Source organism: Vespula vulgaris, chromosome 18 (assembly GCF_905475345.1).
Source record: "Vespula vulgaris chromosome 18, iyVesVulg1.1, whole genome shotgun sequence".
Classification (NCBI taxonomy): domain Eukaryota; kingdom Metazoa; phylum Arthropoda; class Insecta; order Hymenoptera; family Vespidae; genus Vespula; species Vespula vulgaris.
The window spans coordinates 317,334-438,799 of NC_066603.1; the positions used below are offsets into that span (position 1 = coordinate 317,334).

The 121,466-nt window shown below is 43.5% G+C and overlaps 7 protein-coding genes across 20 annotated transcripts in view; 3 read left to right on the forward strand and 4 right to left on the reverse strand.

Annotated features, from left to right (window-relative positions):
- The window catches only part of LOC127070312 (homeobox protein unplugged-like), an 8,226-nt gene extending 5,990 nt beyond the window's left edge, over positions 1-2,236 (reverse strand). The window contains exons 1-2 of the mRNA XM_051008106.1: positions 640-2,236; positions 237-569 (exon numbers count right to left, since the gene is read on the reverse strand). Of these exons, the coding sequence (XP_050864063.1) occupies positions 237-569; positions 640-934 (628 nt within the window). The 5' untranslated portion in view covers positions 935-2,236. The remainder of the gene's footprint in view (positions 1-236; positions 570-639) is intronic.
- Positions 2,237-10,114: 7,878 nt separating this feature from the next.
- Positions 10,115-98,820, forward strand: LOC127070497 (histidine decarboxylase). 5 transcript variants are annotated; one of them, XM_051008577.1, is made up of 19 exons: positions 10,115-10,668; positions 37,596-37,727; positions 66,336-66,722; positions 86,954-91,011; positions 93,050-93,190; positions 94,131-94,417; positions 94,484-94,741; positions 94,825-94,968; positions 95,419-95,485; positions 95,569-95,731; positions 96,115-96,185; positions 96,267-96,286; positions 96,364-96,462; positions 96,548-96,768; positions 96,832-96,941; positions 97,472-97,642; positions 97,760-97,782; positions 97,907-98,033; positions 98,109-98,820. In XM_051008577.1, the coding sequence occupies exons 5-19, from the start codon at positions 93,163-93,165 to the stop codon at positions 98,471-98,473; spliced, it is 2,154 nt and encodes a 717-aa protein (XP_050864534.1). In that variant the 5' UTR covers positions 10,115-10,668; positions 37,596-37,727; positions 66,336-66,722; positions 86,954-91,011; positions 93,050-93,162; the 3' UTR covers positions 98,474-98,820. The 5 variants fall into 5 exon arrangements, with proteins under 5 accessions (XP_050864534.1, XP_050864530.1, XP_050864531.1 ...); XM_051008573.1 differs by having other exon boundaries at positions 10,119-10,668; positions 97,706-97,782; XM_051008574.1 differs by having other exon boundaries at positions 10,119-10,668; positions 89,931-91,011; positions 97,706-97,782.
- LOC127070502 (dynactin subunit 6) lies at positions 10,865-12,189 on the reverse strand. The gene is made up of 5 exons (XM_051008589.1): positions 12,058-12,189; positions 11,679-11,849; positions 11,494-11,621; positions 11,285-11,427; positions 10,865-11,200 (listed from the first exon to the last, which is right to left on the reverse strand). The coding sequence occupies exons 1-5, from the start codon at positions 12,135-12,137 to the stop codon at positions 11,099-11,101; spliced, it is 624 nt and encodes a 207-aa protein (XP_050864546.1). The 5' UTR covers positions 12,138-12,189; the 3' UTR covers positions 10,865-11,098.
- On the reverse strand, positions 12,279-73,535 carry LOC127070500 (probable nuclear hormone receptor HR3). 8 transcript variants are annotated; one of them, XM_051008580.1, is made up of 9 exons: positions 70,847-73,535; positions 26,833-27,060; positions 23,247-23,412; positions 22,888-23,114; positions 21,736-22,317; positions 20,206-20,478; positions 19,883-20,107; positions 19,434-19,772; positions 12,279-18,494 (listed from the first exon to the last, which is right to left on the reverse strand). In XM_051008580.1, exons 1-8 carry the CDS (start codon positions 70,989-70,991, stop codon positions 19,513-19,515), a joined length of 2,106 nt encoding a protein of 701 aa, XP_050864537.1. In that variant the 5' UTR covers positions 70,992-73,535; the 3' UTR covers positions 12,279-18,494; positions 19,434-19,512. The 8 variants fall into 8 exon arrangements, with proteins under 8 accessions (XP_050864537.1, XP_050864540.1, XP_050864535.1 ...); XM_051008583.1 differs by lacking the exon at positions 70,847-73,535 and adding an exon at positions 50,765-51,123; XM_051008578.1 differs by lacking the exon at positions 70,847-73,535 and adding an exon at positions 27,229-27,641.
- A 387-nt stretch (positions 98,821-99,207) lies between the features above and the next one.
- Positions 99,208-107,691, reverse strand: LOC127070503 (protein quiver). 2 transcript variants are annotated; one of them, XM_051008590.1, is made up of 6 exons: positions 107,407-107,688; positions 106,611-106,891; positions 105,747-105,892; positions 104,034-104,081; positions 103,069-103,215; positions 99,208-102,657 (listed from the first exon to the last, which is right to left on the reverse strand). In XM_051008590.1, exons 3-6 carry the CDS (start codon positions 105,772-105,774, stop codon positions 102,398-102,400), a joined length of 483 nt encoding a protein of 160 aa, XP_050864547.1. In that variant the 5' UTR covers positions 105,775-105,892; positions 106,611-106,891; positions 107,407-107,688; the 3' UTR covers positions 99,208-102,397. The 2 variants fall into 2 exon arrangements, with proteins under 2 accessions (XP_050864547.1, XP_050864548.1); XM_051008591.1 differs by lacking the exon at positions 104,034-104,081 and having other exon boundaries at positions 107,407-107,691.
- Positions 107,692-108,850: 1,159 nt separating this feature from the next.
- Positions 108,851-112,001, forward strand: LOC127070501 (glutamic acid-rich protein-like). 2 transcript variants are annotated; one of them, XM_051008588.1, is made up of 4 exons: positions 108,851-109,116; positions 109,459-110,780; positions 110,857-110,995; positions 111,072-112,001. In XM_051008588.1, exons 2-4 carry the CDS (start codon positions 109,516-109,518, stop codon positions 111,285-111,287), a joined length of 1,620 nt encoding a protein of 539 aa, XP_050864545.1. In that variant the 5' UTR covers positions 108,851-109,116; positions 109,459-109,515; the 3' UTR covers positions 111,288-112,001. The 2 variants fall into 2 exon arrangements, with proteins under 2 accessions (XP_050864545.1, XP_050864544.1); XM_051008587.1 differs by having other exon boundaries at positions 108,852-109,112.
- On the forward strand, positions 111,745-114,457 carry LOC127070444 (coiled-coil domain-containing protein 13-like). Its single transcript, XM_051008421.1, has 11 exons — positions 111,745-111,843; positions 111,996-112,061; positions 112,180-112,480; positions 112,528-112,727; positions 112,788-112,950; positions 113,013-113,260; positions 113,320-113,498; positions 113,568-113,793; positions 113,863-114,041; positions 114,135-114,269; positions 114,334-114,457. The coding sequence occupies exons 1-11, from the start codon at positions 111,745-111,747 to the stop codon at positions 114,377-114,379; spliced, it is 1,842 nt and encodes a 613-aa protein (XP_050864378.1). The 3' UTR covers positions 114,380-114,457.
- The last annotated feature ends 7,009 nt before the right edge of the window (positions 114,458-121,466 follow it).

Sequence of the window (121,466 nt, forward strand, 5' to 3'; positions counted from 1 at the left end):
GTAGCGCGCATAAATTATTTTATGGAGAAGGCTCTGTAGCTTGCGTGCGAGTATACGTACGCAGCAGACACGCGTGTAATGGCTACGGTACACGTTGGATCCTGGTCGAATTTCAAGCGACTTTCCACGAAATCGCAGAGGAACGGCAATTTCCATTTTTAATACTTTCTTCGAATCGTTTCTTTCCTCGAATCGCCAAAGTTAAAAGATTTCGTTAAAGTCTCGAAAAAACTCACCTAGTCTCGATTTGGAGAGATCGTGAACGGGAGAGGGCGGTGAGTCGATGCTACCTTCGTCGTCGCTGTCCGTGAAACTGGTAGATCCGCGCTGACTTATAGACCGGTGGAAGGTGTTAGGATAAGCTGCACCCTGGAGATGATTCGAACCGGCTCCCAGATGATGAGCTAATCTATTCTGGTGCAGATCCTGATGAGAAGGATAACTGACCGAGGAATGTGGCGGTAGCATTGGGACGCCGGAAGCACCACCGCCGCCGCCGCCGCCGCCGCCACCGCCATACATTCGCATAGGTAGCCAAGCCCCGTACAAACTCAACGGTACACCGAAACCTAAAACCAACGATTCCTTCGCTTTGCAATCCTTATTTAATGTTTTAAAAGTTTGAGACTCGAGACCAACCTGATGGCAAAGCAGTAGCAGCCGCAGCCGTCGCAAGATAATGCCGTTGATAAAGATATTCTCTTTCCCTTTCGTTCCCTTCTTCGTTTCCATTGGTCTTGTCGTTCTTCGACATGCCGATGTCACCGGTACAATTCCCTCTGGCACCCGTGCAACTTCCTATGAGACTCTCGATGGTAAACGGTTTTGGCGTTGGACGTCGAGCGATCTTCGATTCGGCGATCGACGTTTCCAACTCGTCGCTCGCTGACCCAACGTCCAATTCCGTTTCTTCGACATTCGAATCCACGTCCATGTTCGATCAAAGATCTTTTAATCTTCTTCACCGAAAATGCATCGTCCGACTTATCGAACGAACGTCATTTCGATTAGCGTCCAAAGGATTCTCGATTTCTCTTCAAGAATCACGAGTATCGATGGTTGTATAAATCCATGGATTCGTCGAACGTACTTTGCACAATCCGTACCTTTCTTGCTCCTATTTCTCACGGATTTCAACACAGAACTTTGAAGCTCTCGTCCTCATTCTGACACGTGTTAATTCATCGGATCTCTCGATCACATGGATGGATATTTACACAGAGAGATAGAGAGAGAGAGAGAGGGAGAGACAGACGGAGAGAGAAAGAGAGCGAAAGAGAGAGAGAGAGAGAGAGAGAGCCGACGACGACGACGACACAGTCCACGCGAGAATAGGAAGAGAGAAGCAACGAGAGGAGAAGTAACGAGCATCGACCTTATCGGGCACGAGTCGATGGGTGACTGGCGAAGCTCGTCGGGCGCATTTTAATTCCTGTCTCCCCGACGTCGCGCTCCTCGTGTTTGTCCCAGTCGTGTCCCGGCTTCTCAACGTCCCTGCTTCTCGGGCAAACTCGCGACTGGCGGTGGTCGTGGCGTTTCGAGGCCTTCCTCGCACAACCATTGGCCAACGCTACAGCCAACGACGTCGTAGGGACGCCGCCTATTCGTGCCTATCCGCCATCTTGCTGCTCTCTCGCACTTTTCTCGAGGTTCCTCGTCTCCGTCCGAACCTTCTCCGTGAACTCGATCCTCCAAGGGTCGTCTTCTTCGCGATCCAACGATATCAGACGGTTCATACTTCCTTTTCACGATTTACCCTTTATTTTCTCCTCTTTCCACCGATTTTCACCCTCTCATTTTCCTTCGTTAAGAATTCTTCGGTGATAGAGCTAATGGGAAACACGTTGGCCTTTCGCGAGTGAGAGCTATAAAAATACGCGGAGAACGTGTTTGGTGGGCTACGGCGAGCGCGTTGACGCAGCGTCGTTGCTCGTTAACGATGATCCTCTCATACGTTGGAAACATCGCCCATCCCCGTAACTCTATTCGCATTTGCGTTGGCGTTACCTCCGTCAGTCTTCTTTCTCCTATTCCTTAATTATACTATCTCGGATACTTCTTTTTCGATTACAAGATGGTTATAATACATGATTAATACGATTCGAAAAATGGGAGACTATAATCCAGTCGCCAGCTTGTTAGCTCGTTTTCAAGCCAAACTAATCGCTACATCGAGCTAATGGCGACGTTATTTCGATGCTCGTTAACGCGACGTGACTCTAATTGGGCTTAACCGAATCTAAAGTTAAACGAAGGCGTCGCATTAGAAGGGAGAGAGAGACATCAGGCTGAGAATTTTCGAGCCGAAAAGTCGCCGCGACGTCTCCTACCCCGGCCGAAAAATGAAACGCGCGAGTAAATAGAAAGGCGCGCCGCTAAAAATATCTAAGCGAATAATAATTTTTCGAGGTGGATCCTTTCGGTAACATCGGACGTTTTAAGCCGTGGAAAAGCGTCCGACTTCCGCGTACGGCGGATACGGTTTTACGATGCGTTACCAGAGATAAAGAGGAGAGAGGTTTTACGGTGCATGCAAACGTCTTCGACAAAAGAAGCGAACTTGTGCGGCTTAACCGACGAAGAAACGGAAACGAGAATTCGTCGAGAGCACGCGAGCGTTTTCAAAGATGGTCAAACTGCCAGTTAACGCATTGTAAAGTGCAAATTCCTAAATATCCGAGCCGAGATTCGCGGAAAACTCGACCGAAACGGATTCGTTGCGTCCGCTCGCCTAACCGTGACGTCCCTCTCTCTCTCTCTCTCTCTCACGAGAATCGAGAGATTTCTACTCGAGATCTTTGCTATTTTTAGATACTTCCTTTTGGTTTCTTTTCGTTCGTCTACTCGTATGAGAGGACCTATGATTTACGTCGTGGCACAGCGACATCGAATGTTTTATTCCAGCGCTTACTGCATCCATAATATCAAAGTATATCCGTACAATCGAACTCGCAACGATTTATATTTTGGCATCGATCCAATCCTCCTTTCGCCATGATTTTTATCATTTATACTTTGCCGACTTTGGATAATTAATCGACGATAAATTATCGCGAGGGAAAGATGATCCGTTTCAACGAACGGTTCGTTCTTCAATGATGTAAAACGTGTCCTCAAATAGCTTACGAATAATAGCTTACGAATATAAACACGCTCGGTTTACATACAGCTATGTTGTTGTGTAGTACGCTTACGCGGTGACGCTCCGTATATGGTATTCCATTGACCTATAAAAATTCTTGGAATCGACTCGGCTCGCCGGAGTAAACAAAAAAAAACTGACGAAGTTCGACGAACTCGTTCATTCATTCGATTCATAAATTCTTGAAATACGAAGGTTCGAGGAGTCAAGTGATACGTTTCGATGTCTCAAAGAGACCGTGCGTCCTTCCGTAGATTAAAGGCGCGTGTATTTAACGGAATAACAGATGGTATTCCTTTCTTTCCTTTTTTGACGTTAGTCGCGTCCATTTTTAAAGGAAAGAGAAATCGATGATCATTGCTCATAACTGAAATTGTTCGCGATACCGTGGCCGTACGGATGCTCAGACGGCTTTAAATCTTCTTCTCCTCTCTTTCTCTCTTTCGAAGTAAGCTGGTAAACCCGCTTCTTTGTTTTTCGCGGCAGAGGCGTCCTTGCGCGACCCGCAACGCGCGTCGTTACGCACGTGTGAACGGAAACCGTCGACTCTTAAACGCCTCGACTCTCGAGCCGCGATATGCTCGACGTTGTTCGTCGTTTTTCGAGCCGAGCCGAGCATCTTTTAATTGCCTGCCGCTTCGTCGACCGGGAAACGTGATATATTTATATGTACATCTATATGTATATGTAGTACATTCATGGGATCGGTCGGTCTTTCACTTTTTCGAGCATTTCTTCCTTCCTCCGCTATTTTTTCGATCGATCAACGTCGAAATGTCGAGCAACGTGGCTCCTCGAAGATGGAGGAAGAGAATAAAAAAAGAAAGAAAGGAAACAAGAAAGAAAAAAGAAAAACGAAACGAGGAATCGCGAATCGAAGGGAACGGGACAGACGCGTTTGCGTGACGTGGCAAGTGCGTGCCGCGAACGAACGAAATCGATGGTTAGCAAATTGGTGGGCGTTGAGAAAATGAGACGGCACGTTTACCGGCGCGTTTGTAATGGATTAGCCCAAGACTCCCTCCGTTCTGTCGGTAGTTCCGGACAAATTATACACGACGCTTAAGAGGGACGTCGTGGCTTATCTATGCAGCTACACACATATATATACACACTAGATAGAGAGAGAAAGAGAGAGAGAGAGAGAGAGAGAGAGAGTCGTCCACCACCTTCGTGTCAGAAGCGCACGCTTAAGCTCGACTAGAATTATGAATGTGGGAGATACTCCTCCTCCGAGCCTTACTTCCGATAAAAATTTCTTTCGCTCGCGAATACAACTACTCGAGATCGAGAATAATATCGAAAGTATCGATGTCGATTAGAGGGAGGAGGAAAATGATCTACAAAGTCAAACGTACACTCTTTGACATCGAAAGGGTTATGACTGCACGATCCTTATAATCATTTTCCTTTTGGAATCATGCGTGACGTCTTCGTTCGCTTGTGCGCGAGCAAAAAAGTAATCGTTTTTCTACAAGGATCGTTACATAGTTTCTTACAAGTTTGCACGGTTTTACGGATACTCTCTCTCTCTCCTCTCTCTCCTCTCTCTTTCTCTCGACGTACAAGACACACGCATCGCCGCCTTCATTTCACGCGTAATCGAAAACACGTCCCGTTTCAGCCTCGCGCGCTGCTCGACCTCGAGCTTCGTCCCAAGATAGCAGCCCGTTTAGTCGTGTCGCGTACGATTAACTTGATTTAGGCAGGACGCCCGTTTAACGTCTTCAACGCTCCTCGATCCAGCCTCCTATAAATTACCTCCCACTTTTTGTCCGTGGCCTCCGACAAGTGTGTCGGCGATATTTACCTTTCCTGTTTTTGAAAAAAAAAGAAAAGAAAAGAAAAAGAGTAAAAAAGAGAAAAGAAAAAAATATATATGAAACTCGCTCGACGAATAGGTACTTCCGTTCGAATATATATTTTTAAATCGGAGAGAAAATCAAGATGGCCCCGACGTGAAATTAGATCGAGGAAAGAAGGTATGTCTATATGGACACGTGTGCGTTCGATGAGAAGGAAAAATCGTGAATGTCGGCGACACGATGCGGCGCTTCGAGAAGAACGCACGTGTGGACGCGAGTCCTGACGTGCGTGTGACACGCGTGCGTGAGCGTACACCTTGCTCGCTCGGAGAAACAGATACGTAGATAGATAGAAAAGTACGCGGTGAAACCGAGGAGAAGGCGGTCGCGTTGTTTAACGCTGTGGCGCATGGTAATCACGAAGCCGATTGATTAGCCGACAAAGTCGTGCCGACAAATTAGAAGAATGCCATTTACGTTCTCTCTACTTTTCTCTCTCTCTCATCTTTCTCTCCCCCTTTCGTCGAAGGCAAAACATGTACGAGTATCGTACAGAGGGCCGACGACGAGACGAAGATTATCTGGTACGAAGTTCGTTCCTGTTCTCGAGACGAACGACGTCTGTCGGCTTGCTCCGTGCATCCGAATGCGCCACTGTCGTGCTTTGAAGTGTCCCGACCAACCGGGAGAACCGAACGACCCTATATATCTTCTACGTCTCTTTCTCTCCGTCTCTCTTTCGTTCGCTTTCTCCGCAATAGGAATGGAAGAAAAAAGCAATTACACGCACGCTCGATGATATCCCGATTCCGTCTGTCGGTCTCGTTTACGAAAATGAATATAACCGCGACGATTTCGACCAACGAGCGTTTCCGCGTCGACGATGCGAACCGGAGAATCGGAGAGTAACTCGCCTCGTCCTATTTTTTCCTAAAGCGGAAAGAGCGGACTTATTTTTATTAAAATAGTTCGTTACTTTGTCACAGGATTGTCCCGTTGAGACCCCGATCGATTCGGTCCGATATAATTATCGGATTTTCCGCCTTATCCGCTTTACGCTTCTTCCGTATCTCGTCGTTTCGTCGTAATTGATTTAGCAATGTAGATGATCGACGTCGTGCGTCTATTTATTATTTTTCGTTTCTCGAGCACAGCCGCGACGCGAAGGAATGTGTCACGAATCGATTTCCCTTATCTCTCTTTTTCGCTTCTCGTCCCATTCATCGCGAAAATCAGTCACTCCTAAGCGCACCCCAAAATGCGTCTTGGAAACGTTTCGTGGCGCGGTAACGGGCCGTCGACACAAAGGATTCAGCGGAAACGTCGAGTATACGGCGAGATCCTACAAATAATCCCGTCGAAGCGTCGCCACGCTCCGTTGGACACATAAATGCCAGGATCGTTGAAGCATGAATTACTCGCGTCTCGAATCGACGTGGCGTCGGCACTAGGTACGACTTAGACCGTGTCCTACGAGGCGTCGATATTTTTCTCTTGCTTTTTCTCTCGTTAAACGGTCGATCCGTATACTCCCACCGGTATACAACTTATGTTTTATTCCGATTCTTACGTCGAGTATCTTCTTCTTACTTTGATCCTTTTCTTTTATAGATTTCTCTAACGAAGTTCGGACGATCGATAACACCGACGACGCGTGAATTTATGTAGCGGGGGAATGTACGACGACAGCCATGAAAATATAGATCTCGCGGAGAGAACACGTAAGGGGTGAAAAGCAAAGCGAAAAAAGAGCTTCGTGGAGGCCGTGAATCGAGAAGGGCATTAAGATGCAAAAGGCATAAAATACTTAGATTTGAAAGTTAAATACGAGTCAAGTGGCGCCCCAAGCTATAGAGGGTAACCAGGCGAGAAGGTAAGACCGTTCGTTTCTCCCTCTCTTCTTCGGTATATTGTTTAAACTCGAATCTTTCTTGCAAAGTTCGTTCGAAACTTGGAATGCAATATGACGTATTCGCGCGTCACGCGCACGAGTTATCGCGTAGGTTTAACACTCGTGCTTATATTCGAAGCAACATTGGAATAATAATCGGGGAAAGTAAGTAGTAAAGACGAAGAAAAGGAATGGAGTATAGGACTGTCGGGTTTCTGTACTCATAAATGTTAACTAGCGAGTAAAGTAAGGTAATATGGATCGTGCAAAACATCGCTGGGAGTCTTTACAACGCATCCAAGTGTAAAAGATTAATCCGTTCCGAATCAATGGATTCGGATCATTGTTACCTGCCTCGTTTCGTTCATGAATAGGTTTGCTTTGGTAGGAATTAACGTCGAAAGGATGAGCGATCGTTTCGAAAGGTCTCGAATCTAATTTTTTATTTTTCTTTTCTTTTTTTCGTTTTCTTTCTTTTTTTTTTTTTTTTTCTTTATCTTTAATGTTTTAAACACGGAACGAGCCATCGTCTCGTTAAGAGAACGACGAGGTCGCTAGCAATTTCCTTTTGGAAGCGATACGAGCGTACGGGTATAACGTTGGCACGATTTCCGAGGATTCCCCTGTGAGAGTATCGTCGGCGCTATTGTTCCGGTATAGCCTTAATGCGCACGTCGTTGTAAACAGCGCTACAATAGAATAACTTCGTTAGCATAATCGCGTCACAGAGTCGCCGCCGCCACTGCCACCGCCACCGCCACCGTTGGAGCTATGCTGCACCCCTTTTGGATTTTACGGGTGGTTTCCCTTTGGACGGCCTCGTGGGCGGATCCGATCCTTTGATTCTCTCTCTCTCTCTCTCTCTCTTTCTCTCCCTCTCTCGCTTTCTCTCTCTTTCTCTAACCGTCGCTCGAGTAGGTAGGTATTATTCGTTGCGTCGATTGATTCGTTTCCTGTCTTAATGGCGTTATTAGAGCTTATCTGAGATAAGGAACCGTAGATAATTGTAGCAAATGCTACGTTCCCTGGCTCGTGTTAAAGAAAGAATCATTGACATTGGATATGCGGTATTCCTTCGTCGTGTCATAAAGGCACGAAACAATCGCGGACACGCGCCGACGAAGAGAGAAATTTAGTCCGATGTTACGCGGCGTTTCTCTTTCCCTTTTCAAGTCCCTTTTCAATTTCGCTTCCTTTCGCCGCGGCATTTGCGAGTGTCGGGGACTCACAATCAAACGATGAGAGAGAGAGAGGGGGGGGGGATGGGGGCAAGGAGAGAAAAGGGGAGAAAGGGCTCACAATGGAAATGTTAAGCGAGTCGCGGATTCGTAACGCTCGTCACTCTCGTTTGCCACTCGAGCTAGCTAGCTAGCTAGCTAGCTTGAGCTCGTGTCTGCAGACGTCAATTTGCGTTGCGCGACTGGAAGCAGGCGCGCGCGCACGCGGAAGGGGAAAAGCGTTACTCCGAACCGACGAGGACGAGAAGGACGAACGATAGCGGTGGCGATGATGTTGAGGGTGCGATATGGCTGATGCGAGAGACGACAAGCGTGCTGGTCGTGCTCCCCGAACCACCCCGTTTTCTACCCTCCTCCTGGGCCTGTCCGTCGACGCTCGTGTCGACGCTCGTCACGATATGATGGCTTGCAATCAATGCTTAACCGCTCTCGTTCTCTCCCTCCCCCCCCTCTCTCTCTCTCTCTATCTATCTTTCTCTCTTTCTCTCCCCCATTTCGTTCATTCCGCCGACGAAAATGTTCGAGACACCTCGTGGTTCTTTATTTTGGACGTAACGATCGTCGAGACTCTTCATCGTTAATACGCATCCTGCGATTTTTCTTTTTGTCCTTCGCGGATGACGAACTGGTAGGATAATTTGTTGAATTAGATACACAAGAATTTCGTCGACGTTCTTCCAAGATATCCTACGTCATATTTCGAAGAAAGCAAGGACGGATGGGGATTTTGATATGACGAGAGTCACCGAGAAACCGCAAAGTCTCTTCCGTTCTTGATGACGAGTCGAGCGGGAGGAGAAAGGATAGCGAGAGCGTTGATAAAAGCTTACGTAAATTCGTCGTCGAGCCATTAGGGCTTTTCCCCTCGTTACCCTCTCCCTTCTTGGGAATTCGACTCAGCCCACTACCTCGAGAGCGGCGTAATGCCATGAAAAATAATCTCAACCCTCTTCTCCTCTTTCTCTCCTCCCTCTCTTCTCTCATACGACGCCCGCTGCGGACGTCAAAATATGACAGCTCTCTCGGGTCACCACTTTCGGGCGACAAGAGTTACCGCCGCAGGGGGTTGCCACGGACGATCATTAAAATAAAGCGCCACTCGTGAATCCCTCTCTGTCTTTTACTTTTTACGTTTCTTCTGTCCTTCGTTCAACGATTTTTTCATCATACACCTATATATACCTCTGTGTGTGGCGTGTGTGTGTGGTGTGTATATATATATATATATATATATATATATATATATATATACCTATATATATGTATCATGTATGTACACATATATCAAGATTTTCCTGAAAGATTCGGGTTTACGATTCATTTTACGATATCCCCTTTGGTAGGACAGAATTTTTTTTCAGAATTTTCTAGATGGTCAAGTTCGAATAGGAGATGAAACGATCGATTGAGAATCACTGTCGCAGGTTGGTTAAAGCTGACGGAAGCGATAAATGGTTTGCAACCAAAATCCCCCTTTCACTAGGAGATGCTAATTCATATTCATAGGTGTAGCGTTTAGCATTGCGACGCAATGAATTCTCCAAGGGAGTTTTCATTGGAAGACGAGAAATAAAGCGAAAGAACCGATCTCTCGTTGAAATAGTTTGACGTCGGTAATTTTCTTCAGAGATTCTGCTTATAAGATTCATTTCCGATATGATTTTGCGTATATCAAACTTTATGCGATATTAAAATTTGACAATTAAGATGGACTTATCGCACTAGTTGCGGTTATAACAAAATTAAAAGCAATCGTTCGCCGATCAAAGACGTTGTACCTTTTCGTATCGTCACGAGTTCATTTATTTCCTTTTTTTTTTAAGCGTTTATCTATTCCATTCGTGAATATGCTGCCATCTTCTCGTGACAAGATCGAACTACAGAATATTCTGTTTCATCCGTCGAGTAAAAAGTAAGCTAAAGACTAACGGTCGTTTATAATCCATTTGTGAAAACTTCGGCTTCTTTTTATTCCTCCTTTTATACTTTCAAGTGCGTCGGAATATTGGTGATTACTCAATACAAGATACATAATTATTAGATAAGTTTAAGACGAATATGAAATTTATTTTATTACTACGCAGTAATAATTGCGTAATTGAAATGATATCATTTCGTAAGACGTGCGTCGTTATTTGCATTAAATTTCTATGTGTGACGATTGAGGAATGAATTTGATCCATTTAGCCGTGCTATTCGCTGTTATGAATTAAATAATGACGTTCCTGGACATAATTATAATCATATAACTTCAAATAACATCGAAAATAATTTTGGAAATGATTCATCGATACGTTTAAAAATTAGCGAATCCCGCGAAAGAAACAACCAATCAGGAAGCGCGACGGTCTTACTTTTTACGTACTTGTTGCATCATCGTAGCTTCGGTTGGTTTGAATGGAGAAGAGGATAATCAGTTTTGTGTGTGTGTGTTTTTTTTTTTGTTAAAATTAGTGACATTCAAGAGTTACGGACTTAAATAAAATAAATCGAACGAATGTGCCTTCTTACAACCTCGTCACTCCGTGTTTGGCCTTTGTATTCTTCGCATCGAGTTTACGTTGCGTTCCTTAATCTTCACGGACGATACTGGTATGTTAATTTATAATATTCTTTAATAGTATAAGTTTTATTTCCGTATAATATATTCTATATCGTATTATCGAAATGCCTTTTTATTTGAGCCGAACAAAAGTCTTTATAAACGGTCGAATTTTTATGTGTACGAGACTGAAGCGATCGATACGAGATAAATGCATGTCATCGTAAAATATTATTGACAACGCAATAGATTTGGATTGATTTATTTATAAAGTGCAACATTATTATTATTATTATTATTATTATTATTATTATTATCAAGTATACGATAATTAGCATAAATTATTTCGAGCATCATTATTTTTATCATGCTATGAAAACATATAAACATTTTACATACAAGTTATATCGTATTTATATAGAGATAACTCTATACTTTGGGTTGAATATTCGTTTTCTTTCGTTAGAAACGACAACTCCGTTATACCGTCGGTTCTACTTTCATTGATTTCACGTTAGGCTTCCTTAAGTGATGGTAATTTGGCAATACCCTCATTAGATAGTCTAGTTGTCCTACCTGTGGCTAAAGTAGAAGCAGAATAGCATATTAAATTTAGATACAAGCGTAGGGATACTGAAAGCTTTGTAAAAACAATTGAATCTTTACAAATGGTTTGTCATTCATTTCTCTTCGTTGACATCTGCTGCCGTATATCACGGTATTTTCTGGAACAGTTTCTGGTTCTATTAAAGAACAAGCCGTTCCAATTACACATCCATTAGTTAATTCTACGTCTTTAGAAATGTGAGCTATAGAGGATAAGAAAAATTGATATAACGTAGAGTAACAAAAGTAAACCGAATAACAACATGTACCTTTAGTTTCTAAAATATTGTTATCCCCAACTTTATGCGCTTCACAGATACAATCTACTTCGAAAACATTATAGTTACCAACTATTTGTACGGGTATCATTGTGGATTCGGGAGCATCCGGTGGTAATCTGCATAAAAGTACGATAAGAGAACTATTCTAAATACTAACAATTTGTTAGTCTTGCCTGTTTGCTATCGTTGCCATCTCTTCTATAATATTTCCTTCTCCAATAATTATCGGGCCAGCTTCTGCCAAAATGCTTGCTCTAGGATGTACTACGGTTCCTGTCCCGATCGTGATATCTCCTTTTAAAATACTTTCGTCGCATATCACCGCTCCACTAGCTATCTTCAAACTGAACGATAAAGCGAAATAATTAAATTATACGATAACAATAGTTTGATAACGGTGTAAGAACATGGAATAGCACATTCCTAACCTTATACGAAATAAAATTTTTAAGTTAAAAATTGATACAGATAATCGTTGATAATGGGAAAGTAATTAATCAAACGAATATACTTAAAATAAATATCGGTATAAATAATAGTTAAATATCTTACTTGGAACGTCGACCCATGGACGAACTCATGTTGGACGTCATGTTGAGTACGCAGCGCACTCTAGAGCGAAAGCGATACATTAAAACGAATGAATTGTTTCAGCGTAGAATTTACTTTTTTTTTTTTTTAATATTTAAAATTTTTATATGGATACATGTCGTTATATAGAAATAGATGAGTTTTCATAGAGAGTTGCGATGTTTAATAGAACAGACAATGAATTGTTTCAAATGAAGATTTATTAGCAACAATTTTTTGTTTGTTTAATTTATTGCACAGGGTTTGGCGGTTTATTTAGGTTTTTAGTTAGCATACAATTAACAAATTTCTTCATCGGGATGAACGTTTATTGAAGATTCTACAATAGTCTCAGAGGCTGAGAGTATCAAATGTGTTTGCTGCAAATCAGAAAATAACGAACAGTGAGGCATCGAGGGGAATAGCCTGCAGTATCTTTCCTCGTAGCTCATATTTATCGTTCCCCAGGATGCAAGAAAGTTACGTTAGAATTATACTATTTGTTCTCTCGTTCGATTGATCTATCTTAGTGTTTCGTATAAAACAGATCTTATATCATCGCTAGAAAAAGAAACGATGTAAAATATAGTTGTACTTAGAGAAATTCATCATTGAAGGATACGCTAATCGAAATCGAAGAAGAACTAGTCGTTTAGTGTATATTAATCTGTCGTGACGTGCTCTAAAAGAAATTGGTTATCGTTCGATAATGAATGATCAAAGGAGCATGCATTTTTAACGCGATTCTTACCTTTGCGTTATAATTAGGGATGATGAAACGATAATAACGCCAATCAGTCGTTTATTTAAAGGAAGTAGCTGGATAAGCGATTACAATGGACCAACTATGGAAATATAGATCACTTAGGAGAAAAAACGATACTCCTGCTTTTGTGGTGAAACGTTAATTAAGTAAAGTTAGAAAAAGTTTCGTCTAAACAAAAGATCGACGTCCGAAACGAGCTAAACTTTGTTGACGCAGCTTCGTTACAATTCTAGTAGTAAAAAATGACTGTATTTCGTCCTTACACGGAGTGACATCGGCTATTACATGTCGTTTATACTTCGTTCATCGTGCCTCTTAACCAAAAAGTGTTAACGAGGACAACGGCATAACTCATTATCCCCTTTATTTCCGCCTATACATCGTATCGCTCTAGATTTCTACCTATCTCCGTGAATTCGAGCTTTTCGATTTCCATGAAAAAGTTTGTTAAACGTTCGCTATTCTATCCTTTTTCTATCCGCAAAAGTTAACGCTCCTCTTCTTCTTGGGATCCCATTTTATTACATCATCCTAACGATTTCTGCGAAGGCCACACGACGATCCCCTTTCTTGCGTGTCCAACAAATATCATTCGATATTCTCTACAAACCCTATTAAAATATAACTGCGATCGCGCTGCTTAAAGTCTCAGCCATTTCTTCATTCTCTAACACTTTATAACGAGATAATGTATTTTCAAAACGTAAACCATGAGTATCTCCCAATTCCAAAATTCCCGATAATCCTACGAAAGGACATAGCGTGCGCGACCGGCAAGCCAGGTTTCCTCGCTTGTCGCGCTACAGATATTCCCTTTCGTTTCGCATGATTCGTATAAATATCCTTATACCACATCCACTCAACGCCATTCGCACACGCATAATTCGTCTATGCGTCTAATCGAAAAAAGAAACAAAGGGTTACGATACGAATTTCTCTCGGAGATCTATCATTTTAAAGGTATATATATATATATATATGTATATGTATATAACAATAGTTATAATTCGAGGACCCCGGTAATTTCTTTTCTTTCAAGGTACTAATAAAAATTTGTCTTTAGACGTAAAACCGTACATATCTCTCTCTCTCTCTCTCTCTCTCTCTATCTCTCTCCCTCCCCCATCTCTCTCTCGTTCTTTCTTTCTTCGACGTTAATTTCGAGGGATAATCCTAGGATGGAGTGCCGGTCACGTTGCAGTCTCTCCGAATCGTTTTGAGAATGAGCTTCCGTTTCTATGTGTCCTTTCCTGTGACTATAATCGTGTGTGTATTTGATCACTGCGTCTTTTCGCGTAGAACCGCCTAAGAAGATCTAAGCTGATCGTATCGTCGTTATAATAATATGCTGTCGTCGTTTCTTCCGTTACTAACGATAATGATCCTCGCGGATCCTGGTGAGATTTCTTTCTCCCTTCGTCTAGCTTTTTTTCTTTATTCGCTAGGGTTTTTATTTGTTTCGTATATTAGATAGATATATCCGCAACGAAGTCGAACGAGTAGAAATTTTGTCGAAAGACCGGCTCTCACACAGTGCATCATATATCCGCAGTCTTAAAGTTTACGCGCAAAATAGACTCATTACTTTTTTTTCTTTTTATTACTTTTTTGTGTTGTATTAACTTCGAGGCGATCGCGAGCTCAAAGTCGATCGTCGCTTTTTGAGGGGCCGAAGATCATGCAACGATAATAATAGGATGTACGAGATGATTTTGTCGAGATTAAAAGGATTCTATCGCGTACATCTTGCTACGTATATTTTTTTGGAATATACGTAGAACGGCAGGATGTCCTGAGGATAATATATTCTTTTCTCTTTTATGTTACGTTATTCGATTTGTAAATTTACTGAGTTCAGCACTTCGATATTCCATGATTAATATCCATCCATCGAGTTTCATTCACAGTCGATCCGTGTACCTGGGGTGCCTGATATTTACACGAAATATATCTAATGGATGTGGTATAGGAATATTAAGTTATTTTAGTGAGAACATTCGATACAAGCGGCGCTATTACTTGCAACATCTGAAGCCAAGCGATTGTAACACTTATCATCGTCGATATATCGTGTCGTGAAGCTCCGAAGCTGAAGAGATTACCCACCTTTTTCTTTATCTTTTCTTTTTTTTCTCTCTCTCTCTCTCTCTTTAAAAGACATTTACATTCATTAACAGGGATATACTTGGTGGACGTTGATCGTATATCGAGTGCTATACATCGTGTGTCTTGAGTTTTTCCTGTGTTTCTTCTCAGAACATCCTGCAATGCGTTTGGACACGTGTGAAAAAAAAGAAGAAAAAAAAAGACCAGAAAAAAGAAAAAAAAAATTTTAATCGAGTCGCGAATGAAACGCGTTGCTATTTCATACGACACGAACATAGAAAAAGACGCGAGTGGAACTTTTTTAAAGACAACGCAGGAGTATCTAAGGATTCTGCTGCAGATAATCTAAAGATTTAGGACTCGATACGTTGAAAACCGATATCGAAAACCGTTTCGTTAGATTCTCTTTAACGAACGAAAAAAAAGAACGTAGAGAAGTAACGAGATATTGTTAATGAAAAATTAAAATGGGTTTGAACGATCTCAAAATTATATTATTCTACAGATCTTACTCCATTAAAAAGCGTTTCAAAACAAATCGTATAGTGAACGGGACAGTCTTCAGATCAGCGACGCACGTATCTCACATCGAAAACTGTGATGCTCTCTCTCTCTTTTTCTCTCTCTCTCTCTCTCTCTCTCTCGCTCTCTCTCTCCCTCTCTCTCTCTCTCTCTCTCTCTCTCTCTCGTTTCGTTTAAAAATCGATATAGGTAGTGCGCGCGCTTTCGTAGGTGTTTATGACATTGTGTGTGTCTGTGTGCCATGTGTGTATGTATAACGTACAAAAGGGTTAAAAGCAGAATCATTGAAACGGCGCACATCTTACGTCACCCTCAAATAGATACGATCTCCTTTCGTTTAGACATTATATATATAACTTTATATTATCCGTCAACTTTTATTTATTATATATATATATTTTTATATATTATATATTATAAAATTTAACTCCAAATTGCGATAATAACGTCTAATTGCAACGTGCGTGCGCGTGTACGTGTTGCGCCTTATTCTCTGTTTATTTATTTATTTATTTATTCATTTATTTATTTATTTTTTTTTTCGTGTACGTGTCTCTCGCTTTCCGTTTATCTCTCATACTTTTTAGATTTCTTTCTCTCACGCATTTGTATCTTCCTTTCTCTCTTTCTCTCTCTCTCTCTCTCTCTCTCTCTTATTCATTCACTCTCACACATTCTCGTTCTCTCTGTGGGAGGGTAAGTAAACGTGTATGTGTACGGTAGTGGTAGTGGTAGTGGTGATGGTGGTGGCGATGGGTGAAGGTGGACGTGGAAGTGGTAGTGTGCATGTGTGTCTTGTGTCTAGGTAGGTCGTGAACGATCATGGATAAGATGTATATTTGCACTCGCGCGTACGTGATTCTGTGTATGTACGTGTTCGTTCGTTTTCTCTTTTTTTTTCCCCCTTTATCTACAATTAAATAAATTCTACGCACTTACTCGTTAATCGGCAGAATAATTATGCATCTCTTAATTTCGTTCTATAAGTTATATTTAACCGTCCGGAAACGTGTCAGTCGGCGCACCGTCACGGGTTCGCCATCGCTCTCCTCGCGTCGTTGTACGATCGTCGAGATTCGAAAATTATCTCTATGTAATTCTTTTGGTTTCCTCCTTTATTTTCTTTTCTTTTCTTTTTTTTTTTTTACTTTTCTTTTTTCTTTTCATGCGTAACGAGAATGTCGATAGGTACGAATCGTAATTGATAGAGCTTGAAACGCATCCAAATTTTGCTTATTTCACTATGATCTACGATCACGCTACGATCGGCTACGTTATCGTCAAAAATTGGATACGTCCATTCTCCTGTGGGAGCGAGGGAGAGAAATGGACGCGATTGTAATTAGAAAGCAAGAGAGCGATCGATATTGTTGTTGTTGTCATTAATGAAGAAGCAACAAATTTGATCGTGTAAGTAGTAACAATCGTGCGTGCGATCGCCTACGTGACAACGATCGGGCAACGACGAGCAAGGAGAGCCGGTAACAGTGCGTAAAAATCGCTTCGAGAGGCTTCACCGCGGTATTGGATTATTTATTTTTAAAGTATTTAAGAAATACGTGTGTTACGTATAAAGAGAGGCGCGTTAGACAGTGCTTTACAGTACCAAAACGTTAATGCGCACATAATGTGTACTCGATTAACTATCTACGCGCTCGCGCAGGCGTGTGTCCTATCTCTGTGTGACCGTCTTTTTTTTAATCCAGTATCTATTTGTTTATATTTCTTCTTCTTTTTCTCTTGTCTCTGTCGAGCGTCATGTCCCGTATGTATGTATGTATGTATGTTTGTATGTTCGTATGTGTATATGTGTATATGTACGTGTACTGTCCCTTTCCGTACGGATCTGTGTTTTTTACGTGTATGTGTTTTCTCTGTGCATGATCTGTACGTGTTTCTGTACGTGTACGTGTACGTGTACGTGTACGTGTTTCGCATTCTGTAACCGTCCAGGCTAGTCCCAGGACAAAATTATCTAAACGTATTTTTAATCCCCGCTCGAGGGCTCGAGGATTGACGAATTTTGACCGTGCCGCCAAAATATATTTTTTTTTATTTTTTATTTTTTTTATTATATATGTATGTATGCATATTTATGTAATTATAATGTATTATTCATAGAGTAGCTCAGAACTAACGAATCACTACTGAAAGGTGTGTAATGGAAGAGGTCGGAGGATCGGTCGAACGTGAGCATCGGCCATGCGTGTATATGTAATATTTTCTTTTTTTTTTCTTTTCTTTTCCGTAGGTTTTTCGGTTTTTTTTCCTTTTTAACTTTTAGTCTCGAGTTTCATTTTCGTGATAACAAAAAGGGGAGATCGTTGCTTCTAATCGATACGCTCGACTCGACCCTCTCGGCTTCGTCGTTACTCTAGTTGTCTTTGTCGTCTCGATCAAATGGATTTCTCTTGTTTCTCTTACGTCTCTCTCTAGTTCGATCTTGCAGTCTTTCTCACTTCGCGTGTGTACGTGTTTATTTTTTTTCTTTTTTTTTTCTTTTCATTTATATCGCCTGCATTTACATATATTTCGGTGTCTACGTCGAGATAGCGACTCGGTCAAAATGTTCACGTTTACGGCAGTCCTCGAGTTAACGATGCTCGTCCTAAGGCTATCCTGGTGGACTCAACCAGATTATTTTATTTTTTTTTTGTTAGTTAATACAATATATACTTTATGTATGTATCGTAACAACCGATATCTCACTTTACGCTCTCGTTCGATATTTTGTTCTGCTTATCATTCTCACTCTCTCACGTTCTCTTACATTTTGTTCCGTTCGCTGTCACACTTTTGCACACTCTCACGCTCGATTTTTCTCTCTCTCTCTCTCTCTATATATATATATAATATATCTTATATTTGTATATATATATATATATATGTGTGTGTGTGTATATACATATATATATACTTCTATATATCTTTTATATATACTTTATGTTGCTTTTTTATGTATACTTTATATATAACAATGTTATGTTTATTTAAGGCCCAATACGTTCTTTACGAAGGAAATTATCTGCAACAGAAAGGAAAGGAAGAATTCGTTAAACGCTTGTGTCTCTCTCTCTCTTTCTTTTTCATTTGTTTTCTTTCTCTTTGCTTTTTTACCTATATATATATATATATGTCTCTCTCTTCTTTCTTCTCTCTCCCCTCTCTATTTTGCTCCCTGTCGTTTAGCACCGCGGTATATCGAACTGCACGGTTGGTGAAACGAAAAAAAACCGGAATCGCTTATGCGTATCGCTGACGCGTTATACAATTTCTAGCCGAAGGACGTCGTAGAATATAAACGTGCCGCGCGAGAGGCAGTGGGGGATGGGATGGAGTCGACGGACGAGTCGAAAAGTAGATGGTACCCGATCCGAATCAGACACCGAGAGTTTCTTCGATAAAAAAGAAAACTTGAACGAAAAAAAAAGAAAAGAGAAAAGAAAAGAGAAAAGAAAAGATAAAAAGAGAAGAAGAAAAGTTTGTTCTTTCCATCTTAATTCTAGACTAAAATTAACGTAAAAGCATTTATAAATTATTATACATGCAACGTGTTCTCTCGAGCGTTGCTCCGTCGCGAATTCGAAAAGACGAAGAAGAAGAGGACGAAGAAAAAGTTGCAGGAGTGGATTCGCGGAACCATCTACCGTTCGTTCCGCTTCCCACCACGGCCGTTTCTTTCTATACACGCTTCCATCTTTTTTCTTTTTTATCACTCGTACAGATCGCGCCAGGTATCGATCGTGATATCGAAAGGGCGGTATCAGATCGTTACTCAACGAAGATCGTCTCGGTAGTCTAGCGTCTTCCTCGAGAGAGAACGTTTCCTATTTCGATCCCGTACCGATTTTTCTTAGCTTTTCTTTACTCGTTACTCGCACGAAGTATAGCTTTCTTAATGTTTCTCTCTCTCTCTCTCTCTCTCTCTCTCTCCGTCTGTCTCGAGTACCCGTTCGGAACTCACCTCGACAGAGCAAGGCCCCGCGCTATTCGCGTTCCGCTTTGTTTGTCAGCGTCGGGACGCCCTGCGTCGCGTCGATCGTTCAGCTGTCGACGCTGAAAAGCTCTTTGTGAAGGGCCGGAAACTCGAGGTGCGGCTGCGACCGTTTGAACTTCGCCAGGGCGTCCATGTGTAAGAGCGAGATCTCCCGCAGTTGCGGAATCTTCGCGAGGATCGCGTCGCACACGGTGACGTCGCCTTTTATCGGTGACACGTGATTCCGGTCCAGCTCCGACCTCAGAGCCCGTATCACCGCCTGCGAAAGCCTCGTGATTTCCGCCAATCCCTTCAGTCCCGGCCGATCTGTTCGAACAAATGCACACATTGTTTCTTTTTCCTCTTGCCAATAATCGTTCTATTATCGGGAATGTTATTTATAAGCGATTATAAGAGTTACGTTGAGATTTACGAACCGGGACTGAGTAATACCGCCGCGCTATAAAGCGCCAACTCCGTTTCGGTTAGCTTCAATTCGGCAACGCTTCTAGCCAGCTCGAACACGCAGGAAACCAGCTTCATTTCCGCCGTGTCCGTCGTGTAGAACGCGTCCTGAGGCAACATCGTGTCGCCGTAGAGGACGCAATTTTGCTGGAGATCGAGGTACCTGCTCATTCGTAGCACAGCCAACTCGAAGGAACCTGCGAAAGGTTTTCGTTACTATCCGATAAATACCAACTAGGAACGTAGAGAGTTCCATGAGAAATAAGTAAGAACGTTTCTGAGAAGAGATACCAACCGGCCTTGAGTAGAACAATTTGGTCGTCCTGCGAGAGCTTCATGAATCCAGGGACCATTTTAGCGAACTCGATGATCTGCTGGATAACAGTGGTTAACTTTTGGGCACATTCGAGCCAAAGTTGCTCGTGCGCCATGTTCTTGTAGTAGAGCAATCTGGAGAGGTCGTGAGGCTTCCGGAATGACTCCTGTATCTGTTCCGTCGACACCAGGCACGTTCTCGCGTGTGCGTCCGCTATCGTCTTTGAGAGGAGCTCGCTGATCTGTGCTGGATCTGCGAAATTCGTGCATGCCGTTTGATGTAATTAACCTCCTTCTTTCCCTTTTTTCGTATATATTTTTATTTTATCTCACTATTCGATACATCGAAGCAGCTTCAGGCATACTACCAAGGAATCGAGTTGGTAATAATTTGGTAAATAGGGAATAGGTGTAGGTTCGTTTTTTCTTTTTTTCTTCGTTCGTACGGAAGGTAGTACAAAGCCGAGACATAGTCGAGACATGTTCTTCTTGCGTGCCGAACGGCGCGTGTCACTTTGAATCTATAACGCGACTTACACGTGCAAAAGCTAGAATCGAGTAATATGGATCCGTAGAGAATATTTTCAACGCGACTCGAACGGTATCTTTTCTAAGATTATTCCAAAATTTCCATCGACATTCGTAGTCGTCTCGATGCGCGACACGTTTGGACTATTAGTCCGTTCGTCTACTTTCCAACTTGCCGCTGCGTGATCCATATTAAACGCTCTTTATCTAACCGACACGGTCGATGCGGGTGGGTCACGCGAGCACGTCGAAATCGCCGTTAGGTATGTGGTTACTGAAAGAGTCCGCGTACGATTCGAAATGATACAAGACAAGGCGAGTGAAATCGCTTGAGCTTTTTTCTTTCTTTTTTCTTTTTTCTTTTCTTTTCTTTTCTTCTTTATTTCTTTATTTACTTATTTTCTTTCTTTTTTTCATTGAAAGAAACAAAAGTATTTGCGGCATGACATAATGCATCATCGGTACTCTGCCTTAGTAGCGAATCGACTTTGAAGTATTTCATGCAACATGAGCAAAATACATGTATGACAAAATTGCGAGACGATCGTGCGAAAGACCATCGAAAGCACGAGAAAGATTCCAGAGAAAAGGGAAGAACATAGAAGATAGCGAAAAAAGGAGATGGAACACGTAATCGCAAAGTATCCATCTTACAAGGAATTCGATATTATCTCTCGGTTTATCGGACAAGACGCATGTGTCTATCTTTCATTTATTTTGAACAAACAAGATCTTTGGCTTTCTCGAAAGGAGAGCGATCAAACGGAGAGGTTCTATCCTTTTTACATACGCGGACTCTTTGTCGCGAAGAAAAAGAGATAGAGGTAGAAATAGAGAAATAGAGAGAGAGAGAGAGAGAGAGAGAGAGAGAGAGAGAGAGAGAGAAAGAAAAAGAGAGAGAGAGAGAGAGAGAGAGAAAGTGAGATAAGAGAGAAAAAGAGCGCGAACATGCCCATGCAAAGGGACACAAACGTAACCTCACATCTCGCATGGGACATACTGGGCAGACTCGGCACTTCGTCGTCCTCGGATGGATTGCTGACCCTTTGTTGCTGACCGCTCAGAAAGGTCGTCGAGTCGACCATCGTGTACGAGCCGTGTCCCAAGCTGGCGAGTTCGACGGTAGTTTCTTGCTTGACAGCAACGATTCCACCCCCGCTCAGCGAACCACCACCACCACCACCGCTACCACCACCGCCGCCGCCACCACCACTACCACCACCACCACCACCACCACCACCACCGTTACCACCACCTCCAGCGCTACCAACCGTTCCACCGGCAGCAGCAGTGCCGCCGGCTCCAGCACCTCCTCCGTTACTACCACTACCAGCACCACCACCACCACCACCACCAGCACCAGCACCACTACCGGCACTACCAGCGTTGCTACCACCGTTACCACCCCCACCCCCACCCCCACCGCCGCTGCTGCCTCCTCCTCCGCCTCCTCCTCCTCCTCCTCCGCCGCCGCCGCCGCTGCCGCCGCCACCTCCGCTGCCTCCACCAGCACTGCCTCCACCGCCTGTGCTGCTTCCGGTTGTCGAGGCAGACAGCGACTTTCCTGGTGCGCCGAAAAGTCAAAGTTCACGGCTTCAGGCCTCCAGCCTTTACGAGCACGCGGCAAGGGTGACCAGGAAGCGCGCTCGATATCGCCTCTCTTTTCTCTTTTTCCTTTTCATCATCGTCATCGTCGCAGCGCTTCCTCTCTCGCATTCCCGAGATCACCCTTGCGAGAACGAATCCTTGACCAAAGGATCCGTGGGATCGAAACGCGGTTATAAGCAGGCACGCGGTACCGGAAGGAGTTCGCTCGTTATACTTATCGTTAGTCACATAGTTTTCGAACTTGCTCGCGTCTTCCTGCCGGCACTGCGGAACGGTGACGCGTCGTTCGACGACGAGTGTGCGTGTTAGTTTCGATCAATTAGCGTTAATGGCGGCGAAATAAAGAGTGGGCAGTTGGAAGGAACGGTAGAAGAGGACCAGGAGAGAAAAAGAGAGAAAGATGAAGATAAAGAGAGAGAGAAAGTGATGTATATATATGTAGAAAGAGATCGAGAGAGAGAGAGAGAGAGAGAGAGAGAGAGAGAGAGAGAGAGAAAGCAACGAGAAGTAAATATAGAAGGCTTACCGGTGGTGACCACACTGGGAAGTACTCCGGTTGCCGTAACCGCGGAGGGTGTGTCTGGTGCGACGGTGTCCGCCACTTGCGTCTGCGTCGGCCTAGGGTCGTAGGCCGTCGTACTGTCGACGTAATCGGCGCTCAGCTCGTAATTCGTCATCGCTTGATGATTGTAATAACCGGAACCACCCGTACCGGGTCCGGGCGAAGCGTACTCGCTCCCACCGTACGGGTACCTATCCATTGCGAAAAGATTAAGTCGATGAGAAGAGCTGAGATCGAGCCGTTTCCTTTTATTCCTTCGTTCGAGATAGACGGCGGAGAGCTCGGTTACGCTTCTATCTTTAGACGAGAAAATAGGTACTGACCCGCCGTTGTAAGGGTGGTGCTGATCCGAACTGCTGGGCGTTTGATGCTCGAACACACTGCTATCGGGAGCCGTTTCAGAGGCCGCTCTCATTTGTGCCCTATGAAACCTGACCTCATCCTCGACCTTCTCCCGCTGCTTCTTTGACATACGCCCGAATTTAACGGCTGAAAGGAAGAACGTTACTACCGGTTAGAAAAGGAGCGCTACGTTTCTCCGCGCATTTTCGAGATTAAAGGACCGGAACAGATAGGCGAATGGGAACGGATCCGCGGAGAGAAGATCGTAAAGAGGTGAATCTCGATCACTCGGACGTTTAACGAACCAACGTATATCTCGAAGAAATGGAGAAATGAGAAATGAGAAGGGACATCTCCATGGGAGAGCCTACGGAACGCGTCTGTTTCATCCACGGACCGAGCGACGACGATAATAAACGATCTCGATCGAAATTCCCTAGAGGAGGAATTGCGTCTCTCCGGAGTGTTTTCAAGGTCTTCGACCTTGTCGTCTCGCTCGACTCTACGGTAGCACGCGCTTACTCCACTTAGGAAATCTGGGGAAACTCGAGCGTAAAATAGGTACGGACGTCGTATCGAGAGGTCGATCGAGATTGCAGCACGTGACTCTCGCCCCACTCTTTCCCGCGAACGGGGAGGAGAGCAGGAGAACGCGGAAGCTCTCGTCTTCGTACCCACCCGCTCGTTAATGACGTCGTACATGCAGGGAGAGACGGATACGTCATAGGAAGATTCGATATCTCGATAGAGTTCGCGCGAAAACTCGTATGGTCGCGGGTTACGCGTCTTAAAAATACGTTCGAACTTTGCGAGGTCGTTCCACTCGAAACCACCCGTGCCCGAGCACTTCCGTCTTTTGCCCGGTGTTAGGATTTTTATCGAAGGAAAAAGGGATAACGCGGAGCGACTTGTCGATCGCGTCGAGACGAATCCTATTTTTATCCTCGCCGGCTCCGTTCCTAGACCGAACCGAAATGAAAGTTTGCAATGTTTTTCGGTCAGCGCTATCTTACTACGCGATATTACTGTCAACGAACGACTAGAAGGATAGAATCTATATTATCGTCGATATGGTTCAGCGCGTACCGATTTACGAGCGTGCCAAGAGCGAGTTACGATCGGAAGGGAAAGAAAAACAACAAAAACACGAGTGGAAGGAAAAAAAGATCGTCTAGTTTGCGAGTCCGGCCACGGTCGAGTGCAAAGGAGAGGTCCGTTCGAATCGTGAGCGCGGACGGTCACGCGTGTACGCGGGCATGTACGCGCGCATGTACGCGCGCATGTACGCACGCATGTACGCACGCATTGGGAGTGAGGGTGTACCGCGAGTGGGGATGGGAGAGGGGAAAACGTTACACGCGACGTCAGTCGCCCAGCTGAACCGCTATCGGGATCGCGTACACGCGCGTTGGATGGACGAGGAAGGCGAGAGAAGAGCGACGAGGACGGAGCGACGAAGGGTGATCGACCGAACGCGAAGACCAACGGAGAAAGAGAGAGAGAGAGAGAGAGAGAGAAGAGAGCAGCGAGGGTGGGAGCAAGACAGAGATGACAACAGGAAGAGTATGCGCCGCCAGCACACGATGCACTTTCTGCTTTGCTCTCACACGTGTGCGTATACATATGTATGTATGTATATGGCGGTGTACACGAGAGAAGACGATGGACTCGGCTCTTATCGTGGAACGCAAATAAGCCTCGTAAGGAGGAGGAGGAGGAGGAGGGGGGAAAGAGGAAAAGGAGGAGGAGCAGTTTATGCGATTACTACCGTATCGAATCCACGAGCGAGTTTATCCGTACGATATGTGCAAGATCGACGTGACGAACGAGACGTAAGTTAATTACGATCCGATCGTTCGTAAATGCTCCTACGTTTAACGGACGATAGGCTAACGTTATTACCATTGTACTCGCGTTCGTACGTACGTACGTATACGAGTATTCATTGGGATAAAAATGCTCCATCGAAAGAGGAAATACGATATACACGTTGCGTGGATTCGAAATAGAATTTTATTGCATCCACTCGCGAGGAAAAGGAAATGGTACTAGGGTGGGCGTAGTTATTACATTGTAGACTCGCTTAGACGATCGTATATCTATTTTTTATGGCGACGTTTCGATATATCGTTCTTGTCTTTCGTCTCGTTGCCACTACACACCAAAGTTTTTCTGGTCTCGATATTAACTCGGCCGACAGGGAATAATGAACTTCTGTTCGAATATGTTGTATGTTTTTTCTTTGAAAAAATACAAACTCGCACACGTCGTATCAATGTACCTACGCTCTCGTACGTCGATGTATTTTTAGAGAAAGCAACCGAGTCGATTCGAAAGACCAAATATGCGTGTAGTCACGATCAAGGAGAACGACGATGCATTTTCACGCGTCGAACGATCTTAAGACGATCAAGGACAGGGTGGCCTACTTAAGAGAAACTCCAGCTAGGTGAACGGCATATCTAATCCAGGAATATCCACAAAGGAAATCCAGCGCGACGTGTCACTTTCATAGTCTGCTAAGCACCGCAATCTTACTTCCTCTTTCGGATATGCGCGCGCGCGCGCGCGCGAGCTCACGCACGACGCACGCACGCACGCACGCACGCATACGAAATATCTTTAGTCGGAGAGCAGCGTATAGTTAACGTGCTTAAGACAGCTCGTAGCACACGCTTCGATAAGGTGCTGCAGCGTGGTAAGAAGGAGGGAAGAGGAAGGTTGTGGTCGGTGAGACGCCTTCGAGAAGGGGGAGGAAGGGGAAGGAGGGGATGTGCGGCCTCTGATAAAGGGTCGTATACCCCGAGAGAGGCACGCGTGTCCGTTACGATCCCCGTGTATCGGATTCGAGAGAGCCGTGGACGTGCTTCTGTTAATGCGATACTACGAGTATTAACTCTTAATTACGTTTCGCGTAAATGCATCGATCTGTCGCGAACGCGTCGCTTTCCGATGAAATCGATCCGATATGCTACCTGTTTACGTAGATTTTCGAGGAAATCCCCGTGGAAAAGATCGGAAGAAATTACGATCGGGAACTTTGCGGATTGGCGATAAACCGATTCTACTTGGATACTTTCCGCTAAAAGCCCATTTCCAATTATATACGGTAGATTTCAATTAATAATAAATCCTAGACCCGCGGACCTTGTTTTTCTAGGAAAATGGAAATGATCGAGGTTATCGAAGGGAGGGAAAAGTCGTACGCGTTTCAAGAAGCAGCCCGTATCCCGAATCGAACCGGAAAGACAAACGAAATGGCTAAAGTTACAAGTGGTAGTCGAACGACGCGAACGAGGAAGATATGGACTAGAAGCTGCAAGGAAAAATCCTTTAAAACTGACGCGAAATTGCTTCTTTCCTCGGAGAGAGTTCTCTCTCTCTTTCTCTCTCTCCCTCTCCCTCTCCCTCTCTCTTTCTCCAGGCGGTGGGCACTTATCGTGATTTATTGCAATGCTTTTAAACGTTTTATCAAGGTCAACGAGAAGTTATTACGACGAAGTTGCAATCGGAGGAGGGTCGACGAGAGTTTTCTAGCGTTTTTCCACGAGTACTGCTGCTACTCACCATCTCTGGACATGCCGAGGCGTAGGCACTTTTGCAAGCGGCAATACTGGCACCGGTTTCTGTTTACACGGTCGACCACGCAGTTTTTGTTCCGCGGACATTGGTAGTTGACGACGGACGATTGGGACCGCCTGAAGAAACCTTTGCAACCCTCGCAGGTGATAACACCGTAATGAACGCCGCTGCTCTTGTCGCCGCACACCTTGCACGGGATTATCTCGATCTGGGCTGAAATCAGAAAGAATAAAAGGGAGATCCTTTTAATCCGTACGATTGCGAGTAAAAAAAAAGCATCGAAGGACAAAGATAGTAATCGTGAAATTTATTCGTGCGATATCGACTCTGTCGACGATCGAAACGATCTCGATCCATCGATCGTCATCGCAAATCTGATACCTCGTATCGAATTAACGTGCAGTTTACGATCGTCCGCGGTATTATTCGCAGGACTCGTAGGTTGAGTCGGGCCAGTTCTCTGCCTGGAATCTTCCCGAGGCTGCGGGCTTGTACTGTCCGCGCCCCAAGTCGATCCACCGAATACCGAAAGACTTCCCTCCATTGACAAAAATGATCGTCCTCTCCTCTATCATTTACGACTCGTCATCTGGCAATGAGCTCCGCCTCGTCATCGTTCTTCCTCGACACCGTCCTGCGTCCTCGCGCCTCCGCGATCATCGGAGGATTATGCGCGCGCGATCTCTTTTTTTCTTCTCCTCGACGTTTCTCTTTCCTCGACGTTCGCGTTAGGCGAGTTCGACTTTGAACTCGTTGCACGATACCACGGGAACATACGTCTAGACGTTGGCCCTTTCGAGGACCTCGGAATTTGAACTCGACGTTGACATTCGATCGATCCTGCGTTTTACACTGTCACGGACCACTTGCCACTATATCTAACGATAGATGCAACAAGAGCGAGCGAGCGAGAGCGAGAGAGAGAGAGAGAGAGAGAGAGAGAGAGCCGAAAAGACGAAGAAGAATGAAAAGTCGAGAAAACGAACGATGGGAGGGAAAAAAATAATGCGTCGGCTGCAGAAACGTTCCTCGCCGATCTCTATTTTCGTTCGGAGCTTCGTCGTGATGCTGCTTGGCTCAATATCGCTATATGAGTGCGTTAAGCCGATGCATGAAGAGAGACGAAAGAGGGGGCAAGCGACGTCACGCACACGCACACGCACCGCACGGACGCTCGACGCACGACGCACGCACATTCACGCGCTTGATACGTAGGTATACGTGGAAAGAGACGCACGGAAGCGACGAAGAGATTCGGTGTGCCCTATGTCTCTCCTATATCGCGTTGCCTCTCTCTCTCTCTCTTTTTCTCTCTCTCTATCTATCTCTATCTTTCTCTCTCGTTCCCTCTCGCGCGAGTCCGACAACTCTAGCGCCACGAGTAGCGTCGAGGCGCTTGCACCATACGGTCGAACATTACATAACCGAGAACGATGAACCCAGAGTACAGTCACCCGGCACGCTCGCATCTTCGACGTGCGTCATGCCTTGCCCCGGCTAGAGTGCAACGCGCCGGCTACTCTACACCCGGAACTCCCGAAATCAAAACGAGAGATTTATCTCTTAGCTTTTCCTTCTCGTTTCTTCTTCGTCTCTATCGTCTAAGTATGACTCGGTCGACTACGAGCCATTGCCAACGTTGGAATCGTTCCTTACGTTGTTTCACCGTGTACTCGAGCAGATGGAGCAGGAGATAGGAGCGACGATCGTTAAACGAGCGTGGACTATCGCGAGAGCACGTGCTTGGATAGTAGTCACTTGTATTTTTTAGAAAGAGCGGCAGGGGAAAGGAGAGACAGAGAGAGACAGACAGACAGAGAAAGAGAGAGAGAGAGAGAGAGAAGGAAACTTTGAGAACAACGAGAACGCTATCTTCGTTCCAGCTCGAAAAAAGATAGAGACGGAGCGATACTTCTTAGCGGCGTAGGACGATCTAAGAAGGTACTTTGGAGTAACGACGACACTGGACGACGACAACCAAGAGATATGTCCGCTCGTAGGAGAAGCTGGAGATCTTGGAGAGATCGCGCACGGTGAAATACCGGTTTACATTGTCATAGTCGAGAACGATGGTAGGAGGTTATGTTCGTTCTTCGCCATGTTCTTCGAGGAAAACGTCCGATTCCTAAATATATATATATATATATAGAAATATATATATATATATCTCTAGGCACTCTTATCTCTTCCCATATAAAAGAGAAGAGAAATAGATAAGATTTACGCAATTTTGGTAGAGGTAGAAACTCGAAAGAAAACGCTTGGCCGGATTAAAACGCGATCTCGAGCGTCCAAGTCAACGAGAAAGAGTCGAAACGCACCAAGTCGACTCGTTTCCGACAGCTCGACCGCCACGAGCGGTCGCGCGTGTCGCGCAAGCGCCGATACAGCGCGCGATCAAGAAAATACACGCGCGCGATCACTACCAACTAATATCACTAACGAGTAGTAACGCACGAGTTTTTCAATCTGGAGCCTTTCCAAAGCCGAACTCGTTCGTTTTCTTTCGTTTCGTTTGCCGGCACTCCTCGCACGTAAACACCAACATGCGCGCACTCGACGCTCTCTTCCGGCTAACTCGCGAGTTTGTCCCTTCGATGTCTTCTTTCGATTGATACGAAGAGAAGAAGAAGAAGAAGAAGAAGAAAGAGACAAGGAGAGGTGTGTGCGACTCGATCGCGTATGGAGAAAGGGCAATGCGAGAGACGAAAGAAAGATAGATAGAAAGGCACGAACGGTGGCGACGGCGACGACGACGACGACGACGACGCACTCGCGATGACTCTCCTTTCTCCGCGAAAAATTTCGAGAGGTTCGCGCGTGTACTCGCACGAAATACGATATATTATGTACGTAATATGTATATTAGTGCTAGCACACTGTCAAGGAAACGTATGAATCGTTCGTTCCTTCTTTCCTCGTGTATTCTACGGCCGGAAAAACTCGCGGAAAGTCCACGACTGCCGCGTGAATATATTTCGGGGTTCGACGAGCTTCGAGCGAGAGTATGCGTGTCGTGTACGTACGCGTGCAAGAGAGTGAGAGAGAGAGAGAGAGAGAGAGAGAGAGAGAGAGAGAGAGAGAGAGAGAGAGAGAGAGAGAGAGAGAGAGAGATGGAGGTGTTTTTCGGGGACCGGCGTAGCGGGCTGGCATCTCACAATATGTCAGAACTCCTCGCTGCCCCTCAGGCCGCTGCCCCACCGACGCCAAGGCAGGTCACTGAACTGTGCGCGCCTCCGCCGATGATGGCCGAGTGCTGCCTCACCCTTCGCTCCCCCCGTCCCTCGTCCCTCCGACCCTCCCGCAACCGCCGTTCTCGACGCACCGTCACTCTTACCCCCACCAATCCCTCCTCCATCCCTCTGCCAGCACTCGCACAGCGCACTCGGTAATCGAGCACCCCACTTCTCTCCTTTAGTTACAAACCGAACTTCTCCCGAACGCCGTCGAACTTTGCCGAGAGCGTACCGACTCTTGCCGAAGAAGCACGAAGAATCGTGCCACCGAATACGAACCCGCGAGGCGCGCTTTCCGATCGTCTCGCGGCCTACTACCGCTGCTTCTGCTCCTGCCTCTGCTTCTGCCTCTGCTTCTGCCGTTCCTGCTACGACACGCGTTAACTTTATTAACGCGGCTGGTTAAGGGCAACGCCGGGGGCCGAATGCACGAGAGCGTATCGTGTTTCCTTCGTGGACGAACGTACCGTTTTAAGGGGACACTGCGAGTTTACGGATGTCTTCTTGGCTCTCAGCCGCATTTCCATTTCTTTTTTTCTTTTTTCTTTCCAAAGCTGCTTGGATACGCGTGGAGAGAAAAAGAGATCAGCCTCGTTAGAATCTTTTTCGCATCGAGAGAACGGCGGGTAGAATGTATAAGAGTTTCGCGATCGAGATACGTCGCATCGTTCCACGGGGTGGAGATAATGAGATTCGTAAGAATTGCAGTGATCACGGAGCGTGTACGATCGGACCGTATCTCGACACGTCGTAGACGATAAACGAGAAGTCTTATCAACGCACGTAAAGGGTAGTTTTAACGATTCGATGCTCGCGATTGTTTGTAGGCGCTCTAAAGGAAGGCGTCGCTCTCTTTTCTTTTTATCTCGTGTCATCCTTCGTCCGATAATATCGATTATCAGTGTAGTTATCTGTGCGACCTGATTCTCGAAGACGCGATTAAACGACGATTAAGATTAAAAACGAAGACCTCCCTTTTTTCTCTTGGAGGAAAAGAGGAGAAGAAAAGAAAATCGAAGAGAGGAGAAATCTTTTTTTCTTGGACGGTTTTACGAGCCGTCCCCCTTTCTTTTTGTCTTCTCCGTTCTCTCGCCCACGAAAATACTCGCGGAATTACGCACGCATAGAAGAGCGCGAAACGATCGTTTGTACTTTACGAGTACAAATTCGAGCGCATCGTACGCTTTCCCCGCTGACGTCATTATCTCCTATCGTCTTGGTGCATCGAGATCCCTCCCCCCTTCCTTTCCCCTCCCACTCTATTCTCTCAAGCTCGTCGATCTCTCGCACGCACGTTCTTCGGAATGGTAAACCCCACCCTTTCGATGCAACTTTGTTGCTCTGTCCTTGCATAGATCGCCAAGTTTTCCTCCCTTCCCCATCTCTCCTCTTTCTCTTTCTCTTTTCCCATCGTCGCCTTGCACACATAGCTCTCTCGTATATTTTCCTCTTATTTCAGCGGGCGTACCGTCCTCGGTAGAAGCCACGGAGACGTTTTCTTTCTCTCGGACACGCGTGTATCCTCCCCACCCTTCGTTCCTCGACAAGCATTCTTCTCCTCTCCCTCCCGATTCGTTCGACCCTCCCTCTCTCTTATCTCTCTCTTTCTCTTTCTCTATCTCTATCTATATCTCTATCTTTCTCTTTCGACGAATCTCTCCTCGTCATTGTTTCTTCATTCGTTCCCTCGCTCGCTCGCTCGTTCGTTCGTTCGTTCGTTAGCTCGCTCGTTCGTTCGTTCGTTCGTTCGTTCGTTCGCTCGCTCGCTCGCTGTCGTTTCTCGAGTTCTCTCTCCCCTCCACTTCCCCCGGCCGCCTTCTCCCCTCCGGCCTTCCTCTCCGGTACACGGTAACCGTCGTGTCCCTTTCGCTCCTTCTCTCATTTATTGCATAACCGTGCACGAGGTTGCCAACCTGCGCCGCGTAATACTCTATAAATACGTTTCGCAAATAAATAATCGCACGACGATATGTCCCCCTTGCGATTGCAGCTCGTCGTCGACAACCCAAACGTATGTACGACGCTAAAGATCATCTTTCTCTCTCTCTCTCTCTCTCTCTCTCTCTCTCTCTTTCTTTGGAATTCGTCGGGGAGATAGCGGACCGATAGATGGACAGATAGAGTAAATAAGAGAGGGAGAGAGAGAGAGAGATAGGGAGCGAAGGGAAAGAAAGCATCGACGCTAACGAGCTCGTTGCGTGGAAACGACCGTTGAAAGATAAGGTCGCTCCGAGATTGGAATGCGGTCTTACGTAGTAACGCGTAATTCGTTTAGGTAGTTGGAAAAATTCGATTTCAAAAAATGTCCTGATCTTCCTATAACCCGGTCGTACAACGATATATAGGGAACGTGAGAAAAATGAATTTCTTTTGATTCCGATCGGTTCGTTTCGTATTCGATGAGAATTAACTATACGATTCTGACACACTATATCTGGTTAGAATACATTAAAGTAGGTAAGGATCGATCGAGTCGGACGAGAACCGTCGCTCGATATCATATTAGAATGGATATTCTAAGAATAATTATGAAAGACACGTCGTTCTTTGCTCGTAGAATCAAAAAAAAAAACCAAGAGATTTTAATTGCTCTCGGATTAATTGCATCTTACATTATTTATGTAATTAACGACACTCGTTCGTAGCACCCTTTCTTTTTTTCTCGTATCTTTCCCTATTTTCAGGATCGATGTTTCTCGACCTCACCCCGGTATTCTTGCCGCTTGTCTCAAAGTTCCTTCCTCTTTTCGAAGTTTCTTGTCCGACCGAAATGACAGCGTAATCGCAGAGGTCGTCGGTACGCCGCATCGACGCAGCTAACTTCCCGCAAGAACTTTAACTACCACGAATGCGCGTAATGCCAAAGAACGTCGTGCAAATTTAACTTTGCGGATTTAAATCCTGCGATAGCGAAGACATTGGCCTTGGTTGTCGAGAATTAAGATGTATTTCTGCCAATCGATTTTCTTTGCATTAGATATCGTTAATAGCGGTAACTTTCCATCGGTTTAACCGGCAAATAACGAGTTTAGACGTTCGAAGGAGAAGAAGAAAATCAAAGTGTTCCCTTGCCACTTCTCTTTCCGGTCTCGGCTTCGTCCGACCGTTTACGTAATCTCACTTTTTCTCTTCCTGCGGCGGCAACGAATGTAGGTCAGACCGGTAGAAATTGATCGGTGCGAAGATGGATCATTCTTCGATTTCTTCGATCTTTCGAACGATCGACGAAGGGAAATATCTCGGTCCGTGTATTAAAAAAAAAAAGAAAAAAAAATAAAATAAAGGAAAAGAAAGAAAAAGAAAAAGAAAAAGAAAAAGACAAGGATCGAGACTCGTCGTAGGTAGGTTAAAGAGTCAGCGAGCTTCGCGAGTATGCGGATTGAAATTACAGAAAGACGACGTCGACGCACCCCTAACGATCGAAGCGCGCCGCGCGTATTTATAGCCGGGAGTTGCGTAATGGGGAAGAAATATGGGGCGAGTGAATAATAGATTCCGACGGAACCCTTTTCGCGGAGAAGGCGAAAGGATCTCTTTTTCTTTTTCTTCTTCCTTTTTCTTTTTATTTTCTTTTTTCTTTTTCTTTTTTTTTTTTTTTGTTGCGAGTACCCGGTAAAGATCTCGAATTCTAGCGGAGAGTAAATCGAAAAAGATCGACGAAAAGGATGGAGATAGGATCGTCGTCCTCCTTCCACGCCTTTGCGCGTCCGATGCGGACGAGAGAGTTCTCGTCCGGTCTCGTTGGATGAAAGAGTGGATGAAAAAGAGGATGAAAGAGGATGAAAGAGGATGAAAGAGGAGAAGAGGCGTCGAGGAGTTAGAGTTGATAGGGTGGGGAAGCTTTTATCCCGGAGGACGAAAAGCGAATCGCTAGTGGAGCTTACGTAACGCGGAGTCGTAGAGACGTCGCGGGCAAAGATGCAAACGGCCTTAAAGGCACGTCGTCGTGGAGTGCGCAACTGCGAAGGAGTTTCGCTCGAGCGTGGCAGACAAGAATGACCGTTACAGTTTCCTTAAGCGAAACCCTCACAATGTGCTAATACTTGCGACATCGCGAGTGGAGGGTAAGCCTGCCTACGCTACGCCTCCTCCTCCTCCTCCTCCCACCTTCTTCGTCTTCTTCGTTCTTCTCATCAGCGCAGCTCTCAGCCGATCGAACGAACGATCGATGCCAAGATCGTTAGGCATTCGAAAGGATTTTTCAAATTGGGCCGCGTGCGACGCGAATAGCACGAAAAGGTCCCGCCAAGAGGAGGGAGCCACCTTTTTCGAGAAACGCGCGCGCGCGAGAGAGAGAGAGAGAGAGAGAGAGTTCGAATCTTGCTACCTTCGTGCCGAGACCCTCCGAAGGGAGAGGGTCGAGGAGAAGGGTCTCCGACGTGACAAAAAAAGAATTTTCTTCTCGTCGACAGGGCGAAGGAAAAGTCGCGAGAACGAAAGCACCACCTACCCCGTTGGAGAGTGGTCTCGCGTGCGAAAAGTCAACGTTTTTCCGGCGGTCAATACGAGGAGGGATCGTGCGAGAAAGAGAGAGAAGTAGCGGCAAGCTGGTGCCGGAAGGTTAGTAACTTGGTCGGACGGTGAACGACCGAGGGAGTTTGGTGCGCCTGCGCCAGGACGCCGCTGACGCCGCTGACCCAGATGCGCGCAACGTGATTGCCGTTCGGCAGTCCTCGCCGATTCTCGTCGACCCTCGGGGACTCTCGTGGTCGCCTCGCGGTTGACCCACATCGCTCGCCACTCGCGCCACTCGCTTCGTGCGCGTCGCTTCGTACGCGAGCGCGCGCGATCGTTCTCTCCTCTCCACGCCTTTATCTTTTTCCACTTTTTCTTCTCCTCCCCCTCACCCTCCTCCTCCTCCACTTCTTCTTCTTCTTCTTCTTCTGCTTCTTCTTCTCCTTCTTCTCCTCCTTTTTCCTCCTCCTCGTACCCTTATTCCCTACTGCTGCTGCTGCTGCTGCTGCTGCTTCCTTCTCCTCTTTTCTTTGATCTTTCAACGAGGTTTACAAAGACCTCGCGCTAACGCTGCAACGCTATCTTCTTAAAATCGTTTAACCCTTTATAATGCCATGTAACTTTGTATTTTGCAAGCCTTACTTCATTTTCTCGCTAGGACGTTAATCATCGGTTAACGTCCCAGCGTATCTATAAGATGTAAATTATAGTCGGACGAGTCGTACAGAATTAAGATGTATCATTTTGGAATAATTGAAAACTTTTCGAATAGCCACGTTCGAGCGTTCGGGCGATCGGTCGAAAGAAAACCAGTTTGAAAGTTGCGATAGGTAGGTACGTACCATTGGACGTTCCGAGACTCGCGTATACCGGCTAGCAGCATGACGCACGAGCATTGTTTATGTTTAACCGAGCCATACGCGGCTCTAGTCGCAGGACGACAGGTGCAGCTGCGAACACGTAATGGCAATTTCGTTCTCTTCTTACGTGCTTTTATTGGAAAAGAACCTTCATTGAATTATCGGTCAACGCCGTCCGGATAGTTGTCCGCATCGACGTGTTAACGGCATAGTGGATAGGTACCGGTCACGGATGACCGGTGTGTGTCGTAGTAAACGTTTAACGGTCGTGTTAAAATTACTCATTAAAATCGCAGTAACGTCAAGCGTGTTATCGTCGTCGTCGTCGTCGTCGTCGTCGATACTCGATCGTAACGGGATAACAAAGATAAAACTCGGTTGCGTCGTTTCGAAAAGATCGCAGCAATTATAATTTTCCTGTTACGAAGTCGCATAATAATCGCATTAGTCTGCCGGTAAGGGAAATCGATTCGCACGTTGGAGCGTGTCCGACGTCGAGTTTATCTCGATCGATGCGATAAAAACGACATTTCGATCGAGTGTGAAATTTCCGCGAACGAATCGAATCGAGAATTGGAAAGCGTTCTACCGGCGGTTGTTCGAGCCGACGACGAGTTCGACAGGGTTTCACAAAAAGACGAGAAAAAATAGTGAGAGATTTCCGAGAGGATACTCGAGTTCATCTTCTCGAGCGTTTCGTAAGAAGCGAAGAGTATAATTTCCGATCTATTATCGCTCGTTAGTAGTAGGTTTATATACTTTGGAGAGCTCTCGAATCATCGAAAAGCGTCGTGTTGTTGCGTTGACGAAACTCTGTCTCTCTATCTCTCGACACGCGTACTTGATCGACTATCCTTGAGGAACAAAGCTACGGACGGACGCACGCACGCAGGCAAACCGAGTGGCGGCAAATCGCGCGTGGTGAAATTTAGAAAGCATGCCCGCATCGATGCGACCACGTGCATCTCGTTCGTACGTTCCTCGTCCTCGCGCAAGCATACGTTTATATCATTCGATAACGCGTACGTAAACGCGTACGTGGGAGTGTACGTGGGTCATCGACGATCTTATAAAATCATACCTTTTTTTTGCCTCGAGCAACAAGTAAGGTATGGAGTCGGTATGAAAATCGGTAGAGTTAATTATTCTTATGTTAATAATCCTGTTAGTGGCATTTAAATCGCCGACCGTCTTCTTAATCCTTAATCTGATTCTCCTATCGCACGAAGCGAACTTTAATCCCGAAGAGATTCGATCAATGAAACGAATTCGAGTCGCGAGACCGAATGGAAGAGGCTTTAAATATAAAATTAGAGTAAAGCTAATGCGATTGAGCGTATAAATATCGAGTGGCCGTAGCAATAAACGTCGTTACATTCTCTCTTTCTTCTCTCTCTCTCTCTCTCTCTCGCTCCCTCGAGCCGGAATCGCGATGCCGCAAAACCAGTAGATATCTTTCTTTAACCTTTTTCTTTCTCTCTATCGTTTGACTTAGATCGTAAAGCTGAATAATAATCTCCGATTGAAGGTAGACGCCGTGGCGAATGTTTTATCAATAATTTATACGTTTCTCGGATCGCATCGTAGAAGGGTCGATAAAATTCTAAGAGCAAGGAAAAGCCTCGATGAAAAATTCTACGTCGATTATGTCGAGAGCTATCGATTTCCCTCTCCCATGGGTTAACGTTAGAAAATTGATATCAACGTCGCCGCTGGACGCGAGCCGAACGATCGATCGTGACCGATTATTATTACCGGAAACCGATAAGTTTGCGAAAATACGACGGGTGCTCGTCCACCGTGATGCGTCCTATCCACTTCCTGGTATATATATTCGAAAGGTCTCTAACGAAACGTCGCGTCGTTTCGTCGAAGAACGATCGATCGATCGAGAAAAGCGCGTCTCCCTCGTCCGCGACATCCTATCGATGTCGAAATTCTGCTCGGTCATTCTTTGATACGAAGATATAAATGCACATCTGTAGGGCTGCCACGGTGCGCTAGAGCTTACGAGTGCTTATTTAGAACGTTCGATGAACTGTGCCCGGTGTATCGCGCTTGTGTATCTATGTAGATGAGCGGGTCGTACGAGGAGTAAGAGTTTCAGTCATTTCGAAAAGTGTTTTAACGGAAAGGAACTCGATTGGAAACACCTGCCGATCTGTGTTCGTTAATCCTTTGCTCTTTCTTTTTCCAGAATTATCGTCGTCGATGGGTAACGATCTACTCACCATCGGTCTAGATATTATTCTCGAAGGAAAAAACGAACGGAGCCTCGCGAAAAGGTGTCTGGAACGTGGCAATCGTTGCGTCACAAGGACGATGATTCGTAAGTTCTTTATCGGTGTCTTTCCTTTTTTAGTCTAGCGAGCGCACGAAGAATAATGGATCTTCCATTTCCGAGCAATATTTTGCGCAATACCTACGGAGCGCTTCCGACTGCTCCGTTCGCTATTATACGCTCTCTTATCTTTGCGGGATGGGGAAAACGATGGTCAAACCCGTCATCGACGGCTCAAATATTTCGCAAGAAACTGCTATCGTTGAATCATACGAAATTGACGAAGAATCTCGGTCTCACGAAAGATCCTACGAATCGTATACGTCGTATGTATCGTACCACGAATATACGCGCGCGCGCACGCACGCACCACACATCTCTTTCTCTTTCTATCTCTCCGTTCGCGTCGCGGTCCCTTGGCCGATTTCTTATTCAGTGCACGTTCTCGTACGCAATAACGTAAACTCCCGTGCCCCTTTGAAATCATCGTTCGAGCGGCACGCCGCACAGCATACGTTTATACTTACGATGGCTATGAAAAGCTGATCCCATAAACGGCTCTCGAAATCTCTCTTTGAATCATCGCGAAAAATATATTTTTCAAAGTTTCTCTATCCTTTAGGGTTACGTCAACGAGATGCGATACCATTTTTTTTTTCTATTACATATCGTCATCCTAATTATCGCCTTACCCTCTATGTATAATATATTTGGAATTTTCTCATGGCGCCTCGAGAAGCGTCACGAACACCAAGAAAAATGCTTCGGATTCCTCCTCGTTGGCTTCGACGCCGTTCTCCTCCTCCTCCTCCTCCTCTACGTCTTCTCCTTCCCTTTCTACATATTTAATTACGTGGCTCTCGTTTTATACCCTCGCGTACTAGTTTTTCCTTGGCTATAGTACGAACGTCGTAGGTCGCACGATAAACTTTCAGATGGAAGCATAACGCGATCATCGATTATGATAGAAAAAAAAAGAAAAAAAAAAGAGAGAAAGAAAAAAAAAGAAAAAGAAGATTATAGAAACTCATAGGATATCGTAATGATTCTAATCGTCTTTGTAGCCGATATAGTTAATATCGCGTTGGTTGAGTCTCGCAAAAGTCGTGCGATCGTGCGAGTAGGATCGCACGTGAAGTATAGCGTCGTTAGAGATTACGCGACGGGCGATATAACATCGAGCTCGTCGCTCGCTCCTTCGCTCACTCGCCTACGACTTTTCTCACGTATCTGACGCTCACATACCTAGTCCACCTACGCTTCGCACGCGACTACTATCCTCTCTTTCTCTCTCTCTTTTATATTTTATTCCATCGGGGAAAAAGTGTACGCGAGAGAGAAAAGGAGGTCCCCCTTCGACGAGTACAGCCGTTCGAACAAACTTTTCTTATTATCTTACCGACGACGGTGGCCGCGTGTGTCGTAACGTTTCACGTAACGACACATCGGCAATTTAGCATCGTGCCTGTAATTTGTTACGGTCAAGAACCGCACGCTAATCCGTACGCGCATACACTTCGCGAGTGCTGCCGCTTCGCCAATCCGTGTAACGAGCCTCGCTCGCTTCTTTTCTCTCTCTCTCTCTCTCTCTGCCTTTTTTCTTTCTCCTTTTTTCTATTATCTCCTTCTTTTTTTCCTTTTTGTTCACGGTCGATTCCATCGACGGAGTCGCGAACATAACTAACGAAGCGTATGACACGCCACATCCACGAGAAGTTTGTGCTAGCTGGTTTGTTAGCTATGCGATACGTTCGAACTTTCAGATAAACTTCCTTTTTTGCCCGTTTCAAAGTCTTGACTCTTTTCGTATAGAAAAACTTCACTTCCGGGAAGGAACGTGAAAGTAGAGTAGTTTTTCGTAGGATTTGTTTTCACGAGAAAATGTATCATTTCGTTTTAAACAATGAAATCTTTTTTTTATCTTAATCCTAATTCATTTTTCGAAAGATTCAGGAAGCTCCTTGTTATAACGAGGAAACGGCAAAGCCCCTTTTTCGATCGATAAATCCATCCCGGCTTCTTCAAATCGGAATTACGTCACTACGACTGCTCCACATTCTCATCTTTCTCTCTCTCTCTCTCTCTCTCTCTCTCTCTCTCTCTCTCTCTCTCTCTCTCGTATTAATAACAATATTGAGTAACGCGTAACGCGCCGTGCTCGGTGAGATAACGCTCGGCAGGCATTGACTCTCCTCTCGGAGAACCGATAGAAGGAAGTCTCGGTGCGACGTTCTAGTAAAAGTTTGACTCGCGGGTGAAAGCAAAGCCGTGCTGTGCCGCGCGGCTTTTATTGATTCTCTCGAAATAGACCGATTCCAGCTCGCATCGTAGAATTAGCGAGGACGAGTCGGACGAACGCGTTTCGCATCTCGTTCTCGCTAAACGAGCCTTTCCGCGAACGATCCTATCCGTTCTATATATTACATTTTCTTTTTTATCTCTCCTTTTTTCCTCCTCCGAAAACAATTTTCAACGCAATCTTACATGGCATTTATATTATTTCTGTAACGTTCGTTTATAGATTTCAAGCTGTAGCGGTACAAGAAATACTGTTTCTCGTTAGGTCGGTTGTTTACTTGGACATCGTTGCCTCCTATGCACTCCATTCCCCATCCGCTTATTTATCCGTTAATCGAGTACACGCGCTTCTTTCTCCCTTTCCCATCTCTCCACTCGTTCCGCGATTCGCTCATTGGAGTGTAAACACGACGAAGAGGAGGACGGTTTCTACATTGCACCTCGTCCCGTTATTTCGAACACTCTCCGTACTCTAGGATCGTATCGCGTGCACCACTTAACTCGTTACCACATACTCTCTCTCTCTCTCTATCTTTATCTCTCTAAATATAGTACAGAGGGAAACTGTAAATTTCGTGAATATCAATGGAAGCGTACGATTCATCGCCTTGTTGGAATGACGCCGGATCGTGCATTCGTCGACGCGTTATAAATAACCAATAAGATGGAAAGAGAGAGAGAAAGAGGATCTTTCGAGATCCACGCGATAGAACGAAGCTTTTACGCGAACGAGATCTTTATCTCGGGACAACCCTTAGCCTCCTTTCTCTCTCTCTCTCTCTCTCTCTCTCTCTATCCGAAGGAACGTCTGGTGACCGTCGAAAGCATAAAAATCGTTGGAAAGTCTGTGGATCGTAATCGTTCGTAATCTACGACACGCTTAGCAACGAAAGCCGGTGGAGAAGATGAGGACGAAAGTCGGTGGAAAGTCGTGGAAGGAGAGAAAGGGAGAAGAAGAGGAGAAGAGAGGAGCGGAGAGGAGAGAAGAAGAGAAGAGAGGAGAGGAGAGGAGAGGAGAGGAGAAGACGAAGACGGCGATAGTGCGTGTGTCGGCGAGAAGGAGGACGAGAGGAGGAGGATCGAGAGGGAAGAGCGACGGTGGGAGCGCGTGGACGGAAGGGAAGGGAGCGAGAGAGAATAAGAGGGAGGGATAAAGAAGAGGAGGAAGAGAGGAGGGAAGAAGGGGAGTGCGCGCATCGGCGCGCACTGCACAGTGCATGCACCTCCGAGAGGTGTGGGTGAGAGGCTTCGCTTGTGTTGAGCCGCGCGTGTAACTGGGTCGCGGGTTCGACAACTTCAGCCAAGGCTGCCAGCGCAGTGGTTCCCAATCGAAACGTTTCTTTATCTATCTCTTTCTCTCTCTATCTCTCAATTTCTTTTCAACAAGAATATCCTCGATCTTTTCTATTTTCTTTCAACCCTCTCTCGAACGATTCTCTTTCTCGATATGGATTCGAGAAGGACGTGCTTTCGTTATCGTCGATCTCGAATCTTGGATCTCGATTTCGCGTCGAATTCGATCGCTCCGTCGTCGTCCGGGCGGTTGATCGACGCCACGGCTCGGCGCACTGCTTTAATAAGTTGTTACCGGTACATACGTCGCTTTGCATAAATATCTATTGGCGAGGACGAACGCAAGACTCGTGAGAGTTCCGCGTTTGAAAATGGTTGAGAGAACTTTTCGCGCTCTATATTTCTGTGCTTCTGCTATTCGAGACGAGGTATGACTTTTAAATGCAAAAGTACGCCAGGCTTCGGGCTTCATCCCCGAAATGTAAAGTTCGAAGGTAAAGGCGTACTCGAGACGTTTGGAACGAAGTCGCTCGAGTGGATGGATGGATGGTTGGTTGGTTGGTTGGTTGGTCGGTCGGTTGGATGGATGGTTGGTCGGATGGATGGATGGATGGATGGATGGATTCTTGTCCGGGTCCATTAAGGAGAAAATTTGACGATGAAAATGTCGAGTTGATTAATCGTGAAGTAGATAGTAGGTAGGTTGGTACTAGCACGCTTGGCACGATCTTTACGTGCGAGCATATTATTCGCGATCTTTGTATGGGACGGGTAATCAAGGATCGTTTCTTTGGATGATTTTCATTCACCTCGTGACGGTCCTCGTGACGGATTACGCGCTACGACAGAAGCGTACGAGCGTGTTGCTCAAGAGAAACAATCCGTCGCGCGGAGAGGAAAAACTTTTAACGAGTCACGAGAAAGCTTCGGACAAGGTTCTGCTCGTAGACTTTTTATCGTTTCGCCATCGTCGTCGCTACCGTAAACTCGCATCGAGCTTACTCACCGCGACAAACTTCAAGCATCATCTTACGTAGTAGTTCGATAAAAATGTTTCTTTGTTCCTTGATCGTGATCCGAAAAGAACAGAATGAAAAGCGATAATGTCGAGTCGGTTGGTCATTGGTAAAGACGTAAATAAACGTCGCTGGTATCCGTCCATCGCACTCGCTCGAGCGACTATTGCATAAACGGACTCTCCCTCTCTTTCTCCTTTTTTTTCTTCCATTCCATCGTCGTCATCTCTCTTTCGCGAAGCTCGTAAAGAGGCACGCTACGTAAAAGGCGAGAGACGCGAAGTTCGCGTACTCGAGCGCGAAATCGCAACGACGCGGCGAGTCAGACACGGTGCGGTGCGGTGCGGTGCGGTGCGCCAAGCGAGTAAACACATCGTCCCGATCGATTTCTCTCTCTCTCTCTCCCCCCTGCGCTCTACCACTCCGACGAGTTGCCCTCCTTCTTCTCCTCCTCCGACTGTCCGCGTTGCCGTACGACTAGTAACGTTTCCACCCTCTTCGATCCCTCGCACGGAACTTCCAACTTTATAGAAGTTAGCCGAGCGCTTTGTTCCGATTCGGTTCATTGCTTTTGCCACGATAATACCACTTGGAAGAATGGGAACGTAGGAATTAAGTAAATACATCTCTTTAAGAAAGCGATTTACGACTTTGCCGATTTTCTCCAAGGAAAATTGGCGGCTTTTCTCTCCTCTTAAACGGCCACTTGTAACCGGTCTACCGTTTTACCTATCTCCGAATGTATACACGTACTGTGTATAAGTACGATACGTGGAGAGAAAGAGGAGAGATACGTCGTGTCGAAGTTTATTTGACCAGTCAACGCGCTAATGGCACGTTCGCATAGTAGTAGAAGTCGTATTGCGAGATAAGAGTACGGCGAAGATGCGAAATGATCGATCGATCGTTTAGTGGGGCAGTACGGCTCTCAATCCGCGATATAGTATTCGCGATACTAATGATCGTCGGTTGAATAGCGCTCGCGTTCTAAAGCGAAGAGAGGGACTTCCAACCAACCAGCCAGCCAGCCAGCCAGCCAACCAGCCAGCCAGCCAGCCAGCCAGCCAACTCGTCGACGGTCTTACGCAATGTTCCAAGCGACTATGCTCGTCTTCCACTGGCGCCTGTATCCTTCTCTCTCTCTCCTCCCTTGTTCTTCCCCCTCTCACTCTCCCTCCCTCCTTTTTTCTTTAAACTTTCGTCCAAGTAAACGAACTGGAGCGATCGCGAGAAAGGATCGTACATCTTTCCGCGAAAGAAACTTTGCTTATCTTTTTTTCTTCTTTTTATTTGTTTATTTCCTAACTGAGATATTTTAATGTCAGACGCATCGAGAGTTGCTGGACGTCGCGAAGACGGCGTAACGAAGCGGACAACGCATTCGTAATGTCCGACGATCGGCAATGCGATGCACGATCGTAGAAATAACGTTGTAGTCGATGACTACACGCCTGTGTCTAGCTTCGTGCGACTAGTAGGAAAGCGTTTGGAACGCGTTTAGATGCGAAACGACGAATGTTCGTCGACAAACAATCTTGCTTTTTATAAGATAACGGAGAATCTCTGGGACGATTATTGGATATAATTATACGGCGCAAAGATATTTAGACGAAGACACGTGTTTTTCATCTCGCGATCGTTCGGGACAAATAGCGCGACGTTCATTCACATCGATCGTCGTTTAAATATTGCAACGCGCTGCAAAGGTCGGACCAATTTGGTACTTTTATCGGTGGAAAACGAAGGAGAATGAAGGAGAGAGAAGAGAGGAATCGATCGAGCGAAGCCGAAGATCGATCGTGGAAATTTGTCGCTCGACGCCGATCGACCGTTCGTGCCTTTCCCGATTTGACCCGATCCAAGAAGAGCGTGTCACGTTTTCGCGAACGAAACGCTCGACGATATCTGCCTCTCGTAATTGCGTTCGTTCCATTATTCTCTCAAATACTTTGCCGTTTCCTTTTTAAGCTTCGCGTAGGTACGATCCCGAACGCGTCGCTTCGTCGAACGGTTTTACATCGCGGATTTTAAATACTTTCCTCGTTGCGCGATAATCGTAAAAGTCGTCTGACCGAACAATCGAATTTATCCTTTATTTTCCGTTTCATAACGCGAAATCGTTAAAAATAAGTGTACGTTTTTGTTGGTACGTAGAAACACACATTTCTACGTCTAACTACGTGCAAATGGAGAGTTCCGACGCTCGTCGATCGGTTGGAAATATGTAAAGACCGTTTGCGCGTTAAATAACTTTCTCGGGAGTTTTATCGTCGACGCTTTTATAGGAGCTACCGTAGATCACGGATTGCGCGAACAAAAGTCCTGGAAATAGACGGAGGGAAGCGAAGGAAGGAGAGAAACAGCGGGTGCTCAAAAATGCCATACACGCACCTTGTCTCCGGTTGCATAACAGTGCGGTCGAGTCCTCTCCCCTCTCTTTCTCTCGTCGAGGCAATCGACGCGGCTCTCTTCGAGTTCTGTCATGAAATTTTTTTCTCTCGCCGTTCGTGCGTTCGCACGAGCGACCTTACCTCGAGGTTCTTGGTCTTTCTTTCGTAATACAGAAAAGATAGAAAGAAAGAGAGAGAGGGTCGCGATCAAAACGATCGGACGATTCTTAATACGTCGCGGAACAAAGCCGTGGAGTGTCGCAATTTTTCTCAAGCAACGACGACTACGACTACGACTACGACTACGACGACGACGACTCTTTTTTGTTAGCGAATTAAAGTATTTTTCTTGGCCGTGGATTCGCGTATAATTATAAACAGGCAGAGAGCCACCACGTTGAACGCGACGACGAGTTTCACTTTCACGAGCTGCATCGAGTTACGTGTCGTGATTTTAAACGGTGAGTCAATAAAGTGACGAACTTTCATTCGCTCCGTCGTTCCTCGGCATCGATAGTTTCGGTTCTCCTCGTGCCTTCCATCGACTTCTCTTTTTACACCTTTCCGCGTTCAAATTTTATCTACGTATTTATGTACGCAAAGTACACGAGCGTAGCTCGAAACGTTCCTACGATACGTCTCGTTCTCTCCTACCTTGTTTTCGATCGTTTACGAGCTCCTCGCTAATGAACCTAATGACAGTGCGTTCGAGCTCGCGACGAGTGAGTTAGTGGTATATCCAAATGGATACAGCTAAATTGGTAACGACGATGACGAGCCAAGCGAGCTACGATTCTTGTCCTACATCCGATCGAAACGACCGTCCCTATCGGAAATCGTTCCACGATATACACACATACGTACAAATTTATCGACAGATCTCTTTATAAGACGCAACCCAGACGCAACCCAGGCAATAGACAAAGATTTTCACAACGCTCGAATCGATTAGCAGCCTCCTTACATTTTTCCCAGAAGCTTTCGATTCCCGATCGAATTTGCGCTCGCGAATGATCAGCTCGATTTCCGTATCGACGATTCTCGCTCCGAATACACGGACGAATAATGCAAAGGATAAATGAAGAAATCCGATTCGAAGACGAATAGTTTATAATCGTTCGGGAAGGTGGGACGCAAGTGGAATCGTATCGTGCGCGGTCCGACAAAAGCTTTCGCGATATCGAGATATCTCGCTTTAAGGAGCTTCACGCTCACCCCGTCAGCCAGGCGCGTGCACGTATCCTCGTAATTTCTCCCTCAACGAAGGATCTCGGAATCTCTCGACGACGTTACGCGCGCACGAGCACACGTACACAAAGCGAGCGAGTACAAGAGCGAAAGACGGAGAGAGAAAGAGAGACCACACCCGCGAAACGTGTGCTCGCTTAGGCCTCGCTGCTTTTCGTTGCCTTTTAATCGCTATTTTTAGCGACAAACTTGACGCTTATATCTTACGTAGATAGGAAGAAGACTTTTATTTTTCATATTTCTCTCTTCGTGTTTCCATTTCGGTGAAACGGCACTAAAAATAATACGTTCATCGTCGGGAGGAAGCTTTTACCATTAGTGTAATTAAATTCGAGTCGAGTATATTAAGTGCATGTGTAACGTTTAACGTGCCACCGCCGGCAACCAACCAACGAAAAGCCCAACTCGGTCGGATACTTTTCGAAAATTTATCTCGAACGCGCTACGGAAAAATCATTGCCCTACTTTCCCAATTTTTCCACGAGAATACCTAAAAGTATATCGAACGAGGACGGCGGAAAACGTAGATTTTTTTTTTTTTTTTATTGGGAAAGAATTTCATTAAGAATTGGAAGAAAAACTTTATCTATAGGATCGATGATTCTCTGAGGCGAACGATCGACCGCGTTCAAACTCGAAGGCGAGAGATAGCCGAGGAAAACAGAGGAGCGTTTAATTTCCCCGTCACGAATCGCGAGGACGGGGAGGAGGAAAGTTTCGCTTTTACGTGGGTGACGCAAGATCGTGAAAGAGAGAAGAAAATAAAAGAACGAAAGAAAGTTGAATTGATTTATGATTACTCGTAACAAAGTTGAACAAACATATTACATAATATAAAAAAAAAAAAAAAAGGAAAAGAAAAAGAAAAAGAAAAAAGGGAAAGGAAAAAAGGAAAGGTCGGTTCGAAGTAAAAATTAAATAAAAACTAAAAGATAAGAGAGGAGAGGAGTAGTATGCAAAAAAAAAAAGAAAACGAAAAAATAAAAAAGGGAAGAGAAAAGGACATCGGATATTTGTCGGAGAGGCCGGAGAACGATCGTCATTGTTCGTAAAAGCTCCGCCCACGGTCGCTCGCTCGCTCGCTCGCTCGCTCGGCAAGCCGCTCTTCGCACTTTGGGACGATGCGGAAATGATGCACGTGCGAATATATCGACGTTTCTCGACGTCTCGAGCTCGTTCTGCACGGCCTCGTAGTCGTCGTAGTCGTCATCATCGTCGACATCGTCGAGGACGGCGACGGCGACGGCGACGGCGACACGAAATGGGCTTCGGTTGCACGGGCGCGCGCGACTATCGATCTGCGAACCCACGCTTCCGTTCCGTCCTCTCTCTCTCTCTCTCTCTCTCTCTCTCCTCATCCTCATCCTCCTCTTCCTCCTCCTCTACCTCTGCAACCTCCTGCAACTGCAGCTGCAGCAGCAGCAGAAGCAGCAGCAGCAGAGGTAGTAGTAATAGTAGTTGTAGTAGTGTAGTAGTAGTAGTAGTAATAGTAGTAGGAGCAGTAGTAGTAGTAGTAGTCGGCGGTCGAGCCAGTGGCAGCAACGACCCACCCTCCAGAGCCCTCTTTTCTCCTCTTCAGTTCTCACCCCTCTCACTTCTCTTTCCTCTTTATCGCCACCAACGTTCGTTCGTTCGCTCGTTCGTTCGTTCGTTCGTTCTTTCGTTCTTTCGTTCTTTCCTCCGCCTTCACAACTCCCTTTTTTCTTCCACTTTCCGTGCCTAGTCTCGATTTCTTCTTCTCCTTCTCCCTCTCTCTCTCTCTCTCTCTCTCTCTCTCTGTCTCCGTCTCTGTCTGTCTTTTCCCGTCCGTTACTTCTTCCACCCTGCTACGGATTTCCACCCCATCAGAGGTGAACGAGGATAAGAATGTCCGCGATTACGGAAAAACGTCCCGCGCTCTCTTTCTCCCTCTTTCATTCTCTTTTATGATTTCTTTGTTGCTCTCTTTGAAAAAAAAAATATATATATATATATACCTACACGTTTGATGTATTTATAGACGGTGCGTCGAGCGCGTTAGATAATTTGATCGATTTTTAAAACTTTCTCAAACTCGATAATCCCAGGTAGTTTTGAAATAAATCGCAGACGGGTAGGTCGGTAGGTTTTTTGCAGAAGAGAAAGAGGCTTTCAGCGAGACGAGCGTGGCTCGCAGCAGCGAATCGATAGAGGCACACGAAGCGTCGGCCGGACGCCATTCTTTTTAAAAGCGCGCGCTGCGGGAGATACTTTTCGTGAAATTTTGATACGTTTTGTCGTCGACGAAAGTATGAAGTGTGCGTGTGTGCGCGCGCGCGTGCATATGTATATATATATATATGTATACATATATTTTTTTCACAAGTGAAAGCTGGACCACCTGACGAAAAGAAAAAGAGAAAAGTAGCGATCCGTCCAAGATCGTGGAACCGGTTGGAAGGTTTCCCTTACGAAATCGATACGAGTTAGTCGTTTCGTACGTCTCTCGAGCTCTACCATAACCGATAGACGATCGATACTCCCGTTATCGCCTTATGATCGTTCGATTATCTTCGACGTAATGAGTTATGATCGACGTTCGTGCCACGCATACGTCGAAAGCCGAACTGGACTCGAAATCTACGAAACTGACGTATCTATCGAGATTTTGTATCGAGAGAAATAAATCGATCGATCTATCGAAAAAGGTATTGTTTTTCGACAGAGCGTACGATCGAGTTATAAAGTATCTAAAGTACCTAATGTATGCATGTATGTATATATATATGGATATATCGTTTGGTAACATAATCGATGTACCGAAATGCCGTTAAAAACGATATACGTATGCAGGGCGAGACAGATAACATGGACGCTTCGAATAACTTTTACATCGTATACCTCCTGAAATGACACGCTCCGAAATAGAAGCTTTTTCCACCAAACTGTTAAATAAAATCTATTAAACTTTATTGTTTCTGTATATTACGTTTTACAGCGTTTTATTACGCGAATGAAACCGTGTAACTTTGATACAAAACGACTTTTCGTACAACGCATAATTTATAAGTTAAAGTGCAACGTGTAGCATATGTATGGAAAACGTAAAATTAAACAAAATTCCCACTCTCGCGCTGTCGATACGTCGTGTTACCAACGCTTTACACGTTGCCTCTCGGAAGCAGATGCGTTTTATTCCGTTCGCCGATATAAATTACCTTTTATTCGGCCGATCGATGTAATACGTTTCGCATACACCTACGCTTATTATCGGGAATAAATTTCGTACCATCGAACGGGATCGTACATCGGACTGATAATTAGACGTTCATCCGAACATTGACTCGTACTACTTGCACATCGTATCATTACTCTTTCGATCGATCTACTACGAGGCGAACAAAGTATACTCATTTTAATGCAAGTAAGTAATACCAATAACGATTAGCGATAATAGACGTTATATATAATATATACAAGACGGTAACACGGCTTATGCAACAGGATCGCTTTTCGAACACTATAATTTACAGTTAGGTAAGTTCCAACGATCGGAAGGATATTAAATCTGAAAATTGCTTTCTCTATTGGATCGTTCAATTAATTATTTCACAGGCTCGTGCCATATCCATAGTCTTTTTTATTTTGATCCTACGAACGATCATTCACCGTCTTAAAATAAAAACAAATAGCGAGCCGGGATAGGTATTTTTATTTACGTTTACTCAGACACCGGAGCCGCGCAGAAGACCTTACGATACCGGCATCAACGAGCGATCTCCTTTTAACGTTCAAAAACATCACGTCGCCGGATAGCGAAAGATTTGACCGTGTAAAAGCAAGGATCAGCGTCTCCGCTTCGACGAGTCGAAACGTCTAACGAGATAGACGGATTTTCATTCGGAATCTTCTTGTTCCTCTAAAATGGAGATTGGGAGAGAAATAATATGCGAGTGAGATGAATCGATGTTCCTCCCCCCCCCCTCTCTCTCTTATATGTCTTGTTTGAAAGAAAAAATAAATTAGAAAGCGAGAGAATACGCGATGGGCATAAATATGCCGGGTCTCCTTCTCGTCTACTCGATCTTTTAACCATCTAGCTCTCTTTTATACTCGTCGAATTGCTCGAAAGAGAGAGAGAGAGAGAGATTCGTTTTCGCATTTTCACAAAGGCAGGACGCGACATTACGAGAGGCCGACGTTAGCGGCGGTATTCTTCTTACGACGTTTTGCGCAACTCGTACTTCTTACGTAGGTACTTTCGCTTTGCATAATTTACTCCGCGCCACGCGTCTCGATCGCGTATTCGTACTCGTATTCGTATTCGAGACAACTCGCGAAACGCGCGATACTTTTTATTACCGCAAGCGCACACCCTGCGTGAGATTTTCTTTCTTCGATCGACATCCGTAAGGACTCGACTTTCTAGAAAGACACAAGTAACTTTTCTAACGGAACTCTGGAGTTTGGCGCGTTTCGACGCTCCTAGACGCAATCTAACGGTGATTCGGTGGAAGAAAATTTGAACGGCACACGCGATACCGCACGTTCCTACATACATAGTAGATACATACGTACGTACATACATACATAATCTTTCGCCGTTCGACGAACAATCGTGGGAACTCGGGAGTCACGTAATCGTTCTTCTCAAAGAAACTCGTATAGTCAGAGTGGCGCGAAAGGTATATTCTCATTGTATTGTAGGTCGCGTGTCTCGCGTGTAGAATAAAAAAAAAAGAAAAGAAAGAAAGAAAAAAGAAAAAGGGAAAGAAAAAATGGTGATAACTCGGTAAAAGTGTAAATTCGTAAACGGTTTTTAGTTCTCCATCCACTTGACTCTTTTTTCTTTCTTTTTTTTTCTCTTTTTTATTCTCTTTACCTTTGATGCTCCCGGACGAGGTATGCGGAGTCTGCGGCGCGTGCGACGTTAGCGGCAACGGCGAACCCGAGGAGGTCGCGGAGTGTTCCAGCTTGGAACTCACCGCGCTCCACATCTCGAACATGTTGAACGCCGTGGTGACGGTCCTCTCCCGTCTCCCCTTGGCAGCTTCTGCTCCTCCTCCTCCACTTCCTCCTCCTCTCACACCGCGCGATCGCCCGTCGTCGTCGGTGCCCTTGATCGGCCCGGCCTAACATCCGCCGTGATAAACCTTCGACGTCCACTCGACGCCGACGTCTTTTCCACCACCGATCGTCGTCTTCTTCCTCTTCTCCTCCTCCTCTTCCACCACCACCACCACCTCCTCCTCCTCCTCCGCCTCCTCCTCCTCCTCCTCCTCCACCACCACCACCACCACCACCACCACCGCCGCCGCCGCCTCCTCTTCTCCCAACGACTATCGTCACCTCCACTTCTTCTTTCGCTTCCTCCACCCTCTCGGACGCTTTTGGCGCGCGGTATCCAGCACGACACCGCGCCTCGATTCTTCTTCCTTCCTTCCTTCCTTCCTTTCTTCCTTTTCCTTTCTTTCCCTTCTCCTTCTCTTTCCCTTCTCCTTCTCTTCTTCCCTTTCTTTCGATTCTATGGGAAAACTACGGCCCTATCTAATCGCCACGCACTCGAATCACTCCCAACCGGCTCGTCGTACTTCTTCCCGAGGCAACGGTAAAGTTATTATCGAATCCAGTGTACTCGTCAACCATGATCTTCGTTCGAAGACGCGACATGCTTATACTTTTAGTTTTCTCCCCTTTCTCGTCGGATCTGTAAACAGTATCGTCGATTCCATGCCTAAAACGTGTTCGATGCGCGGATACGTTCGTTCTCTCGATCGAAACGAATGAGATTTTCTATGGACTTTTTGTTATCGTGGGAAGGAAACAAACATGTGCAACTCTTGGCAGTGGCATTCCGATCATCGTACGCGACCTACTATTTTTCTTCCATTTAGATTACAGATAGATATATCCAGGTCCGGAGATAGATAGATTACCTAGATACACCTTTCTCGTTGAAATTACGCAACGAATGCGTTCGATACGCAAACAGGAATTTCCTGATTCCTCGATAGGGAAGGTTTAATATTTAACGAAAGTCATCTTTCGGATCAAAAAATTATTTTCTTGCGAAAACTGATGAAAAACTTGAAACAACGTATTATTGTTTCTACCGAGAGATTATATATAAGAACAAGGCGTGTAAAGAACGAAGGGAAGAGAACTCTCGCGGAAGGAGGTCTCGTTCTCTTTGGGCGTTCGCATTCCAGCGCTTCGAGGGTTCCCCTTTAATCCTGCCGCGTTGCAAGTACGACGAAAGAGCTCGTGTCGAGGGGAACCGCACTTTGCTATCGAGCGAAGCTCGGAAGCGAACGAGCGAGCGAGCGAACGAGCGAGCGAACGAACGAACGACCACCAGCGGAGCGAGCTTACCAGCCTGCCTGCCTGCCTGCCTGCCTGCCTGCTTTGCCTTCCTTGCTTACCACCGACGGCACCCACTCACCCCCTTGCCTACATATTCACCGACTCTGCCTACTCTCCATGTGCTTTCATGACGCTCTATAGTTTCTCCTCGCTTTTATAGACCAGAACTGGTGGGATTCGCCGTGGAGCTTCCTTCACCTGGGATGCACCCACACCTACTTCCACACCTCTTCCTCTCTCTCTCTCTCTCTCTCTCTCTTTAGTTACACGAAAGAGTGAACGAGAGGGAGAGAGAGAAGGGAGAGCGAGATATATTTATACTTACACCCCTTCGCATAGCTATGTAAGAGCTTCTGCATTACGCCTACTACCCTTCTCGTTTGTGTGTCGACTCTATCTACCTACCTACCTACCTACCTACGTGTATACACGGCTATCTCTTAGTGTTGGTTAGAGCTCTCTACGTGCGGGAGTAGTAGGTATGTATACTTCTTTGCTGAAGTACTCGAAAGAACGTATATCGTCGCCCTTCGACCGTGCGTATGTAGTATATATAGGTCCATAAGAAAGAACGTTTCACGGTGGCGCATTCGCGAGTATAGTACGTGTGTGTATGCGTGTGCGCGCGAGTGGGACGACGCAGCGGATATACGTAGAGGGAGAACCGAGTCGAGCTAACATTCTGCCGGTCCTACTAGCCCACTGACTCGATCTACTCCTCTCTCTCTCTCTCTCTTTCTTTCTCTCTCTTTCTCTTTCTCTCTCTCTTTCTCTCTTTCTCGCTCTCTCAGTCGCACGCTCTCTATCGTTCACCCTACTACTACCACCGTCGTCCTTCTCTCTCGCTACTCGCTCGACCAACAGCAGCAGCACGCGTCCCGCAAACACGCGCACACAGATAAACGAAGCGTATATTCTATGACCTATGTAGTACTTCTTCCCTCCTCCCTCGAGCAACACGCTCTTTTCACCCGTCCGAACGAACGGTTAGCTGCTTCCTAACAGTACACGCAACGGACCTGCTCTACTGTCTGTGACGTAGCACGCGAGATCGGATCTCCTCCTCTTCTCGCATCGTAGCAGAACTTTATGTTCCACGGTAAGACCGATAGAGAGATCGATCTTCTTTTCGTTTCCTTACACGGTACCCTCCTTCTTTTCCGAAAGATTACGTAGCAAATTTAATCTTTTATATCGTCGATTGTAATTAATCCCGTTTTGGACAAGTTTTGAAATAAGCGTCTCAAATATTAGCGATTTGAAAAAATTATCAAAGTTGTTTAGTAATTGGAAGATGACGATTTAGAAGGATCACGCGTACGGTGCAACGAACGATCGTAAACTTAAATAAATTTTTTCTTTCCTTTCTTCAACATTTCTTATTAACGAGCGACGATAACTAGTTAAGTAAGAACTTTTGTATATAAAAAGTTTTTAGTTTTCACTCGCTCGAGCAAATTATCAGCCCAATATTACAAAACAAGACTATTAGGTATATGTAGAGCGACCGCATAGAGATCGAAGACTCGAGACTCGTCGAGGACAAGTCCGTATAGGTTGGAATCACCTGCACGAGCAACTCTTTCTCTCCTTTCCTCCCCCCCCTCTCTCTCTCGATGGTTGCTGAGAACTATACAACGACGACGACTAACGACAACGACGACGACTACGACGACTACGACGACTACGATGCCGTAATAACGGCGGCACGCTCGTGCCAGAACCAAAGTGTACGGCTACGTGTACACGACCTAAATAAGATGCGATGCCCCCCGGGGCGAAAGTAATTCACGTATATATACACACGGTGCCGTGCGAGCGCGAGCGCAACTTTGCGCGATTACGTCTCCGCGCGTATATACTTACGCGAAGCCGGCTCGCCGACTTTAAGAATGGCGAGTTCCAAGAGCAAAACTCGGTCCTTAGAGACCAAAGATTCCAACTACGTTTTCTGCGGAAGGTCGTGCGTAAAACCGAAAAACGAGGGAAGGGAGAGGGAGAGAGAGAGAGAGAGAGAGAGAGAAAAGAAGATAATTGAGCAATGATTAACATGGTAATTAGCGATCGTTTAAGCGGAAATTATAACAAAGCCTACGTATCGATGCTACGAATTCTTATACGTAAGATTCCTATCGATTGGAGATTCGACCGTCCGAAGAAATAGATTTTAGGCGATTGCAAGTCGTAATTGCAAAGTTCACGGTCGTTGCTCTCGGCGAAGTATTAGATTAGGTGCAAATGGAGCAACGCGATCTCGAACGTGTTTACGAATGCGTTTCGACGAATGCTATTAGTAAATATTTATACGCTTATCTTATCGAAAGATTTGAGAGAGAGAGAGAGAGAGAGAGAGAGAGAGAGAGAGATGGAATGCAACGCACGACCAAATTCACGAGCTCGCAATTAAACGTTCTTTTCATCGATTTTCATCCGACTCTGCTGTCTTTTCTTTCTTTCCTCGATATATCTACGCGCACGTGGGCATTTCCGCTTGCATCGCGCGAGGACGCGCGATTAGAGATAAAAGCGGAGGCGCGCGGGCCTCCGTATCTCCTCGCGTTCGTCATCGACAAATCCTTGTCGTCTTCGAACATGTCGTCGAATCTATTAATCGTCTCTTGGTTATTACCGTTCCGTTTTCTTTCTGAATTTTTTCGTTTCTTTTTCTTTTTTTTTTTTCTTTAATCGCACGCGAGCTCTAGTAGGACGTAGGACTCGTGAAAAATTTCGTTCCTCGTACCTACGTAAATGTACGTACGAGGAAGAGAAAAGGACGAGAGATTACGTAAGAGGAGCCCACGAGTCCCGTGTAAAGAGATTTTTGGCGGGCTCGATAAATCGGCGAAGCTCGGAATGAGAACCCGCGTTTTCCCATTCGCCTGCGTGCAGTAGGCGCGCACGCGCACACGCAGAAGCCGAGAGCGCGGCGACACATCGAGAGAGCGCGATCGCGCGCGATCTAGGTATTACTTAATAATATCCATAACCGGGAGGTATAAATGATGGAGTGGGCGAGAGGGAGTCGTATGGGAGAGTCGGATGCAAAAGCAGACGCGAAACTGTGCAAAGAGGATCAACGGAAGAGAGATGAAAGCGATCGAGAGAACGATATCGCGCTACTTTAATTTCTTTTTCCCCCCCTTCTTCCTTTTTCTTTTTAAGAAACACACCAGAAACTCTCCTTTCCGAGCGGCGCGTCTTACTTTCGCCGAAATGAGTCACCACGAAGTACCGAGAGAGAAATTTAAACGGGACGAGTTTCGAGGATCGATCCTCTTCTCATTCGAGCGTGTATACGTATATCACAGTAGTAGTAGTAGTAGTAGTGTAGTAGTAGTAGTAGTAATAGCAGCAGTAGTAGTAGTAATAGGAGCAATAGTTATAATAATAAAAGTTCCTCGTCGAATGCACTGCCGTTGCACACCCTGTTGTTACTATTACTATTATTATTATTAATATTATTATATTATCGTACGAAGAACCCCAAAGAATCTTTGGATCACCAGCTGCGTTTCATTCGTCGTTTTTTTCACAACTTTCGATTATCATTATCATTATCATTTGATTCACTTTCACTGAGTAGCACAAGAGAAACGATCCATTCGCGTATTCCCTTCGCACTGCACGAGACGACGTCGGCGAGGGATTCTTGAGGGTTGGGGATGGTAGGGGTGGAAGGTACGTGGGTAGGGAGAAAAGAGTCGGGGAATAGACAGGCGAAGAGACAGAGAATGAGAGAATGAGAGAGAGAGAGAGAGACAGAGACAGAGAAAGAGAGAGAGAGAGAAATAGAGAGACAGAGAGCGAGCAAGAGAGAAAGAGAAAGAGACGGAGACGGAGACAGAGAGAGGGAATAAAGGTGTCACTAGGAAGTCCCGAGAAACGTCGATACTCCTAAGAGTACCGCACAACACTTCGATAAAAAGACCGGTGTATCTATGACGATCCTCCCGAGAGCCGAAGAGGGCTCGGACGTTCTCGATCGGGGCGTCGACTGGTAGCACGCACGCGGGGGACAATCACGACCCCGTCTCCTCTTCCGCGACTCTTCGAGCACGAGGCGGCGCCGTAGAAGAGAACTTTGCGACTCTTCGCGCCACGATCGCCACCCGCAGTTTTGCCATCGGTCCACGCACGGGCACGCACTACTTTTTCCCGGCGGAAATTATGCGCCCGCGCGCGCGTCTACGTGTGCGTGCGGTATGCGAGAGAGGGAGAGAGAAAGAGAGAGCACCCTTAACGAATGAAAAATCTTTCTATATTTAGTCTCTCTTTCTCTCTCTGTCTTCAATTTGTTCACGCGTACACTCGCGCACTCTTTCTCTCGTTGTTTTTGTTAATTCAATTTTCGAGATATCTTTTGAAATTTCTCTTAAGAAACGTCGGAACGAACCGAGGACGACGATGATAACGAGCACCGAACGGTGTCCCTCGCGAGAAACGAGAAAACGACGGTTCCTACGGCGGTTCCTACGGCGGTTCCTACGACGGTTCCTACGACGGTTCCTACGACGACCGTGGCTCCGGGTTGACTAGTGCGCGCCGCGCAAGACCGAACAGAGCCAGCCCCACCGTTTCTGCACTCTTACTCTCTCTCTATCTTCCTCTCGCTCGCTCTTCGGCCCTCCGCTTCTCTCCCTCTGGCCTCCGCCGGAGGGAGCGCGCGCAGCGTACCGAACCAACGAGGGAGCGAGAGAGTGCGAGGAACGCAATAGATAGGAGAAAAGAGGGAGAGGGGAGAGGGAGAGGGACAGAGTGAGAAGGTTTATGCGCGAGAGGGTGGGAGAGGGAAGGAAAGCACGAGCGCAGTAGCGCGGAGGGCTTCCATGGGAGGGAGTGGGGCACGCCGGTCGTCTTGGAGGGGCCAACGAAAGGGACAGAGAGAGAGAGAGAGAGAGAAAAGATATATATATATATAATATGTGTATATACGTATGTATGTATGTACGTATGTATGAAGAGCTAGAAGAAGAAAGTGCCAACGCTGAGAGCTTACGGATAACTTGGAAACGTGGCGAGAGAGATTCGAGAAAAGTTTCGTCGAAGAAGGGTTGCTGTAAACAGGATCACGTTGGGGCAGGTCACCCCTTCTTCTTTTTCTTTTCTCTCTCTCTCTCTCTCTCTCTTTCTCTAGCGTACGTACATCCTTTCCTCTTCGACAGGGTGCTAGAGTGGTCGTGCTTGTTTTCCTTCCGGCTGATGCTTCTCTTGCATTCGCACGAGGTGTTACTTTTAGTCGTTTCGACTTGTAAAATTGTGTGTGTATGTGTGTGTGAGAGAGAGAGAGAGGAACGTTGGGAAGTCATCTTTCGAGGGCGTAAACTCGACTCGCTCAAGCGTTTAATCCTGCCTAAGTGCGTCTCTCTTTCTTCCCATTTCTCGGACTAATTATCCGACGAAATCTGAATCCCAGGATAGATTTGACTACGCTGTTTTGTCCCATATTAACGAATCGATTCTCTCGTTTCATTTTTAATCTTATCGAGTAAGAGTATCGAGGTGTATAAGTATGGAAGATACTCGAGTACAAAACGGTTCGTACTCGCTTCGAGTTATTTTACCTCACGGTGTGACCCGTTAAAAAAAAAGAAAAGAAAAGAAAAAAGTCAAGAAGCCGCTCTAAACGATTGGGGGTAAGTCATCCCGTTTCTCCTTTCCCTTCGTTGCTATGCGTCCCGCATTGATATCTATTCTAGCGAGTAGCTCCAGCAGGTGTTCCTCGCGTACGTGGCGGGTTCGTTTAAAAATTGTAACACGTGCGTTAAACATGTCCATTATTCTCGTTCAAGAAGAAAAAGAATTCGTGAAAAGAAGACGAATTGATCTATTTTGTCTTATTTAATTCTCTCAAAGTTCCTTTCTCGTGTGTTTGACTTGAAACTTTCGTATATTGCATTTGCACGAACGCGAGTCGTCCTTTTTCGAGGCGTCTTTTGGAGGAACAAGGACGAACGAGCGAGGAAGTTTTAATGCGAAAGAAAGGTCAGGATAAGAAGAAAGCTTCCGACCGAGTTACGTACATATCCCTACGTACGTGTACACGTGGGGAGGAATAAAAGGAGAGGCAAACGGAACAAATAGGATTTAGTTCGCCTCTAGCCGTCGGATCTACGTTGCTATAACTAACAAAATATATAGTTATATCAAAAAGAGAAGAAAAGGAAGAAAATCGCGTAAATTTATTATACGACGGTGATAGCGGTTATTTAAAAAAAAAAGAGAAGAAAAAAAAATCAAAGGAGCCTTATCTCGACGTCGTCTTTAAACGATCTGTTGGCTACTTTGGTCTCTCGCAACGTAACGTCTAGAAACGACAATGACGACGACGACGGCGACGGCGACGGCGACGGCGACGGCGACGAGGACGATGACGAGGACGAGGACGACGAGGACGACGACGAGGACGGGTGTAAGGCGGCGCACGCACTTGCCACGACGATCGATCGTCCCCCTGCGATCGATCGGCCCAGAGATGCCGGCCGTAGGCGTTGTATACTTGCCAGAAAGTATACACGTAACAACACACAGCAGGTATCACCGTTAAGGCTCATCAAGGAATCTCGCGGGCCTTTGGCATGGCTCGAATATAAAGAACCTTCTCTCCCGTTGTTCTTGCTTCGCGATCTGAATTAAGACGGGGTACCGGCTTTCGTATTTTCGATTCAAAAATCGTTCATATAAGTAGCTATGTACATATATATCGCCCACGTGGAGTCAATTTTCTTACACGTAGTAAGATATAAGAAGACGAAACTTCATGACTTTTTTTTAGATACGAAAAGACGTTGAATTATTTGCGAATAAGAACGATTTCGACCGCCAAATAGTTCATCTAGAATAGGAATTAACTTAGGATCTTTTTGTGACGATTTAAGGTCGAGCGGAGAAAAGTACCAGGGAAACTGTAGAGGATAAATTCGCGACGGTAAATTTAGATACTCTGCCGTGGATTCGCAAAGTCGAGAGAAGTCGCGCTATCGATCGGCTTTGAAGAATTCGAGCGAGTTGCGAGGAGAAAGAAAGAGAACGCGTAATACCGTCGATATATACGAAGCTCGAAACGTTTCGTTTAAAATTTTCTTGGACCGGATTGCTTCGCTTCGAGAGCGGAGGAGCGAAGCGAAGCGAAGAGAAGAGAAGAGAAGAGAAGAGAGGAAAAGAGAAGACAAGATGGGGATTGAAAACGTAATAGGAGGATAGGACATCTGTATCTCGCGATACAAGAGCACCACCGACACTCGATATCGCACCGTTAGGTCGTCCACCCTCAACCGAGAGGCCTCCTCTCATTGTCGTTTCGCATATTATTCGAGACGAGGGATTTCTTACAGGTATACGTGGGAAGATATGCGATAGAATCGATCAGCCCTCGACCGGTGAACAACTTTTCTTTTATTACCGATAAAGAAAGGAGAGAAAGAGAGAGGGGAGAGAGAGAGAGAGAGAGAAAGATAGGTAGGTAGATGATTTTCAATAACCGCGAAAAAGTTCCGTTTCTTTCGATCGATTCTATCGTACCGGAAGGAAGGCTTAGAGTACGATCATTTGTACTCCGGAAGTCGACCTTGATGCCGTGAATAACAGGAAACTATAACAGTAACGATAACAAAAGGAGCAATGCTCGGATTAGTTTCCGTTAATGAATCTTTTTCGAAAGAGATAATACGCAAAGAATCGTATAATCATCGTCGTCTACGTATCTATCAGGTGCAAGAAAGTTGGTCGGAATTGCAAAGGCTTAACAGCTCGTAACCAATCCGTACGGCGTCGTCTTCCATGCCAATCGGAGCGCGTCGAACGTCTGATAATCGAGTTAAAAGATTTCACATCGATTTCCACGATTCCTGCCGCGCGAATTTACTTAATATTCCTAAACGCATCGATAGGGAAATAAAAGAAGACCCTCGCATACATATAAGATACGTAAAAACGACGTCGACCAAAGTCAAAAATTTTGGTGGGCGAATCGGCTCTTACCGATTCCATCGTCATCATCGCGATGAACAAACGGATTACAGTTATTTCCTCGATAGGCACACGCTCAGTCAATGACCGAGGCAAACGTTTTAGCATTCTTAAGCTCGCTCGGAAGAGAGTTGGAGATAGGTGGTTCGCTTCGAAAAGGTAGTCCCGAACAAACGAAAGAACGTTACTAGTATTCGTTCGTGGTGCGACCGATCGAAGAGGAAAACGTGCGATGGAAAAGTAATCCAAGCGGATTATAAAATTACGTGCTATCTTACGCGCGTCTGAGTTGGCTCGAGTTATTTTCGTGACGGGGGAAAGAAAAAGCTTGCATATCGGTAGAAATTTCAGTAGACGAGAAACGAGAATCTTAAGTAACGATGTAGCTGTAAAGGAAAGAAAGGAAAGAAAAAAAAAAAGAAGAGGAAAAGCAAAAGAGAAAAGATGAAAAATACAAAGAGAACTCTTGAAAATAAGGACGGCAATCCATTTAAGGATTACCAAATTGGTGTCCCGCAGCGAGTTGGACTTGGAGAGTCCCAAATTCGTACGTTCTACCTGCTGTGTCTGATTCGAGGAGCACGTGCGAAAGATATTTCGCGACTTGATCGTCGTCGTCGTCCTCGTCGTTCTATACAATACTCGAATGTGTTGTGTAGATCGAGCGAAACGACGCAAAAAACCGTAAGAGGCGCCTCTTTTCGTTTCGTCTTTTCACGTCGAGAAGTTGGAGAAGGAGGTGGTGGTAAAGGTGGTGGAGGTGAAGGAGGAGGCGTTGTAGGCGAGTCGGGCCGATCGATAGGCATACGCGCGTTATACATATAGGCGCGATCGATGCGGGGGCCTCGACGCTCGTGTTTAAGAGCGAACGCCACCGGTGCGGATACGTAGGTAGGTGGGTAGGTAGGTTGGTAGACCATTGAAAGCGTGCAGGGATGTACCGTTAGCCACGTCACCACGTCACCTCTCTCTCTCTCTCTCTCTCTCTCTCTCTCTCTCTCTCTCTCTCTCTCTCTCTCTCTCTCTCTCTCCACAGTCAGCATTATAACTCGCTCGCAAGCGCGCCAATCCTACCCATTGAAATTCCTGTCGCCGAAAACGAGCCGTCGAGGATCGCGCAATCCTCCACCCTCCTTTATCCCTCCTTTATCCTTCCAGCGTCACGTAGAGAGCAACGTGCATCGTGTAAAACTCGAAAGGATACCGATGAAGATCGAGTTGTATCTGACTGGACCGACGAATTCAGGAGATAAACTTTTCTTACGGAGTAGCGGATTACGGAGTAGAAAAGTTTCTTTACGTATATGCAAGCTACTCTGTGTGTGTATGTATATATATATATATATGTGCGTCTATAATAAGTACTATACTCTCGCTCCTTTCTTTCGATTGATTCGATCCGGGAGTAGATTTTATGTTAATGCGATATCGAGAGAGGTGCTTTTATCGATTGTCAGGGGGATAAACGCGAGACGTCGATTAGCGATAAGTAAACGAGTCTTTACGGACGAGCGTAGACAAGCGTTGGTAATTACGGGAGAGAAAGAGAGAACGATGTTTTTCTGTTCCGTCTTTTTGTAAAGTCGCGTGAAAGCAATAGGTTTCGCGTCGTTTATCGGTTGTAGTTACGCAAATAAGATAATAAGGCGATAGAAGGTTAAATGGCTACACGTCCGATGAAACGTTTCGAGATGCTTAAAGGAGCTAAACAAGTAATATCGAAAAAAATGTAAACTATTTGAGAGAAAAGAGAGAAAATACGTTGGGGAAGAGAAGTATCGGTTGCACGGACCGTTTGGTTGCACGTCGTCCGCAACAATAGAAGTACCTCGGAGTTGTAAAAATTATGGCTGCTTGGCATTTCAGGGTGAAGGCCCCCCAGGAGAGCTAGTGATATTTCAAAAATTCTCTCTCTCTCTCTCTCTCTCTCTCTCTTTCTTTCGGTCTCGAACGTGCCGGAACGAAATTGGTGAAAGGATTAAAATGAGAAGTGGAAAGGACTACCATTCAACGCGCTCGGAGTTTTAAAGATAGATATAAAAATTTGTTCAGCGCAATAAAACGCTTTGACTATCGAAGATTACGTATAAAGGGCACACAGTGTCGATCACGGACGTTGTACGATTTGTTTTTTTCGGAGAGAGATTTTTTTCGAGAAACGTCTTACGTATTCTACGAGCGAAGAAGGCACGTTGCTCGAAACGTTTTTCGTTTGAGAAATGTTTACGAGAAGGCCGGTAGTACCTGGGCAAGAGGAATGAATCGACGTTGACCATTGTCGTAGGTAACTTTCTCGTCGATAACCGAGTTCAACGAGCTCTTTTGGCACGGCCCGCGGTATTATGAGGTAGCGCGAAGCAAAGTGAAATTTCCAGCCGGTCCTCTGCCGTAAATTAAGTTGCGACAACCGTACGCGTTCGACGAACCGTTGTCCCGAAACGAAGAACGAAGGAAAACCTGGACCAACCGCAAGAGAGGAAAAGGATTGTCGACTTTCTTTTCGGAAAAGCTACCACAATTTTTTTTCATTCTCAGCCTCTCGTCTCTCTCTCTCTTTGTCATTGACTTTACACGTCCTACCTATTACCACGAAGTCTCATAAATTTTGTGGCGAAACTTACGGTCGAGGAAACGTGATTTTCCAGCTGAAACACACCTGCTCCCTCTTTCGAGAGTTTACGATAGACGGATTCTTATAGGATTATTAGATATCTATCTCATCGTAGGTGGAAAGAAAGGTTCGGCTTCGCGAGATGGGTATATCGAAATAAACGAAGCGAGATAACGCCTTCGCTCGATTTACTTCGCTAGATGTTCCAGTAACGAGCGGTTAAGTCAAATATATCGCGTTCCCTCGGCCGCGGTAGAACTTTTTTGGCACGACTCACGGGTACGAAGGTGTTACGCCGTCGGCGACGACTGCTCGGGGATTCTCATTTCGAGCAAACCTTTTTCGACGATATTATTCGTGGCGGTAGCAGAGAACTGCGTAACGTTTCTAACGATATCCTCCTTCCTCGTTACGTACATCCATTGTTCCAAGTTCGAAGTTGGGCAAGTCTTGATCGCGATAGATCTCGATCGTCTCGATCCTGGTTCTCTCGGTCCGCACGAAAATCGTGATGTGGAAGGAACGATCTCGAGAAAGAAAGAGGGTAAGAGAGATGGCGAAAGAGAGAAAGAGAGAAAGGGAGTATATATTTAGTCGAGCTGGACCGATGCCAAGCTCATCAACGAAAATGAAATCTGGGTCTCTCCGCGCTGCCCGCTTCTAAAACGTCGCCGACGACCTCTCGATATACGTCCATGACCTGTGCGACGCGTCGAAAACTCGGCCCTACGTCTAACGAGAGACCAACGATGAGAGGTAGAGATCGAGAGAGATCGTACAGAAGGCACAATTTTCGTCTCGATAATCTCACGATCTAACTGATCCCAGGATATTCGACGGAACCGCTTTCTCGAATTACACACGAAACAACTCGTATGCGTACTTTCCTTCTTCGAGATGCTACGGCTCCTTGTTTTTCTCTCGATCGTTATTTCATACGTGAGACAATAATTAGATTAGATAAAAAGGATTGCAACGAAAGTAAAATTACTGGGGCATTGCTTTTCGCGAATGTTACGTAAGACGATACGGTGTCCCGCAAGAGAGTATGGGAAGCCCGGCCTGCAAAAAGCTGAGCGAGACCCTCCCTTACGTCCCTCCTACTCCCTTCCAGTTAGGTCGAGGTCCGGAAACGTTTTTGACGCCGCAGGCGGGGAAAGTGACGACGACGACGGCGATGGTGACGGCGATGACGACGACGACGACGACGACGACGACGACGTCGACGACGACGACGACGACGACTACTATTACTAAGACGACAAGGACCGAAGCTCTTGACAGATGGTTCTCTCTCATTCCACTCTCATATACGCTCCTCTTCGAGCTCGCTCGGATCGCCAAGGGCTACGCCGCAGGATCGCACCTTCTTGTACGGTGTTAATGGCCGCACGAGCGAACGCGCGAGTGCACGCTTGCTTGCAGACAACTTTTATCCTTCGCTCGAAGAGAACTCGGGATAATTCCGCAACGATATATGACTCTCGATAAAATCGATAGTTCGCTTTCTCTCTGCCGATTTATCTTTCTCCTTCTATCTCCTCTTTCGACGCGACTCTTCGTTTTCTCTCTCTCTCTCTCTTTCTCTTTTCGACCTGCATTTATATTGTACGCTACATGTGTGTGTGTGTGTATATATATCCTTATAGCCCAGAACGCTCTCAGCCGTGATTCTAATCATCGCCCGATACGGATCGGACGTTAATAAGTCGATGCTCGTTGGCCGGTTTAATTTATCAGTCGACGCACTCGCGTTGTCCAATTTAAACGACGCGCCGATGACCATGTAACTACTCGCTCGTACGCTACGTTCTCGGATAATAACGTGGATATTAGGTCGAATCTCCTGTTTCGAGTTAATTACTCGTCCGATATTAATTGCTCGCTGATACCGGTTGAAATTTTCCAATGTCTAGGTACATAATAATTTCAACGAGATTCGATTTTTATCTCCATCATATTATATCGTTTCATTCATGTTTTGTTTTTCTATAGCTTTGGCCTCGTACGTACATATGTACATATACGTACGACGATTACGTAGGAGATATCGAGAACGCTCTTTTCCGAATGGGCTCCGACTCGCTTCGCAGCTATTCGCGCGAATATCATTCTATCGGATCCGTTTACAATGCGATCGCATTGAACCCTGTGATATGGTAGCACTTTAGCGCTGGATTATGATGGTACCGTGGAGCTTACGATATATGCGTATAATGGTTTCGATATAATCGTTCCGACGCATTGGAAACGCGCTTTCTCTTCGAGAACTCGTTCGAAAAATATTCATCTCCCTTTTTCCCCTCTCGATTTATAGGTCAAAACATTCTCGTAATCATTGGATTCATTCAAGTTTTAGTCTCGAGGATCTCGGAATCGAATGATACGTCGTGGCCTCTCTCCTTGTAAAAGGAAAATGATGAAAAAAAGAAAAAAGACAAATTCTCTCGAGCATTAATCCAAAATAGCGATAGATATTATAGATTCGCGTTCTCCGACCTACTCTCGAGCACTGCCTTGATAGCCTCGGGCTTTGCCGCAGGATCGCGTCGCCGACGTAATGGCTATGCAAGGTGCGCGCTCCGACTCGCGTCCGCCACCGCTGCATTCATTGAAAATACGCCGCTTATCCATAGGCACGTACCACGCGTTTACACGTTCTACTGGTCAGCCTCGGCAAAGTCCTTTTCGTAACACGTAGGTACATACGTATGTACGATCAATGTACGATCTATGTACGTTCGCCGAACATTCCTACGTTATTTTGTTACATAGACCGAACTGTGTTCTTCGTAAAATGGAAAAAGAAAAAAAGAAATGTAGAAAGAAACGCAAGAAAGGAATATTATCCCCCTCGACTCGTACGATTCCATTTTAATATCTTTTTGAAACACAAAAAAGCCTTTTTATCTTTCTATGGATAAAAGTCCATGTCGATCGGAGAGGGAGAATACAGAGAGGCGTTAAGAAGCGAGTAAAAAGGAAAACGTATCCTCGTCCTCGAACAACGTCCCTCGAGGACAGCGAGAGCACGATACACGGAATACATGCGCGTACCTTACGTAGAACGGATTACGGACGGCCGCGGCAGGCCGAGTTTGTCGAGATTTCGAAACGAGACGATGAATACGCCTAGAAGACCGTGCCAGCTTGATCGATCGCTCTCGAGATCGTTTCTCTCGCTCCGACTAAAGAGCTCCTACATATGTATATACCTTCATTTCATCGTTCTAATGTAATTTTCCATTTGACGTTACTCACCGAATTTCTATCTATCTCTCTCTCTATTTCTATTTCTCTCTCTCTCTCTCTCTCTCTCTCTCTCTCTCTCTCTCGCTCTCTATCTCTCTCTCTCTCTCTCTCTGATTAATCGTTAACGCGGTAACGTGGATGACACTGATTGGCTTACCTGAAATCAAAATAAATGACGATATTAACTTCTTGTTAGAAGATCGATCATAATTTAGTTTCGATGTAATATTAAAAGTAACGTTTTTAAACATTTCTTTTTCAGAGACAAGTATTTCAATTGGCAATACGACATCGAACAAAGTCCTTAAACGATCGTCGTGCCGACCGACAAGGAGGAGGCCTTCGATCTTGGTGCTGGAGAGGCGATCGTACACGTTCTTAGAACGTAAGGAGCGATTGTTGTCGGCAATGGGCCGTTGTCGCAATGGGAAGTCTCCTCTTGCAACCGGCACTAAATCGTTTCGCTTCGGCACGTCGCAAGAGTCAGAAGCGGTCCCAGTCGAGCGATTCGCCGGAACCTATCTCGTTTCCCGATCGTACGATCGCACCAGAACACGGATATCTTTAATTTCTAATAACGACTCTTCGAGGGAATCCACGAGATATGAATATCGGATAAGAATGAAAAAGAAGAAAAAAGAAAAATAAGGTATTCCGTTAAAAACGTTAACAATATTCCAAGCGAAATGAAATAAATCGTTCGCTTATACATTATTTATGATCGAATTATCGAATCTGTCTAATGCTCGTTTACTTGTAAATTAAAACGTAACACAAAAAAAAGAAACAAGTTTTTAGAAACTTCGCGCCGCTCGATCTCGAGAATCGTTTGAAATTCCCGCTCTATGTCTCGATTGATCCCCGCGACGAAACCGTGTATCGACCTTCGGCCCTTTTCGATTATGACGTAGCGACGACAGCGCCGGTCGGTAAAGCTGCGCCATGACGATAACTCGCAACCGACTTGTCTCGACTTTCATCGATGTTTTTCGGTCGATACGGCCGGTCTCTCGATCGGAGACTCCAGGATTGGCCACCGTCGTGGCGTCGGTAGCGCCGACGACGGCATCTGACGCAGCGCGCGCTCGGTACCTTGCCCGTCGACCGGCCTTGCAAGGCTGCAGGCCATCGAACTCTTGCCCTACTGCCGCGCCACGTAATACTCGTACGCGATGCGCAAGAACGAGGATAACCGACACGACTCGCGCGCCTTCCTCGCTCGCTCGCTCGCTCGCTCGCTCGCTCGCTCGTTCGTTCGTTCGTTCGTTCGCATAAAGGGGAAAAAAAAAGGAGGGAGCGGCTTGAACGATACAGGAACGAAGCCCAGGGCCGTACGCGTTATCTTCTACCTTCCTTTCGAATCCACGATCAACCCCCCTTGTGATATTTCCAAGAATTAATTTTTTCTACAATTTCCATGTGGAATCATTACGGGGAGGATTTATACACCAGCTGCTAGGTATTTAAAATCGACTGTCTGAATGCCTCGTCCAAGACAATTTCCAAATTATTCACATCGACATCGATATATCGCTTGATTGCTATTTCGGTAACTATTTTGAAAGTTATTTAGGTTGCCGGATCTTACCCTATATATTATTCATCGTTGACAAATTTTTAAATACGTTTCCCGATTTATTTTTATCGCTAGTTGGTTATGAACATGAATCGATTGAAATTGCATGGATTCATTCGTGGGAATAGAGAGGGTCGATGATAAAGCAATTTCTGTAAAAGGCAAGGAGGGAAAAGTATTACGGATCTGCCTAAAAATAAATAGCAAGCTCGCACGATGTACGGGGAATCTCTTTCTCTCTCGCGGAACGCAATTCGTTTATTGATTTTGGTTCTGACGTCCGAGGCGTTATTAAATTCCTCCTGACTCGAAACGAGAACGGGGACTGGGGTAAATATATTTTTGAAAAGTTTTTCAAGGGAAATAGCTCGGGATTGATATTTTTTCAATCGTCGCGGTATTTATTAATCGGATAGCGCGACGGCGAGGATAGTACTTGGAATTCGATAGTAATGGATCAAGAACCAAGAGCGCGTCATCGGGGTTCTTTCTGGTCGGTAAGAGAGGCCAAACTGTGCCACGGTCGCGCGCGCTTCCATCGAAGCAGGGCTTCACCGTCGGACGCACTTTTACCCTATAACGCTTGGTAAGCTCGTTAGCGAGGCGAATCATGTGCCGCGGAATAGGAGCTCAAGCAGAAACCGTAATTCGCACGATTGAGATGTTTGTGGGGGAAAAAAAAAAAAAAAAAAAAAAGACAGCCAAACCGCCGATCCGTCGATGCGAAACGTTTTCCACTTGCAAACCTACACTTTTTTCGTGCATATCGATCAAATAAGTAGTGCGAAGATATCGTAAGAATAGTTTGGTGCCCCATTTTATTCCGTGTCGCGTGCATCGCTCTCTTTTCCCTCTTTTCGTACCTAACCATCGTCATCGAATAAGCTTGATAACGTCAAAGCTCGGTTTTGTTCGCGCATTCGAGATAGACGAAAGATAGTCGCGTCAAAAGCTTCACAAGCGTATCTAGCTCGCGTTAAAGCCCGGCCGGAAAACTGTAACGGTAATTAGTTTTGTTACCAGCCGGATGCATAATTACGGATTTTGTTAATAACGGCCAGTTAATTGGCGATCTAATTGCTAATAAGCCGGATACTATATAACGGGTAATCGCAAATAATTAGTAACGAAGCTAACGAGTGAACTATCGGCTAACTACTTGCCAACTACTAAACAGAAGTATCGGTAATGAGCGTTGATTATGCGAGTACGATTACCGTACTGTATCGTAATCGTACCTACTCCATTCTGTATTGATACTATGAGTTTCCTATTACGATCTATTAACGGCGATTAATCCTTATTACAATTAATAATTTAACTTTGTAAACTGGTAGCAAGAAGGGACGCGCCCATGCCGATGCGTACTTTACCGTCAGCCGGAAAATCGTAATAACAGAAAATCGACGATAACGAGAATTTCGAAGAAAATATTCTTTCTCCGGAGAAACGACCGTATTTTTGTTATACCCCCTTTTTTCTTTATTCCTTACGCGGTTCCCATAATATGAAAGTATTGGAGAATCAACATTAAAGGAGTTCCACTGTAATCGACGCCACATCCGTCTATTTTACGAGCCATTACCTTTCTAGAAATTCCATTAGTACCAAAACGATTCAGCCTTTGGTCGATCATCGGAGCCGAGAGATGCACACGATCGGAATTTAATCTTCGAGTCATTCGTCGTGAAAGGAGTAATGAGAGAGCGAGAGAGAGAGAGAGAGAGGGGAAGGAGGAAGAGAGACAAAGTAGTAGCGGCTGACCGGCTAACCTCTAGACCCTAGAGTATGTCGAGAGGGTGCGAACGAAGAGCACCGCTCTCGGTCACGCGAGAATCATCCGTCGTCGCGATTCCTAGAACTCGATGCTTTTCCGTTACACGTAACGCGTCTCGTTCACCGTAACTTTCGTCTGGAAGCTTATCTTCTCTCTAGGTGATTAAAACGGCGTTCTTTGTTTTTTTTTTTTTTTTGTTATTATTTTCTTTTTCCTTTTTTTCCCCCAAAGAAGCGTGCCCATCCACGTAGGCATTTGAATCGTGAGAGTTTTAATCGTAACCGGATGTGCCCGGGTTCGAAGGTTCCACCGAGTTCAGAGTTCAAGTTCAGAGTTCAAGTTCACGTCGATCCGACTGGTTCTTCTGAACGAACGCTCTGCCATTCTTTATGTTCTTTCTTGCGAGTGGATTTTTTTTTTAAATTAACGAGTCTTTGTGCAAATATCATTCTCGCTCGGCTTCTTTCGTCTCTGGCAGTTGGAAAATAAACGTAATTAGAAATGATATAGCATGCATTCTTTCGGACATTTTTCCGGTTGGAAGAAAGACGTAGAAAGAGTCCTAAGCAACAAGAAGAGGAGATTGGCGTTAAGAAGTCGGCATTGATGTTCGCGTTCGAGGAAGAGACACGGTGAGACAGCACGTGGTGGAATACTCGCGGATCGTCGAGCCTAACGGTTATCCGGTAACCGCGTCAGAGCCGGTGCTAGCGGTACTCGCGGCCGTTCCGTTACTCGACCGACAGATCCGCTAACGCGACTCGCGCTCTCTCTTTCCCTCCTCAGCTACGTACGTCGGCCCTTCTCCTCCTCTCCCTCCTCCTCCTCCTCCTTCTCCTGCTCCCTACATCCGTCTCTATCCCTCTCTACTCCGTTCTCCACTCTCTTTCGTAGGCGTGCGCGCGAACGCGAGTAAACGCGTCGGATCCGCTTCGTCTCCGGCGCGAAATTTACGACTACTCGAACTCTCTATCTTCGTCTACGTCTACCTTTTTCTCTACAACTTTGTCCTTATTTTCTTTCTACTTGTATGGAGCTAGTAGACTCTACTGCGATAAAAACTGGTTATCTCTCTTTCTCTCTCTCTCTCTCTCCTCTTTTTTTGTTTTGTTTTTCAAAAGTAACAAAAGAGTTTTCCGTTTATTGAAAATCTCCATTCTATAAGAGCCTTGCCAGCACTGGTATGGACTACTGTTGTACTATCATGATGAATATGGCAGATATATAAAAAAGATATCTAAAAAAAGAGAGAGATATTGAGACAGAGAGAGAGAGAGAGAGGTACATGAAAATTAGGACACGGACGAAGTAAACAAAAATATTACTAAAGTAATAAATGCCATATTCTTTTCTATTCCTTCTAAATCATTTCTGAATGTATGAAAAAGCGAGACGCTAAAGAAAACACACTGTCCTGTACCTGTTCCCGTGATCGGTGGCGAAGCTAGCTGCGAACTGCTTATATCCGGTGGTTGCTGCGTTTGCTGTTGCTGTTGCTGTTGCTGTTGCTGCGGACTATTGGCAGCGACCTGCACGCTACCTGGACTCGCCGCACTCTCTGCCATTTTTTGTTTCCTTTTTCGCTTTATTGTTACGTATCTTTTCTTTCTTCGTCGCTTTATTTTTTCTTCTTCCTCTCAGTTCATCGATAAGAGGAAGACCAAGAGAGATAGAGAAGGACTCAAACGCAGTCCTCTTCGTCTCGCGGATTTTTTCTTTTCTTCGTTGTTGGACCGGACTCCGATCGGTCTCGATTTTAAAGCGGCACGACGGTTTCACGGTCGGCCGCGCGCGCTCGTCCGTGAATACTTAAAGTTTTTCGCGACGACAGTTTCCCCTTAATGTCTCGATGTCAGTCTGACACGTTCCGTAACCCTCGTTTGCGTTTCTATCACTTGGAGTTACGTACGTCGTGTCTATTGCTCTTCTCGATTACTACCTTCTTCTTATCAGTAGTTTCTTCTTGTTTGTTGTTGTTGTTGTTGTTGTTGTTGTTGTTGTTATTGTTGTTGTTGTTGTTGCGAAATCAGACTTTTTCTCTTATGTTTCTTCGTAAACGACGTGTTTAATAATTTAACAAACGAACGATCGATACAGGCGGCATACGCTTCTCGACGTGCTCGGCCTATCGTTGAACGCGACGACGAGAAGGAGGAATCGTCGATCTCGCGAAGGATAACGGCGTCAGTTGTGGCAGGAAGTCGAAAGCGCCAATTCTCGACGCCATGCCCTCGGCGTCGCGAATCGCGAGCTTGTCCTTTTCTTCCTCGCGATGCAAAACTCTTCCTCTCTTGTTCTTGTTTTCGTCGACGTACCGCGAATTTCTCGCGGTTCTCGATACTCGCTACTATGACAAGATCTCAAAGAGTTCCAGTCAGAAGGCATGGAGTTCCAGCGAACACGATGATCTCTCGATCTCGAAGTACGTGACATCGATTACGTTCGAGAGTTTCGGAATACCTGCTACAGGCAGCCTTTTTTCACCTTTCGTATACTCGAAGGAACGAAACGTGGGTAAAGTTCGAAAGGTTCGACGCACCCGATGAAAACGATACCGAGCGTGATAGATGAGAAAGAGGAGAAGGGGAAGAAAGGTAGAAGGAGAAGGAGGAGGAGGAGGAGGAGGAGGAGGAGGGAAGAGGGAAGGAGGAGAACGTCCTGGACGCGAGGACGATCAACCAACACGACGACGACGATGACGACGTTGATGACGACGAGGAGGGTTGTATTCGAAGGGTGGACGGATAGAAAGAGGGGAGAAGAAAGCGCTCGGTGAGTCGATAGGTCAGTGGGTCTCGTTCAAAGAACGACTCGTCGATTCACTTTGTCGTTGTTGTCGTCGTCGCCGTCGCCGTCGCCGTCGTCGTCGTCGTCGTCGTCGTCGTCGTCGTCGTCGTCGTCGTCGTCGTCGTCGCCGCCACCGTCGTCGTCGTCGTCGTCGTCGTCGCCGCCGCCGCCGCCGCCGCCGCCTCCGCCACCGCCGTCGTAGTGGTGTTGTTGTCAACGTGTACGCGCAGCGAGCCGACGCGCGTTTCTCTTTGGAAGGATGCGTGTGAGAGAAAGAGAAAGAGAAGTGTACTAATCCTGCGATTCGATCGAGCGAAAAAAGAAAGGAAGGTGCGAGGGACGCCACGGTAGAGTCGCGTTCGCGGGTCGATAGGTCAGTGGGTCTCGTTCAAGCCGTCGACTAGCTTCGTCTCTCTCTCTCTTTCTCTCCCTCTCGCCCCCCCCTTTCCTTCCCTTCGCGAGTACGTCTCCTCGCGAAAATGCTTCCGCACCAGCGATCCGTACGAGATCGATCACCACCGTTCCTCCCCATTCACCACATCACGAGCGAAAACACCCCGAGCGATTCTCTCTTCTCAAAAAGCACGGACGAGCTAGGGTAAACTCGCGAAAAGGCACGTCTCCGAGACGGCGAGACGTCCTCGCGAAAGCTTGCCACGATTACCCACCTCCTCCTTCGGCAGCCCGAAGAAGGGAGCACCCTCGAGCGAACTCTTCTTCCTCCTCTTCCTTTCCTTCTCGTCCTTGATCATTTCTCGCGCGGACGCGAAACACTCGACGACCGCGCGACACCCTCTCTTCCCTCTCGATAAAATTCTTCTTGTATTCTTTTTTCTTTTCCTTTCCTTTCCTTTCCCTTCCTTTCTCTCGAATTATCTCTGTTTTCCTTCCTTCTTGCCAGAGGGAAACACACCCTTCCGTCGCACGCTCGCCGGTTCCCCTGTGTTTTCTTCCCTTTTCACCGTTCACCTCGTAAATTTACGTCATCGTCGTCGACGCACCATCCCCTGGACGTTGCCGTGTGACGGATCGTCGTAGTTCCTCCTCCTCCTCCTCCTCCTCCTCCTCCTCTTTCTCTTCGTCACCGTCAACGTTGTCGCGACGCACCGCTCCAGCTTCGAGCTCCTAGTTTTGACTCTCTCTCGTTGCACCAACTCACCGATTGTTCTTCACCCCCTTAGCGAGACACGGGCTCTGACGCGGTCGTAAAAAGGCCCTCCGCGAAGAGAAGACACCGTTTTGGGCGCCGAACGGTGCTTTCCTTTCGGGCTATTATGCGCTGCTCTCACTCTCTCTACACTCTCTCGGGGAGAACCAAGTGGCTCGAGCCTGCTCGATCCCTCAGCAGATGGCGCACGGCTCGATTCTTTACTCGTCTCGCCCGTTCTTCTCTATTGGCGCTGTTCTACCCTCGTACACGCACCCCCTAGCGCACGTCGTCTTTCCTTTTCTTTCTTCCTTCCTTCCTTCCTTCCTTCCTACTTGCCTGCCAGTCTATACGCTTTCCTTACTACTTTTGCTCCTACCTATCTCTTTTACTTGCGGCGCGAACCCCTCCGCCCGCAGCTCGATAGCTTAGGGCTTGCCTTCGCGCGCCAATTTTTAAATTCCCGATCGCAATCTTTTTTATAATCTTGTGTACGATAGATCGTTTCTTTTTTGCTTTTCCTTTTTTCCCTCTTTTCTTTGTAAAAGACACAAGCGTTTCGAACGCAACGACATAAAGGAACTCGAAAGTATATAGGTTTTCAGCGAGGCGTCGTACCTACGGAAGCACGAAGGTTTAAACAGATCGGTTGGATAAACGACAGGGCGTTAAAAGCCGAAGCGAATTAGTCCGAACGTTCGCCGTTCCTTCTTTTATCGATCGCCTTCGTACTTTGCATGGAATTTCGAAGGAGCGGTTCGTTTCCGCGCTGGCAAATCTTTTTAACCGCATTTCGAACGAGCCGCCCGGACGGAACGTAAATTTCCTTCGAAATATCGAATTTGTCAAGAGTCAGAAGGTAACTCGAGTCGTGGCAGATGGGTGGTCGGATGGACGGTTAAAGCGCAGACGCGAATCCCTCCTACCCTCCCGTCTCGTTCCTTCGATCCGTGTTAGCAACGCGCACTTGTCCGACCCCTGCCGTTCGCACTTGCCGGTCTCTCGCGATTTCTCCACACCTGTCCGTTCGTGTCCCTTCGATTCTCTATTGTACTACGGCGTACTTGCGTACCATTGCCCCTTTCGAGACATACTTGAGCCTGGTAAGGAGAACGATTCGTTCATAAAACGATCGGTAATCGGTTTCTTAAGTTTTCTTTGAATCGCCGTGCTCCCTCGGTAGAGGGGCTCGCTTTGCGACGACTCGATTCTTCGAGATTTAGGACAATTTATTTGAATAACAGTAACGATGAGAAAGAGAGATAGCATCTTATCATCGAATACGACGTTCGAGTCGATCGGCTCGACTCGAGGATAAACGGCTATCGCGAGGAGAGTCGACTCGCGCTCTCTTCGACTCGACACGAGCCGCTGCATTTTCAGAACGGTACTCCTAACTGTATATCCCATATGTGTTATCCGTATATATAAACATACATATGTAGGTATATGTAGGTAGCGTGAGTACGCGCATCTAAGTCTATAAGTTCGCTTGTTTGCTTACTTTGCTGGCGCACGAGGACGCGTCATCGCGTACACGCCGAGGCGTGAATGCAAGAGAAGGATAGGTATCTTTTCGACTAACAGCTTTCGACGTCTAACGATGACGTCGCGATTACGAAATTGATCCATCCTCTTCGACGACTCCTTTAAGGAGGAATACGTCATTGTTGGAAGCAACTTATCTATCATCGGATATACGAATTTTCGCGCATCGATAATTACTGCGAACTAATGTTCCAAAAGAAATCATCTGAAATGTTAATATCAACGTCAGCCGTACCGACATCCGAACGTAGTCGGTGTACTCGACCCATTCATAATGTGGATCATGTTGTTAACGCGCGTTCGCCATGATACACGGATACAGAGCTAGTACCGCTCGATGTAAGCTAAGCCTGACGATTAATTGTGCCTCTAACGAGGCACGAAATACAGGTGTGAAGGATGGTGGGAATTAAGGCGGTGGAGAAGCAATAGGTTGGCGGAGTCGAAGCGAAGAAGGAGGAAAAGGGTAGAGGAGTGGAGGAAGGAGGTACGCTCGGAGTTGGAACGTGTAGCGGATCTTTCGCGCAGGTACATAAGTACCTACATGCGGGTCGCGTGTATGGACACTCACGTAATGTAGGCCCGTTGTCGGAGATACCGTAAGACCTTGCAGTTACGTCACACGTAAGGCAACGCTAGAACTCGTGCGGTTAGGAGGAAGAGGCGAGGCCGAAGGTAAAGACTCGACCGAGTCATCCTCACCCTCCTTTTTTTTCTCTCCTATAACGTCCCAATCAAAATTTGTCACGAGCGAGTCAACTTTTTTATAATTGCGATTGTTTCTCCGATCTTCGAGAGGACGCATCGATTCTTTTCCATTTTCTTCCTATTCCTCTTCCCTTTCTTTTTCTCCTTCTGGCGACAATCCCGCGGAAAGTACTTTGGAATTTTTTCATTTGAACGCTTAATAGTCAAGACCTTTCGTTCCTCTCTTAATTATGAGATGTTCGAGAGAGTCCTCGCTATTATCGTAAAAGTCGTCTCGTGAAGATAATTAAAAAGACATTAATTGCGAGCGTTCGTTCTTTTGGAAAGACCAGAAGCAACGTTGACATATATGGAAGCAAAGTATGATTCCGTTCGATGGCATCGACCTTATCGAATTTCTTAAAGGATAAGAATCGTCTTTTCAGTAGGGGAAAAGGAGGAGAAGGAGGAGGAGATGGAAGATATCGTAATTTTTGACGTTTCTCTCGTCACGTAGAGAGCTCGTTGAGTGCAGAGGCCTCGGTTAAAATCATCCACTCCTCCCACCTTCTCCTCCTCCTCCTCCCCCTCCTCCTCCTCCTCTTTCTCCTCCACCACCTACTTCTTACCCCCCTCCCTCCCCAGGAGGACTTGGACTGCGTCCACGTGTTTCTATCTGCGGTCAGTGCACCTTGCTGCACGAACCGCGGCCATCTACCGAAGGTCCACGTAATGCGATCGCGCTTAATAATCTTTCACCCAAGGATCATCGACCGTTGTCGTACAACACATAAATCTTTATCTCTGGCGCGTAGACTTCTACCATAAAAAAAAAAGATATTCATAAAAAACTATTACGAAGATCCTAGAAAGGGTCTCATCTTCATCTTCTTTAAAGAGAAAGAGAGAGAGAGAAACTCTATGAGATAGTATCGTGTTCACGGACCTTTCGTTAAAAGTTTAGAAGACGTAGGAATTTTTGTAAACTTGCTTCGAACCTTTCGACGTCATAGTTACCAGAAAAAGAAAAAGAGAGAGAGAGAGAGAGAGAGAGACAATCGTTAAATGAAGTCATTTAACTCGAATTACCACGCAACAATGTTAAAGTCTTTCTCATTTTTAATTTTTCACAACGTCGTCAAATTTACACCTTACGCACACACGTAGGCACACAATTCCGAGTCATTCACTTTTATCTCCAATCTCGTTCGCTCTCTTTCCAACGCGTTCGCAGCCTCATCGAATTTCCGTGTCGTCGGCACGCGCTCAGCAAAAATACAACGCGGAAGCGCGACGTGCATTTATAGTCGCCAATATTACGCGAAAGCCGATCCTTTAGCCGGTACCTATGTATGTACCTAAATATACATACTCGTATATATCTGTACGGTATGTTCGAAAAAAAGAAAGAAAGAACAAGAAAATCCATTTAATCCTAATTGCGGATATTGGCAAGCATCGATCGTACTCTTGCTTATCTCTTTTCAAAAAAAAGAAAAAAAAAGAAAAAAAAGGAAAATAAAAGGAAGAGAAAAAGGAGAGTCGCCTATCTCTTTATAGACTGGCTTCGCGTCTCTTTCCTGCTGCTGAACGTGACAACCTAATCGTCATCGTTGACAACTTGGCAAAAGTCACGCGTCCCGCTTATACACGCGGTGCTTGGTATATGTATTCTCTCATCGATCGATCAGTATACCTTGTATGGAAGATAGAAAAAGAGAGATAGATGGATAGAGAGAGAGAGAGAGAGAGGGAGAGAGAGAGAAGAGGCCCTAGGAAGGCCCGAAGGTTCACGGCCGGGTGGTTGCTTTAAATCAGGTAGGCAAGGTGGTTTGACGGGGAAGAGACATCGCTCGCCACGTGGTGGCGAAGAGGTCATTGTCCTTGAAGCGAGCTTTGTCGAGGTGACTCGCGCGGCTCGAACTTGCCCAAAGTTAGCGGCCGCCTCTGCTGGCACTTCTGACATCACGCCGAAAACCTCAACGAGCTTGCTGCTTCTTATCTTTCTTTTTCTCTTTCTCTTTCTCTATCTCCATTTCTCTGTCTCTAGAACGATAAAATATATCTCTCTTTGAACGGCCATGTGCGTATTCGTATATACACGCTTCCTGTAGAAAATTTTCCTACGATTTCAATATTCTTATCTGATGTTTTATTAGTAACTTTGTTGATTGCTCTAAGGATAGGTACATTAATATTTTAGGACGAACCTCTTAAGGAGAGAATGAGTCGTAAGTTTTGGGCTGAGCTGGGAGGAAGGACAAACTGAATGAACGAGCAAACGAACGAACGAACGAACGAACGAACGAACGAACGAACGAACGAACGAACGAACGAACGAACGGACGAACGAACGAACGAACAAACGAACGAACGAACGAACGAACGAACGAACGAGCGAGCAAGCGAGCAAGCAAGCAAGAGAGAGAGAGCGAACGAACGAACGAACGAACGAACGAACGCGTAGCACCTGCGGTCGACGACCCTTGCGGTGCTATCGAATACCTGCCGACACGACGACCCGGTCGTTTACTCGCTCGTAGCCGTGTAGCTCTTTCGGCAGGCCAATATAAGGGGTTCAAAGAGGACTACGTATGAGCTAAACGTATCGTAAAAGCATCGTTTAGAACAAGGGACGAGCAAAGAGGATCGACGCAGCACGAATTTAAATCCTCGATCGTCAACATACTAGGGCAATGTTCGATACAGAATCGTAGACTATCTAGGTAAAATAATTCGCGTTCGAATTTCACATCCAGCATCTATCTTTTCAAGTTCTTTCGAGGATCATCTAAACTATGCAAAGATCGTACGACCTTCACCTCCGTACTTTCGTAAGTGAAGCTCCCCTCAAGATTACACGCTCGAACGATCGTGTTCGACTAGGTTAGAAAGCTCGGCTACGTGTGCGAAATAAAGAGCGAGCGAAAGAGGGGAGGGGGGCAAAGAGAGAGAGAGAGAGGGTGAGAGGGGGAGAGAAGAGGTAGGCCTTGGAGGCATGGAGAAGCAGAGAACTTGAAGGTGTCGTGGAGGAGGCATGCCGGTCCATGGTCGTCGACGCGAACAGAGATGGAGAGATGAAGAAAGAGAGGCGTGAAGTCAAAGACTGGGTGTGTGGGAAAAGGAACGAGAGAGAGAGAGAGAGAGAGGAGGGGAGGGAGGGAAGTAGTAAGAAACAGCTGGTAGGTTGAACGAGCGAACCGAGTTCAATGACTGAGGAACGGCGTTGCGACGACGGCAACGGAGACGATAACAACGACGACGAAGACGATCGTTCTTTACGAGAAGAACGAGAAAGAGGGAAAGATAGAAACATGAGTTTGAAGTTAGGTAGGTAGGTAGGTAGGTAGGTAGGTTGGAATAGAGGTGGGTAGACGCGTCGACGAACGCGCGAGTTCCTCCCTGCTGCCGATTTATTGCGTCACGCCGACTCGCGAACGTATTCGTCGACGTAAGCAGAAGGGAGAAGAGAACTCGCGCTACCTGGAATCCGCGGCGTTATGACTCACGATAGGTAGATATACCACCGTCAAGGTCTCGAGCTTCTCTTCCCCTAGTCGAAGGAGGAGAGAGACCTTCCTCGTTTCGCTTCGAAGCCTTTTATGATTTTAACACCTTCACTCTCGACGTGTCTTTTATCTCGTCTCTATTTTTTTATATTCCAGATTATGGAGATTTTTTTTTAAAACGTTTTTCAATCGATCGATCAAGCTAGCCGATAGCCATAGATCCCACCTTTTTTATGCCAAGAGTCGAGCAGTGTTAGAAAAGAGGAGCGGCTTTCCCTTTCGAGACTTTTTCCCCTTTTTGATCGCCGATAAGCAATCCGACCTTTCGCCCCTCGAGCGACTACCAAAAAATCTCATTAAAATATCATTATTACGACATTACGCTCGTTACCGTTAGTAGCATTCGCTCCGAACCATGGAACATGAAATATTTGTAAGGAGGATCGTGCTCGGGCGAAACTTTTGGTCATGGGCTCTCTCTCTCTCCTTCTTCCTCTACTCTCCCCTCCTCTCTCTCTCTCTCTCTCTATAACGGTACTTTTCAACGTAATTTGGGTAGAACCTCCCACAGACTCGTACAATCTCGGTTCATTGCCTGCTGATTTCTTTTTCTTTCTTTTCTTTTCCTTCCACATGTAGGTAGACGCGTACGTACGTACATTTTTGTCACACTTTTATGAGGCAATCCTTGTGTTTTCTTAGATCATCGTTCGGAAGTAGAGGAGCGTAAAGGCACACGGTTACGCAGTGCTTCATTCGCTTATCTATTCATCCACCAAACTTCCTCTAGTTTCTCGTCACCTTCTCCTTTGTTTGCTCGTCGACAGCATTTCCCTCGAACTCGCTGCTCGTCACCGTGAGAGACGATTTCGTGGAATATCTCGCTTGGTTGGAACGCGAACCTTTCGTTCTATTCCCTTGACTATCTTTTGTTTCTTTTTTTTACGATCCTCTCAAAGCTTTCCCTCGAGGAGAAAATTCAAATTTTCAAAGTTTTAAAAATATAACAATGAATATTATTCAAAAAAAAAAAACGCAGAAAGAGAGAGGAAAAAAAAGAAAGAAAAAATATAACGAGCACACACCTTTCATACGAAATATGGTCGGACGTTGGTGAAAATATTCGTCGATGGAAATGTAAATGGCAGGATGGCCGAAATTCGTCGAAATGAAATTTGCGAGCGTGACAGGGTGAGAGAAGTGGGCGATCTTCGGACGCGTGTCTCCGTGTAATTAAAATCGACACCGTGGACGAGCGTACGTCCTCGGTGCGTAGACGACGAGAACGAGGGAGAGGTTATTCGGTGCGGTGTAATCGACGAACAAAACGGGAATCGCACGTGCGTAAAATGATCACGCGCGGATAGAACCCTTTCCCTGTCTCTATCTACCTCTATCTCTATCTCTATCTAGGTTTCTCTCTATCTCTCTTTTTTTTTTTATTAATATTCCACCGCGGCTCGTATATCGAGATTATTTTAGCGTCGACAGTTACGAGTGTTGCAGTATGTATGTATGGCAAAGTACAATGCAACTCGCGTTCGGGTAAACGAGTTGGCGACGTGTCGGATAGAGAGAAAGAGAGAGAGAGAGAGAGAGAGAGAGAGAGAGAGAGAGCTCGGCTTTGTATAAAAGCTAACATGGCTTTAGGATCAAAATCATGAAATCGTAAAAGAATTATTCCATTTTAGATCTTGTTAACGTCCAGGATCTTTTTCGTTAGTTCGCTGAAACAGGAGTTTGAAGAGAGTTCCTTTCAATAGATTATGACAACTTCGAGATGCAAATTCTTTTGAATGACTACGTAATAGGCCAAGGATTAGAGATGCAAACAAGGGATATCAGGCTGCTATCTTTGTGCGTCCCTCCCCCTCCTTCTCTATCTCTTTCTCACTCTCTTTTTTTCAGTCCTCTTGAACTTTCGGAGAATTCAAAGTTAATCTTGCACGAAAGTATTAGTGACCTGAGCCGAGAGAAAGAGGGAGAATATGCGAATGCGTGAACGCGCGAACGTACCGCGGTCGTCCTCATCGTGCGCGCGCGCGCAAGAGAGAGGGAAGGAGGGAGGCAGAGAGAGATAGAGAGAGAGAGAGAGAGAGAGAGAGAGCGTGCACGCGCGCGCACGCGGACGTGTCGGAGGGTTCGTCGACCCCCGAGGCTTTTGTTCGCGTCCCAAGAGTGGCGAGTCTCCGTCGACGCGTAGAGTTCGAAAAATGAACGTCGGCGCCGTCCTTTCATTCGGATCTTTGGGCCCAACGCTAATTCATCTACGCGCTAAGCTGTGTGAGGGATAATACTGGCACACTAATACAAGTTTGGCCGAGTTAGGTAATCGATCGCAACGCCCTTACGCGCGACCCAAGGTCTTTGCCACCTGTCACGAAAAAGAGTTTCACCTTCTTTTACTACCTGCTTCATCTAGCCTCTTTTCTCATCCCAAAATCTGCTTTTCGATCTCTGATCTTCCCTTCTTACCTTCCTTTTTCAAGTAATCGTCCAACGACTTGTTTTGTTTTTTCCTTTCTTTTCTATCGTGTTTTTTCTTTGTTTTCTTTTTTTCTCGTAATTTAAGCAAATTCGATGGATCAAATTTGAACAGCTCTCGATAACGGAATGATTTCAACGTGGTCACTCTCGTGTAGATTCTATATGAAGTCACGTGTGCGTGATGCTTTTTCGAAAATGTCATTTCGGATAATCGGGTTCGTTGAATATTTTCCGCCGTCGATGTCGATGCTTTCGATCGATCGATCCAACAATAGTGAACAAACTACGGATGATTAGAGAACGTTTTCGTCGGACGATGGAAGAAAAGCTTTCTGGTTTATTTAAATAATTATTTTCTCGGTAATTGTCACGGGCTATGCGTCATAGGTCTAACTAACGAAGTAGTCGCTTAGCGTTGTCGCGGACGGAATCGATAGAAAAGGCGGGAGAACGCGGCGAGTCGAGAGCACGCGGAAAGCGATTCATCTACGCGAAAAAAGTAGAGAGAGAGGGGATAAGAAGAGGAAGAGAGTAGCGAGCTCAGACGAGAGGATGGTAAACGCGCGCGGATCCAGGAACCAGAGGAGAGCCGAGCCGAGCCGAGCCGACCGTGTTGCTCTCCGCGTCCGCCTTCGTCATCAGTGTGTTACTGACCTCGAGTGACCCTGCCATCGTGACCGCAACACGGTCTCTCTTACCTTCCGCAAACGAGTGTACCGACCGATCGCTCTCTTTAAATTCTTTTCATTTATATTCTGCTTAACCCTTTCGCTCCGACGACTTTGCACAAAGTACAAGAAAAGATGGAAAAACTTGGAGATCGTTTGAAAGATCTGATATATTCGTAGTAGTAAGTACCTTAAACGTCGATAAGGATTCGAGCGAACTGATAAAAAAGTTTGAAGAAGTTTCAAAGAGAGGACTTACCTCTTATAGTGCTAGGCATGATGTCCGAGATCACATATCCTGGTATCCAAAGAGTTAAGGAATCCTCCGTTTAACTCGTGTCACCTTTTTTTCTTTTTGGTTTCACAATGTATGTAATATATGCGTATATATGTACGTACGTATAAATATATGCGTGAATACAATAGGTATATGCGAAATAAGGGGTAACACTAAGTAGAAATCGTTCACTCTCGTCCTCGAATCGTCCTGGGTCGCGCACCCTCACCGTCGCCACCACCCTCGCCGTCGTCGAGTCGCAGGACGACGACGCTAACACCGCATACCGCGCAACGTCACCCTCGGCACACTGTTGTTATATACCAACGCACTGCTCGCGAGCGCGGACGCACGACGATTAGGAGGGCAAACTACGCCGACGACGAGTTCTCGTCCATCGATCGTCGATCCGAGTTCTCCTATCCCTCTTTTTCTCCTCCGACTTCCTATCGCTGACAATTCTATCTATACTCGGGACTTCCGTTTTTAACGAACGCGACACCGGCAGCTTTTAATTTCCGTGATTACGTTCCCAGCTTATCTTCCCTTTCCTTATTCTCTTCCTCGAGAGGTCCAACTCGAACTCGTTTTCGCGTTCGATGGATCGACGATCGATCGATCGAGACTACCGATCGACGCTCGACGACAAGCTCCTGCCGGAGGTTCTCCACGCTTTGTTCACAAAGGAGGATCCTAACATTAACGAGATACGTCCTCCTCTCGCGGGCCAGCGTAGTTCGGCCAAGATCAAGAGTCGGTAGGAAACTGGGAAGATGTACAGCAGGAGGACGCAAGATCCGTCGCCCGTCGTCGTCGTTGTCGTCTTCTTCGTCGTCGTTGGTCCTCGGCCGAGCGTTCGAGCGTCCTCCTCCTGGTCTCGGTGCTTGTCATCGGCGACAAAGGGAGCCCCCGAGTAGCCGTACTTTATTTTCCCCTTTTCTTTCCTCTTCTCTCTTCGCTTTTCTCTTTCCTCGATTTTCTTTTCTCAACGATCTCAGGACGGTTCCGATCGAAGAAAAAGCGGATTCCTCCTCGTTCCTTGCTTTCCCTTCGTTCGTTTCTTCCTTCGGGAGGAGAAGGAGGAAGAGGAGGAGGAGGAGGATGTTGGAGGACGAAAGCGATACCTCTCGAAATCGGCGCCTTCTTCGCGTTTACCTATAAACGGATGTTCCGCGTGGTGGTCCGGTGGTGGTGGCCGGTGAGTGACTCTACCGCGAACAGCACGGAGATCCACAGGTGCTCCGTACGGTCCTCTGTGCCCTTACCACTGCCACCCGCCACCCCCACTCTGCTCTCCCACCGCCATCGACACCACCACCGTCGGTTGAGCCAGCCAGCGAGCCTCTTCCGCCTCCTTCTCCTCCTATTCCTCCGCTCTCCCTCTCTCTCTCTCTTTGTATTGCCCCTACCTTCTCCTCCTCCTCCCCTTCTTCTGTTTCTTCTTCTTCTTTTCCTTCTTCTTCTTCTTCTTCTTCTTGTTCTTCTTCTTCTTCTTCTTCTTCTCTCCCGGAGATCAGAGAAAGAGGTCCCCGCTTCTGCTTCGCGTTACACGCAGCCCTCTTCCGCGATGGGCTCGTCACTCGGCTTTGCACCGTTCACCGTTATTCCGCTCGTAGGGCACCCTCTTCTTATCCAATCCTTCTCTTTTTCCCCTCCTTCCTCTTCTTCTTCTTCTTCTTCTCTTTCTTCTCTTTCTACCTTCTCCTTTCACGGAATGAAATATCTCCGATCGGCGGAGGGCTGTGCTCGCGAAAAGGAGAGTTCCGGTTGTCTCGCCATCGACGAAATTAACGTTTTGCCATAGAGGAAGTGGTTTCTTTTTCTTTTCGTAAAAAAAAGGAGAAGAGAAGAAAAGAAAAGAAAAGAAAAGAAAAGAAAATAGAGGCTTATATCTCTTTTTAATGTTAAGTTAATAACGTCAATAACGTAGAGCAGGTCGTCGTTTGGTCGTATCGAAATTATACCGTAGATATTCGATCCGTCTTCGTCCGTCCATGCGAAAAATCACTCTCAGCAGAATCGAACTCTCGGCTGAGTTGGCATCGAGAAGTTGAATAACCTCCGTTTTCATTAATCGAACGTCAGAGCGAAAATTCCTCTCGGCCTTCCTTCGCTCTCGATTCGCTTGTTCGTTTCGCGAGGAGATTCAAGGACGACGCTAAGGTATAAGGGTTCATCCTTTACGAGGACGAAGGCCTATACGCACGGATTCGCGATAATCCAAAGAACGATTCTCTTCCTCGCGGTGAGGCCAAGCCCGACCGTCTGCTGCCGGCCGAACGTGAATATTCCGATGGTCGTTGACCTCGGGCTGGTCTTTAGCGCCGAACCCAAGGCTAGTAGTATCTCGTAAAGTAGAAGCTATAGGCATATCTACTTCTAGAGAAGTATTACGCTTCGCTAGAATCCTTCACCTATGCCACCTCAGACTTTAATTACCTAGTCGCCTTTCGAACAAAAGAATAACTATCTTGATCCTCTTGGTGAATTTCTTTTTCTCGTATACCAAATAACACGATTCTAAATACGTGTATCCACCTACGTGAAAATCAAAGCGAAGCTCGCTTCTTTCCGTATAGACGATCCATATATGACTCATGTCTATCGTACGTTGCTCAGCAATAATATTAGAATTGTACCGGAGTGTCAGGATCAGCAGATAAAACCGATACGCCTTTTATATATACATATATATATACATACGTATATATATACATACCTACGTACGTACGTACGTACATATACATATATATACACACCACTCTTCCAGTAGAGTCGCAAACGCGAGCGAGATAATCGAATCGTATTCGTGTTACGTCCTCTCTCTCTGTCTCTCTTTCTCGTTTCACGAAGTTATCTTCTTCTCGCACTTTCTCCTTTCCTCCTCCTCCTCCTCCTCCTCTCTTCTACCATCGCGGACATCCTCTCCACGCACGCGTTTACTCTCAAAGATTTGACCCACCGCACTGCGATTAGGTTGAACCCAAGTCGAGCTTACCACCTTGCTACGAACTAAACGTATCCACCCACGCGATCGTAACGAGGCTACCAACTAGGAGTCTCGAGGAAAACATTCGTATAGCTCGCGAAACGGTAAATTTACTGTAAACGGTATAACTTACTACTCGTGGCTACGCTTTCAGAAGAATGATCATGCTCGTTTCTCGATGAATCCTACCATTCCTTTTAATTGCTTTACGACCGGATAAACTTTCGGTAAAACGTTTATCACGACGAAACTGCAAAAGTAAGAAGAAAATCTTGTTATTCTTATCTTTCGTAAACTTTACCAAAGATATTAGCAACTTCTCGAAGACTTGAGAATAACTTTGAAGCGGTCCGCATAAAGTGATCCGTTGATTATTAATGTAACGGGAATAAACTAAAATCGACTCTCGCGTATTTCCGATGACCGAAATTTCAATAACCATTTTAACTTTCTACAAATACAGGAAGAAAGATAGTATATATCTTGGTGATCGGTTCGTGTACCTAACGGTTTTTAATCTCGCTTACGATCCATCATACGTATTATCATAAAGGAGTAGAAAAGAACGTTCGATCGGTAGAAAATCCGGCTCGTTGATACGTAAGACAACTGAGGTAAAGGGCTTCGCTTCCGCTCTTCGTCATTGTTTTCTTCTCTCTCGCGAGTCCTTCCTCCTCCGTGTAATCTCTCTCGAGCCTCCTACGCGAATAGCCTCTGGCTTTGTCTCCAAGAATAGCGAGAGAAATCCTAAGGCTCGTAGAATTATTTCTAGTCTCTTGCAGGCATCGAACAAAGATATTCATATATATATATACATATATATACACACACACACACACACACCATACATCTTTTTGTCATTCGATAGACCAATGGAACCCGATAGACCGATTAGATGCTTTCCAAAGATAGATATTAATCGTCCGACTTATTATCGCGAACGGATTTACGACGATCGGGAACCGATGAAATCCTCTTCTTTCAATTTCATACTTATCGCAAAAGATTTGATCTTCTCGTCGAGTATTCCGACGAAGCCCGTCGCCTACGCGTTCATCCGCGAAGCGATCTTCGACAAGACGAGTTTCTCCATTGACGAAGAAAAGGAGACGCGAGTCTCGGTGACGCGATTTCGGTTAACGGTCCGTCGTGCTTCTCTCTTCCTCGCGATTATTCCAATCTCCCCGGAATACCTCTCTACGTTTTTACATCCTCCGAGAGATCGTTCCTTCGAAGGGAGAAGAAAAACTTGCTTGACTTCCATTCTCTCCTGCAACCGGTCTATCCTCGGATACGAATCGTCGAATCATGTATTTCATTAACGAATACCTTCGGCGTAAACGCCGAAGGAATTTTTAATTGCGTGCGATATCATTGAGACATTCGTCGAATGAATTTCATAAGTTTTCTCGTTTTCTTTTTCCATAGGAGAAGAAAGATGGGGCCGCAGCATCCATCCATCCATCCATCCATCCATCCAATTCGCATCGCCATTGTTACGCGTGCGTCGCAGTTCGATAGAATGGCGAGGAGGAGACGATGAAATAGCGCGCGAAGGATCGACCAGGCGAGCGGCTCGCAACGGTAAAACGTAACCGTTGTGCCCCCGACTGCGAGAGGCCGACTCGTGAGAGTGAGAGGGGCAGTGGAAGCGTGACGATAGTCGGAGGAGTGGGGAGCCCTCTCTGACTCTCGACGCACGATGTAACACTGCCAGATAGCGGTACCCAGCATCCCCACCGTCGTCGATGGAAACGTCTTCGAGGTTCACGGACACTCGTAATTCGTGGCTATCGCGTACACCCCACCACCACCACCCTATCCTATCTCCGTTTCGCTGCTTTTTATTTTCTTTCTTTCTTTCTTTCTTTCTTCTTTTTTCTTAAGTCTTTTCCTTAATCTTTTTTCTTTTTTTTTTCCTTTCATTTTTATGGGATACGAGCGAACAGAGAACCGGTATTTTATGATCGGGTCAAAGCCGTATCGTAGTCCTCGAAAAACTCACGATTAAACGCTGATTAAGTTTTCTCCCGATTTATGCCTCTTTATCCGTTAACGTTCCGCTCGACTTATCGACTCGAAGATCGATTCAGAATGGAATCGAACGATCCTGATTCTGATTTCCGATTTCTGTCTTAAACCATTTTAAGTGACTTTAATTTCGGACGTCGTAGAACGTTCGAGACCTCGAGAATCTATCGACGAGTCGACCCTATCTATGTTTTCACGGACATTCTTCGATTAGTCGTTACACTTTACGTTGGTCGTGCGAGATCAAAACGGACAGCTAGAAAGAGATATATCTAGCTAAAGATCCTTCCAGTTTCGTCGAAATACGAGACAATTTCTTTCTTACTTTTGATAGGCGACGTCGGACGATCGATGAGTCGGAAAAACAAATTCCCTTTATCCAAATGATACCACTGAGAACCGCGTATAAATCTTACCTACGATTAATTCTTCGTTTCGTCGCGTAACGCCAATGATCCTTTGACACTGGTTACACGTACGGGAAAGGATGTTTCTACGATCGTACGTATAAGACCAGTCATGAATTATAGCGAAGCCGCGCGAACTCCGCATGGAAGAGAGTAGTTTAAGAGCTGTGCGTCGAGCACGTTAGTCGGTTTCCCATAGATTTTATCCGACGGTAGAAAACGGGCAAGCGGGCAAAAGCTGGCTGACATCGTCCTCGTCGGCTCCGACTTTAACGGACTCGTAGGGGAGGAGACGAGAGGACGCGGGAGGAGGCGGAACGGGATGGCACTTTGCCGGGTTCAAAGTCGGCCGCGACTACGACGCGGTGGCGGCTTCTATTCGGGGCTACCTTTCGAATGGCGTACGACGTCCGACAGTCGACGGTAAATACTGGCTAACGGTGCTGTCGGTACGCGTAACTCCGTTCTCTCATATATGCCGCAAAAACAATATGCGACATATCCGATACATCACCGCGGAGGAGAGATTGTGCCGACCTCATCCACGCTTAGATCTCGCGCGATTATCAACTACGAGCCTCTCGTTCGTCGCTGACATTTTCTTTATGCGCTTCGCTCGTTTTTCTTTTCGCCGCCGTTTCCGCTTTACATATGTATGCATCGAACTACGTACGGAACTATGTACCTCGACGAGCGTACGAACGATTGAAAATTAATTCGACGAGTCCTCGTAGCTTTAACTGCGACCGATACCGTAATCGATAGATACCGACGTGTCGTTATTAATTTACAATCGTTCTTCCAAGCGAATCGATTGTCAAAGAGATTATCGATGAGAGAACGATCATCTTAACGGAGCTTCGATCGATGTTACGATAAAAAACGGTATATCGATCGACTCGAAGACCGACCGAACAGCTTCCGTCTTATAATTTGGAGACGCTCGATTTCGTGTGAAACGATTCGTCGAATCGATCGACGACATATATTCCGCTGGTTCACCGTCGCACACCGAAAGGTGTCGAGTTGTAGAGGGAGAGGGCTTGCCAGGCGGTTAAACGCCCACGGCAATCAACGGTACATCGCGTTCCCTAGTAATGCCTCGTACTGCGTAAGTAAATACGATTTTTAGCCGTGATCCTCTTGCCAGTCCTTTATACTTTCTTCCATCGCGTAAATGTATAACGAATGAATATCTCTGAAATTAATTAAAATCGTCTGAAGAAGTGCAATAATTTACGTCTACTTCGAAACATGGATATCTAATGATTCTTCTTGTCGTCAATTATTTACATAGAATTACGAGAATAAACGACGTGATAAGATCAATTCGTTTATTGGTATTTTCAAACATCATTTTGGTTATTTATTCTACTTGATAAATCTTTCGTGATCGTTCGTTTGTGTTAATTATCGCGCCTGAAGACATCCAACGCTCTCTACTTGGTCGATAACGCTGCTTGCGAGAGCCATCTGTCGGCAAGAAATTTTTTTTTAACCCTTACAGTAGGCACCGCCGTCTCGCTATCGTGTAGCAGAAAATTTCGATGTGAAAAAGTGTTGCCTACTGTAAGGGTTACAAAAGGTTTCTTACTGATAGATGGCGTTCGCGAGCAACGTTATCGACCAAGCATGGAGGGTTGCCTACATTCGGGTGCTGCGATTAACGTTTATAAATGATTACAGATAACTTACTATTTACTGCAGTTAACAATAATCCTAAACGAAACGTAATAATAGTGTTTCCAGTAGTAGTGAACGCTGCAGCTACCGATGCAACGTTAAATAACTGTCCTATCTGGTGCCGATAAACGTTTGTTCCTTGAAATTTTACCAGCAAAAACCGATGCAAGAGGAAAGAGATTTGGATTCAAATTTCATAGATCGCATTTATTAAATATGAATTCCCAAACAGCGAAACGTAAGATGACATCAACAGTCATTATTTTTTATGATTTTGATTATAGGTATCCAAATCGACTGGAGATATTGCCTGGCATCGTCACGGATATTCTATCGGCATAAATCGAAATTAGGTTCCGCTCCGTGATGCGAAACAATAGGATTAGAATAATTATTTTGCATTTTTAACGCTCTTCCTCGACCGTTTAAAAAATTTTATGGCATTTTCCACGTAGATAATTTATGCGATTCAACGATTTTTAAAAGAGACACAAACGAAACATTTCCACCTGTCGTATCTTTGGCGATTAGCATAGAAATCGTACTGAACAACATTCATCGCGGCAAAGTCCATAAACCGATGAAAAAACCGCAACTCGCGTTGAGTGCTCTCGAATCGTAAAAGAAAAAATGAAAGGAATTCGTATCCTCTAGAGATTAATGACTTTCAATTACGACGTGAGCCTGTGAATTATTTTGTAATAACCTTGTTCTTTTTTTCCCGATATAAATAATAATGCAAATACATATATACGAAGAAAAAAATAATTGAGAGCATATCTCGTAAGACAGTAAAGCGTTCATTCCTTGGGGAATCTATCGAGCCCTTGTAAATCTTCCAAGTCTTAACTCTTTCCGTTTATAAGACGAAAGAGCCACTTTCCTTTCCTCTTTCTTTTATCCCTTCACAGTCGCTACTACCCCTCGCCCTTCGATCCATACATTTTCGAGGACAGCCTCCCATCGTCTTCCCTAAAGAAGAAATTTCAGGGAGCTTAGCTCCAGTTGCGCGCGTTCTCCGCGCCGATCTACATACGCTTGCGCTTCTCCGCTCGCGTCTCCGCACGCGGATTCGCTAAGTGCGCCGCTCTATAAAAGCGGCCACTTGTTGAGCGATGTGCATTCCAACGATTCGCTGCAACAAACGCGGATATATTTCGAAGAGATCGAGAAGACCGGAAACAACCCTGTAGACGGATCCAACAGGTGTGAACTTTCGGTGAAACCTGTTCTTTCGATCGAACCATCCGATCCATCCTTTATCTTTTCTCATCATTTTTCCTCTTTCTCCTCGTCTCTACTATTTTCGGCAAGAGAATTCGAGAGAATCACGGCGTTGGATCAAGCGAAAGGAATCTCTAAAAGGTCAGATTCAAACTTTTCTTTTCGATGTTACGATGCATTTTCTTTCACTCTCTCACATTTTTTTTTTTTTCTATTTCCATATCGTTAATAAGTTTCCCTTTGAATATAGCGAAAGATACTTTTCAATCGAGTAACATCTCGTCAACATCGTAAAGTCGAGAAATTGATTTCTTTTTCGACGTTGCAACGTTTCGAATCACTCCTACTATTCTATTCTTCGTAATTTTTTCTTTGGCTATCGTGATATTAATTCTTTGAGAGCAGCAAGTTTTTACAAGTATGATCTTACAACTTTCTTATAAAACGTTTGCGAAACGCGAGCAGATATATACGCAAGTACGATACTTCAATTGTATAATTTTGAACGAGTATTCGCTGAATAAAGCCAAGATTATTTCTTTTTTTATTTTAAGAATAAAATATCGATTCGTCGTTAAGTACGCATTAAGCTATATCCGAGAGTTTTCCAAATGGCGAAAATTTGACAAAGAAGGACGCTCGAAATGTACTCGTCGTCGTTCGTCCGAAGCATGCGGCATATAAAGCGGATAAATCCTTCGAATCGTACGCGCTTAGTGAAAGCTACGGGAAATTAGAAAAGTCGGAAGCGGAAACGGCGGAGGGACGAGCTTTTAATATCACCGACAGTCCTTCTCTGCCGCTTAAGCTTTTTCTTTCTCTCTCTCTCTCTCTCTCGCTCGCTCGCTCTCTTTCTCACACTTTCAACGTACGTACCTTTGCTTCTCTGAACGCTCGTGTCCAACTTGCTTGTAAGCTATCGTACCGTCGATTTTTTTACACGCGTCTCCGCATGCGTCAAAGATCGAAGCGTAATCTATTCGTGAAAAATATCCTTTTCCGTTCAAACATTAACGATTTCTGAGAAAATCGATAAAAAGAAAATAAAAAAAGAAAGAACAAAAACCTAACAAGCTCGCGTAAACAACCGAAATGATAATTATTGTTCCATAAAAATATATTAGTACGTACCTATCGTTACGTAATTATTCTTCTAATAAAAATTATCACCAAGTTGAATTTTTTTTTAATCCGACGACGACGACGACGACGACGATGATGATGAAGACGATAACAAGATAATAATGAATAATACTACGCACGAAATAATAAAATAATAATGACATGAAAGCGAGTCGGTAGGGATAAGTCGATTTCACGAATGAGTTAATGAGTTTCAGGAAAGGCTCGTGTCCAAAGACGAACGACAAAGGACGCGGGACGGTCCGTTTCAACTTTGTAGTTCGCTCGCGAGTGAGATTCTGTGTTTTCCAAAATAGGATTAGCAAAGAGCCGTCCCAAAACAAGGGAGGAAAATCGTATTCGATTTCGTTCATCAGGAGGAAAGTTCGCGGAAGTAGTTTATCGAAATGTCGCTTATCGTAAGAAGAAGCGGTGCTCGATCGTAGTTTAATAATAGGAAAGAATTCGTACAAGTTCTCGTGGAAATATCAGAGATCGAGGTAGAGCGAGGGTAAGGGGTTGGGGTGACTTTACGTCCGTAGGAGTGAATGAAAGGGGGCAGTTCGGTTCTAGGCCGCTACGAGCCTTGTCACACTAGCCTAATAAGCTCGACTTGGGTGCCATGTGACAGCACGATCGATGGATGAATCCGTACAAATCGCGTAGCATAGAACTCTCCCCGTCCGGCTCATCCGCCAAAGTTTCACGCGAAGCTGATACGTATGGTGACCGCAGCAAGCGTTACCTCCCTTTGCGATCTCCTCCGGACCACCATCCACGTATTTTCTATCCTTCTTGCGAATTATTTTCTTCCTAAACAAGTTTTCTCGGACCTTGGAGATCTTTTCGCTACTTGTCCTTTAAATTTCGCGATCCCTCTTCGTCGCCCGAGATTTCGTTTGTCCGTGGAGAAACGAACGAATAGATTATCGTCGCCACATGTGCGTGAAACGGGTCGATCGCAATTTCGAGATCTGGTTGTTGTGAAGCAACCGGTTTAGTTTTAGTATCGACCCTGATCTTCCACGGTGACCCTGTCATCCTGTTGATTCCATAGGCCGAAGAAACGGAACGAACTCGTCGAGCTACCCATCGTTCGTCGAGGGACAAAGGCCCAAGAAAAATAAGGATTTCGATCTTTCCGTCTTTGCGTCTTTTAAAGGATAAACGATGAATCTCGAAGAATATCGTAAGCATGGTGAGCACATTACTCTTGCCAAATGTTCTTACTTTTTTCTAAATATCCCAGTAGCTTTACAATCGTTTATCATTTTTTTTTTGTTTTCTTTACTTATCCATAAACTCGAAAATGGCATGCTTGCTTTGTAATGAATTTCGCGGTCCCGAGAGAGCGATCTAGCTAAAAGAAGACTCGTTACGAAGCTGGTAAAATATTTCCTTTATCATTTCGACTTGACGAGAGAGATATGTCGTTATCCATTTTCTTTCTCCTTCTATTGTTTCTCTTTTCCTCGTGAAATACGTTTGTAATTTATGGAAACAAGGAGACAACGACGAAACGAATAAAAAGATTCGTGCGATCAAATTTCGTCGTAAAAAACGTATGAGGTACTAAAGCAACGTCAATAAGAAGGAATCGAGATAGGGGAAGCTTCGAGACTTTAAAGGATTTTATCCGACTGACTGATATTGTTTCCAATAGGCTTCAATCGGTAGAGAAGCAAATCTTCTGTTTAAGCAGACGATAAATCGCGACGAGTCTTTTCACGGATTTTCTTGCTGCATTCTACCAGCGATAAGGAGTTTTATGAATACAAACGACACCAGCTTAACGCTTCACTCCGATATAAAACGAAACTTTACTTTGATAATCGAGAGTGTTAGTGAACGTAAACGCTATTACATTCTTACATAACGAATCCATTCGAGAAAAGAAAGGAGTTTGTTAATGGACCACGAAAAGCAATCAAAGGAAAGACGAGTTTAGATTTACGAGAGTCTCGATGAACTATTGTTTTCGCGTTCACGTTGAACGAACGAGTTTTCTTTTTCTCGGTTTCCTTTAATCTTACGATCGACAATGGACGCTGGACCAAATAAATAAATTTCTTGAAATCGTCGGATCCACGACAATGGATAACTTCTCCTTTTCTCCTTTCTACGTGTTTTCTATATAGGAAAGGAAATGGTGGATTATATCGCCGATTATCTCGAAAATATTCGTTCGAGACGAGTATATCCCGCCGTGTCACCAGGCTACCTGAGAAATGTTCTACCTGCGTCAGCACCCGTCAACGGGGAGCCATGGGAGGAAATATTTGCTGACATCGAGAGATGCATTATGCCAGGTGTAACTCATTGGCAAAGCCCTCATATGCACGCTTACTTTCCGGCACTGAACTCTCCGACGAGTTTGTTAGGCGACATGTTGGCCGACGCTATTAATTGTCTCGGTTTCACTTGGGTAAGAGAGACACAGCTATGACTCTTCTTCGAGTCTTATTTACACTTTCTGATTAATCTCGTTTAGGCTTCGAGTCCAGTGTGTACCGAATTAGAAATGATCGTGATGAATTGGCTCGGTAAGATGATAGGTTTGCCCGAACAATTTTTGCATCGGCCTGGTGTGAACGGTGGTGGAGGTGTCATTCAAACTACTGCGTCCGAATCCACTCTTGTCTCCCTTCTTGCGGCAAGAACTCGTGCGATCAGAGACGTTCAAGAAAGCGAAGGCGATCAAACGAGCGCGGATATCAACTCGCGCCTCGTAGCTTATTGTTCCGATCAGGTTCATTTTATTTTGTTTCTTCGTTATCTCGTTTTTATCGCGGGAATTCTTTTCTAAAGGAATTTTCTATGTATTGCTTAAAGGCGCACTCGAGCGTGGAGAAGGCTGGACTTATCGGATTAGTAAAAATGAGGTACATCGAATCGGATGCGGATCTTAGCATGAGAGGCGAAGCTCTTCAAGAAGCTTTGGCTCGTGATCGAGCTGACGGCTTGCTTCCATTTTTCGTAAGTATTCTCTTTTATTTATTTCGTAAACAAATTGCGAGTGAATTTATGATTAAGAAAAATATAATGATAATAATGCACAAAGGAAAAACTCTAATACACTTGCCAATTAGAGGAGAGTTGTCAGTAGTCACAGATATAAGGCAAACTATCGAGTCGCCAATTAAAACCTTCTCCGGAGTTTAAGTAGTCGTGTCGCCGCTATAGTCGGACGCTCGACGCAACAATCCGGATCGACGTTTCGCTAGTTGGTCCCTTAGGGCGAACAGCATCCGATTATCTTTTCTTGACGTCCTATTACTTATTTGCTTCCTTATTTATGGAAACTTAAATTTAACAATGCTTCCTGTCTATTTTTCGGGAGATTACTTAAAAAAAGATACGACGTGCCCGATCATTTCCATGTTCATCGTGACGCTATGAAATTATAAAATTCATGGACGATCTCAGGTCTGCGCGACTTTGGGTACGACCGGTGCATGTTCCTTCGACAATCTCATGGAAGTAGGCCCGATATGTGAGTACTCGAGAAACTATTATTTTCCATAGAGACGATCGAGTAATCGTAATCGACGATCGGACTCGTACGATCTGTTATAGGCGAAAAGAATGGTCTGTGGTTACACATCGATGCTGCCTATGCCGGAAGCGCCTTTATCTGCCCGGAATTTCGTGGTTGGCTTCAAGGAATCGAGTATGCCGATTCTTTTGCTTTCAATCCAAGCAAGTGGTTGATGGTTCATTTCGATTGTACCGCTATGTGGTAAGGAGCATGATTGATAATTTCATTTACGCGCGACAGAAAGGAGATAGAACAAAATAAGATGTAAAGAAATAGTTCGTAACATTTAAAAACTAAACTAACCATCTTCGTATTCTTTCTCTCTCTCTCTCTCTCTCTGTCTTCTTTCATCTCGTAGATCTTATTGCGGAAACTCCCTCCTTTTTTCCTCATTCTTTCCGCAATATCCGCTTGAAGGCGTCCTAGCAGCGATTTTCTAGTTATCCACAATTGTTCACAATCCATAAGCGTCCCCGATGATATTTGAATCGCTTTTAAAGTCGATGGTGCGAAATGAAACTATTCTCGATTCGAGGTTGAAAAACACAGTTGGCGCGCGTGTAAACTTGAACTTTACTTTTCAGGGTAAAAAATAGCCAGGCTCTTCACAGAACTTTCAACGTGGATCCTATTTATTTAAAGCACGAAAATTCCGGTGAGATAATTCATTATAATTCATCATTCGCACATTACGAATTCGTTCGATCTTATTCACATTGTTATATCATCTTTTCAGGACTCGCCATTGATTTCATGGTGAGTAAGAAAAACTTGATAGGATAATACAGAAAATTGATATAAACGCTTTAAATTCGTCCTTTATCGTCTCGTAGCACTGGCAAATACCATTGTCAAAGAGATTCAGAGCACTCAAACTTTGGTTTGTCATCAGAAATTACGGGATTAGTGGACTTCAGAAGCACATACGAGAGGTAAAGAATATCTTTTGCTATCAATGTTTGTAATTACTTAATAATTATTCAACGTCGTATAACAAATGTTTCTTGACGTTTCAAGGGAGTAAGATTAGCACAAAAGTTTGAAGCTTTGGTACTGGCTGATACACGTTTTGAAATTCCTGCTACGAGACATTTAGGAATGGTTGTATTTCGTTTGCGAGGTGAGAACAACTGGACTGAAAGATTGTTAAAGAAAATGAATTCCCGTGGTCGAGTGCATTGCGTACCTGCTGCACTTCACGGAAAATACGTCATCAGATTCACTGTCACTTCGACCAAGTAAGCTATCGTCTGTCTTTAATCAACCTGTATGGATTGATTAATGAATAATCGCTATTTTAGCACCACCAACGAAGATATATTGAAAGATTGGGCAGAAATACGGAATACGGCGAATGAAATTTTAGGTGACAGTTCTGGTTCACCAGTAAGAGCAAGAGTTCCATTGGCAGGTAAATCTCAGGAAGACCGTAGGCAGGTGCAAACCGCTTGACAATATTCTTCACAATCATTTTGGATTGGTTATGATTATGTATTAGTAGATAATAGAGCAATTGGAAAAAGCATTCACGTGGAACAAACATAAAAACCATAAGAGACAACGTAGCTGGAACTCGGACTCGATTCAAATTCATATAGGATATATTTTTTAGAAGAAAAAGAGCAAGGAAAAAGGTTTAAAAATGTTGAGCAGACCAAGTTGAACGGAGTTATTTCGAATTCTCGATTTAAAATCAATCAATCGTCTCTTTCTTTTTTTCTCCTCCCTAATTAATATTATTATTTATCTTGTTTCTCAATTAGCAATAAATTATTGTTCCTATCGTTATTCTATTTTTTCATTTTGTTTTGCCTTTTTATTTATTTTTCTTTTCCTTCTTTTCCCTTGTATCCTTTCGAATTCTATCGAACTCTACATACGATCGAATTCGAATTTACCTTTACGAAAGACACAATCGACCACGTTCCTTCCACTTTCCAGATACGCGCGAGAAGAACGAAAATTTCGGTTCCAGTTTGTTGTTAGCTAATTCACCGATGTCACCGAAGATCGTTAATGGCAGTTTCGCGGCCATATACGACGCGACCGATGTTTTCGAGGAATGCATGAAGAACTTTGGACAGCTACGAGTCGAAGCAAAGGATAGTCCAGGTGACCGGTTTTCGATTTTATTGAAAATATTCGATTCTGTAACTCAGCCGTTTTCATTTCTAGCGATGCGACGACGTATTCGAGGTATACTCATGTCAGGAAAACAATTTTCTTTAGATTCTCGCATGGATCTCGTTCAAGTGAGTTCGATCATCGTCTCGACTCGATACAATTTGATCAGTGATAACTCTTTACTTCGTTAAAATTATATAATTCCCTATCGTGCTGTATAAATTAAAAAAAAAAGAAATAAAATAATTGTAGGGCTACGTATGTTGTGGACGATCAGCAGGACCGTCTACCGATCTTCCTCAAATGAAAGAGGACGAAGACGGTCTATCCACCGTTGAATCTACTATGAGCATCGACAAAATCGACTCTGCCTACAACGGTAAATTTATCTACGATGTAATCACGAACGTATCTAACGTATAATTTTTTTCTAACTCCGTCACTCTCATTACAGATATTTCTCAAGAGAACTCTATGCTACGATCGGAGTCTGATGAATCGTATGATAAGAACTCGAAGAAGGAGATAGCGAAAGCTCACTCGGGCTATGGAATAGCTAATGGTTCGGTTGTCAAGCAAGAAAACGAAGGTCAAGACGTTTCGTCCATGCCATCCGGGGAGAAGGGTATGCCCAGAAGCGAAACGATCGGTGCGATAGGACATCGACCTTACACGGGTGAGCTCGTACCTCCACGTTTTCGATCGGAGAAACCGATCAAGGACAAAGAAGAAATCGACAACGACGGTGGCGACGACGACGTTGGTGACGAAGACGGCAGGCTCTGTCAAAAGTGTGGTCACTCTTTCAAACGTCAGTAAATCTCTTTTCCTTTCCTGTTATTTTATTTTTGTTCATCTCGTTACGAAACACGACGTAGATCGTCGATTTGAAGAGTCATGAAAATGTTAACGCGTCTAAGATTATCTTTTCGTTTCTATTTGCTCTCTCTCTCTCGCTCTCTCGCTCTTCCTCCCTCCCTCTCCCTCTCTCTCATTCTCTGTCAGTCTATCTATTTAGCTATCTCTATCTATCTATCTAACTTTAAATGGATTTTTCGTCGTTCCTAAATCGACGTACGATCGTTCGAATAAGCCGTAGAAGCAAACGAAAAATATCGATAGCAGCAATAAATCACGTTAAATGCCGTAGTTAGGCGAAACGCAAATGTCTCTCTCTTTTCCTCTTATTCTAATGTACATACATACCTCTCGTCCATTCGATCGATTTTTGAGCGATTTCTGTAAGAGCGTGGACACCGAATGTTTTATTGTGATGGAGGAGTAAAGTATCAAGGATCGATTTTCATAACAGGTATGTATACATTTTATTGTCCTCGACGTCGTGACAAATACGAAAGATTTGTCTTTGAAAATAACCTTCAACATTTATCGCTTTAATATTTGTCTTTCTTTTTTTTCATATATATATATATATTTTTTTTTCTTCGCAGTATCAATTGCTACAATCTATGATGAAGAAATATCAATCCTAATTCGATCTATAGCTACAGGCTGAAAATGATATTGAAATCATCAAGTCAAACGACGATGAATTAACGATATTTCTTTTATTAATAAATTATAATCCCTCTTACTAGACGTTCTACCTACAATCAATACCATCATCTGCGAGAAGAATTTCTTTCAGAATTTCTTATCGAGACTGTTTTATCGAACGATTGCGCAAACTCCTTTACAAGTATTGTATTTTATGACTAGTGCATCGTCGAAACAAGGGAAAGTATAATTCTTTTTACAACGCAGATAGTTTTTTTTATCGAATTTTTCATCGCGTTACAGAAGGACTTCTCTGTGTCTGATTTCTTTGTTTTCTTACATAACATTATTCGTAACATTATTGTTGCATATCATTTATCAAATAACGAATATACGTGGATATCTTTCGGCTGCGAGGCCAGATTTGAACGTAACAATTATTACATATGTTGATTGAATTCGCCGTTTTATAAATTTTGTTATAGATTAATGTGTGATATTTCTGATCGCAATAACTCCAAACGCTTGGAACGAAGAAACGTCCTTGAATATCTCTGATTTTATCGCGTTAATTCCCACGTAGTCTTGCTACGCGAAAAAGAAATGAGTCGTTTCCAGCACGATCTCGAATTATCTTTTACCTCTCGAGATTAATATCGAAGAGATAGTTTTCCGAAGAGAAGTTTTCCAAGAGGATAACAATAAAACGAATTTCCTTTGCTTGCTGGTGCGAATAAAGCTTCAGTGATATGATTTCTGTCGATGATCCAAATAAGGATACCATATAATTACCATTACATAACTAAGACCTACGTACTACGTACATTCTCCGTGTAATCCTAAATATCGATAACAGCTAGCTACGTTAGCCGGTAAAACGATTTGTAACAATGATATGACTCGTGATAGAATAAAATACGATCGAGTACACACGCACGTACATACGCGTAACCAGAATAATCCTAAGAGACTTAGAACAAGCTCCTATCTAAATCCGTAAGAAACGATCGATAAAGATGATATGATTCGTATTAGAATACAGCATATGTACATAGGTAGGCCCAATTTTTGTCACTTAGCAATTCCTCGTAACAATGCGTTTCAAAATAATCGACGTTTCTTCGTACACGTAATTGCCATTTGAAAAGGAGAATCGAAAAGCTGGCGAGAAAATAGCGTTAATCGATGCGATCGGAAATTAGTGTAAACAGCGAGATATACAAGAGAGATGTGGTAATACAAGAAGGAGGAAAGAAAGATAGAAAAAGATAGAAAGATAACGAAGATCAGTGGAGTAGCCTCGCAGCCGCGCGTGCGACAATGAACAAATGACGCGACACGAGCCGCATGGCTTGCCAGAGAAACATCGGTGAACTCACCACCAATGCAAGCACCGAAGCTTGTTTGGCAAGAGGCTCCGTTAAAGAAAGCCTCTCTGTGAGGACATGAGCGTTCAGCTTGCTCGAGTCATCCCGCGAGAGATGTTACAATGTTAACGATCGAACTTTCATTCGAAAATCGCGATAAACACGAGCGAGGAAGTTTATCGATGACTACGACGTAAGCTGAAGGCTCACGCTGTGCTTTTGTTAGTTTTCCTTTCGATCTGCCTCGCATTGCATCCGTCGGGGTGGAAGGTTTCGTAGGTTCTTCGCGTCGTTCAGCTCGCCGAAAAGCAACTCTCGGATTAATACCTCTATTTATCTTCTACGAAAAAAAAAAGGAGAGAAAGAAGAAAGGGCTCTTTTTTCATTACGTAGATTACTCTTTGACGAGCGACGACGATGGAATTGGACGACGATTCGATTACACGCAAGAGTAACTAATGACAATGGCATGCAGTATCATGCAAGGTGCTGCTGCACACGGTGGTTGGAAAATGTCGAGCGACAAAGGAGGAAACACGAGTGAGATCCTCCGATCTGATTGTGAGTGCCTACTATCCATGCACTCAAAGTCGCTTCCCACGATTTAAACAGTGCCTTTACCTACGGAACTCGCTAACTAAATCGTGATTGATCGTGTATGCTCGTGCACACGAGCGTGCTTTCGAAACTTATCGGATAAGAAGATATAAATCTCGTTATTGATAACCTCAAAGAGAGTGAATCGATTTACATAGTTTGTTATCGTTCATACAACGTATAAAAAAGATGTAGATACACATAGAATACCATTTCAAACTGCTCGAGAATAAGTTCATTAAAAAATAAAGGTCGTCAAAGAAAAAAATGTTCATTAAAAAAATATCACAAAAATCCTTAATTAAATCCGTAAAACAGCTTCGAGGTAGAAAAAAAGAAGCTGATTATCTTTTCGAAACGCACAGCACGTTCCCAAAGCACGCTCATACTGATTCGGCTTTTGCTAGTCGTAAAGATTCTCTTTGGTACGTTGCTCGCTGATCGCCGTCATTGTAGTCGCTGCATCGACGGTGCCACGTCGATGACCCTGTTGAATTGACATGCCGAAGAACACCATGCGGCCTACGTTTCGCGAATCGTCATCTATTCGCTAATTTTCTCGGCATCAATTTTTGTTTCGAGCATGAAGCGCTAGATAATGCCGATGTACGTCCAATTGGGCACGCGAGGGGAGACAAAGAAGAAATATAAATTGAGAAATAGAGAGAGAGAGAGAAAAAGTGCACCGAGTGCGAGAGAAGATCGGAGTGAGGTGCAATCTAATGAAAGATTAACGAACGCGATCGTGACGAGGAAGGACGAGACAGGATTTTGCCGTTTCTAAGTCGATCGATCCGCGTTAACTTCTTAGCTTTGCCTTAACATCAGATTTCTGAGACAGTGTTAATACCACTGAACGATCTCGCAAACAGAGTACAAAGTTAACGCGAATCTATCTTTCTGAACGATATCTTACGTAAATTTTTATAAAGCTCTTCTAAAACGATGGTATTGTTTCCTTCTCGGCATATCTCGATGTCCGCTGCTTTCACACTGCTAAGAAATGTTGGAAAATGATGAGTGAAAATAGAGAAAAAAAAAATAAAAAAAAAGAAAAGGGAGAAAAAGTGAAAGAGAGAAAGAGATCAAATGATATCTACGCGAAAGACAATAGACTCCGTTCTATTCTACGTCGAAGTAGTCGCAACGACTTTTTGCAAAATGCTAAACTTGTAAGTTTTTGGACGAGATAAAAAAGGGAATAAAGAGAAAGGTGGGAGAAAGAGGGAGAAACGATTGGAACCTTTGGTGATCTCTAAGTGGATCGAACAACGAATCGGTGTTATACAATGTGACCATTGCAACGTTCTACAAAGCAAGCTTGGCCTCCTAAAACGTTCGAGCTTAGAAAGAATATGGTCGAGAGGAGTAAGAGGAGGAGGGTGGGATTCGAACACGAAGTCGGGGATACACGATTGCACATATCCTCCTCACAGAAGCACATGTGACCAGTGCCGGTACTTTCCATCATGCACACGTGGTCCACCATGAATAAGTTTATCTGTAGCTGCGAAATGCAGGTCCTTCTAACGCTCTCGTATGCTGTGAATCAAACAGAAAAGAGAAAAGATTGATTATTAAAAGTAGGTAGGGTAGGTAAGTGGGTAAGTAATTTATTTAACACGAGAAACGCTCGAAATAAACACGGCTATCCAGTTTTCGCGGTTCATTTAACGGTGCATTAGAGCGTTGGAGAGATGCATTCGAGCGAGCTCAAATTTTATCTCGATTTTATCTAATGATGGACGAACCCTTTGCACTTGGCATCTTTAATGATTCGATATAATTACCAACGAGTTGAAACTAAAACTGGAAAGCAAAATGTCACGTCTAACGTTAATAAAACTTTAATTGGTATACCTATATAATAGTCGCTAGAGGGTGAACTACCAAGTGAAAAGAATTCCAACCTGAGCTAATATAAGCGTACGAGGCTAATACAAGCACACTCACGTGATTTTGCATTTCGGACCATCTTGACGCAGCATCCATTGCACGTCATCAATGGTGGCTGATCTCTAGGAAGTGCCGTGTAATTGAACGGATCCTTGCATCGTAGATCTGTCCACGAATCGCATTCGTAGCAATAGACCGAGCGTGCTACGGAAAATAGACTGGAATTACGATAAAGTTTCGGCGTTTCGCGCGTGCGACTTCTTCGATGAACGAATGATCGAAAGAACGAAGAGAAAACGAGTGGAACGAAGAGGTCGCACGCGAGTAGAATTTATCTGATGAGTCGCGACACGCTGGCGATTCGTCGTCCATTCTCGACTACCCTTAACGTTCCGTACGTTTCTTTCGATCAAACCACGGCTGTACATCGTTAGGTAAATACATATGTACGTATCATATAATATATATTCAACGTGGACACGCTGAACAAGAAGACCAGTACTCGTGCAATAAAGATCGAGAACGCCTTCTCTCGTAAGAACATAATTCATGCAGCGTGTGATACAATTTTAGCATGAAAGCCAATGCCAAAGCAAAAAAAAAAGAAAAAGAAAGAAAAGGAATAGATATTTGTCAATTTATCCTGCTGATCAAGCAATAATTGTCTCGCACTCTTGTAATCTCTCATTCTTTCTCTTTCTCTCTCTCTCTCTCTCTCTCTCTCAAAAGATACACACAAATCGACGCTATAGAAATGCCACATAAAAGCAAGCGATATCCCGAAAAAATTCTCGTCCAGCGTGCCTACGACGACGCATTCCGATTTTTTTTCTTCTTCTATACTCGTCGAGAAGATCGTCTATGAATGTTTTTCTTTTTTATAAGAGAACGCATTACGTTCTAACTTATCGTGACAAAACCGGACGTATCGAGTTGCATAGAGAACGTCTCCGTTGACGGAGAACGGTGACGGCGGTCATGTAACACTGAAGTAACTGGCTTTAAGTGGCTTAATCACTCACTCTGGCACTCCGCATGACAGACGTTGGCAACCGCGAGTACAATTGCCGCTGAAAACGAAAGATCGGTCACTGCTTTAAAAACGTCTGGCACGCTTTGGCATTAACGACGGTGGGACAGGATAAATAGATAAAGAGATAAATAGATAGAAAGAGAGATAGGTGAATAGATTAAAAGTATAACGCAACAACGACGATGAACAACAAACAACGGCACTACAAACACAGCTGGTAAATAAACTATCGTATGACTACGGGCCCCGGTAATTTGCAACTAATAAACGCTAACATAAAAAACTACACGCTACTATGAGACCATCGTTATGAGTAAAACGTCTAAATCTCGTCGTAAGTGAAGGTTACAGTGCTCTCTAAATAGATATGTACTACATTTTTTTTTTATTGCGAACACTAATTCACGGCACTATGCACGGTGTCAACTATGGGTGCGTATTATTTAACCTTACGACGAATCTGAGAAATTCGAACGTCGGACGTACCCTTATTTATAACGCATAAATGAATGATTATATTGTAAGAAAAAAAAAACAAAATGATTTTCATAAACATAAGATGTATTAATCTTCAAACGACTGATTTTAACAAATGTTGAAATACGTCCGACGTACATAGGAACACACACGTGTGTACGTACCTAGCGCACGCGCGCAGCGATCGTACGCATGCCGGTATTGGATTTCTAAAAGTAATTCGAATATTCAGGCTCTAGAGCCAATGGAGAGGATTCAGACTGTAAAAAAGAGTGTCTACGGAAAATGAAATCAACTACGGATGCTGGATGGAGATAGAGATAACGGAGTAATAATTCTAGGCTTCTATTTATGCGTAAAGACTGTCGTCTTTCTACGAAATTTTGTTCAATCGTCTGCACACACTCACCCGGGCGGTGCGCTCGATCACCTCCAAAATAATCATAGATATGGTCTGTCGGCTCGTTATATATTCTAGTGCTATATATGTATGTATCTCGAGTATGTAGGTACGAGGATCGTTAGCAATAGGTAAGATAATTACGAGCTCGAGCAATTACGTGTTTAAAAAAAAAACAGCGAGGGACTAATTACGAGTCGGTGCTTTTACGATTTTTATTTCGGGTCCTTGCAGCTTCGACTTCTCGTTCCTCGTGCGTTTCTCCGGAAAAAAACGTGCATCGTTCTTATTTGCAAAATTTATACAGATTGTCCAAACGTCAAAAAAATCTGTTGATTGTTGTAAAAAAAAAAAAAGGAAAATAAATTGATTAATAAACGATGCGCTCTTCTTCCGGCTATACATCATAAATCTACTACAAAAGGAGCTTCGTACATACGTACGTAAGTATGTATGCATGTATATATGCATGTATATATGTATGTATGTATGTATGTATGTATGTATGTATGTATGTATGTATGTATGTATGTATGTATGTATGTATGTATGTATGTATGTATGTATGTATGTATGTATGTATGTATGTATGTATGTATGTATGTATGTATGTATGTATGTATGTGCGTTTGTATATATGTATGGTTTGTGTTACACACATTTTCGCGAAAGGAGAAACATCATATATAATGCCAAGTGTATTGTAAATCTTATAAAAATTACTCCGGCGTTTTTCATTTTCGAGCTTCGTAGGAAATTTATACGAAAAAAGGATAACAAGATAATCGCAAAATTTGGAAAACATCTCTTTACTCCGACACTCACCCACTATAATCAAACGATTCGTCCACATGTCGGCGGCTGTTCCTCTCCCGTTACATTCGATATATCGTCATACCGTATCGTGATTTCTCGTTTCTTGAACGACTGTGGCTGTACGATGTGCGGCTAATCGATCTAACGATGCGGAACTAAAAATGGTAAGATCTTTTTATTGGAATTCTCTCGTGAAAAAATAACGGGAATATATTATAGAAACTTGAAAATTTCTTCTAATCTAAGAATTATGTCTACGATCGTCGCTTTCAAGCTATAAAAACTAAATCAGCGATCTTCTGTCAACTAAATTTTTTAACGTGTTACTTACGTGAAACATAACTTCTTAGTTATTCGAGAAAAAGAGAGAGAGAGAGAGAGAGGAAGAGCGAAAAAGAATGTAAACTCCAGTGAAGCGTCATAATTCCTAATTCACTTTTTCTCTAACATCATTAAAGAATAAATAAACACAGCGGCTATTTTAATCCAATTTTATGCCTATGATCGTGCTTTTCGAACAAATGAGAAATGTTAAGTAACATATATTTTCTTCTGTTCCTCCCTTTTGATTTATTTTTTCACTATTTAATAGATATTCTTTATCGAGTACTTTTTTTTTCTTATTATTAAAAAATTGACGTATCCATTAGCTTACGCTTACGTCAACGAGAAAATTCTGGCAACGAAACGATGCGAAACCGAATAAAGCATCGAAACAAATCGATAGTATCTACTTTCAAAGTTCGAAGCTTGACGAATGCTGTGATATGTAGAATCCTTCCTGTCTTTTTTTTTTCGAATACAATTGACTTTGTCTTCTCTGCGTCGCGATAATTATTTCAAAAGATAAATGATGCGAGTGAGAAGAGTTACCTCTGGAAAAATCCTCGAAGAATCGTACGAATAGCAACGAACGAACGAACGAAAGGATGGATCTTCTTCTTTCGATCGTCGTCGATAAGAACAATGAAAATAGAAGAGTTAACAAGAGAGCTGGTCGTTCCTCCGTTATAACGCGCTAGAACTTCTCAGCGCGCCTCGTGCAGCCTGTTGCAAATCATTCGTGCTTTCATCCTTCTCGCGAAGAATTCGTACATCGGACGTCGACTTTGTCCATTTTTCTTCTTTACGATTTCCCAAGGAAGCAATCCAATCTGTGGAAAAACATGTAAACGAGGACAGTGACTAGTGGAAAAATAGAAAGGAGTTAACAAATAATATCGTGCACATATTTTTATCGAAAGTTTTAAGTTAATATAACTATAAGTAGTAACGTGAGTATATCCCAATTATTTCTATTAAATTATTCACATGTGTTCGGACAAGTGCCGGCATTGTAACTTTTCTATACAAGGAGAAACAAAACGTGTTGTCTCGTTCGATCGGCACACCATTATAAATGTCGGTCGACTGAAAGTATACAACACGTCGCAGCAAAAATCGAAACGTAGACTCGGTCAGAAACAAGACAACGTCGAATAAATAACATATTCTTATGTTAAAACAAGAAAAGTCTTTGGAAGGAATCTAGCACGCGATAACTGTCTTCCATTTTCCAGCGGATTCTCTTAGGAAGATCTTTCAAAAAATGATCACCGAAGAGAAACAGAAATTCGTGTGAGAGAAGAAAATTGGTTAAACCGAGATAATGTCGTTTCGATATTATTACCGTAAGTTTTCTCGATCACAGGTGACACGTTTCACTGCTCCGGAGAAAAATAATCGACCTTCTCGAGATTCGTTAAGAATCGTAGCTAGTGAGATCTCGTTACTCTTCTTCTTGTTCTTTAATTGTAAGAAGGAGAAATGAGGAGTCAGGAACAAAGACGCTCAAAGAAGAGAGGAGAAACGTCGTCGAGACGCGTTGCTCGAAAGAGAAGACGCGCATTCGTGACGAAGCGCGGAGACCAACTGCAGATCTAGGTCGATCAATAGGACGGACCACCACTCGCGTTGCGGCAAGCATGCAACGACCACGAGCGATCCGCTTCGAGGGAGGAAAAGAGAAAATAAAAGGAAAAGGGAAGAGAGGGGAAGAAAAGAGGAAGAAACTCGCGCTTGCGTCTGAGTTATTCGAAGGGATGCTTTCGAAGGAATAACGATGCTCGAATTCCATGGTGTTCTATAAAACGATTTGTTAGGATTAAACGAGTGTATTACCGTAGAAAACATGCCCACTTCGTGCTTCTTCTCGAATGGAAAGGAATTTAAAAGTGTCCTCTCTCGAATAACTACAACGATTCTTATTCTTACGTAGAATGATCGTGTCCCATTTCTGAAATGCAAAACATTCGGATCGTATACCTAAAATTAAAATATCTAATGAAAAAACTAATGAGCGTCTTTCTTAAGAACGCCTGCACTTGTCACGTATCTACTAATAAGTTCTGATTGCGTTTAAGAGTTCGCTTGAATTGACTTTGTAGCAATGAATAATTATAGCGATTATTCTGACCAATTTGAAAATATATTCGGTAATGCACACATCAAATGCAGAACGTGAGAAGATGACTAGTATAAAATTTTGAGAACGCGGATTGGACAATGAGTAAGAATATTGGTTATGACACCGGAGCATGGAAATATATTTAATTATCATATAATGCAAATGTTTATATTAAAGTAACGAGCAGAGGTATGCTTACTAGATGACCGACTAGTAGGTAGCTTTTCTCGTCGTTCTGATTGACGCTCATATAACTTCTATCGCAGCTTCGACATAAATGTATCCTAATGCAAATTTATTCGTCCTTATCGTCATTCTTCTCCGCAGGGAAATATAATACCCTTAGTGGAACGGACGAACGTGTTAATTCCATGAATTCACGTAGTCTCGTGGCATTCTTTATAAATATTCCTACGGAAGCACGTACGTGGTTCAAACTAGATTAATACGTAACTGTTTCGTTATTCCATTAGTATTATATATGTATATATATATATATACATATATATCGAGTACTTCATGTAACATAAAACGTTTCTCATATCGATGAAAATATTTTTTACATGAATTCATAAATTATCAAAATATATTTTATACAATCATTTGGTATAAAATATACTTTTCTACGGCATATCAAAATTTACATTGCGTGGAATTGTATGTTTATACGTTAAAAAGAATCCAGAAAAAGAGAATGAATCGTCTGTAGCGATACTCCTCGTCTATAAATGAATGGGACATTAGACATTTTTGACATTCCCGCCATTTACGAAACACGTGTGCACTTTACCGCCTAAGAAATACTCAAGGCGCATATGCAACCGGAAATGACTTCAGATATTTCTGTGATGGCGCTAGTGAATGCCACATTTTCTGCCTAACCTCTGAACGAAGACATATTCCGTCTTTACCGCGTGTACTGTGCGCATGTAAGTGAGTACTTTTATATATATTATAAAATATATAGGAAAACTTGTTGGTTCGTTATTAAACTAATTTAATATCTTTTATATTTCAATATTCTTTACATTTTAACGAAATAAAATAATGATTTATCACATTAATGCACAAATATACTAGACGTATTTCTGAAACACAAAACCGCATATATATATACTTGCTAATGTTACTAAAAAATTCATGATATATTCATTTTTTATAACAATATTAATATTATGAAGTTAATTTTTATATATAATTACACGGACTTTCTATATATTTTTTCGATTATATTTTTAAATCTTATTCCTACAGAAATATTTTCAATTTTTGTAGATACCTCTCTAACAAGCTACTTGAGTTTGTGCGTGCTATTTGTTTTAAGAAGCAAATATGTCTAAGAAATTCAAGAAGAGGTCTGCGAATGATCTAATAGAAAAATCTGAAAAGAAAGATATAAAAGATACATTGTCACCGCCAAAAAAACAAAAACTAGAAACAGTTTCTAATGTACAAAGTGGAAATGCAGTTTCCAAGAAAGCAAAAAAAGCAGTTGCTTCCCAAAATAATATAAATGTAAATAAAAAAAAGAAGGAAAAAAATAAAAGTGAAAATAATACTTCTCTTTCTGAAGTTGAACGGAACAAAGAAAGCCAGAATGGAGAAGGAGCAACTTCTCCAACATCCAAAAAGAATAGAATTACATTATTAAAGGAGCAAAATAAATTAAGTAAAGAGAAACGCAAGATATTCCGTCGTGAAGAAGGACAAGTGAAAACAATGACCTCTAAATTGTCTATTGAACAAATAAAAGAAAAAATCAAAGAGTTACAAAGTAGAGAATCATTGTCTAAATCTGCAAAAAAGAAATTGGGTACTTTTAAAAAAATATTGAAAGTACAAGAAGAATCAAATGGTTTGCAAGAATCAACTGATAGCAATAAAGATACATCTGACACTACAAAAGTTAGTGACAAAAAAGAAAAGAAAGTAAAGCTTGCTACAAATGAAAATAATTTGGCAGGCAATAATAGCAAGAAAAAAGTTCAAAAGGTACAAAAGGATACAAAATTGAAACAAATGGAGATGATCAATGAAAAAGATAAAAAATCATTGTCCGTCAAATCTACAAATAAGCAGAAATCTAAACAGCAAAAAAATGCTAAAGTACAACCAGGTAGTTTATTAAGACTTAAGCCGCAAAAAGATGAAGACGAAGACGAAGATGAAGACGAAGATATGGAAGAGTTAAGCGAAGAGGAAGAAAATAAAGCTATATCTCAAAAATCATTTAATAAAAAAATACATGTAGAAGAAGATGATGATGAGGAGGAGGAGGAGGAGGACGAAGACGAGGATGAGGATGTGGACGAGGAAGAGGAGGAGGAGGAAGAAGATGAAAAAGCAGAAGAAATGGAATATGAAAATGAGGATGACGATGATGATGAAGAAGAAGAGGAAGAGGAAGAGGATGAAGATCAGGATGAAGGGGATATAGAAGAAGAAGAAGAAGAAGAAGAAGAAAGCAAGGACAAAGGTCCTGATAAGAAATTAAATATAAAGAAAAAACACGAGAAAAAGAATGAAATTCCAAATGACAAGAAGCAAGGTTCTAAAAAAAAAAGATACGTTCTCCATGTTGCAAATGTACCATATAGGTAACAATTTCAATTCTTTATAAGTATTTTTGAAATTATTATTTGAGTAATGTCTAAAAATGACACTTTTTTGCAGCGCAAGTTCAAATGACATCAGGAAATATTTCCTAACTAAAGTCAGTGCAATATCAGATGTTAGAATACCAAAAAATAAGAGCACAAATAAACCCCGAGGATTTTGTTACATTGAACTAGGAAATCAAGAAGATTACGAGGTAAATTTTAATAATATATCACATACATTTTTTTTTCTATTGGATATAATATACTATTCTAATAATTTTGTTGCAGAAAGCACTATCATTGAATAATTCGACCTTTCAAAATCGCGTGATAAAAGTACAATACACCACAGATTCTAAACGTGATAATGCAAAACAAATCATCGTAGCGAAAAACAAAAAATTGGATGCACTTCGAAAAGAAGGAAAGTTAGCAGGAAGTCAAAAAAAGACTAACAAAAAATTACAGAAAGGGAAAAAAAATGCTAACTCATTGACGACCTAGGCATTAGATAAAAATATATCTAATTTGCGGAGAAAAACTACCTGTTCACCTTATCTTTAATCTCCTAGCTCTTCGTAATTAATCTTGCTATATACTTATACGTATATATTCATAAAGTACGAAGGAGACTAAAGTTATACTCGATCAGGTCCCATAAATTTTTTTAATAAATCTGACAGTTTTTACAAGTATCATCGAATGTCAATTTTTCGCTGTTAATCCCACGTTCCAAGCTTCTACGAAAAACAAAAGTATATTGTGGCGTACGTCAGTTTATGTAGATCAAATGACACGGTGTCAAAGGAAAGTACACGTTAATCGAACCGATGAAATTCGATTCGTATCTCATCTCCAACTTATCAGGATTTACTATAGCATATGATAGTATTCCACACGTGCCCGTTAAAAATATTATAAGAAAATCACGTATACCCGTATGATATAAATTATTGTTGTAATGCCGAATTCGAAAGATATGAACACAGATCTTATAAATGATTTAAACGATGTCTGCGACTTCGAGGATACTGTGACGTGGTCGAAAGAAACGATCGAGGTAACGAATTTTTATAATCGGCTTCGAACGGTAATAGATTGACTGATGTAACATTGTACTTAGTTATTAAGTAAATCAATTTACATACTTGTATTCTAACTGTTGCAATATTGTTCATTGAAAAGAATAAAAATAAACGATTTATTTCAAAGGAAAAATTACCCGAACGAATCGTTTTTCCTGAAGAATTAAATACGTACCTGCGTGATCGTATCCGGGTGAGTATGTAAGACGTGCGTATCACTCCGCTTGCCTGCAACCAACAAACGAGACGCGGAGAGGTATATTTTTGGTTCCAACGATGTATGATTCCTACTCAAATCTGTCGTAAAATAGGATTTAACTGCGGAGAATGGTTGCTTGCGTCGAGCGCTCGAAGAGACCGAGGAAAAACTTCGAATCACGAAGGAAAGCATAACGAAATCGCAACTCCCTATAACCTTAGGTAAATCCAGTGAAGTGGCAGCAACGAAGATCATCGAATTGAGTAAGAAGTGTAGGGAACAAACGGCTGAGATCGAGGTATTCAAAACGAAATGTAAGACTCTCGAGGGTACTCTGGCCAGCAAGATGGCCGAATTGGAAAACTTGAAACATGAGCTAGCTCGTTCGAAGGAAACACCAGAGTCTCGTAACAGTGAGTTGCTCGTGTCTCCTCTTTCAAAATCTTTGCAATACCTTGATATCGTTATCCATGCAATAACATAATCGAGATCCAGGATAGTATCCTTGACAAAGGTACCGAGGATGTCCAATCTGTATCGAAGGAAGACGAGGATAAGATCAAAATTCTGACGGAGAAAATGCAACAAGTTCAAACGAAGCTTTACGAGTCGAAGAACGCTTATGCGAGTCTCAAGCAGGAATTCAACAAAGCTCAAAAGGTAGATCGTTCGAAACGTTAGTCAAGGATTAACGTTGATTTTTAAAGAATATAAGGGTAGTTACTGTGCAGCGAAGTTGGCGAGAACGTAACAGTGAGTGGATTATCCTCGCAACTGGGTGGCTGGCGTGGAAGAGCCGAACAAATCCGACTGCTTCAACAAAAGGTCTCCGAATTACAATTAAAGTTATCGGAGTATGATGGAACTGTAAAAGGATCTTCCGGTAAGACAATTTTTTATTTACGTTTCTTCATGTTTTTTTTTTAACAACGTCGAACGAATTAGCGACGTCCTTGGAACGAAAGAATCTCGCAAATCTTCGGAATGCAGAAAAGGAGAGACGACAACAGATCGAAAATTCGGCGAAGGAGCTCAGACAAGCAGAGGTTGCGTTGGAAACCTATAAAAGAAAGCTCGAAGCCTCTAAAGCTAGAATAAAGGTTCTAGAAAACGAATTGAATACGACGAAGGCGAATATTGCTGTGTTGAACGAAAAAAGATATCACGACGATCATTTGATCGAGGCTCTTAACGTTAGTATCGCTATTTATATATCGCTATACTTCACATTGAAATATCGGATTTTTCATAGAGTCGACTTAAATCTGCTGAAAATAAATATCAAGAACGCGAAATGGACATCAAGAATAAGGAAGAGAAATTGGAACGCGAAAGTATCGTTCTGAAAAATGATCTACAAGCTGCTCAAATACAGATCGATCGGTTGACAAGGAAGCTCGAAGAACGTGAAATCGAGATAGATAAATTGAGGTTCATTTTTGGCATGGTTCATTTTTTCTCTCCTCATTTTTTCTCAAAGATGAATATCTAATTATTTAGAGATGGTATAATCCCGGAAGATTCGAAACAACGTGTTCATCTAGAAGATCGAACTGTTAGCAATTATCGTACGAGTCCTCCGAATACGATTAGAAACTTTAACGAGCCTAACGAATATGTCACTATGGCTATCGCGGCAGAAGCTGAACGAGAAAGATTATTAGAGTTGGTGACTGTGTTGAACAGACGATTGGACAAGGAGAGAAACGATGCAAACAATCTAATCGTATCTATTTTCTACTATAAAACACTAATATTTTTAAAGATCAAAGAAAGATAATATTCGATCTATCAGGAATCCTTGCAAAACGAACAAAGCAAGGTGGCAAAATTGGAGTCTAAGCTTCGAAAGCTAGAGAACGAAAAAGCAGGGATTTCAAAGGTGGACAGCGGCTACAGAGTAAGAAATCTAAAATCAATCTCAGGATCTCGAACGAGTGAAGAATCTGCGAATGCCGAACAAATCCATTTCAAGTAAATATCACGCAATATATATTTTCATTCTAAAGAAATTAAATCTTAAATTTTAAATAAGAGAAATTAATTTAATACTCTATTTGTCGAAAGGCTCGAATTACTTGAAGAGGAATGTCTCGCTTTGAAAGCAAGATTAAATACGGTACAACAGGACAAAGCCTCGGACTTAGAGATATACAAACGAATGTTAGATCAAGCTAGAAAAACTTTTCAGGAAGCATGCAAGTGAGATTAAAGATAATTGATAATCGAACCAATAGAATTTAATTATTTTATTGTCTTCTCTCAGGAATAGATCACTAGCAACTGCGAGTCGTTCGACGGTCACCGTTTAATACACACTCATTATATTCTTTATTAAAAATTTATACTTCTTAAAAAATAATTAAATAAAACGATTTTTTTTTAATGTACCATTTTTCTTCAGTGCGTTTTTTTAAGAACTCATTTGGAAATTTCCATCTAATTTGACCAACAATATGTAATTCCGAGATATTCCAGATAAAAACAAAACGTTTTGAAAAAGCACTGAAATATGCAGCCATTCGCCCGGTAGTACTTACGTTACATGATTTACAATTAAATTTCGATAGATCGTAAGTAATACCGACCCAGATCTCACCACGTGGAGGTTGCTGCATGTAGAGATCCACGAACTAAAACAACATATTTAGTCGCGTTTAATGAATCTTCTATCGACCCGATCGTAGTCGATGGAGGGTTCATCAACCGCGACTTTTCCCTATCCTACCCGGAGAAAAAGCTTGGATTCTTTACTAATTATTTTAAAAGCATCTTTACAAAAAGTTCTACACAATTAACATAATTAATTCACATGATATGATATACATATAATTTGTATATCCCAGAAATATACAAAGTACATGCATTTTATAATTATTACTGTTACATTTATAATTAATATATTGTGTTATTATGAAACAAAAATTTAATAAACAAAAAGTTAATTCATAAATAATTGCCATTTTATAACTAATGGCACTCATTCGTGAATCAACTCAAAACATATCCAAGCTTTTTAAACTATCTTAATTACTAAGCGATAGATAATTATCCGATCTACCTTAATTAGCCTTAAATATAAGTTAACCTTAAAACTACAATCCTTAATAATAGTATTAAAATAAACGTGCTAAAGCGTAAAAAATGAAGCTTTAAAATCCCAACATGCATCCTTCACCATACCTTATAAATTAACATGCAGTAGAATTGACATTTTCAAAAAATAATTATTTATTATACTTTATATTACTCTTTTGCAATACTAATTTACTCATTATCAAATAACTGAAAAATTAAAAATAACGTATATATAATAAACAAAAACAAACAGAATAAAACTGCAAAAGTATGCAATTTTATTTTGTATGTCTGCTGATATTATTAATATAAAACATGAATCACACATAAAAATCTGCAATGGAGGTAGACCTGAAACACAAATTTTCATTAATTAAACATTTCATTGATGAACATCTTCGAAATCTTTGGCATATCCCACAAATATTTGAAGTTGTATTCATTATAATTAATATTGAAATTATATTTTTTAAGAAGCTGTAAATAATTATATTTAATATCTTGAGTTTTTCTTCGAAAATGCATACGCGTACACAAATCTTTTATGTAGCAGCCAATTTAGACGCTATAATACGCGAAAATCGAAAAGGACTAATATTAACAAATCCAACGATGTTCACTTGTAACAAAAAGAAAATATATTAACCATATACTCGATGTGAAAAAGCATGAAATATAACAGCACGTGCCGAGATGCACTTTTCAATTTAATTTCTTATCTATTTTTATGAATCCTTATATCGCGTTGTAAAAAAAAAATTAAATGCGTCACCTTACGACACGACACTTAAGCAATTAGAAAAAAAAACAAACAAATATAAGTAATAATAAAAATAAAATAATTATGAATTACCTTTGTCGAATCATTTATACAAAGGTTATGAATATTCGATGAACATTAAAAATTGTACCAGAGTAATTCCTGTAATGTTAACGATAAAAAATTAATTCGCAAAATTTAATGAATGAATGAATGAATTTAATGATCCAAGTATTTTTGATTTTAACTAAAAACTTGTTAAGCAATTGAAGTGGTCCATCATCTCCATCTGTAAAAATTACTATTGACGAGCAAAAAATGACAACGTGGTAAAAAAAATATGATAAGACTACGAGCCATTATCAGAGGAACATATTATGATCCTCTAAAAAAATAATTCGTAGTCGATAGTTGCCCTCTTGACTCACAATATTGTGGGGGCCTCTTCGGCATATAGCCTCTTCTTTGCTTCGTGCCCTAATCACTGCTTTTTAAGGGCATTTCCTACTCGCGACGCAAGAAAAGTTTATGCACCAAAAAGCATCCATCGTTCTAACAGTGTAAGTAAAAAAATCAACATAGTACTCCGGGCTATGACAGAGAATAAAAACGTCCCTGTTTTTGAAAACCTAACACCGAGTCCCTAATCTTATTTACGTAATTAATTCTTCCTCTTTGTCAACGACAAAAAGTAGAAATTTTTACGTAAATCTTCGTTTCTAATTCAATGACATAGCCGTAGTAATATATCAAAATCAATAAGTACAACAGTTCGAAGGACGATTCGATGTTATTTGACACATATCCTTGACTACGTGTTATTTCATATTTTACAAATATTTTAAAAATAAAAAAATTAAAAATAAAAGGCTATTATATATACCGTGAATTATCTTAGCCTGCGGACAATCAATGGACTCAACGAATCCATCGACCGTGCACATTAACACAGGCACATTTACTCGAATGCCCCAGCAGTCATTTATTCTAATCGATGAACCTAAAACACTAACTCTTCGCATTTCGGTGTATAAAAAATAATATAAATTAGAAAACTATAAAATTTATGATATATCTTATGATTTTATATCTCATTTAAGTACCTTTATTCTGTACTTTCATACTTTTTACTTTATACATGTATATATCTGTATAATAAATTAAATATTATAGAAATAATTATGAGAAATCACGAAAGTACGAAGAGTTAATATACTTAATACTAATTATCGAACATATTCAAAAGTCTTTACCAATTCGAAAGAAATGAATTTCTAAACAAATGCAAAGACTTTCAAACTGTTTGATAATGATATATCACGCAATACAGAGTGTCAGCAAAATATGGAGAGAAAAAAACTAAAATTGAAAAATATTAAAAATATGAAAATTGGCTGAAACTTTGCATTATATCCGAAAACGGTACTTTCCACTCCTGAGTGGAAATATACCCCATCCGGTCCTACCTGCTTAAAATTAAAAATACAATCACACAGAAAATGGTATGCTACCTGCCTGCCTATAACCTATATTTAAAAAAATAGCAAAACATTCACACCAACACACACACTCCACGATTCTCTCACATACCGCCAGGGTGCAAAAGCCTAAACTAGAGAGTATGCCCCGGGGCACCTCCGACACCCTAGCTCAAACGCGTATGATTCATAAATTAAGGGAGTACGTACCAATTGCTGTAATCGACTGTCATGGCTAATGATTATTACGTAAATGACTAAAGCAAAAAATACTAATACATACCAGTATACCAACATACTAGTAATATACGAGTATTTCCATATTTCCACAAAATGCGGTAAATCTACTATGCAAAACGATATTAATGAAAATATATTAGATATATAAGTTATCGCGAAACGATGTACTATTTCACTACCTAACACGAGCACACAAGCGAAAAGTACATCGTGCGCAATCACTAACGCAATGACAGTCGCCAATAAGGGGAACTTAAAACTAAACCCGCGTTAACTGTTTCTCACCCATACGTGTAACACCTGGGCATACGCATAGATGAGAACGCAGAAAGCACGGGGAGGAGAAACGGGAATTAGTTTGTTAGAAGCTGAAAATCCTGATCTAAAAATTGATTAACTTATTCTAGGTCCTACGGGCTATGGACTCTACAAGTCTCTTTGTTTCTTTGGCAATTACTCTACTCGACTTTTTTCTTTCAAAAACAATGACTCTATCGAGACTTTTCTTTTGCCAACAAAATTAATTGAATATTTATTTAATTTCGTATGTAATAATAATCAAAAAACCTCGGACGATTCCTTTTAACAAGTGGCTGTTCTAATTAACAAAGTTAAATCATGATCTACCACTCGTTTTCCAGAATCTATCCGTCGCGCTTGTCTTCTTGTTCATTTTTTAATACATCTACATCGACACATCGAAATAAACCGCGATTAAATAGACTAATTACGAAGCAATGCATATAACGCAGATCACATTACACGCTTTTTTCACGAAATCGGATAAATTAATATCCGATTTCATTGCTAATATCGCGGGCAAACACGAATAAAAAAATGCTTATTAATTGCACTATTAATTAGTCCAATCTATGAAACAAGAAGACCCTATCCTAAACTATAATAAAATAAATATAAACAATGAAAACACATAGGCCATTAAAAATATACCACTCGCGAGTAAGTCCAAAAGAGGAGTTACTCACGGTCATGCTCGTCAATAGTTTATTTAAAAAATTACAACCAGTAACTCGTGCCGATTCGGACCTTTCGTCCTCGACATGATTGAGCACTGGAGGAACTTAAGATTTGTTTACTCACTACTTAAGAAGTTCTACGGTGGCTCCAAAACACTCGTCCGCGATTTAGGTCGAAATTGTGGGTGGATGATATGTAGCTGGTTGAAAATGAGGTAGGTAGACATCGAAGTTGGTCGAAATCCTCTTCGGTGATGCACCGACTCTAATACGCGGTAGTTATCTTTTAACGTACGGTCACTCAAGTTAATTCGCGAAACCCTACTGTCTTTTATAAATACAATCTGTGCGATTGTTAACAAAGCAAAAACATTTGCGAACGAACACTGATTCTAACGACCGCATTGCACGCAGTCGACGCAAAAACACTTGTCTAAATCGCGAAACGCGAACGAACAAACACTGCTTCTATTTCGCGATTTTTTGGTTTTTATTTTAGCGATACAACACTCGATTTATTCATTGCTTCGCGCACGGTTACAATGATGTTCTGAAAATAACAAAAACAGAATTATTAGTATCATTGTTATAATAAGAAATCATTCAAATTATTGAAGAAATGTTTAATAAAAAAATCTTTGTTGACGCTGGTACGATGGGCATCCTGCCCCAGGATGATGAAGAGGATGATTCTTCTTTTATTTGAACGGAAAAAGAAACAAAAACTAAATTATTAGTACCATTGTTACATCAAACAATCTTTAATTTATCGAGGAATATATTTAAGAAAGAAATTGACTTACCAGAACCTTTGTTGATCCTTTGTACGATGAGCATCCTGTCCAAGGACGATAAATATGCACTAACACTGACTTTACATCGCGAATTTATATCAAATAATTTAATATTTTATTTAATCGACTTACTCAAATACAAAAATCAATTCCAACGAAACGAGCAAACACTGACTCTAATAATTAATAAAAACTAAGAAGCTGATACATACGACAGATTATGAAACAAGAAAGAATAGAATATTTCCTGTAAATTATTTTATATAATTATATATATATATAATATATATAATAATATATATTATATATATAATTGTTTTATAAATGTTGTAAAATAAAAATTATATGAATTATTTTATCCGGTTAATAAATTATTTACAACATTAAAATTAAAATATAAAATGGAATAAAATTCGTAATGAAAATGAAACTAATCAATATATTCGCGGAGGTCCGTACTCGTCGAAATACTATACGTGACTAAGAGAACTCTCTTTCCTTTGAGAAAATCAAGCGCGCTCTGTTTTTATTTTGTTTCCGACCCGAAAATTTCCTGGAAATATAAATACGATACCGAGTGCCATTACTTCTCTCTAAGTTTTGTTTTGTTTTGTTTTCAAAATGAGATAGCATACCTGTACACATGACGAAGAGAGAGAATCGTGTAGAAAAAGACCGGAATATTTCGTGCTCGTCGTTTTTATAGAATTCTTCGAAATTCTGAAAAAGAAAAGAAATTGAAATAGAATGAATTTTATTGTATACTATAGGTATGTGTACGCGTGTGTATGGATAATATATATGATGTATATATGATATATATATGATGTATAGATGTGTGTATGATGTATATGGTGTTCTATAGATGATATATATTATGTATATGTGTATGTTATGCATGTGTGTGTCTGTATGTATGTACGTATGTATGATGTATGTCTGATATGGTGTGTGTGTATGTGTGCATGAGATCGAATATAATACAAAATACGATCGATGACCACTATCTAGTGATAAATAATGATAAATTATTAACGAAAGCATTGTTAAAAAGTGAAAGAAGTGTCGATATCGTGAAAATAAGAACGGAAAATTGGAAAAGAAAGCTATGACGCAATAGCTTTCCGAGGGATACCAAGCACAGATTTTATTTTCGCGAATATCTTTTAAACACGGCAATGGCCCGACTTGCAAACACTCACGCGTGGAAATCGCGTGTTTGGCAATCGATTCGTATATTGTAAGAGGATGTACATTAGAAAAATATACTAATTACCTGAAATTAATGAGGACGATACGGCTTCCGTGTGTAGCTGTCGATCACCGAACACAAAATGGCTACAGGTCCACCGGCAAAATTGTTAAACAATACGCCGCGCATGCGCAGAGGACTATTTTAAGTGCGTTGTTCGGCCATTACTACGCGATTTTTCGATCTAATAATCGAGAATACAAAAATTTTTATAAATACGATATACGAGTATAAAAATCGTCAGAATATGTCAGAAATATTCTATAATTAAATAATTAGGCGAAAAAAGGAAGATATATGCAGAAATAATGTCGAAAAGTACGAAGAAAAGAAGTGAAATGAACTGGTCTTCGATTTTATTTTCATGAATATTTCTTTATCAATGTCGTTGTCACAATTTACGAACAATACATCTTAAGAAACACGCTTTGAGAAATCGACTGATATACTGCACAAAGATGTACATTAAAAAAATATGTCCATTACCTGAAATTAGGAGAACGATGCAACTTCCACGTCGGACTGATAACCACCGAACAAATAATGGCGTCGAATCCACCAATAAAACGATTGAATAGTTGGCGCCGCGAGTATGCAGTGGAGCCACCTTAGGTACATTGCTAGTCAAGGAATATTTTAATTTTTTCATCTAATATTAAAAACTGTCATATAATATAGCGTCTAATTATAAAAATAATCATAAAAATCACCGATAGTTATTAGTTGGAATTATAAGAATAGATAACTTGTAATTTCGATAAAGTATCTTATAATTCTGTAGATTGCAGAGAAGCTAAAATGACTTCTGTACATATTCGAG

Coding starts and splice junctions, on each gene's coding strand:
- LOC127070502 (XM_051008589.1), bottom strand. CDS start 12,137: ATGTATCGCTTTCGCTCTAGAGTGCGCTGCGTACTCAACATGACGTCC. Junction 11,850..12,057: donor TCCATGGGTCGACGTTCCAA/GTAAGATATTTA, acceptor TTTATCGTTCAG/TTTGAAGATAGCTAGTGGAG. Junction 11,428..11,493: donor CAATATTTTAGAAACTAAAG/GTACATGTTGTT, acceptor TATCCTCTATAG/CTCACATTTCTAAAGACGTA.
- LOC127070500 (XM_051008579.1), bottom strand. CDS start 27,391: ATGGAGGGAAGTCTTTCGGTATTCGGTGGATCGACTTGGGGCGCGGAC. Junction 23,115..23,246: donor CACCACCCTTACAACGGCGG/GTCAGTACCTAT, acceptor CGCAATGGATAG/GTACCCGTACGGTGGGAGCG. Junction 19,773..19,882: donor GGCGGTATTACTCAGTCCCG/GTTCGTAAATCT, acceptor TTGTTCGAACAG/ATCGGCCGGGACTGAAGGGA.
- LOC127070497 (XM_051008573.1), top strand. CDS start 93,163: ATGAATCTCGAAGAATATCGTAAGCATG. Junction 94,418..94,483: donor ATTGTCTCGGTTTCACTTGG/GTAAGAGAGACA, acceptor AATCTCGTTTAG/GCTTCGAGTCCAGTGTGTAC. Junction 95,732..96,114: donor TTCGATTGTACCGCTATGTG/GTAAGGAGCATG, acceptor TTTACTTTTCAG/GGTAAAAAATAGCCAGGCTC.
- LOC127070503 (XM_051008590.1), bottom strand. CDS start 105,774: ATGTGGACGAATCGTTTGATTATAGTGG. Junction 104,082..105,746: donor GAATCGTTTGATTATAGTGG/GTGAGTGTCGGA, acceptor TTTCGTTTTCAG/CGGCAATTGTACTCGCGGTT. Junction 102,658..103,068: donor GGTCCGAAATGCAAAATCAC/GTGAGTGTGCTT, acceptor TTTGATTCACAG/CATACGAGAGCGTTAGAAGG.
- LOC127070501 (XM_051008588.1), top strand. CDS start 109,516: ATGTCTAAGAAATTCAAGAAGAGGTCTGCGAATGATCTAATAGAAAAA. Junction 110,781..110,856: donor GTTGCAAATGTACCATATAG/GTAACAATTTCA, acceptor ACTTTTTTGCAG/CGCAAGTTCAAATGACATCA. Junction 110,996..111,071: donor GAAATCAAGAAGATTACGAG/GTAAATTTTAAT, acceptor ATTTTGTTGCAG/AAAGCACTATCATTGAATAA.
- LOC127070444 (XM_051008421.1), top strand. CDS start 111,745: ATGCCGAATTCGAAAGATATGAACACAGATCTTATAAATGATTTAAAC. Junction 112,481..112,527: donor AACACCAGAGTCTCGTAACA/GTGAGTTGCTCG, acceptor CAATACCTTGAT/ATCGTTATCCATGCAATAAC. Junction 114,042..114,134: donor GCCGAACAAATCCATTTCAA/GTAAATATCACG, acceptor ATTTGTCGAAAG/GCTCGAATTACTTGAAGAGG.